The sequence below is a fragment of the Meriones unguiculatus genome, chromosome 16 (assembly GCF_030254825.1).
Source record: "Meriones unguiculatus strain TT.TT164.6M chromosome 16, Bangor_MerUng_6.1, whole genome shotgun sequence".
Taxonomy (NCBI): Eukaryota; Metazoa; Chordata; class Mammalia; order Rodentia; family Muridae; genus Meriones; species Meriones unguiculatus.
This window is the reverse complement of record NC_083363.1, coordinates 61,803,729-61,920,044: the sequence shown is the minus strand read 5'-3', so window position 1 is coordinate 61,920,044 and position 116,316 is coordinate 61,803,729. Positions and strand designations below refer to the sequence as shown.

Sequence of the window (116,316 nt, the reverse complement as noted above, 5' to 3'; positions counted from 1 at the left end):
ATGGGGACAAAGGCAGGGAGCAAGACGGAGTGTGCTTGCACACTCCAACCCAGCCTCACCCAGTGGCAGGAAACTGCACAGAGGAGAAAGCAGAGACAGTAAGACTGTGTTCAAGCAAGTGCCGCCTCTCTGCACAGCTGCTCTGCACACAGCTGGAGTCGGACCGGTGCCCCTGCCCATTTCCTGGGCTGCCTGGAGGCAGAGAAGCTAGGATGAGGGCTGGAATCCCGCTTCCTAGTCAAAACCCTCCCACAGGCCACCAACTCCTGTTCTTCTTCCTATATATATATATATATATATATATATATATATATATATATTATTTTTAATTTTATTTTTTTTCACAATTTATTCATTATATACCTGTCTCATAAGGGAAGAGACACATATTCCAGAGGCTCCACATTGAATCTCATTGTCTCCAGAGACATGCTGCCACCACATATCTGTGTATGTGTGTGGTGTGTGTGTGTGTGTGTGTGTGTGTGTGTGTATGTATATGTGTATGTCTGTGTGGTGTGTGTGTGTGTGTGTGTGTGACTTTAAGAACCTAGCAGAAGGTTTAGGATTTCCTGAAGCCACCAGCTGTCCCCAGCAGAACACTCACCTTGGGCTGAGCGGCTGAGTTCCCCCGGTGAATTCCTGCCCCCCCTAACCATCAAAGTCCTCTCAGGCACATCTGATCTAGCTCTAAGTGACACTTTTTTTCACACCCATGGCATCTTTCACAAGTCATTTCTATTGCTTCAGGGTAGCCAGTAGGAGGAAGTAGGGAGGCCAGCCAGCACCCAGCAGCCCTCCGGCCCCATCCCCATGTAAGTGAAGATGGCGGGGTTGACCCTGAAGGCCCTGGCTCTTCATGCCAGGGCACACAGACCCTGAAGACCCCCAGGAGGAAGCAGGGCCCTAAGCACTAGTGAACTTCAATTGGCACCACGCTCCATGCTAAAGCTTTGTCTCGGGTACTATCCTAGGAACGTGTGCCAAGAGGGAATTGATACCCACTCTCACGGACCCTGCTCATCTTAGAAACCCTTAGCGCTCTGGAAGCACGCCTTTATGAAACAGGAGATGCGTTCAGGACACGCTTGATCCTAACTCCAGCTTTGCTCACCACTGGGCAAGACAGCACAAAACAACACTCTACACACTTCCAAAGCTGAGAGCGTGTGAGGGGAAGCCAGATGCCACAGCTGTGTGCTTCCGGAACTCCGTTCCCGCCCGGGCTTCTGCAGTCTTAGCCGGGCAGGTCTGCAGCCATAAAAGCAACAGTGAAGGTAAGAGGAGTGCTGGCCAGCGAGGGCAGGGATCTGAGGAGGGCGAATAGCGGGCCTTGCAGCTGGGCAGGAGGTAGCACTGGCCAGGTAAGAGAGTGAACAGGCTGTGGGCGAGACAACAGCCAGTGTCGGCAGGCTCTGGCTGACCCTCCAAAGCCCCCATGAGGCAGCATTTCTTCACAGCTGCAACAGGCCCAAACATCCTGAATCCTCCCTCTGGTGCTGGGAGGAGACCCTCCTGAATACGAGGCAGTCAAGGAAAGTTGCAGATACATGGAGAACTGTGATGAAGGTGGTAGCATTTAGGCACACATGATGTCATCGTGTGTCGCCTGCCAGGTAGTCGCACCTGGCAGTCATGGTTCCATTGCTCCATAAAAGGACCGGCCTGCCACGTTGTCTCTCTTGCCTTCTTGCTCTTGCACCCTCTTCCTCTCTCCTACCCTCTCCCCTTTCTCTGCCAGGGCAGCCCCATCCCCTCTCCCTATCACGTCTCGCTCTCTCCTGCTGGCTCCTTCTCAATCTCTCTTCATCTCCATCCAATAAACCTCTTTCATATCATCTCCGCTGCACATCATAATTTCAGGAGTGAGTTGCTAGCTCCCCATGTCCAGAGAAGGCAGTGGTCCCTGGCAAACCACCTGCCGGTCGTGTAACGGTGAGAACACAGACAGCGTGGTTTACTAACACCTAGCCAAGGTTCAGCGCTGGCAGGCCCTGGCAAGGTCAAGGGCTCCTACACCCACCATGGTCAAGAAGGAAGGAGTAAGGGTGAGCCTGGCACAGGATTAGCCCGTTTGGGCGAGCAGTGTGTGACCATACCCCTGGTTGGCCCAGAGGCCGTGCAGAGTCTGTAACTGCCATTGGCTCTGCTGGCGTACCTGGAGACTTAACCAGTCTTGATGGACAGCTTGTCAGTCTTTGTCCAGTTTCTGGCATGAGTCCTAGAAGAAGCTCTCAGATAAGACCCTCCCGCCCCGGAAGCTTCAGTCTCTCCTGCCTTCATGGCTGTCTGCTTGCCCACTGCCCCATTTTCAGTGTCCTTGTTTCTCATCTACATAAAGTAGCCAACTTGGGAGTCACTGTCTCAGGTGACCATTGCTTTTTCCAGCACTCGAATCCCTGGGTCAAGTCCAGAGGTCAAGGGAGGCCCGTCACTCTCAAAGGTCTGCATAATCCCAGCCAGCAGCTGGTGTCACTGTTGTACCAGCCCGAGGGCTGTGGCCCACCTTCTGAGACTGTGAGTGTGAACACAGGAAGGCAGGGCTGGCGACATGCCGGGGCACCACCACAGTACTCCTGTCTGTGGCCCCATGTTCTGAGGTGTCAGCTCCTCGAGGTCAGCCACGGCGCTGTTTCATCTCACATCGGCAAGGGGCGCTCACCAGATGATGAGGTGTTTTGATGGACATTGTCTGACAGTATACACCACAGCAAACGTTTGCTTTTGTTCTCACTGCCGTTGACCTGTTTCTAAAGTGGGCATTAGATAGACACATTTAGGACAATGTGTCACGTACCGAGTTTAGCGCACGGTTTGGGGCACCCGTGGCGGTCTTAGACCAACTCCCCTGCCGAAAGCAGGAATGCTGCGCCCCAGTAGGCCTGAAGCTCACTCATGACACACCACTTGGGGATCTCTGATGTTTGATGACTAAAAGCCGGGGCTGATTTTTTTCCAATCAATTCTAAGAATCCGAATGACTCACTTCCGGATCCCCGGCCTGCCACTCATATTCCTGTGAAAATTGCACCACTACATGTTTTGTGGGTACAAAACTGAAAGACGATCTGGGGTGCAGATCCTATGGGCCTGGCATAAACCTCACTGTAAGAGACACTCCACCCCCCTGGCAGAACAGTCAAGATGCTCGGCATGAGGAGGTGGTTCCCAGGTCAAATCACGGAAGCAGAGATACTGTCAGTGAGAGCGGGCCTCTCTAGAATCTTGTCCATCTTTAAAATATAGGTCTGTGTTTCCCCAAATCCCACATCAGAGCAATCGCCTACGAACAAGAATGCATTCAACTCCAGAACATGCCCTGTTCAACACGTGTTCAGACATCCGAGGTGGCAAGTCCTCTTGGCAAAGGAGCTTCTGTGATTTATTAAAATATATTGTATTAAAAGCGTCAGTGTGCCGATAGAACACATTCATGTTTTACCTTTCAGAATACATCTCCAAAAGCTTTAAGCAAAAGGAAAGTTAAGGCACGTTGGTGAAATGAAAGCTTTCTGACCGAAAAGGAAATTCAGGTTAGAAAATCCAGGGATTTTCAGAAAATATTCTCCTTGGTTGATTTGCCTTTACTTCCTGCTGACAGCCTCAAGCCTATACTTACTGTCCCCTAAGTATAACCGGGAGCAGAATACACAGACAGCCTCTGGAAAACACATCTCCTAGAAGTTGTGGGCAGGTGTGTCGGGAAACCTCCTAGAGAAGACACAGGGGACCATCCCTGCTGCTGACTTGGCCTCAGCCTCCGCCTCCCTCAGTCTTTCAGAGGGAAATGACCAGGCAAGTAAGAGTCCAAATCTAAGCCTGGTGTGCTGACACACGCCTGGGGGGCAGAGGCAGGCGAATCTCTGTGAGTTCGAGGCCAGCCTGGTCTAAAAAGCAAGTCCAGGACAGCCAAGGCTACACAGAGAAACCCTATATATATATTTAATATATATTTAAATTTAAATATATATATTTAAATATATATATATTTTTTAAAAAGTCCAAAACCAAATGGGGAGAGATGCCCAAGTCCTCAAAAGAACCAGTTGTTGATGCTAACACACCTACAAATGTCCAGATTGTGCCACCTGAAAGCCCTACAGGAAAACGTGTTTCCGCCTGTGCAGACTGGAACCACCCGGGATGCGCAGGACCCACTAAGCAGGTGCTGTGCCCTGGGCTCCAGACAAGAACGGCTGGCTTCCATCAGTCAGCACCCACTGCTAGGGTTCTCCAGCATTGGTGGCAATTGCCAGGAGTCAGCCAGGAGCAGAAACCCATGGAGGGTGAGGGGCACAGAAGGAAGAAGCAGTGGGTGGCATCGCTTGGAAGCAGTAAATGCCTTGAACCAGCAAATCCTCTGTGAAGAGTTACAATTCCATGCTGAAAAGATGAACTGAAAGGCGAGGTTTACAAGCTTGTGACTGGAAGGACCATAGTGAGCTCACCACCACGCCGCAGGCATCCGGAAGCATCCATGCTCCTCTGGCTCACTTTTTTATGTAATTTTTTAAATTTTTATTAATTACACTTTATTCACTTTGTATCCCCCATAAACCCATCCCTCCTCCCCTCCCATACCACTCTCCCTCCCTCTTCTTCACGCATGCCCCTCCTCAAGTCCACTGATAGGGAGGTCCTCCTCTCCTTCCTTCTGATCTTAGTCTATCAGATCTCATCAGGAGTGGCCGCATTGTCGCTGTACTTTTGAGGTGGGAAAATGTCTAAAAGAAGAGCAGGGCAGGCCAGTGGTAACGATAGAACAAAAACCGGATCTCACCGATGAACCTGGAGGACGCCGCGTGGCTCATGAAGGGAGCCAGTCATAAAGTGAGAAATAGCGTGTGGTGTCTCTTATTTGAAGTTCCTAGAGTATTCACACTCATCGGGGCTGGGGAGGGGAATGGGGGTGCACAGGGGCTGGGAGGAGGGGAGTGGGGGTGTGCAGGGGCTGGGAGGAGGGGAGTGGGGTCATCATTCACTGAGAACAGAATTTAAAGACCTTGAGTCATCCACGAGGAGTGGTGAATGGTGCTGGTGAGTAGTGGGGAAAGAGCTGCTCACACATGAGTGCCATGATGCCAGGCTGCCTTGCTGGATTCCCACAACAGGGAGATGGACTCCACCTGAGGCCTTCCCCTCCCAGCTCTCCCTCCTACCCCGTCTCCTGCCAACCCCTCCTGTCCGTCCTGCCTGTGGCCGGCAGCCCTCCTCGCCTCCTTCAGCAGGCTCATTTTTTAAGCGTCGCTGTGTGAGCCGTGGCTGTAGAAGCAGAAGCAGCCGCTGGGAGAGGTCCTGGCGGCAGCACAGCGCTCTAGGAGTCAGCTGTCTTAACTGTCACCACGAGGGGTGGGCTTCTCCATGATGCAGTCACCAGGGGCTCTTGAAACTAACCTCCCAAGACACTCCTGCAGGCAACTCTGACGAACCCACTGGTTCATTAATCTAGACTTAGACGGATGGTTTCCATGCTCTGTGCCCGGCGACCTGTCGGGTAAGTGGGCATTTGTTCACGCTTCCCCCAAGCAGTCACACATGCGTTAGCCACAAGTTGACAGGTTTGGATTGGAGCCGATTCTTTCCCAGTCTGGACCGTGGGAAATGGTAATGGAGGTGGCCAGAGCTATTTAGCATTAGGGCACGGGAGGAGCTCTGCAGTCGTGAATTACCCTGTGATACAGGGCACTCGCGCGAACCAAAAGCTCACACAGACGCGCTGGGGTTAGGAGCGCACTGCACCAGTGCCGTAATGCGTATCTCTCAGAGATTGCTCAGCATTCTGGGTGACGAAGCATCTTTGAAAAGTAGACAGCTTCTTTCTTAGTTTGTTTTGACAGATTATCCTTTAAAGCTTGGAGTCTGGCTGGCATCTAAATGGCTTCCAGGGGCATCACGCTAGTACCATGGTTAGTTCTCTGTCTGCTGCAGGAGCATGAAGGAGATTCAAACGCAGTCTACACTGCCTGAGGGCCAGAGCCTGGACAGTGGAGAGGCCCAGGCAGTGTGCTCCTGTCCTTCCTGGCCTCCCCGAGGCTGCCCACAGGCATCCCCAGACTGCCCAGCCTCCCATCTCAGACATGCAGCAAGAGTCCTGGCCACCAGCTCTGTCACGCTGACCTTGTTCTGTACCCCACTGGCACAGAGGTCCAGATCTCAGCTGCCCCTCGCTCAGGAGAGTGTTCGGGTACTCAGGCACCATGAAGCAAGCAGGGGTAATAAAGCATGAGCTAGGCTGAAGAGCATCCAAAACCAAAACAAACAACAACCCATGGCAAGGACAAGAAGAAGGCGCTCACCAGTAGCGCACAGAGCAGTCCGGAGGGCAGACGTCAGGCGGGGGGCAGGAGTGAGCCGCCACAGGCTAGCCACCCTGTCAGCGAGCGGTCAGAACACTGGCAGAGTCCCATCTGCCTGCCGTGCAGCCGCAGGGCGCGTGCCTCAGCAGTTCGACCGAGGAAGGCGGTGGCGGGTACCTCCTGGGTGGCATGCGGTACCTCACGCTCTTCCAGAACTTGTTCCCGGCACACTGCGAGCGCTCGCTGCAGTCCCCGTCCCACTGGACAGCCCCATGCCTCTGCCGCACATACTGAATGGACTCGGGCATGGTGCTGTAGTCCCGAATTTTCCCCAGCTCGATCAGAACCACCTTCATGCCGTCCTGGATGAGGGCATTGTAGACCGCGATTTGTTCTTCGGACAGGGTCTTCAGAAAGCCGTCGCCGGGCGCCACGAGGACGATCAGCCTCCTGCACAGGCTGACGTTTTCGTCAACGACGTTGGCCACAGCTGGAATTAAAAAGAAAGACACGGGAGGCCCGGCATGGAAGCAGAAATGCTACCAGAGAAACAGTCACCAGGGAAAGGGATTCTCAAGTAGACAGGACCAGTGGAAGATGGCTGAACTCCTGTCATCCGGCGTCCTGTGCAGGGTTGGTGCTCTGGCACTCTGTACTCATCACTCCTTTCCGTTTATGCCATGTTCTGTTCCCTGCTGTTATGGCCCTTTCCCTAAGACTGTCTCATCGTGCTGTGTCCCTGGAGGAGCAGGCAGTCCCCTGGATGCTATCTGATACACACATTTTTAATCTGTCTTTAAAGGGCAGGGAACTATGCTTCACGCTCTTTGTAGTTAACTCAGTGATCAGGTTAATATGAGCAGGGTTAAAGCATGATGGCTTCTCGGGAAGGGGAAGGAGAGTGTTAACGCCACACGCTCCGTCTGGTACGCACTGGCCTCCTGTGAGGGGAAAGATGAGGGTGCTCTCTCCAAAGAAGGTGCTTTTCCGTTTGCTTGTTTTTATTTCTATTGTATAAGCTGCCCGGTATCTGCAAACAGCCAACACATATTCCTTAAATAATTTTAAAAACAATTTTTGTTGCTGAGAAGGAAGGGGTACTTATTTTAATACTCAGCTACTTTGTGATGTGATTTTCCAAAACAGAGAGCAAAGAGGACAAGGATGGAGGCTTTGTGGGATGGTGTTTTCCAGGCCTGGTCTCTCAGAGTCATTCACCCCTGCTTCGTCCAGGCAGACACTGGTGTTCAAGAACTGCCCTAAACCACACGCCTAGTAAAGAGAAGTTTTATATACATTTCATATATTTGGATATATATGGGTATATGTCTCATATAGATGCAACATATGTTGTGTTATTTAGACAGAAGATGCTGTAGTTTGAATAGGAAATGTCTCTCATGGCCTCTTTGTATGAACACTGGTCCCCAGCTGGTGGCACTGTTTAGGATAATGGAAACTTTAGGATGTGGACGTTAATACAGGAAGTAAGTCATTGGGGACTCTGAGGGTTTATAGCCTCAGAGTCCCCGGCCCCACCTCTCTCTCTCTCTCTCTCTCTCTCCTTCCTATGCACGTATGAAATGTGATCTGTAGGCATCCTGACTGCTTCTTGCTCCTGCCACCATGCCTGCCTCACCGTGATGGACTGTAAGCCCCTTTACCCTTTTGCTGTGGGCAGTGTGTGTTCTCACAGCAGCAGAAAGGTGCCTTATCCAGAGGAGGAGCTGGTATAGACTGTGCTTTATAAAATCAGCTGTAAACATGATGGTATTTGCATATTCAAACTAATGAGAAACAATACACTTATTTTCACTGATGGTAAGGTGAATAACCACTTGATTTTTCTCAGTTTGGACCAAGATTGCTGCTTGCTCCCTGAAGGGGAGGGGAGGGGAGGGAGGGGAGGGAGGGACTCGTTTCCTTCTTTGTTTGTGTCTGTTTGAGATAGGGCCTCTACGCACAGCCCCAACTGTCCCTGTATCCCACTGGTCCTGGTTCAGCAGCCCCAGTGGCAGGACTACAGGCCTGGGGCTCCTGGTTTTTCATTTGTCATCTAACGCCTCAGTTAAAACATACCTTGTCCAGGGAATTCGTCCCTGCCAAATATAAACAACTTATATCCACACTGATTCTCCAGCACCTCAGGCAGGATTTTCAACACCAGCGTGTCCACATCATGGCGCTGGCTTTCTCTTGGGCACTTGGGGTATAAGACATAGGCATCGTACAGCTTCTCGTCTGGAAAGAAAAGGAGATAAGCTCACAACATGACTCTAGTGAGCAAAGCGAACCCCGGGTCACTGCCCTGAGGCCCTGCAGCCCGGGTCCAGTGACCTCCGCTGCCCCCCTGGCTGGCTTGGGTTCTACACGGCCATCCTGCATTCTTGCTGCAGACCTGGGAGAGGCCTCACTACAGGGGAATAAACCTGGACCGCCCAGGTGTATCTGTGATGGGCTGAAACTGAGACTTTGAAACCCAGGACTGAGCAATTGTAGATGTGGGCCATGAAAACCTGTGCTAACTGTGCCCAGGAAAATGTGTTGAGTCCCTCCTAATAAACACAGAAAATTCATGACCTTGATAGAACAAGCCCTATTGAAGGCCTAATCTGTCTTGTGTCACTGAGAAATCCAGTACTATAGCACATGTGGTCTACGCGTGTGCCATGAGCAATTGTTTCCTGGGCAACCATTGCTGTGTTCACACGGCAAAGATGAACAAGACTCTGCATCTCACTGGGCGCACCACTCGCACACACAGAATGAAATGGTATGTGACACTTAGGCTGACAACAGCCAACCTAAGAGAAAAAAAGAAAAATTCCTCGTTGTCCGGAGTTCAACGATACTCACGGAGGGTATGTAACAGCTCCCGCGTGTGAAACGGTGGGGAGAGATCAGGAAGGGAAACAACGATGTAAGAGTAGAAGGGTTAGTGCAGGTGTGGGTGAGAGGAGGCTGGAGAGATGGCCCTTAAGCGCTGGCTGCTTTTCCAGAGTTCAAGTCCCAGCACCCACGTGATGGCTCACAACCATCTATAGTGAGATCTGGTGCCCTCTTCTGGTGTTCAGGCAGAATACTGTATACAAAATAAATAAATCTTTTTTTTTAAAAAGTAAGAAGGGAAGAATGACTCCTTCAAATTATGCTCCACACGTGTGCCCCCACAGTAAATAAATAATGTAACTACAATAAAGTCAGGTGTGAGGGCGAAGCCAGCACAGGTGTTTCTGCCTCCCTGCCCACTGCCACTCGGGGAAGCTGGTGCAGAGCTAATACTGGCGTCTGTACTTGTGCAGGGGAGACCCCCATCTTACTGACCAGGAGACCGAGGTAGAGGACAAGGAAGGTCTCAGTCACTGGCAGATTCAGCTTTGGGGTCACGGTGCTAAGAAGAAACTGACTTGTGTTTAGAGACAGCCAAACCCAGCACAGCTAAAGCCCCTGCCTTGTCTTCAAGGTCTCCAGACCGTGACTTCAGGAAATAGGTAACTTTTTCTGTATAAAATGTAATGTTTCCAGAGTTTCAAAATTCAAAGATATTTTTCCAAAGTTCAAGATATTTTTTTTTTCTGAGAGTGAAAGAAAAAATAAAGAAATATAAATGGAGATCTCATAAGTCCGCATGTCTTCTTGAGCCTTCTGTGTAAGGATTTGTTTGGACTGGCATCCCTCGGGAAGCGCTGGCCGCCTGGTGCTGCACTCCCAGCGGGGAGCATGCCCCTTGGAAAATGTAGTTCCGGGTTGGCAGCCAGTGTTATCACTCCCCAGCCCCTGGCAGAGCCCGCCATCTCTCCTCTCGTGGCTTCTCATCCTCCAGCTTTGCTTAAGTGAAAACAAAAGGATGTACGTTTGCCAGATGTTCTCTTTGTCGACAGAATCCCAGTTCTCCTTCAAAACAAGGCACCTGAGGACACAGTTTCTCCTGGGGTGCAACTCGCTGGGCTCAGAACAGATGGACAGGGAGCTGAGAGTGCAAAGACTCGTGTGTTCTGAAAACTCAATCCAAGACAAGCCCCAGGCTGTCTGCCTTCTTTCCTCAGCGTGTTCTCTTTCTGCTCTGGAGGCCAACCCCAGGCTGCTGAGTGTGCTCGGCCACTGAGCAAGCCCAGCCACCAGCCCTCGGGCAAAGGTATGCTTCAGGGACTTGATCTCCTCGTGCACTGCTTTCCCCACTCTCAAAGACCTGTTTGTAATGCACACAATTTTAGGTTTTGTGGTATAGCCCTCCAATTTTTTAAATTTCCATTATTTTATTTCCTATGTGTGGGTGTTTTGCCTGTGATTGTGTACCGTGTGCATGCAGTGCCTGAGGAGGTCAAAAGAGGTCATCAGACCCAGAACCCTAAATTACAAACAGCTGCCCCTGCAGTGTGGGTTCTGGGAATCAGAGCAGCGTCCTCTGGGAGAGCAGCCACTGCTATCACTCAGTGACCATCTCTCTGGCCCCAAGTCTGCTGATGTTTGAAGGACAGGATCGGACAGTAGCACCAGCTGCTCCCCAATAACTGTGAGGCGCGCACTTGAAGCCTAAGGTTCTGAGAAGGAAGCGGAGATCAGGGTGGTGCCTGGTCTCTCAGAGGTGCAGAGTCTCTGAACCCAGGCCGCCCACTTCCCCTGCTGTGGCCAAACATGATTCTGAATCAGAAAACCCAGAGCAGATTTCTCCGTGCACGGACCTGAACAGGCAAGAGTAATGCCTCTGATGATGTTTCTTCAGAAATATGCCATATCCCCACAAGGAGATGACGTGTGAGTTCACTCCTTCAGAACTGGGTAGTTTCCTAAAGTTATGCGTGATGGAACTGACCCCAAAAATCTCAGATCTCGGAAACACAGGAAAACAGGGCTGTCTCTGGAGAGCCAACATCAGACTTCAGGAAGCCCACCTCCACCACCCAGGGACCCTGACAAGAGAGGCCTTTGTGGAGAGGCACTGAGGAAAACAGCCACAGGTGACTGCCAGTCATCCAGGTGAGGTCTCAGACAGCCTGCCCACAAACACACAGGTATGGTGGCTGCTGTGAAGTCCTGAGGCGACTGCTTCCCAACCATAGTTCCCGGAACAGCAGCAGAGGAAACAGCTGCAGAGGCCAGCAGGGTGGGAGCTGGCTGCCTCCCAGAATCTCTGGATTTCCCAGTGGCTGTTCTGAGGAGCGTAAGCTGTGCTGGTCGGTGCTCCCGTTCTCCCCCTCTCTCACAGCAGAGGTGGCGATGTATTTCTGTCCTTGCCAAGCGCCTCGGTTCTCTGGGGCTGATTAACCATTCCTTCCATTAAAGCATCTATCTGTACACAGCTCTGCTACTATTTGTGAAGCCCAAACGAGATCGTTTTTACAGACTGATATTTGCAAAAATTTGACTGATGTCTCTTCAGCTCTCTCTTTCGCGTGTGCGTGCATACATACACACATCTCATGTGACATTTCAGAGCAGTTGCCAAAATGGTTGCTAGATGACACTTGAATTTTCAAATATTCTTTACGTAAGGTCCTCTGCCGAGTCGCCTGGTGACTGGCATGTCTACGCCTGGCACGGAGAGGAAGCACTGGAAGGCAAGCCACGTGAACCGCGTGATGACAATGCCTATGGGAACACTAGAGGCAGGTCCCCACACAGCACGCTGCTGTGAATGGGGCTCCCCACAGGAAACTCTTTGGGAAGGAGCCCAGGACAGATGTCATTTCATGACCCACAGAAGCATTTGTGGGGAGAGCTGGAATTAACGGGCTTGGCATCAGGTGTGAAGCAGATTTGCCTTTAGAGAGCGAGCTCTCTCATCAGCCCTGCAGGCTGCTTGATTGGTTGCTCTGCCCTCGGTTTCCTTGGGCACCTGTTGCTGGCTCAGGTCTCACCTTTCTGTCCCACACGCACACTGCCCGTCCATCTGGATGGCGTAAACGCCATCTCAACCAGCCTGTCCCTGACTCGCCGTTCCAGCCGAGCAGATACTGGCTCACCAATCAGCTCTGAGAGCTCCGGGACAGCACAGGAGCACAGACGTCAGGGAGATCTGGAGCACTTTCTGGAGCACTGTAACTCAGGTCAGTCGCCTTTACCGTGTATGGCAAAGCTTGACTGACCAGGGCAGAGTAAACTTTGCCAAGAAGGACATCATTTCTCTCTCTTCTACATCCATGTTCACTCTACTGTATATACTCCTGAAAATTCCCTCAGGAGAATCCAAACTGTCAGCAGGCCTCAGGATTAACCCCGGCTCATCAGGAGCCCATTTTAGAGCCATTATTCAAAGCTCTGACACAGGGCAGTTTGAGGAGATAGAGATGTGGGGAAATTGACTCACACGCTCTCCAGAATTAAAAACAACAAAGTAAACCGTAAGCCCCCCGCCCCTGCCTCTTGCCCCAAAGCAGCCACCCCCTTCCCCCGGCTGTGCAGAGTACTGGACTGTGCTGATCTCTGGGAGGGTGAGGTCTCCGTGTGTCATCTGCTGGGTTCCCCTGTTCTGCTGTGGCTGAGTCATTCTTCCTTCTGTCCCTTGCTGCCAGCTCGAGCTCTTCACCAGGCAGTTTTACCGTGCTGTGCTCACACCATAACTAAGTCAAGGCTGTAGTCACACTCCTGGGAGTTACAGTGAGTCAGAGGCACAAATACCAAGGGGCCGGGTGGGCCAGAGCTTCCAGAAACACCACGTAAAATAATTTCAGGCTCTCTGAATCAACCCACTCCATCTAGGTCAGAAGAAACGAGTGGTGTGGCGCTAGCCCTCCCTCCACACAGAGGCAGCCAGAGGGACAGGAAAGCACCTCAGGCTGCACTGGGCTGGCCAGGCAGTGGCCCTGGCTATAGCTCAAAAGCAGGGCAAATGGCTGAGGTGCCTATTAACATATCGAAGTGGATGCTGGTTCCCAGGTTCTCCCTGCACCCATCAGTCCCTACCTGTGACTTCCTAGCCTTGCCTCCAACCCTAAACTCTCCAACCCAGGGGGCTGGACTGCCCTTCCATCAGCTGCTCTTCCCCGTATAATCCAACCATCCTGGTCCTTTCCTCTCAGCCAGTCTCTTGGCCCAGGCTGTCCCTCTTGGTCGGCAGCTGCTCTCCCTTCCCCTGTCCCCTGTCCCCTGTCCTCACCTGACTCAGAGTCATTTCTACTCTGTACTCTCAGAGATCCCTGCTCCCCTTTTATTTGCAATAAACCCTCTCCCACCATGCCTAGGAGAATCTTGCCCTTTCCTTTTCATTTCTTTAGTTGTTGTTCTTTCCATACTCATCACTGGCTACGCCCAAGCCTCTGGGTTACTGATTTTGAGTTCTGACGTTTAGTTAAATACAGTTTGAGCTGCAGCATCTGTGTTTTATCAAACGAGAAGACGATAATTTGTGTTGTGCTTTTACGCACAGACAGCTGCTTAGAATGGATGGGGTTTATTGGTGGGTTTGCGACATGAGTATGTTTGGATTTTTAGCCAGGCACAGTGGCACATGCCTGTAATCCCAGCACTCGGGGAGAGGGAGGCAGAGGCAGGGGAATCCTGCTTTAAAAAAAAAAAAGTGTGCATTTGCTCATCTCCATGCACATCAGTTGTATAGATTTCATTTGTCTTTTTATTAATTTTATAGGCAAATAAAGGGCATCAAGGCACAGGAAACACTTTTTTTCCCCTTCAGGGCCTTACTAGATCATTCTGAGACCAAAATGTTTTTGTGAACATTGTGTTACAACCTGGATGGGAGGAAAAAATGCCAACTCTGGATACACAGAAACATTTCTGTGTCAAAATATGGCGGCAGAATAGAGACCGCGCTAGGGAAGGCATGAAGCAGAGCGTGGCAAGCCGGCACTGACCTTCAGGGGAGCAAGGAGGGCCTTCAGGGGAGTGACGGGGGGGGGGGGGGGGGCCTGGGCCTCCTGCCGAGTGAGGTCTTCAACCTGGAGACTCCCTCAGTTAGAGACAGGTGCTTCCCTTCCCTTTATTCCCCCACGTCCTCCTCCCTCCCTCCCTCTCTCCCTCCCTCCTTCTGAAGCTGGAGGAAAGAAGAAAATCTCCTAATCTCGCCAGCCACCATGGAGAACTCACATTAGGTTCAAGCAAGTCTCCTGAAAGTTAGAGATGCAAGTGATTTCCGGCAGCGAGTACTGGTTTAGAGAGAGGACAGTGCCTCCTTACGGCAGGTACCCTGAGACCTGGTGAGGTTTGGGGTGCAGCGCCCGCCAGGACCACAGGCTTTGCCCCTGCTGATTCTTCTTTACCCTGCAGACACCTGTGCAGGAGGAAGCAGGGCAGCCCACTGCCACCTAGTGGCTGCTTCCAGGGCACCACACACCCTCCAGCGTGCTTGGCAAAGGAGGCTGGTAGTCACAGACAAACCATCCCCTGAAGCTCACTAAGACACTGCACCCTCAATTTCCCAGCCAGAAAAAGGGCTCCCTTACCACAATACGAGAAGAGCATTTAAAGACGTTAGACAGCGAGTGGACGGCGATTTTGAGACCCTGCCCCCCCCCAAAGACCACCCACACTTACCATCCGGAGCCTGGGCAGCGGAGAAGGCGCTTCTATACCACAGCACGATGTCAATCTTAAAACTGTTGTAGACCCACAGAATAGACACCACCAAAAGCAGAAAAGCCATCAGCCCTCCTATGAGGTAAGCCTGGAAATCTGGAGCTACAAACGACAGGGAAAGGCCCAGAGTAGAAGGTTAGTGTTACTTGCTGGTCTTTGTCAAAGCCAGGTGGGGACCAGAGGACACTGCTTAACAGGTCCCCACGTTTCCTTCTGAGTTGGATAATTTAATTTGGACTATGACATTTAGGAACAAACAGGCTCTTTGAAAGCCAGGGAAGCCCTAGGTATGGACAGAGGACTAACGGGGCTCTGGTTGCATGGGGACTGTCTCAGAGCACGTGGGCCCAGGCACCTTCCTGAGGTACAATCTGGCTATATCTGGAATGTCCCCCTGGGACTCCCCTGGAGATTCTGGATTAACTCCCAGCATGCTGCTTCTCCAGACCCTCAGAGCAGAGGGACTGCTGGTGGAAAATGCCAAAAAGGAGCATTGGCCTTCTGCTCAGAAACAGGCTATGCAGGCTTCACAGGAGCAGTGGTGAGGAGAGCCTCATCCAGCCCTTCCTGGGGCTCCTGAAGTCAGCGCCAGTGTCTGTCTGAGAGTTCCTGGCACGGCCCTCATCACCTGCTCTGCTGTGTGAGTGTGTGCACGTGGGCAGACAGCGGGGAAAACTTAGTTACCCTGGGAGGGAAGTCCTGCTGGCTTTCAGAAAGGTTCTGAATATCAAGAAGAGGAAGCATGAGCATGTGGTCCTACCTTGCCACAACCCAACGGGTGCTTCCAGAGGAGGGGTGCCTAGGAATGAGGGAAGAGAAAAAGGGAACCCACCCCACCAGCCACTTCCTTCCCCAGTCCACTCTCCCTGGACCGGGGTTGGTGGGTCTGGCGGGTCTGGCGGGGCAGGAGAGACATGTGGGGAGGAGATTGGATCCCCCAGAACAAGCATTTTCAGTTTAGAAAGTCTTCGTGAGGGAGCTTATCAGATCCTTCTCAGGCCACTCACACAGCAAACACCTCAAGGCCTAAGGCTTCCTGCACAATGGAGCACAGAGACAGAAACACACTTGGTACCACACACACGCCCACCCCAGATCAGATCGTTAGGTCCCTGTGCAGCCAGTGGACACTGATCTGCAGGCTGCTTCCCAGTCCAGCCCAGCACTCTATAACCTTTGTCTGTCCTCTGCTTTGCCAGCTCTTATCATGGCGGGGTGAGCAAATCCATCACCCCCTCTGGGAGGGTCTAGTCTGGGAGCGCCAACGTCTATGATGGTGATCGCAGACTGATAAACCGTGACATGACTCTTCCACGGCTAGCCCCACAGTACCTGGAGCCCCGGCAACCAGAGTGTGGCCAGACCATTCCCTGCAGAGTCAGCGACAGGCTTGTTAATGCGCTCAAAGAGGACGGCATTGGACTCACCCCATGAGTGAAGAAACTCAAATGAGCAGAGGCTTGGAAGGAGAAATAAGTGTACCGCTCCCTGCTGGTATACCAGATAGCCTTATTAAGCATGGGATTTGTCTGGGTTTGAGAGATAGCTCAGTGGTTAAGAGCACTGGCTGCTCTTCCGAAGGACCTGGGTTCAATTCCCAACCCCTGTGACTCTAGTTCCAGGAGATCTGGTGCCCTCTTCTGATTTCCATGGGCATTGGGCAGTCACATGGTGCACGTATAGATACGCAAGTAAAACACACATAAAAACAAAATAAACCTTCTTTAAAAGAATGGAATCTGTCATTTGAGTTCATGTAACTGCTATCAGGAGCCTTCAGATGAGATGGGAGTGGAGGATAAATGATGGTAAATGAGGGTGTGGAGAAAGACTTTCACAGGAAGATACAGCCCATCCAGACAACTTTCCAGCCATCCTGCTCCAGATGTGACAAGAAAGAACCAAATCTGGAAACGTCTTCAGAAAAAAAAAGGAAGTCAAATGAAGAAGCCGCCAACAAATAAACCAAGAAGTTTAGATTTAAGTGGGCGAGGTTCTTAAGAACTCAAGGCAAAGACTAAACCAGCTGTGTGGGGACGTGGAGTGAGCATGTGGAGACCAAGACACATTTACCAAGAGTTTCCCAAGCAGGGTCTCAGCTAAGGGAGCCAACAGTCCCTCCTACTTCCACACGACTGACAGGCGTGGACATGTTAATTGGTAACGTTAAGCCCCTCTGAGCCTAGAAAGCACAGTGCTTTCAACAGCTAGTGTAAACACAGTCTGCCTTGGCTACCGAGAGTCAAACTTACGTGCTAAGTTAGATTGAACCCGAAACTATGTCAGAGACTATGGGTCCGCAAGGTGTGTTCTCCAGTGAGCTTTTCTCTTTTCCCTGGGGTTGGCCCTTCATCACACTCCCGGCCTAACTAAGCCAGGCTCTGTTTTGTTTGTTTCTGTTTTTGTTGGGGGGGGTTGTTTGATTGATTGGTTGGTTCGTTGGTTTTTCTTGAAGCTGCTCTAGTGACTTTGGGGCCTTCTCTGTTTTTTGACTGAGAAAACATATCCTTAATGGATTAAAATCAACTTCTTCATCAAAATATGGGGCCTTTGGAAGGGGCTTCTTGGCTCTGGTCTGACTTGGCTCTGCAGGGCAGACAAAGGGTGTGGATGAGTAAGAAGAGGTCAATCATGAAGGCCAAGGGTGTCAAGCATGTGATGAACTGACTTTCAATGTGTCTGGTGAATTCAACCCCCCCATCCTATACACACACATGCACACACACACACACACACACACACACACACACATGCACACACGCACATGCACGGCATTTCCCAAGGTGTCTTGTACACTCCCCGTGGCAGGTTTTGAGTTTACGGTTACTCTCAAGACTCTGCCCTACCTTGCACTCTTTCCAATGGACCATCCAAATGACAGGAAAGCAGGAGGTGAGCCTGGAGGTGGGAATCAGGGATCAGCAGGAGCAGGAGACAGGAGAGAGAGGGTCATGGTGATGCGTGGGATTCGTGTGTAAAGATGATGAAAGGAAAGGAAAAAAATGTGAAAGAAATCTTTAGTCCTTGAAAATGAACAAGAAGACAGCTCTGTGCAGCTGGAAGGCCTCCTGTTCATGCATCCTATTGTCGACAATGTCACAAAGTTACAGGGTAAAAAACAAAAGGGAAACATTATATTTGTACACCAACTTGCTTATGATAAAATAAAGCTGAAAGTCACAAATAAATGACTGTAAACACTGAGCAATTTGGTTACAAAGGGAAAACTCCATTTTCTGGAATTTTGGTGCATAAAATCTCAATGTCTATGAAGAGGGCCTTGCCAAAAGTATGTTGATAGAATCACAGCTTTATCCCAAGCCAGCCGTCAGACACGGCACCATCTTTAATGAAATGGTGCACCTGAGTTCTCTGTTTTGTAGCCCTTGCTGCCTCCTACTGAGCACATGACACCATGAGAAACTAGAACTAGATGAGAAATCTTTAAACCTTCTCTGCCCACCATTCTTGGTGCTCTGGGCGTTACCTGGGAGTTTCAGCATGATGTAGGCCGCGGACACTCCAGCGTGGCATGTGAAAGGACGGCCATAGTCCTCCATTTTCACTTCTAAGAATGTTATGTTCACGGTGTAGAAAATGTCATCCTTCAGAGACACGTTGGTTCTAGGGAGGAGAGAGCTAGCCGTTACCACGTGGGCCAGGCTCACCCAGCATAAGGAAAGGTGCATCTTCAGGAAATGCTACATTTGTTTGTTTCCCTAGAAAACTCTGGGTCAATCTTTTACAAACACAGGAGTGACTCCACCCATAGAGGTCCTGTAGCTGTAAAGTTTCTTCTGCACAGTCACGAGAAAGTGGCTCTGCTAACCACAGCCCCCGGGCAGCAGTGACGGGCTCTTCCACTCCCCAGATTCTATCCCAACGTGTCCACGCACTGCGCCTGGCCACGGACTTCACCCTGATTTCACCCACTTCAGAGCCTAGCGCTAGGCTGTGTTTGCACACCACGGGTTGCACGCCCCCTCCCCCCAGGAAGCCTGGATGGTCTCTGCTTTGGAGCTCCACGCTAAAGGCAGGCAGCTCACGACGTGAGTGGGGGCCGGGGCGCTGGACGTGAGCGGCAGATGGCTTTCGTGGATCCCTGTGAACCGGGTCACGTCTCGCTGAAAACCGGTTCAGCTGAAAACGTAAGCATCCTGCGCTGGGCAGAGCCAGTGTCGGGCCACACAGCACAGGCACTCAGTGATCACTAAAGGACAAAGCCAGGGGCAGAACGAGGAGGTGGCGGGCGGGGCTGTTGGGCGGGAGCGAGGAGGTGGTGGGCGGGGCTGCCCTGCTGGAGCAGGTGGAGGAAGCCCTCGCTTACTCGATTCCCTCCTGGATGCGTCTGGAGTGGCGGTAGTAGTGGTCCACCAGCGTGTCGTTGACTTTCCAGCAGCGCAGGTTCGTGTTCCCCTTCGAGTCGGTTACGTTGCAGTCCACGATGAGCAAGGAGCCTGGAGCATCCGGGGTGGGACACCCACTGAAGGCGCTGTCCGCAGCAGACCCACACGCCGCCCTAGGGGTCACCTCTGCCAAGAGACCCCCCCACACACGAGAGAGACGTGCCTGCTCCTCCACCCCCGACATGTGTCACTGCCTCACCCCCACTCACACGAAAAGTCAAGTTCAGATAGCGGAGGGCCTCCCAGGTCGCGAGCTCAGGCTGCCTCCTCTCCGGTCCAGGGCTAGCCCCTCCTTAGCACATGGCCCCTGAGCCCATCGTCCTCTTTCCCTCATCCTACATCCGCGCTCCCCCAAATCATGTTTAGCAGCTCTGTCTTGGCTTCATCCGACCTTTCAGTCTGTAAGGCCTACTTCAGCTTCCAGGAGGAATTTTCTTTCTGTGTGGTATTCTACAATCCCCTCTGCCGTGTAACGCCCTCGGTCAGCACCGTGGGGCACAGCTAAACACCAGTGCTGGTAACACGGCAAACGAGGCAACGGGCAGCTTCAGAGTGCAAGGCTGTCCCTCGTCCCTTTCCTCCTTCCTGGCGCAGCGATGCGCGCTCACCCCCAGACTCTGCTGCTGGACTCTGCGCTCATGCTTGCCGGACTGTGTTTGCAGTGGAACATGCTACAGCCTAGGCGCTCTTTCTAAAATCACTGCCTACTCATTGGTGCTGTACGTACTTCGGATGTTTGTGTGGTGGGCCTTCTGGGAACGCGCCTGTGTGTGTCTCCTGAGGCACACATGAACCACATTTCGTGTATATACAGGTATATGTGCACATGCATGCAAATGGCACACAGAACTTCTCCAGCGTTGGTGTTGGCCACATGCATCGGTCAGTTCACAAGATTGTGATGTACCGTTTGCTAGAGGGGTGACTCAGGCTGTGCTCCCAGCAGCGCTGTGGCGGCTTCCTGTTGCTTTATCTACGTATTAGTACTAACGCTCAGACCACTTTATTGCAGATGTCCAGACTCTGAATGTAATTTGTATTTCTCCACACTGCACATGAGCAAACAACCACCTTGCATTTTATTGGTCACGAGGAGGCTAGTGCTTGAACATGGTTCATTTTCCCTCTTCTGTGAGGTCCTGTTTTCCTTATAAACGTGAAAAGGTTTTGATGAGCTCTTATAAGCATTTTCTTCTGCTCCAAAGTTTTTTTTTATACATTTAGCATTGTCTTTTAATGAACAGAAATTTATTTTAACAGCATCTTACTTATACACTTCCCTTTACAACTGCTGGTGTTTTTTATGTGCCAATTTTAAAATGTCGTTTATTACTTCAAAATCGTGACACTTTTCCTGGAGATTCATTGTTTTCAATACCACATTCATGTCTACAGCCCCCGGAATTATTTTTATGTGATGGGAGGGAGAGGTCAGATTTTATTGTATTCTATATCTAATAGGCAAGTACTGTTTATTTAAACAATTTTAATTTCCCAGCCCAGAATGGTCATAAGGTAGCATACACCTAAAACTCCAGCACTCAGGGAGATGGGGGGAAGGAGATGGAGAGCTCAAAGCCACCTGAGCTCCATGGAACTCTTTGAAAAGATTGTAATTTATCTACTTCTCTGTAGAGTCTATTTCTGATCTTTCTCTTCCATTATTATTTTTTATGCTAACTACAAACAGTATGAATTTGTTAGCCTCCTAAAACATCCTGAAACTATTAGTCTCCCAATCTAGCTCTTCCTCAAATTCATTGAGTCTTTATAAAGCCAAGAAACTGTTAGAAAGCTATGGGAGAGGTTCCAGTAATCTGATTTTTCAAATGCATTGTGATACCTATAAAAGGTCAGCATTGACTACTGGACACTGTTCCTCCATACGGACAAGCGTTTAAGGCCATGTTCTATTATTATCCACATATTCAACATTGACATTTCATCATTAGGTCTCTACTGGCCTGTAATAAAGCTATTGCCGTAACATCTGTTTTGATATCAACCTCGTTATACCAATATTCTTGGGAAAGTGTTCTTGGTGTCTGAGAGATGGATGATGGGAGGAAGCACTCAACAGGACAAACATTCGCCAACACGTACTTTTCTATAGTACCCATGTCCGGAAGGAAACAGCCTGGGAGACTCTTGAGCAAAACGTGTTACCATCAAGATACTATGCCAGTAATTCAGACATGTAAAACTGGCCTTCAAGGGTTTTATTGTAGTATAATGTCTTTTTTAAAAAAATGCTAGTTATTGTGGCATTTAAGATAATTTTCTTAGAAAAGCTAGGTAGATGAATGATCCTTCAACATAATTCCATTTACCCTCATTCTTAACTCCAATTTCCCTGCCTTTCTCATGTGTGTTTCTGTGTGTGTGTGTGCGTGTGTATGTTTGGGTGTAGGTCTATGTTCCTGTAAGTTCAATGTGCAGGGCGATGGGTGTGCGCTTGTGTGAGTCACACGTGCAGGCCCATTACATGGAAACAGTTGTTCTGCCTTGTTGTATAATCCAGTTGCATTATTCTTGTATTTCTAAGACTTTCAGCCTTATGTTTTTGATACATGGTGATATAAAGTGTTTTTTCTCTAGACCTGGCAGAGCACTAACTGGGAAAGCTGATGCAGGAACACTAAAAATATCGAGGCCTCCCTAGAATAGAGACTGAGTTAAACTTAGTGAGACTCTGTCTCAAAATAAGACGTGAAAGATTTGGGAATGAAAGCTGGCGGTAGACTGCTTGTCGTGTGTGTGAGGCCCTAGATGCAATCACCAGTATCAGCAAAAGCATTTTGAAAGGCATTGCAGCTTTAATTACAATAAAATGACTCAATTTGTTTTTTACCATTTGGGGTTTTGAAAGATTATTGTTAGATTGAAACACCAAATGGTTTTCATAATTTTTTGTAAGTCATACCTTGCTAGTGCAGTTATTTTTAACCTTCTGGATCATGCACTACTTACGTGTCTTTTCTGAAAAAGCATGCTTTTGGACCAATAAAATCCTAACTGAATTATGGTATTGAGTGAATCTGAGGAGTCTCCTTTTAATGAAGCCTTGGCTTACCTACCATGTTTATTTTGTTGATGCCATCTCTATATTTAAAACATGTGAGCCCCTATTCGGAAGCACTGATATATATTGGTCTTTTACTGTGTAAATGGAGGATATACTGTAGCCGTTTGCCTCACTCCTTGAATGTACTTTCCAATACGAGATAATCCAGAATTCCTGAGCCGGATTACTTAGTAGCTGTAGTTTCACCTTTCAGTAACCTTTCAGTCTGTTTTCATTGCCTTTGTACAAACAAATTCACAGAAGTCAGTGAGACTTACAGCGCTTAGCGCCAGGACGGACTACCACAGTTTCCCAAGCACAGGCTCATTTCGACATGCCTCCTAGTGAGCTCCAGCACACCCAGAGTTGGAAATTAGACATGTAGAGAGGTCGTGTCCACCACAGACATTTAAGGCAGCCATTGACACAAGTGTGTGCAGCGGCTCCAACAGCTCGGCTTACCAGGCTGAACTTCAATGGAGTTGTTTTTTGGATATGTGATATTAGGAATCCTTCTTCCAGATACAACTTCCTCTGACAAGAAATCACACCAACAAGAACTTGCATCAGAACCACAAAAAGAAAGCACTCCCCAGAAACCAAATGTAATGGAGCAAAGTTCAGCAAGAGAAGGCCTTCGTAAACATTGGTCAAGAAAAGCCAAAATGCAAGGGTATGACGTTCAGGATGAGCAGAATACTGCAGCTTTCTGTACAGCTTTGCACTTCATTACTCATGAGCAGGAATCAGCACCACTGCTGGGTCACACACATGTCAGCTCAGGAGGCCATTGTAGTCAGCAGCTTCCTCACCACCCTTGACCATTCCTCACCACGCAGCCTAACACATTTTACCCTCTAAGCTCTCACACGCTGATCCTGTCTTCACTTCTGAACCACGTATTTTTTATTCTCTACTCCTTCCAGACCATCTTGCCCACACACAGCTTGAATTACCTCCTAAAGACAGTCTGAACTCCGGAACTCCCTCTGAGCTCCAGGCCTGCAGAGGGAACAGCTCACACCATTTCTCTGCTTGCATGCTCATGCTCAACTTGCTAAAGACCAAACCTCTCCTACAGCTCTTTTCCCCTTCAGCTGTCTTGTTTCTTCAACTAGCGACACCTTCCACCCAGAGCATACACCCGAAGGCCTAGAACATATGCCCCCTTCTTCCCTTCGACTTAATTGACTCTGAGAGGTGGATGCTTCCCCTCTGGAGATGCTCTGACAGTGTCTGCATCTCCTCATCGCCCATGTCACAATGGTGCCTCTGCCTGGGTGATGCTTCACCCGTGTGCCTGCACCTGGCCCTCACCACTGCCCTATTCCCAGAGGGAGCAACAGCGGCAGCCAGGCAGCTGCTTCAGAAACAAAAAGCACACCCGTTCTCACATCATCAACCCCAACGGCTGCGCACCCTCGTTCTGAGGGTGAGATCCACACAGCTCAGTTTGGATTTCACACTCCTCTCAGATGAGGGGCTGCCTCCAGAAGACACCGCCAGCAGGAAAACCAAGAGCAGGACAATCCCAAAACCAGCTGCAATTGGTTTTCTTGATGAAGAGGTGGAAATTTAAAATCGAAGCGCTTCCAGAATATTTAAATTTCATGGTTTCAGCTAAGAGCAGCGCAAGACAAACCAGGAAGAACTGTGAAGGAAGAACAAGGCTGAGGTGGGAGAATGGCCGAGTCTCTGCAATAAAGAGTCCACACTGAATCACCCTGGGGCAGCTGCAGGGAAGCAGCAGGAGGACACCATGGGAGCAAACAGCCCCAGGGTAAAACTCCACTGAAAAAGTTAAGCCTCTTAAGGACAGAGCCCAGCCCCCACATGCTGGCTCACAACCACCTGTAACTCCAGATCCAGGGGATCTGATGCCCTCTTCTAGGCCCCTTGGTCGCAAGGCATGCAAAATACGCGCAGACACATATGAAGGCAAATGCCCATCCATATAAAATAAAAATAAATTGGAAAGAACGAGAAAGCTGTATTTTCTTAGGCACAGCAACAGACACGAAGGCCCAAGAGGAAGAAGGAGCCAAGGAGACAGGACTTCTCACTCGCTGTGGAGGAAAGAAGAAACAGTGCTTGCCTGGGCACCAAAGGCCGCCGTTCTGGCACTGGCTCTGTATTTACTCAGCCCGGTGAGTTGCTCCCTTCCGGACTCTGCACGAATATGCTTGAGCTGAACCTCTGAGGCGCTTTGGCCTCATCTAATCGCTGCCTTGCTACGGTCTGCAGATTATCATACGTTCAAGGACACGGAACGCTGATGACTCGGCTGCTCTCGGGGCGACTGGCCCGATGCAAACAGTAGGTTTTCTGAGAAGCCTCCTTGGAGACCCTGACCTCTGCAGAAGCTGAGGCTAGGGGAGCCAAGCCTGGGAAGGCCAGCACGATGCTCACAGCCGTGGGGAGGACAGGAAATGAGGGTATTTTTAACACTGTCTGCCGTTCTACCCTGTGCTGGATGATTACACTGTGCTGGGCACCCAGGACAGTCCCCTCTTACATGATGGCTTTCAAGCCTCCCCAGCTAAGAGCTTGGAATATTTTGTTTTTAAAGTAGGAAAAACTACACTGTGAGCGCCCCTTTGTCCCACTCTCTAGCCCTCTGCTCTGACACAGCGTGTGTGGGGATCTGCCCCCCTGCAGCAAAATCAAGAGCCAATCTCCAAAGCCGGAAGCCTGCAGCCAGCCAGCTCCCCAAGGCTGAGAGCCGGGCAGCAGTACTTGAGAAACCTACCACCTTGCACAGCGATGTCATTCCTGACCGTGAACTGTCTCCCCAAGTGTGTCAGTCTGGCTGAGCATGCGTAGCTCCCACCGTCCTCTGCAGTAACGTTGTTCACGAAAAGCCTTGTTCCTGAAGGGACGTGCCGCTTGCCTGCTTTAATCTCTTCACAGCCCTAAAGGCACACGTGCAAGAACTGAATGAGTGCCGAGAACTCCGGTCACCTCGTTGGTTAGCGCGCGGCCCTGTGAACTACCGTGCCTCTCAACCTGTGGCCCCAGCCCCTTTGTGGTCACATAGCAGGTGTTTACATTACATGCAGTTTGCGACAGCAGAAAATCAGAGTTACGAAGTAGCAACAAAATACGTTTATGATTGGGGTCACCACAACATGAGGAACTGCACTAAAGGGCCATAACATTAGGAACACTGCTCAGTATCTACATGGTCACCTACAACCTGAACCTTAGACAGGAACAGGGTAACCAGAAGACAGTGCATGATAGATAGGTAGATAGATAGATAGATAGATAGATAGATAGATAGATAGATGACAGACAGATAATAAAATAGATAGATATATGATAGACAGACAGATGATAGATAAATAGATAGATAGAGAGATAGATAGATGATAGATAGATAGATAGAGATATAGAGAGATAGATAGATGACAGGCAGATAATAAAATAGATAGATGATAGACAGACAGATGATAGATAGATAGATAGATAGATAGATGATAGACAGACAGATGATAGATAGATAAATAGATAGATGATAGATAGATAGATAGATAGATAGATAGATAGATAGATTATAGATAGATAGCTGATAGATAATAGATAGGTAGATAGATGATAGATTATAGATAGATAGATGATAGATAATAGATAGATAGATGGATGATAGATGACAGGCTGCTGACAGACAGATAATAAAACAGTGGGACTAACAGACAGATGGAGGTTATTGGGCCAGTCACTTTTTGTCACTTTGACAAAAGCACTTGGTATAAACAACTTTAAAAAGAGAAGATTTAATGTACTTGGAGCTTCAGAAGTTTTCTTCCGTCATTTGGAAGCGTGTGATGGAGTACTGAGAGCATAGAGTGGAGGCCAGGAAGGAGGCCATGCCTGCAGGAACAGGCTTTCTCTTCTTCCTGTCTCGTGGGGAACATGACCTATGGGACAGCACCACCCACATCCAGGGCAGGTACTTCCCTCTTACTAATCTTCACTGGAAGCGCCCTGACAGACACACCCAGAGGTGTTCTTAAATTCTTTAGCATTTCTCAATCAAATCAAGCTGGCAGTCAACATACAGAGAAAAAGGAGGTGGACACTTACCACTTAGCAGGAGAGTGTGTGTGTGTGTGTGTGTCTGTGTCTGTGTATGTGTCTGTGTGTCTGTGTGTCTGTGTGTGTCTGTGTGTGTGTCTGTGTATCTGTGTATGTCTGTGTCTATATCTATGTGTGTGTGTCTGTGTGTGTCTGTGTATCTGTGTGTGTCTCTGTATTTGTGTGTATCTGTGTGTGTGACTGTGTCTGTGTGTGTATCTGTGCATGTGTGTCTGTGTGTGTCTGTGTATCTGTGTGTGTCTGTGTGTGTGTCTGTGTATCTGTGTGTGACTGTGTCTGTGTGTCTGTGTGTGTGACTGTGTCTGTGTGTGTCTGTGTATCTGTGTGTGTCTGTGTATCTGTGTGTGACTGTGTCTGTGTGTCTGTGTGTGCGTATGAATGTACAGCTTTGTATTTTGAGGCAGCAGTGACATGACTGGGCTGCTGGCCAACAAGCCCCAGGGGTGTGACAGTCTCCCGGGCACCACCACACCCAGCTTTTCCACATGTGCTGATGAGCGTCAAACAAGGTCCTCATGTTTTCAAGACAAACATCTTGCAAGTGAGCCACCATCCATGCTCCAAAAGCTCACTTTGTCAAGCTAAGCAACTCCTCACACACCCACTTCCCGACTCCTGCTCAGACCTGCTCCTCTTCCTTTGAGAAGCCCCATTCTACAGAGAGGCTGCTTGGCTAGCTGAGTCCATTTTGTAAATTTAAATATTTGAGCTCCTCTCTTTCACAGCACTGTGAGAGGCATCAGCCAGGGGGAGTTAGATATATTTGCTGTCCTCAGGAAGCTCACAACTAGTAGATAAAACAGAAAATCCTAATTTAATGAAAATGTAACCAATAATCCCTTACACTTTCTCACTTGGCAAGCTGCAGGTAAATCCATCCTTATTCTCTACCCCAAAAAGAGGAGAACAAATCTACGTAGCATGGGAAAGTCAATAAATAATGTCAGAATGCTCATTTACAATGTAAAACTTGTCTTCCTAGATTTCTACATTGCTCTGGCAGATACTCTACAAGGAAACTCAAATTATCATTGGACAGTGGCTCACCAAGATGGGACCTGCTATTAGAGATTGGATGGATGAAGGCTTTGCCCCTCATACAAAAACCAGAGCCTTGAATACAAAAGGCATTCAGATGAGTGCTGGGAAAGTTAGTTATTTTCATAGTTATCAATATCCTATAAAATACAGGGGACAAGAAGCCATTTCCACGGTTCCCTAGAGCTTAGGATATTTAGTCTGCATCTGCTGACACATTGAAGCTGATCTCAGAGGTGCTGAAATGTGTCACTGCTGCATCAACAAAAAAAATCAACACTGACCAAGCGCAAACTCAGGGAAGAGGAACTCTCCTCTTCCCTGCCCGCGTCTTCCCTCTGTCTGTAGTCTGTGGTTTGGGGTTTGTCTTCAGTTTGCTGCTAAAGTCCTGTTCTACCTCTGCATGGTACAGAGTCAGAAAGCCTGAACTTCAACAAACTCTGTCCTGGAGAGTCCTCAGCGAGAGAGTCCCTGGCACAGCCTGCTGCGCGCTGAGGACCCTGTCCTGACTCATTCCTTCTTCCTTCCATCCAAATCACCAATCACATTAACACTTACCCTTGCTCCATAACGGTCATCCGGTCCCTTTACTGTGACTGGCAGTGCCTACTTTCCAATCTGCTGGAGGATACAAACTTTCTACTGCTTCAATTTCTTTTCATTTTCGGCAGAATATCTCATTGTCAAGATTTAAAATATAAATAATTGCAATCGCGGCCATTCTGCTGTTTCCCAGCCTGACTGTTAGGGAGAGGCATTGCGGATGAAAACATGGGATCTGACACGGTAAGAGAGTGGGACTTTCGTTGGACCATGTAGCCAAGTACACTTTCAGAACTCTGAAGACGTGGCCCGTGTCCTGCTGTGTGCTCAGCCTATGTGCCTAGCCCACACTGACGAGAACAGAGTGACAGCCAGCCTTACTTGGATTCCCCGTGTGTCAGCTTTCGAAACAGAAGCTAACACCTAGTTGTAGTTTTAAACTGCGCACTCTTCCACTCCCCGGACCCAGGGAGCAGTGTGTGCAGGTATGAGTGTGGTGGTAAACTTGGAACGTCAAGCAGTTGCAGAGAAACCGCATACAACACTCATCTGCCATAAGTACTAGGAAGAGCACACAGGAGTAACATGATTTTTTTTCCTTTATATGACACCAACACATTTTGGTGCCTCCTCAGAGAAGGTCTTTAATGCTTAAAACTCCTTCATTTTTTTTTTTCAGAGGATGATAAGATACTATTTCATATTGAGCTGAAATAATTGAAGGCTGGTTGTGGATGAAGAAAGAGGTCAATAATTGTTGAAGACGTCACTGTAAAATTCATAAAAATAAAAAAATAATAACAAATGTTTGATTCAAAAAAATTAATAAGGATAAGATAGGGGGAAAGTTTACAACCAGAATGGTAAATGAAAACCAACAACAAAAAAGTTCAAAGGTAACACACCTGTAACCCCTGAAAATAAAAAATCCCAGCTTGGAGATGCTAAAGGCCCAAACACCACTACCAAAAAATAAATATGCCTAAGAGTATACAAATGCAGACGTAAGTCTATCAAAAGCCTAATGCAGACATGATTTTGCAAAGTCAACAACCACACTAAGCTATGCTAACACTTCTAAGTCTAACTAAGAGAGTGTGTCGAAGTAGTAAGCACACTGACTTCCATAACACAGGCCACAAGCCCAAATCTCAGTGTTTCCATTCCCTTCCCCACACAGGAAATGTTTGTGGAAGTTGAACATGTGCTGGTCAAAAGTCAGCCTCAAATTTCAAAGTTCTGAGATAACAGACTGTGCTCTCTGTCACAGACAGAAAGTTTTCTCTTGAAAAATACCCAAAACACTGCCACATTTGCAAATTACGCTGCTCTTCAAACACATCCAGAGCCCAGGGAAGAAATCACCAAGAAAATCGGAACGATCTAAGCAGGTTGCTTAGAGAATGAGAGGTCAAAACTGGCAGAGGTCGACCAAGACGCAGTTTAGAAGTAAGCCACAACCTTAAATCTATACATTAGAAACTTGGGTTTAATGATAGAAGAGTCTGTCCAACAATGTTCATAAAATAATAGCAAATTAAACCAAAAAATCAAATACAGGGGTGGGGAGAACTAGAAAAGAACAGAAACTGATGATGATGCAAACAAATAAACTAATAAAAGAGGATTTATGAGGTCTGCAGCTAATACTCCAGCAACAATGACAAAACTTGACAAACTCCCAGAGAGAGTAATGAGTAAGAAATAGGAGAGAAAGTAGAGCTGCAAGACACTGGAAATTAAAATCCTATGGACATTATTAAAAAGAAATTAAAGTATATTTTAATAATATTGATGTACCAAAATCAGACATTCTAAGTGAGCACAGTACGTTGGCTCTGTCACACACAGAACTGGGTAGAATCAATAGCTCTTCACTGTTAAAGACACTGTACATGTCACTGAAAACTCGTCCCCAGAGAAATTCCAAGCCCTGAGTGATGTCACTGCTAAACTCCATATATGTGGAACCGAAGAGCTGATGCGTTTATTACTTTCTAGTTTCTTCTGAAAACCCTAAACATTCCTAGAATAAAGAAAACTGACATTCCATTCCATGTACAAAGACAGACTGCCTGTGTATGAAAATCTGACACAAACGTAACATGGGAACAAAAGCTCAGAACAGCATCATTCACGACGCAAAAATAAAACTCCAGGAAAAAAAAATTTGTAGATAGTGAAATGTGATGGTGCTTACACACCACGCTGATGGAGTCCAGGAAGGGAATGACACCGTAAGATCCCGAGAGACGCGCTATTTGTTTATTTAAGTGAGAATAGCCCCTATAAGCTCATATGTTTGAGCACATGGTCTCCTGTTGGTGGAATTATCTGGGAAGGATTAGGAGGTGTGGCCTTCTTGATGCTTTATAAACACCTTCTTGGTATTTTTGCAAAATTTAACATGGGTTCATAACAAAAAAATCAAAGCCAACTCTGGAAAATTCCCTACTCTGATAAAGGACGTTTATTAAAAGGTGTGTTGCTGTGGGTGGGTTTGGTTTCAAGAGCCTATACTTTCTCAGTTACTCTGTGTGTGTGTGTGTGTGTATGTGTGTCTGTCTGTCTGTCTGTCTGTCTCTCTCTCTCTCTCTCTCTCTCTTTCTGTCTCACGCTTGTGATCAGATGTGAGCTGTCAGCAGCATGCCTGCCTGCCTGCCTGCCTGCCTGCCTCCATGCTTCCCGCCATGATGAACTCACCCTCTGGAACTGTATTTTATAAGTTGTCTTGGTCACAGTGTCTCTTCACAGCAATAGAAAAGCAACCAAGACATTATTCACTACATTTAAAGAGTAAAAGGAAAATCACATGTACAAAAATACAAAATAGTATTTTTGTAAAATTTAACATGGATTCATAAAAAAAAAAAAAATCAAAGCCAACTCTGGAAAATTCCTTAGTTTGATAAAGGGCATTTGTGAAAATCCTAACTATCCCGGGTAACAGGGGAAGGTTGGAAGCTTTTCCTTCAGTATAAAGACACAGAAGCTCGTTGTTATCACTTCTGGGGTATCAGCTGGAGCACCATGGTCTCACTGGAGGGAAGAACTGAGCTGTTCTACCTAGAGAATGAGGGAAGGGAAGACAGAGGAACAGATCCAAAAAGAGATGAAGTAAAGCTGTAGTCAGTCTGGAAACCTGACTGCGTATGTGCCAAAGCACAAATAACCAACATACACACTGGGTTAAGCAAATGAAGCCACCGCGGTTGCTAGACACCAGGCCAACGGAAGAAAGGAAACTGTGTTCCCTATAGCAGCAAACCACAGAATAGGAAGCCACAACCGCAGCACGGCAGTGGCGCCAGTAAACATCAGTTCCCCAGGAATCAGTTAGCATTAGCAACAGATCTACACAGAAATAATGTTAGAGGGAAGAATGACACAGTCACAACTAAAAAGAGTCAAAATTGTCAAAGCTATCAACCTTTGATAAGATTATAAATGCCACCATTTAATTAAGATGTAAAATATACTTTCTGAACAGGATATATATATATATATGAATGTGTGTGTGTGTGTGTGTGTGCATATATGTACATTCTGCGTATACAGGAGAAGCTCAAACCATGAAAAGGAATCTTGCCATATTACCAACAAAGGTACAGCTAAATTTCAGAAAGCTTGCTGTAAAGATGAACAGGGGCATTGGGAAACTGTGAGTACGGAGGAACGATGGCTGCCCAGCACAGGAGAACGTTAAAGAGAGAGGGTGTGTAGAGGGCTTTCACAATAGTAAGAAAGCAAACAGAACAAAGCACACAAGAAAGTGCTCGGAACTGGAGACACACACAGATATCAGCCTGATGGAAGTCGGAACTGCTCTGCAAAGCAGGGAAGAAAACCCTGATGAGTTATGAATCCACATAGAGAAAAAATAATTTAACTGTGGCCCCAACTAACACTACACAGTTAAAAGGGGTGGGGAAAAGAAAGCAAGCATGCACACACACACACACACACACACACACACACACACACCACGAAGGACTGATGACTTGGCCCATCAGTAAAGATGCTTGCACCTTAATCTGAGGACACAGGCTTGGACCCACATGGTAGAGGGAGAAAACTGACCCCTAGAGTTTGTCCTGACTTGCACATGCATGCCATGGCAGGGAGAAGCACACGCACACACACACACACACACACACACACACACCAGCCTGCGCTCATATGCAATCACCAATCACCAACAAGCACACTCAACACTATCATTTATCAGGAAAGGTAGTAAAGACAGAATAGCTGGTCTGAGTCTGAAAGCGGAGACTGTAAAAAGCAGGGCTGCAGGAGCTCAGGAGCAAAGCCCCTGCCTGGGTTCCCTCCCCAGAACTGAGGGTGAAGGGAGAGGAGGGAGAGCAGGCCCATTACTCCCTTTGCTGTCAGATCCAGAAACGCTAGAATGCGAAGGCGGTCAGATCCTCTGTCACCCCACTGCTCCACTTCTCTGCAGAACACTCTACAAAACCACAAGCATATGTGACCCCGATGGTGTGCGCAAGCAGGGTCGCACAAGCTTTTCCTCTAACTGGAAACAACAGTCTGACCCTAACGATGAAGCGCTAAACAACAATTAAAATGGACAGTGGCTTGGAAGCACAGACTGCAGCCGATGGCTCTCACAGCTTTCCTATTGTCCAAGAGGCTAAATACAAAATTCTGTGTGCAGATGATTCAAGCGTGACCTACAGAAACAAGCAGAACCAACGTGAGAGAGTCCAAGTTGGGAAAGCATGGATCCTGGGAATGAGGCAGGCACAGGGTTTCGGTTTGTTTGTTTGACAGTAACAGGGGCAGTGTTTGAAACTATTGGTAACAGTTAACTTTGATGTTGGTGCGAAGTGCAACTAAAAATGTGTTCAGTTTCTGACCATCCTTGTCTATCTGTATGCCACTCATCTATTTTCTGTGGACATTTCAGAGAGAGAGTTTGAGTCAGGGTTTCTCTGTGTAGCCCTGGCTGTCCTTGGACTCACTCTGTGGACCAGGCTGGCCTCAAACTCAGAGATCCACCTGCCTCTGCCTCCCAGAGTGCTGGGACTACAGGTGTGTGAAACTGCACCCAGCTTCTAGGTACATATTTTGAGCTTTAATGAAAACATTTTACGGCATGTCCCAGGGCAAAGAAATGTGTAAAATCTATGTTAGCAATGAAACAGGGAGAAAAATTAAAAGCCAAAGACATAGATAGATCTAAAGAGGATTCAGAAATGGACAATAAACCGAACAATGTTCAGTCCCATTAATTAAAGGGAAACGATAGGGCAGCATTTCATGCTCACCAAATTGATTTGTTTTTTGGGGTTTGTTTACTTGCTTGCTTGTTTTGAGACAGGGTCTTTCTACGTAGCCCTGTTTGTTCTGGAACTCTATGTCGACCAGACTGGCCTTGAATTCACAAAGATCTGCTTGCTTCTACTTCCTGAGTCAAACTGATTTTTGAAAACTGAAATTTACTTGCAAAGATATCCTAAGCTTGACAGAAATCACTGATAGTCCTACTGAGTCAAACTGATATAAAATTTTGGAAGCAACTTGTGACATTAGTGAAACAGAATGAATTATTTATCTGCACCTTTATCACCTAGCACCCCTGAAAACATCACACTGTCAAAGGCACAGAAGACAGGTGGAAGGACACTCGTTTCCACAAGAGGAGGCAGAGGGCCTAAGCAAACATGAAGATGGTAGAGAAGATCACAAAGGGCCACGCTGGCCTTCGCAGAGGCTTTGCTCTGAAGGACAAATTGTTCCTGTAACGGTGGTTAGGCCCGCTTAGGGAAAGGGAGCATGAGAGTGGGTCTGTGTCCTGTAACAAGGTCTAAGCTGGATCTCCACTGCTGAAGTACATGGAAAGAGAAGAGATGATAATTTGCCAGAATGGATGAAACTTTCAATGAAATGCATCGTTTCCTAGGAAGCAAAATCCTACCAAACTTCAGCAAAGGAAAACGTAAGACATTTCCATAATTTTGTCACCACAGAATAAGTGGGGGAGGGGCCAACAGGTAAAAATATATTAAAAAACAAACAAAAAAAAACCCATAAAGCACTGGTCCTCAACCTGTGAGCCATGACCCGACCAGTCTCACATCAGACATTCTGCACATCAGATATTTACACTAGAATTAATCTTAGGAGCAAACACAGAGTGATGAAGTAGAAATGAATATAATTGTGCAGTTGGGGGTCGCCACAGCATGAGGAACCTTCACAAAGGAAACTCATGGCCCAAGTGGCTGGACTGAGGACAAAGGGACCTGCAGAGGGGGCGAGCTCCAGGGCCAAGCTGTGCCTTGTCTGTTGAGACACAGCCAGGTTAAAGGGAAAGCAGGATGGAGGAAGGCGAGCCAGGAGAACCCTGTTCACATTTCACAGGGAAGCATGAACATGCATGTTAATTTTCACATATGGCACCGTATGAGGCTGTGAAAGGAAAACTGGTAGCGGCGTCACCTGCTGGGGCCATGTGCGGTGAGCAGCAGGGGATGGGGCCAGCAGAAGCAAGCTTGGGCATGAAGATGAGCAATTAGCAATTTTCAAAGCAACCAGACGCCAGCGCCTTTCTAATGAACCATGGTGAGTGAAGCTGGTAACAACAAGAGCTGGAGAACGGGTAATGGGGAGGAAGAAGGTGCAGCAATGTTCCATTAAAGCAATTACCAGGATTGCTTGTTGTCTGAGGCACACCAAAAATACAGCGAATCTGCCCTGGAAGGTCCACTTTACCCTTTAAAAGGTGGGTGTCGCATAAGAGGAGAAGATAGCGTCAGCAGGGTGACGGTGGCGTTTCACCTGTTCTGTCTTGTTTTTACCTTATACCACTTCACCGAGTCCAGCACACAACTGTCTGGGAAGTACAGGTGACAATTCAGACTGCCAGAATTCCCTATGGGTAATGTCTGTCGGTACACATCTGGCGAGTTTATGGGACTCTCCGTGGAAGGGTCACACCAGGGTTTTCTAAACACGGTCAGGTTTACAGCTATTCGGTAACAGTTGTGGGCATCCCTGTAAGACAAACCAACAAACCAGCAGGTTTTCTCTCTTCTAACCACCTTCTAGATGTGGTATAAACCCTCTGCCTCCTGTGTAAAGTAAGAAGCAGCCCACAAAGCAGGCGCCACCAAGGGTAAGTGGTATTCAAGCAGGGCGGACACTGGCACCTCCATCAGCCCAGGAGGGGCTGATGGACAGCATGGGCCTCTTGAACTGCTTCTCTGAAGGGACTCCACGGTGCCTGCACTACACTTCAGCCACCAATGTCACCGACACTTGTTCAGGAAGAAACACCTGATAAACCAACACGCTGCTGAAATTCGCAGCGACTGCCTGTGCTTCTTAACAACACTGACGGCATGAAAATCAAAGACCACAAGCTGCTCCAGGTTGTGGAGCAGCCTTAAATCTGGGTGGGACACACTCCATTTACAGGTGGGAAATTTAGAGAGAAAACGCTGTGTGTTGTCAGTAAGGATTGAGTGGAAAGCCACAGAATTACAGCTCTCTGGCCAAAGGTGGTTTACAGGTGGGCTTTACTGAAGTCTTGAAAAAGCTTTACAAACTGCAAAGGGGGGAGGGAGGGAGGGAGGAAAGGAAGGAGAGAGAAAGAGAGGATGGGAGGGAGGGAGAAAGGGAGGGAAGGGGAAGGAAGAGAGACAGAGAAAGGGAGGAAGGGAGGGAAGGAAGAAGGGAAGAAGAGAGACAGGGAAAGGGAGGGAAAGAGGAAGGTAGGGAAGGAGGGAGGAAGAGAGACAGGGAAAAGGAGGAAGGGAGAAAAGGAGGGAGGAAGAGAGACAGGGAAAGGGAGGAAGGGAGGGAAGGAGGGAGGAAAAGAGACAGGGAAAGGGAGGAAGGGAGGAAGGGAGGAAGGGAGGGAAGGAGGGAGGAAGAGAGACAGGGAAAGGGAGGAAGGGAGAAAGGGAGGGAAGGAGAGAGGGAGGGAGGGAGGGACAGAGAAAGGGAAAAGGAGGGAGGAAAGGAGGAAGAGAATACAACAAGGCATTTCTGCTGGGGCTTGTGCTTTCCAGCTGACTATGGTACCTCCAAGGACAATTGTCTTTCAGGGAAGAAGCTCAATGGGCCACTGCCACTCAGTACCATTTCCTCTGGCACAGAGGCTCATGTAGGCCCCACAACACTCCCAGGTTTTCCATCTTTTAAATGTCTGCTCTAAGCAGATTCTTTATGCAAAGTGTCTGAATGAGGCCCGTTTGGGCCTGGGCCAGCCAGTTGTAAAAACACTTGGGACAGTCTCGGGAAATGCCAGCAATAGTATGGATAAACACATTTTATAAGCTGGTCTGGCCTGAAACCTCACTTTGATGAAAAAGATGCAACCTGTGCTCCACAATGATTTATAAATCTGTTCTGCTTCGGACGTGCTTGCTGGAAGTCACCTCTGCCAGCTCAAGGCCACCCTGTATTTGTGCACCCCTGCTCCTCTTTAAGAACAGTCTTGCTTCGGCGAAGTGGTGTTCACCTTTAATCCCAGCACTCGAGAGGCAGGCACAGGTGGATCTCTATGCATTCAAGGCCACCCTGGTCTACAGAGGGAGTTTCGGGGCAGCCATGGCTACAGCTGTGGGGGCTCACATCTGTCATTTCAGTGCTTTTGGGGCCTGTGTAAGTTGGAAACTGGTCTAGGGTACATAACATGTCTCAAAACTAAAGGCAACAATACCCATGTTCTTAAGAGGGTAGAGAAAAATGGGGAGGGAAGCTTGCACATCAGTTCTACCTTAACTGAAGGACTTACCTTATAACACACTGGTAAATGCCGGAGTCCCCCTGTGCCAAGGGAAGAAACAAGATCCAGGACTGGTCCTGGTGGATTCTGAGGTGTCTGTTGTCTGATACTGGGTTTTTGTTGGGTGTTCGGTACCATTTCAGGCTGACCACCCCACCCGTTACTGTAGCAAGTGTGCAGTTGAAAGCGAAAGGCTGGCCCTCTGGCTTCACCTCATGGTCCATGTCAGTGTCCTTACACTTACCTAGGGAAGTAAAGAAAGGCACAAGAAATAGCATGACAGAAAACTGGCATCATTGTCCACTTCAGGACATATATTGCTCTGGTCAATGTGACATTTTATTTAGGGGTTTGTTCAGTGTGGGAGTTCCCCAAAGTAGCCTGGTTTAGAAGCTAATGCTTAGGTCTTCTAATGTGCATACGGACCAGGCTTCCCCAGGCCCCTCCGCAGATTCTCCAGTCCCCTTTGCCCTTGCTCTTCTACCGCCTCACAGCACAGATCCACGCTGGTCGTCTTGAATAGAAGCCCCTCATCCCACCGTGGGTGGCGGATTAAGACAGCCTCCTTTAAAGTCGTCTCTACCAAGCTGTTCTTAGGAGTTTGTTCTGTGTCTGGCAGCTTTGCACCATAAAATAACCCTTTATATGAAGCAGGCACCGCTAAGTAGTCCGTCCATTGGGCTTGGGAATTGAGCCTGCCCGCGTATTCGCGGACTTCTTCAAAACAACTGGGTTAGTCCCGGGTTCCAAGGTGACGGGTGGGGCTGAGCACTTGGGGATGAACCTTTCCCCTTTCCCCACTTTTTGGACTCTGCCTACAATATCATCCGGAGGAAAAAGTGACTGGCCAGGCTGGGGCTTAGGCGATGCCGGTGAAGGTGAGTCAGGTGACTGGGGAGGAGTGACAAAGGATGCCTACCAAGGGGAGACAGGCCTCTGGGACCCAAGGACTCACCTGCTGTCACAAAAAGTGGAAGCGCAAAAGACACCCCACAGAGCAGCAGGGATACCATCCCCATCGTGGGCTACACTGGGAAAAAAGAAGACAAGAAGTAAGGTGCGCGGGGGGGGGGGGGGCTCAGACTCCTGAGACCCCAGAAACTCAGACTCCAACCCACCCTGGCACTGGCCTTCTCCTCTCCAGGAGTCCTCCACGCTGGTCTCACCTGTTCAAGGCTGCCCCTTTCCCATCCCCTCTCTATTCCACTTTTCTGTGCCAGACCTTCAGAAGCCAGGAAACCCACACTAGCCCGTGGAGGGGATCGGTGGGGTGGTTGGGGAACAGGGTCAGATTTGGTGGCATCTCTTTCCAAGTCGCTTGGAGCAAGCCAGGGCCTGGCGATGCCCGCGCAGCCCCAACAGGCTGTGGACCCGCCTAGCTTGCGCCTGGGACGGTACCTGCCCGGGTCGCAGGGACTCCCAGGTTCCCGCTGGCATCCAGGAAGGGCAGGGGCACGCAGGAGTGGAAGAGGAGGCGTCCAGCCTGAGACCCCAGCTCACCCTCCAGGACAGCGTCGCCTAGCCGCCCCAGGGACGCTCGTTAACTCCCCTCCGCCTTCGCCTTCCCCTTGCGACGATGCTGCCCGGGGCGCTCCACCTGCCTCTGGGGTCGCAGAGCGCGAGCCCCAGGCCAGGGACCAGGTCCCGGGGAGGGGAGGGGGGATCCGCGCCGCATCCGGCGCCGCGAGCTCGCTGACTCACCTTCCCCAAGTGCAGCAGGACAGAAGGAATCCGTCCCGAGAATGGCGTTCAGTGCAGTCTGTTTTGCCTGATTCCGGGCCAGCACGTTCATCAGGACTGTCGGCTTAAATGGGCTCCAGATCCATGCTAAGAAAAAAGAAAGCAAACCATCCTTTCCTTTCCAGACCCTTTCTGGGCGGCTCTGACCTGCCCAGCCCGGAACGGACTGCCCCAGAGGAGGGAGCCCTGCCACCTGGCTTCTGCGGAGGCTTTAAGCCTGGCCCGAGCTGGCTCTTCCGCGAAGCCGGTTTTCCGCAGGTGGAGCAGCGCTGCGGTCTGAACTTGCCCCAAAGGGATGCTCCCGGGCCTGCTGTCCCTCCGTGAGGCACCGGAGACTCGCAGTGGCGAGAGACAGCAGGCAAGCGCAGCGCGCCTTCTTAGCACAGCATTCCGGAGGTCTTGTCCTGCGGAACCGGGGGCCAGGGACGGCGGGACTTTCAAGACAGCGAGCTGTCCCAGCTCGCCAAGTTAGGATGGACCTGTCCTGTGCCAGAAGCGCTCCCGGACCCAAGCCTTGCACTTCCGGGAGGATCTCTGTGTTGAAGAAGTTTTCGATGCTCGCAGAATTAATCGCTGGGTTTGGATACAGAACAGATTTGAGGATTTTTAAGCTTTTCAATAAAAAAAAAACAAAACATGATGTTAAGCGAATTAAGAAACAGAAGAAACAGACATTTCGGGTTCTGCCTGTATGAAAATTAAACAAAAAGTCAAACGTCCGAGTGACGAGTGGGTGGCAGAGCCGGCGGGAGGAGGCCGGATTTAACCAGCGCACACTGAACCCCAATGATGTATACAATTAGCACAGAAGTGATGAAGGCTTTAAAGATAAAAATACGACACGTTTGCGCACAGAGCCTCCCGGAGAAGCTAAGGACGGAACTGAACATGAGCTTAGAGGTCGCAAGAACAACTTGAGCTTTGTTTGTGACGGCTAGAAGAAAGCTTGCTTCGGTGGAAACTTACTGAATCCAGTCTCTTCACTTGTCCCCTCCGCTTTTCACTTTCACGGCTTTCTCTCCAAGGGTGTGCCACACAGTTGTCGAGGGTTTCCTAATTCAAAACAAGCGGTGTCATGCGGGGATCTATCCGCTGACGCCAGAACTCTCTACCGTAAACTTGGTGGTGCTTATTCTCCCCTCCTCCCCACTCTGTGTGAGAGAGAGAGACAGAGACAGAAACAGACAAGCAGAGAGTTCTTAAGAAATATGATGTATTCTTATGTAGGCTTTCTTAGTCACTGTATAAAATTTATACACTATAAAATTTACATGACTCAGTGTTCCAACTTAACATTTTGCTATTTATTATGAATAGCGTTGCTGTGACAGTTCTGGCACTGTCTTCTTACATGTTTGAACGCAGGTCCAGGGTTATTAGGACCCTGGATTATTAGGACTCCAGGATTATTATTATTATTGGCTGGGTGTTGGAAACACAGCTTAGGGAGCTGGGCCCCGCTACAGCTTGCAGTCATTATTTTCTGGTAAATAAATTTAAAAACATATATTCAACTCTTAAGAAGCACATAAGGTAGCAAACATGATGAAGAGAGGAAGCAGGCATCGTACTGGTACTCTTCCTCCTGAACAGTGGAGTGGAGTCTGCAGGAAGACGTTTGGGAGAAAAGCTTTTTTTTTTTTTGGCTTTTGAAGGCTTATTTTATTATGTTTAATTATGTGTGTACCTCTGTGTCGGGTGCATGCATGTGACTGAGGGTGACCAGAGGTCCAGAAGAGGGAATTAGGACCCTTGGAGATGGAAGTTCCGACGGTCGTGAGCTGCCTGACAAGGGTTCTAGGAACCAGCCAACAGTCATTTACACCTGTAATTGCTGAGCCAAAATCTCTGAAGGACAGAGCTTGGGGAGTTACAGAAAAGCTGAAATGAAGGCAGTGTGCGTAGACACGGGGCCAGAGAGCAACACTGGGGCGGCTGAGTTTATTGCGGGTAAAATGAACAGATGCTAGAATATTTAAATCGGGGAAAATACAACCTCGCACTGACAGCTTCAGTGTTAGCGTCACCGCTAAGGATGGCCCAAAGGGCTGAGCACCAAGTGGACTCCTACACTGTAAAATCAAGGAGCAGGAGAGCATAAGGCTGGGAAGGAGTGGCTGTGGGGGGGATGGGGGAAGTAGGAGAGGAAAAAGGAGGGGGAAAATATTCAAAACCAGGCAATGTCAGCATATGCTGAGGATTGGCACAGTGTGTTTCCGTGTGACAGAGTCCTGGGGGTTGGGACCAGCAGGTCTGTCTTCAATAACAAGGTCCTGAGAGAGAGGACCAGGACAGAAAAAAGGAGGGCAGGACAGAGAGATGATTAGAAAACAAAAACAAACAAACAAACCTTTGGGATCGGGAGATCTTGTATAAGCTGCAGCTTATGCCAAGCTTATTAAACACACAGCATTTTACATGCTATTTCCGGGGGAGAAACGGGCCTGTCAGCAGACGCTATGGTACAGTGGTACAGAGTGAGCAGGGGCCATCAAACAGTGCTGCAAAGCCATCCCCGGAACACTGTAGACCAGACCCACAATGGTCTTGGAACTGATAGCCAATAGCTCCATACAGTGGGGAGAGCTGGGTTCTCAGGACCTGAAGCCACACACACACACACACCCACACAAGCCCTGGCCCAGGCCAGCCCTGCCTCCACTGAGCACATTCCTGGTTTAGAGAAGGAGCTATGTTCCTCCTCCATACACCAGGGCCCAAGGGAAAGCCTCAGTGGGTCAGCAGTTAAGCTCTGAACAGATGCTTGATGAAGATGGCCCCTGGTTGTTCTGTTTTGATCTGCATGCTTGTGACATTGTTTTGCACACACACGCACACACATGTACATATATATATATATATATATCATGATATTCCAAATGTGCCCCTAATAAAAGAACTTTTTCTTTTATTTATTTATTTTTTATTGATTACAGCTTATTCACTTTGTATCCCAGCTGTAGCCCCCTTCCTTGGCCCCTCCCAGCTCCACCTGCCCTCCCTCATCTCCTCCTCCCAGTCACTTCCCTCTGACCCTACTCTGCCAGGTCTCATCAGGACTGGCTGAATTGACTTCCTCTGTGGCCTGGTAAGGCTGCTCCCCCCTCAGGGGGAGATGATCAAAGAGCTAACCACTGAGTTCATATTGGAGACAGTCCCTGTTCCTCTTACTAGAGAACTCACTTGGAGACTGAGCTGCCATGGGCTACATCTGAGCAGAGGTTCTCAGTTATCTCCATGCATGGTCCTTGGTTGGAGAATCAGTCTCAGAAAAGACCCCTGGGGCCAGATTTTTTGGTTCTGTTGCTGTCCTTGTGGAGCTCCTGTCCCTGTGCCCTTCTGTAAGGTTACAGGCCCCAGCTAGGAGCCTCCTGAGCAGTCTGAGAAGTTACACCACCATTGAGGTGTTGGAGTTTGGTCTGACGCTAATTACTGGCCCTCTGTATAAACCTGCCTAAGTCATCAGATCTGATTGGTTGATTAAATGGCCTATACCTGGGCAGGGCAAAATGGGGTAGGTGTGGCTAAGGTTCGCAGGCTTTGGAGGACAAGAGAGGATCACAGGAAACAGACCACAGGGAAGAGAGGAAGAAGGAGGACCCCACAATGGGTTAGTGTGCAGAAAAATCCACCTCGGTTGAGAAACAGGATTCCAACTATGGTGTGAAAAGGCCCAGATGAAGAATACAAGCAAGTACCATGGGATTATGGATGGAAGGTAGTCCAGATGAGGAGGATCAAGGTGGATGGCATTGGATGGGGCTGGAGACAGATGATGAGGACGTTGAGACAGTGTAAGTGAAGCATCTGCCTGGCCCAAGGTGAATAAGGCACTTACAAGCCTAACAGTGTCTGCGTGTTGTCATTTGTGATAGTGGCTTAGATAATACCGCCATGACAAGCACGGGGCAAATAATAAATAGAATATAGCCCGGCACCTTTTCATTTATTACAGCAGCACTGGGGTTTGCCGGCAACAGGCCAGACTGACATCGGAAACATACTTTGGCTCTATACCAGTGTCTCAGCTCTTTCTCAGTTTCAGCCTAACTTGTATGAAAGTTAGAGAGCCACAACCTAGAAGCTGAAGTCTGGATACGTGCTGGGTAGACTGGCAAATATCTGACTCTCAGTGGGGTGCTGCCAACACAAAGCCAGCACTATTTACATAGCCTCACAAGTTAATGATTCTGAGTTGCTTTCACACTCACACCTAGGCGTGCACACGCTCAGGATTCCTTCCGTTCATGCTTGAAAGAAGATGCACTGCGTCCCAAAAGCTCCCACTGCACACCGAAGCTCCATTAGCAAATCATTTCCCCTCATAGAAAAAGGAAGCCTTGCTGTGTGTGTGGCTTCCGTAGAGAGGGAAACCCAGTTTTTTGGCTGGGGGTGTATCTAGTGCTCCTGTGATTCCTCGAAGGCCCTCAATCCAGAACAAGAAGCCAGAGTGAGAGGTGCTGAGGTCCTGAGGACCCTGGCCTGCTGGCTGACGTCCTGTCCCTCAAGCCTGGAGAGCAGGGAGCTGTCTGTGCCAGTGCCCCCCAGGTGACACCCGCATTCACAGGGCCCACGAGCTCATGGCAAGCTTTGGTTCCAGCCAGCACTGCGAGTCACTCTGCTTGCACATTAACACCCTAAATCCTTTCTCAGCCAAATTTCAAATATCTCAGACTTATTTCCCTCTCAGGAATAAAGCGCTCAGCCTTATCCCTCACAGTGTCATCCGGAGAGAGCCAGTGGTTAGACAGAGCAGCAGTTATCTGGGAGTTAGAGTACCTGGCTTCTGTTTCCGGGCTGGCGTGAACCCGAAACAAAGGCCATCCCAAAGGCCAGGTACTCTTGAGGAAAGCTTTTAGACATGCTAATACTTAACTAGCAAAGAAATGTCATTTCAAAGAATATTGATTTTGACTGATTCCAGCTGTTTCTGTGAGTGTGAGAGAGCAATGCAAAGCCTCTGTGGAACGTAGTTAGCCAAGAACCCAAAAACCTCCTGTCCTTCTGCAACCATACCAGGGAAATTATCAGGGAGGGGAACAAAACTGTCTTGTGAAGGGTGGTTTGGCTCTGCACATTTAAAAGCTGGGGAGTAGTGGAGGAGGGGCTCTAGATGGCCAACAGAAACAGAAAAGGGATCCAACCTTAATTACAACTTACAGCATATCTTTCAACTACAATAACATGCACAAAGATTCGTGCTAAGTTTTTGTTTGTATGTGGATATCTGTGTACGTGTGTGTGTGTTTATTTGGTAGGGTGCACAAGTGTCAACACACACAGATATGGAGATCAGAGATTTTGGGGGTGGGTTCCTCCTTCCATCTTTACATGGGTCCTAGGGATTGAACTCAGGCCATCTGGGTTGCAGAAGGTAAGCTGCTGAGCCGTCTCACCTCATGCACCTCACTGGGAAGCAGGCTCTCGATTCATTTTTTTTCCGTTACAGCAGCCAGGTGAGGAGACTCCGAAGCTTCAGGGGTTCTCCTTTCTCTACTTCCTCTTTCCTTCAGGAGTGCTGGGTCTACAGATACGGACCACCATGCCCAGCTTTTACATGGCTTCCAGAGCTGCTAGGTTTGCTTGACAAATGCTTTATCCTCTGAGCAATCTCCCTAATCCCCATGGTTTTAAATTAAGCTACATATGTGGTCTAAGTCACATTCAGTGAATGGCGACAAAATATGAATAAATAACTTCAAGTTGTGAAGTCACAGGTGACTCTTTCTTCCTTACATATTTCAGAAATTTCTGCACTTTTCAAAAGAAAAAATGCTTCTATAATACAAAGGGAAATTTTCTAGTTTACTATGCAAAGAATATTTCTAATACAGCCTATTCCTAGGAATTACCGTTGCCCCTGACCAATGGCTTTCTCTCTCAGGTTTTCAAGGCCGGAAAGGGTGTCAGATGCCTTGGCCTGGAAGCTATAGCCCTGGCTGCTGCCCAGGCTGAGGAACACTGATGTCCAGTCTGCCAGCTGCTGCCAAGGCCTGACCTCCTCAGCTGCCGGGAGCCAAAGCTATCTACAGAAGCCAAAGTCAAAGCTATCCAGTGGAGACAAAGGTAGTTACTGAAGCCAAAGCCAAGTAGAGAACAAAGGTCATTTAGTGGAGACCTAAAGCTATTTAGTGAAAAAGTTATCTAAGACCCTAAATCATGGGTGATAGATTGTGAGGACATCCATTTGTTAGAGCATCCGTAAGATATCTTAAGAGAACATCCTTATGGTATCTTGCAGGTGCAATATTTAACCCGTGAAAGCACTCTTCCTATCTCCTGTAGCAGTAGATTAACCTTCTCCCTTTCCTGCCTTCTCCCTATATAAGTTGTGTAAAAATTTCTAATAAACGGAAACCTTGATCAGACAAACAGACTTGGCTTCTTCCTTCTACTCTCCTCCCTTAGGAACCCACGTTGGAGCCCCTCGGGTCGGGGCACTCAGCCTTCACAAGAGCCTTCATGCTGGCAGAAGAAAAGGGGGGCTATTTGAAGCCTGCACAAGAGTAACAGCAGGGGCCACCACTGCCACCAAGCACGTACCCACGCACTGCTGTCCAGCAGCCGAAGGCCAGCACTTGACAGCTTTGTCTTCGTGGCCTTCTCTCCCAGCAAATCCAAGCTTTTTCCTTCCTAGTTTTCTCTGGAAGGCACAATTCTAATATTCCTAGAATATCACCGTAAGCTTGAAAACAGACGTGTTTCCTCTGCTTTGGAATCCAGAAAAGGATATGAGAAGACTGGGTTTATTTTTTTTTCATCGCTTTATTATGAGGAATTTGCAAATAAAAGAAAACTCGCAACTCTCACGGGTAGGTCGACACTGCACTTGTCCGGACCTCGCCACCCATCTCAAGGACCTTCTCTGTTCAGTTAGGACAGCCATCCCAAGCTGCGGAGCTTCACCGTGGGTTTTACTGCACTGCCAAGTGCCTCTTCATGCCCTTCGCCACCACAAAACTTGCTTAAATGAGACAAACAATCAGCTTTGTATTAGCTTTCGTGCCCCAAGCGTCCTGCACCTACATTCAGGTCTTCCCCGGAACCTTCAGCCTGTTGTTCTCCTTGTCACACGTTAAGCTGCAGACGAGTGTGTTTGTTTACGTATGTGCATATATAATATTTATGTAACCCTGTGTATATGAAAGGCTAGGGTCATATGTGAGGGAGAAAGAACATGGTTTCTCTCTTTCTGAGGCTGGGTGGCCTTGCCTAAGAGTCCACGCTTAAGTCCATCCATTTTTCTGAAACTTTTGTGCCTTCATTTTTCTTTAGAGCTGAGAAGGAATCCTTTTAAAAAAATGTGAAGCACATTTTTATTATTTATTGTTTGTTACTATTATTATGTTGATGGAGAACTAGGTTGGTTCCACTTCCTTGTTATAGTGAACAGAGCAGCAACAAGCACGTTGGTGCGAATGTCACTGTAGGAAGGCGTAGCATTCTCCACCCCGGTGCCCAGAAATGGAAGGATGGGGCATGAGAGGTGTGGTTTTTAATAGGAACCTCCTAACAGACTTCCTGAGTGACTGCAGTCAGCTGCACCTGTAAGCTTCTTCTTAGCATTCTTTCCAACCCGTGTTGTCACACTGGGTTCTGACAGCCCTTCTGCCGGAGGGGAGGGGCTGCATCTCAGAGTAGGTTCAATTTGCCCTTCGCTGACGACTAGGGATGGTGAACACTTACAAAAAACATTTTTGATCCACTTGTGTTTCCTTCTTTGAAATCTGCCTACTCAGTTATTAGCCCATCTTCTGATTGGCCATTTTGTTCCCTTGGTGTTTAGTTTTTGCAGTTCATCTTAGAGTGTGGCTATTAGCCCATAGCGCTAATCGTGAGGGAAACACAGCAGAAGCGGGAACTGACTAACATTGAAAGTGTCCAAGAGAGACTGCCAGCATCCAGTTTACCTCACGGGAAACAGGGCATGCTGTCTGACCCAGGCTAAGTGGGACAAGATGGCCGAGGGGAGGAAAAAAAAGATGAGGAGCCAGACAGAAAGGAGCACATGAGCAAAGCAGAGATGGCGACCTCAGTGAGCTGGAAACAGGCGATACCAGTCATCAGAGAAGTGCTAGTGGACATCCTCAGGACATGCTGAGTGACAGAACCAAGAAGCCCCCAGACATGAAGCCTAACCAATGCTGCAGTCCCTCAGAGGTAAAGGGTCTTTTCACAGGTTGAGTACACATGGCTTCCAGCTGGCTGGGCTGCTGCTCAGAGCAAGAGTCAACAGGATCCAACCACCCGCAGCCTGACAACACAGGCCCAACCGGTCTAGCAGCTCAGGGAAGCAGTGCCAGAGTTTCCACTTCAGATTTAAGATGAACCAATGTACAGGAATTAGATCCTTGAACCACCAAGCCGGCCTGGCTACCCCTGGGCAGTCGGAGGTAAGAGGAGCATGCCTTTGCTCGAAAGACTGCTGCACCTTTTTAACTAGTGCCATCCATTTCCTGTAGGGTTTCCATCTCCATCCATTTTCTGTAGGGTTTCCTTCTCCTCCATTTTCTGTAGGGTTTCCATCTCCCAGACTTACTTGGGCATGTGCTTACACGTGCAAACAAACCACCTCCCCACACTCAGAGAAAGGCCTTCAGTCTGTTTGCAAAATAAACATTATTATACCCCAAATTCCTCTCCCTTGTCTCATCTTGCACGTGGTTTCTTTTATACAATTTCCTCTCCCGTGCATTCGAGTTGCTATAGTGATGTGTTTCTGCATTTCATTTTAATGCACGTGAGTTTTCAGGCTTGCCGCTCACTAGCTGCTAAAATTCAGAAGGTATATTCGGAGCTTCTGTCCCAGGTACTGCATGGAGGAGCTCCGTGTGTGACACACATGAAGTCTTACCACAGAGAGCAAAGCCGGGGCTCAGAGCAGCCAGGCGCTCTGCTCTCACTCAGATGCTCAGGCTGCTCAGGGATTCAGATCCCGGGTCTTCCCAAGCAGCTGGCACTCTTGTGGAGAAAGAATCCCAGAGACCTAGCTCCAAATCAGCAGGGGATGCCACTTGATCAAGAGAGGTCACGTGTGACTTATTAACAGCCTCGGTCTGACGTAATTCTTGGCTAAAACAAGCATTAATCTCTCAAGGAACAAAAGCACGCTGGAACACTGGATTCTTTGGGTAAGAAACTTAGGAAAGGTAAGTTCTAGATACCAAGATGCAAACTTGCGTGTGCCCACATTTTAACGCGCACTGAGGGGTTTACTCAATGACACTGCAAACCCTCTGTGAACCCCAAAGTCAAGCTTCAGTGCAATTGTTTTAGACGCCTTGCTCCTTTGTTCGATACTTCCATAAAGCATGAAGGAGAGGGTAGGCAATGGCAACAGTAACAGAATATAAGATTCACGTTCTTGTACTATCAGTTCAGTGCTGTGATAGGGGCCACGCCCAGGGCCTCACAGCCAGGCCCTTGGTCTACCTCAAGCAACAGCCCAGCCTTTAATCCACTGCGTATACAAAGGAAGAGATGGGGCTAAGGCAGGGAAGTCAGGGCTCATGGGCTTTCTTGTTTGACCAGTGACCTCAGGTCTTGTCTTAAGAGTTACTAGAGTTGTGACAGACACCATGACCAAAGCAACTTTGGGAGAAAATGGTTTCTTCCACTTCGCTGTTCATCACTGAAGGAGTCAGGAACCTGGAGGCAGGAGCTGATGTAGAGGCCACAGAGGGTGCTGCTCACTGGCTTGCTCAGCCTGCTTTCTTACAGAACCCAGCACCACCAGCTCAGGGGTGGCCCCACCCACGGTGGGCTGAGCCTCCCCATCCATCACTAATCAAGAGAATGCTTCACAGGCCTGCCTACAGCCTGGTGTTATGGATGCGCTTCCTCACCTGAGGCTCCCTCCATGCCTCTAGCTCGTGTCAAGCTGCCAGAGAGCTGACATAACCAGCACAGACCCCGGCTTCCCTACGCCCAGAAAACCCTGCAAAAGGCATCGTCCTTTATATCAGGCCTTGGAACACGTGTAAGCTGAAGAAAGGACACCCAGAGAAACAGATTCAATGATACTCAAAGGAGGGTTTAACAATTTATTGGAAAACAAATTCAGTCCACTGATCCATAATATGCATTATACATAAATGCTGTGGTTCGTGATACATATCTGGCATCGGCTGAAGAATTATAAGATCAAATTCTCTAATAAAAAAAAACACCCTTCATTATTGATCAGTATAAATATAAATTATAAAAAAGTCATTAAAATGGCTCAATACTTTTTCTATCCTTACAAGAAAAGTTCAAAAGGCAAGAGAGAGAGAAATATAAATTCTGCTAAACCAGTTTTAAACACTGGTAATTAATACATCATTGCATGTGCAAAATTCTGCAACACTTGGTTGGCCTTTTGAAAACACCATCGCGAGGCACTGTGGAATCTGAGCAATGGAGAAAGCATGACGGACAGCTCCAGCCAGGTACCTCTGGGGAGGCGAAGGCACGGGAAGTTCTTACTGCTCATATGTGCCACTCCATCCTTCCCCCGGGAAGGAATGACACAACTTCCTTATTCAGGGCCCCTCGTGGCACAGGCTAACCTTTGCCTCTGTCTCCCCCTCAGTTCTTGCTGTCACACTACCCATGGTTCTTTGCTCTCTGCTTTTACTTTCTGGCCAAGTTTCCCATGAACTCTAATTCACATATGATATACAGGCATATATCTGGATGGCAGACAAAAACTCATCAGCAAAATTAAGCTTTAAAGCATCATGGGTTGGGGTATGACCTCACTCCATCAGACCTCTGGCTGCCACCTGGGACAGCCTTGCTTTCTCCGACCTAGCAACCCAGCGATCACCATCAGGCTGGGTCCAGGAGAAAAGAAGTCAGAAGGGGAGAGCCAAGATCCCAAATTGTGTGCTTTCGTCTACCTCTATGTAGGTGAGAAGATGCCTTTTAAATAATATTTGCACTCACCCATAGCAGATGCTTGAAGTCTGAAAGACAGAGGGGAATCCACATCTGTACAGCCCTGAAAACTGGGTTTGTTTTTAGCACATGAACTTGGCTTTTCAATCTTCCAGAACGGTTAGGATTATTCCAAAGACAGTCATCAAATTAAAAACAAACAAAAATTTTTGTACCACAGAGACCAATTTGCTTTCATTTTTTTTAGTTGGAGAAGAAATGTTGACCTTTCGGAAGCCAGTGTTGGAAAATAAAAAAAAAATCATGCTGAAAAGTCTAAAGGTAGATTTATAAATCCCAACACTGAAAAAGACTGTGTTTGTTCCTAACGTAAAGACATTGCTGGACTTGGTTGCTTCCCAAAGAACATGTCTTCTCCCATGAGCAAATAAAGAGTGGAGCACAGGGAGAGCAGCCAGAAAAGTTCAAGGCCTGGGTCCAGCAGAGCTCAAAGAGGAATTTGATAAATAGGTCAGTGTCTCTATATAAAATCACGATGATTACAAGTTTTAAGTGTGATTTTCCGACAGTACTTTAAAATAAAGGTCTCGGCAAATCTATAACACATGTTCACAGTGCAGAGAGCAGAGTAAGGACACGGACACAGCCACTGCCTGCCCCTCGGAGAGGACAGTTCCTGCTAGCAAAGAAACCACCTTCCAAAGTGCCCCCCAAACAGCAGGGGTAAAGTGACAGGAAAGTTGACTTCTGGGGGTTGGTGGCCAAGTCTAGGGTAAGGAGAGATTAGGCCCTAGGGATTTTAGCATTGAGATCAACTTTGAACTTCAGCAAACTCCTTGTCATGTGGAGAAAATGTGAGGGAGAATTCTAGTCCTAGAGTGTGAGAGGCACGGTGAAGATGGAGGAGGTTCCAGCAGCAGGACAGCAAAGAGAGGCCAGGGGACAAGGTGGGGACAAGATGAAGAAGCCATGAAGTGCTGCAGCCCCTCCCCCGGGGCGGGGCTAGAGCAGTCCCAGGGAGGAAGGTGAATCCTCAGGCTGTGCATTGCAGAGAGGCACCTCCTGAGAAGCCATGAGCAGCGACAGGCACAAGAAAGAGGACGGAGCAGCAACAGCCTTTTTCCAGGACGGATGCTGAGTAGTTAATATAAACCCACTCTCTTCTGCAGAAAGCAAAGGTGAACGCAGTAAAGGGAACCCGGGGGACCCTTCTTCACCGAGATGACAGCTTTCAAAGTCTATAAAATCTAGTCTTTGAAAACTGAGTCTGGTGGCCTGGGAAATGCAAGGAAGTTATGCCTCCCCGGAGGGAGGGGGGTCAGTAAGCCTCACCCGCACGGAGGCTCAGGAGAGCCCTTCTCCACCGAAGACCCCCAAAGTGTCCTCAGACAACCACAGTCCCACCGTGGGACCACACAGGGGTGGGTTAGACCACCCACAAGGGCGGCCGTCTGAGGAAGCTCGTACTCCAGGCTGACCACCTCAGCCCAAGCATCCGGAGCAGCCCCGAGCAGCCCCGAGCAGCTTGGCCCTGGGCTTCCCAGCCCTCTGCTCCCAACTGTCCTGGTCCCTTGCCAATCCCCTCAGGCGACCTGGGGAGAAGGGACTCTGAAGCTGCGTTGTGTGACTGTACACGTTACTGGAATCAGGAGGCATCCCGGCCTTGTGGGCCACTCCGGCCAGCTAGCCGAGAGGTAAGTGCGTCTCTGCCTGCAGCCTCTCCTTGGCATCCGGCACAGGCCCCGGGCGTAGCAAGCTGTGTCTAGACAGCGGGGGTCGCCGGTGCACTGGCATGCGGTACCTCAAGTGTTTCCAGAACCTGGTCTTGGCGGATGGCGGTCTCTCTTTAAAGTCTCCAGACCAGCAAATAGCTCCATGTTTCTGCTTAATGAATTGGATCGACTCTGGCATTTTCTCATAGTCTTGGATTTTCTCCAACTCAAGCAGGACAACTTTAATCCCTTCCCGGATGAGAGCGTTATAGATGGCTATTTGTTCTTCAGACGACTGAGGCAGCCAGCTGAAGCCTCCCATGTCCCTCAGTAAAATGATAATCAGCCTCCTGCTTTTCCTTACGTTTTCATTAGTAACATCGATAGTATCTGCAAGACAGAGCACAAGGCGGTCATGAGCTGCTGTCCACCTGCTCTTTCCTGAACTCAACACTCAGGAAGTTCTTCCCAGGCTCTTTTCTGTGTCTCCCGTTGCTTTCTCCCTGCCTTACTTGAGATTCAGAGACATTTGAATTTTACAGACAAGCTCAAAAAACTGGCCCATGAAAAATGGACTTTGCTCTTAGAACTCAGAAAAGCCTCAGTAAAAACTTTTAGGACTTCCTGTTAAACTGCTTGATCTATAACAGTCTTACATTAAAACAGCTGCAGACTGACTGTTAGATCTAGCTAGTCATTAATTTTTCCAAAAGAATAAAAGTCAACCAATCATTGATCCAACAAACTGAAAGATTATTATAGGCCATTGAAGAAACTCTTTAAAGTCTTCAGATATGTATGATGGAGCCTGCCTGCTAGAATCCGGACTCGGCAACCAACTGCAAAGGGAGCATTTACATACCTTCTCCAGCTTGGTCATCCCTTCCGTAAATGAACAGCTTGTACCCAAACTGCCCCTCCAAGACCTCAGGCAGCAGCTTAAACACGAAAGTGTCCAGGCTCGAGGAGGCTCCCTCTCTGACAGTCTTAGGATAGAGTATGTATGCATCGTAGGTCTTTCCATCTGACGCTAAAGGGAGATGGAACACAAACAGGACTGTGATGGGACTGAGAAAGTCAACACCACAAACGTTCATTTCAGCAGGGTCCAGCTGCCTGAGCGGAAGCGCAACACCAAACTCAATATAGTACAGGTTTGGAGTTTTGTTTCCTCGTCTGCCTTAATATCTTAAAGAACAATATGCCTTCTCATATGTTTTTGTGACTGCATTTAATTTTTCCTCATATATTTAAATAGTGTCCAGAGTAGATTTATTGTCAACCTGACCCAGCTAGTCACCTGAGAAGGTGCAGCCTTGGCTGAGAAAGCTGCCACTAGACCAGCTTAGGCCATTTTCTTGACTGATGATTGATGTGGGAAGGCCAAGCCCACCGTGGGCAGAGCTGTCCCTAGGCAGGCCATCCGGAATGGCTTAAGAAAGCAGGCTGAGCAAAGCCTGGGTAGCAAGCCAGTCAGCGGCACAGCTCTGCGTCTCTGCTTCAGCTCCTGCCTCCACGCTCCTCTCTTGAGTTCCTGCCTTGATTTTCCCAGAGACAGACTACAAGCTCTTAGGATAAAACACACTCCTCCTCACAAGGTTGGTTTTGATCATGGATTTTTATCACAGTAGTAGAAACCCTAATTAAGACAAACATCACAAAGCCTACAGTCAGATTGTAACTTTTGACTATTAACAAAAACCTATCATATCACTCTTCTGAATGTGTAAAATGTAATCTAAATAACAGAATTGTATAGACACTAATATTAACTGTTAAAACATATGAGCAACCCTTTTCTATTTCAGAAGTATATTTTATTCATTCCTTTTCATACATTCATAGAGTGTATTTGGTCCATACCTGCCTCTTCCCTGCTCCTCTCCAGACCCTCCTCCGGGCCCCTCCTCCTCCTAACTTCATATCCTTCCTTTATCTCTCTCGGAGTCCAGTTAGTGCTTCTGGTACTCACATCCACACAGAGCCTTCTTTTGGAGCACAGGCAGCCTACCAGGGGACCCAACACCAAGGCAAGCTGACTGTTCCCAGCTGGCTGCTGGGGCCGGGCATCCTGAGCTCCTCATTCTCCATGCTGGGGTGGTAACTGGCCAGGTCTCCTACAGGTGGTCCTAGCTTCTTTTCTAACTTTAGCAACGTGCAAATTGTTCCTATTTCTCCTTAAACTTGTACCTTTGTCTATACCTATAGAATATTGTTTGTTACATTTTCAAGGTTTTTTTTTTTTTTTTTTTTTTTTTTTTTACTTTTCTCTTACAAAAATTGCATATTGAGATTCTCTAAATGTTGGCATCTGTTTTCATTAATACACATTTTTGCTGGGGGTTGGCCTGGTGCTATGTATTCTAAAGCTACTTAATGCCATCCCTCAAGATCTGGTTACACCCCAGCGGAGCACATTCTCGCATACACCAAGTGATGCTGTGTAACTCTGCTCCCCAGTTACCCCTGATTGGCTAATAAAGTTGCTGACAGCCTGGCTGGGCAGATGAGAGGTAGGCGGAGCTTAGGTTCCTGGGCTTGGGGTCTCAGAAGGACCATGAGGAGGGGAAAGAAAGAAGGAAGAAGGGCAGGAGGTCACCGTGAGGTAGACAGGAGCACGTGGCCAAGAGCAGCTTGCTCTGAGGACTGGCCTGACAGAGCAGAAGCAGCCCAAGCGGAACATGTGTGAGTGTTTATGGGGATTTTGGATAGGAAGCTGACGAGATAGCTTAGAGGGTTGATATCTGCCCAGCCCTAGTGATTTAAGGCTTATTAGAAATCTAACACGTTTCTGTTTCCTTTATTTGTAAAACAGCTGTTAAGGAATAAAGGTCAGCGCACAGGGGACTCAGCTGGCCTGCCTGCAGGGTCCTAGCAACTGCTTATGTCATCATCTGCCGCTGCCAGTTGCGCCAGGTGTGTGCGGGACATGGGCCACCCACACCCCGGCTCTCTTTCTGTCTGTTCCAGCTTCTCTTTCTCTCTCTGTTCCCACTGTTTTTCTTTCTTTCCCTCCTTTCCCCCCTTTTCCCCCCTCATGCTCACTCGCTGTCTCTATCCCTTCTCCAGGCTCCTTTCCCACAATAAACTTCCTTATGCCAGATCTGTAATATGTCATAATTCCTCAGGGATTATGTACACCTTGGCATGGGCCTGCCATGGCTCCCCCACCATCATATCATCATTAAAGATCATAACAGTAACCGTCGCCATAATTTACTGCATTTAATTAACGTATACAAGATAATTCACTTAAAATACATTAACTCTAACAATTATGAGTTTCCTTGTGACATCTTCATTTGTATAAAATACCCAGATCACCCTCGCCCCATTACTCTCTTTTCTCTCCTCCCTCACAATGACTTTTAAATCCTCATGTCCTACATGTTTTCCAGTCATTGTGTTTTACTACAGAATTGCCCTCACATAACATCTAATGCTATCCTGCCTACTCAATGCAGCTGCACCTTCACCGCCTTTTCCTCTCTCTTCTCTAAACACCTCGAGCCTCCATTCTACTTCTTCGTCCTGTGTTAGTTTGAGATGACGTGATACTAAAGAGAAAGAGGGACCTCTCCTGGTGTGGGACTCTCTCTCTTTCATTTGACTGTGAATCATGGAGTCTACAGACACCTACAGCACAGAGCATGCCCTAATAGTGGATTGTGGGTAAATAATTTACAGACTGGGGCTCTAACCCCTTCTGTGCCCTGTCAGTATGGAAGCTAGGGTAGTAACTTAGAAATGAGTGGCATCAATGCTTATAAGTTATGAAACTCAACAAGAATAAATGTTCCTCTTGTTTAAGCCAACATCATCATTAAAGGCTTATTAATCATCTCCTAACCATCCAGAGAAAACCATTCGGGGAATATAAAATTATACCTTTTGGGGGGAGAAAATCAGAGCAGGAGTCCCTGTACCAGAGCACAATATCAACCTTGAAGATTTTATAGATGAAAACACAGCATATAATTGTAGCCGTTAGAATGACAAAGGTCCCAATGAGGTAATTCTTGAAATCAGGGACTAAAACAGAAAAGAAGTAAAAATTATTAGAACCAAAAACAATGAGAACTTCTGGCAGGGATCTGAATGTGTTTACTGCAAACAAAGTGCATTTAGGAAGCTCTTTGTGTCCAGACCCATGCGCGTTCGCTCACCATCACTGATATCCATGACCACTGACTGGGTGGATGAAGCCTAATTCTATATGCATTCTGCTAAATTCCCACCTAAAGCAAAGGATACAGTAAGAGAAAACCCATCGGGACCACAGGGACAGAGTTCGTTCCAGGACCACAGAAGTCAGAAGCCTCATGGTCCCTGAGGGAGGAGAGCAAGTTAGGAAGAAACAAGAGACGAGGAGAGAAAGGAAGTGACATTCCACAATCCCACGTTCTTTGGTCTCTTCTAACCGTTCACGCAAAGGAGAGAGTCGTGAGAAGTGGGAGGTTGAGAGGAAGGAGGATGGAGAAGAATCCACAAGAGGAAAAGCGAAGAAGGCGCCTTTTCTCTGTCAAGATATGGGTGGCATCCAGGAAAAATCTAAATACTTAACCATTTTACCTTTCTGTTTTATTTATTTTTATTTACATTTATACACATGCCCTGTTTTTGTTTTTGATTTTGTTTTTTTAAGTAAACTGTAGAGTATTTAAGCAATATTTCATAGTCAGGTTCTTGACTATGGCAAGTCTTGAAAAGCGGTGACTTCAGACATCCTTGCTGTAAGCAGGATATTTAGGCTTTTTGTGTACAACCATCTTGTTTGGTCATGTGCTTAAAAATAGCCATGGGGTACTCGCAATGAAACAAATTGAGGCCGCTACTGGCCCAGGGAGAAGAATAACTTGTAAGAGAAATAGTTGACATCATTTCGGATATTTTAATCACAGAAACTAAGAAGAGTTCCTGCACCTGGGATACAGGCTGCCTCCAGAGCTGCACCAGCCAGAGGCAGGGAGAAAGGCTGAGGTCGGGTGGTGGGGTGGGAATGTTTCCTAGAGGAATGGAGAATTCAGCCCAAGAAGTGGAGCAGATGTGAAGCCTCAGCTGAAGGGCGAGCAATGTTCCTGGCGAAGCCCTGGACTCGGCTACGCCAGCTACTACGTTAAGCAAATGCTTGTCACCTACCTGGGCTTACTAACTGGATGTACGCTGACTCTAGAACATTGGTGTTCCTGACGATGCAGATGAACGGATACTGATAAAACTGGCTTTGCACGTCTGAAATGTTAAGTATTGTCATGAGCGCGTACTTTCTTTCGATGGAAGGATGCTCCACACTGTTCACAAGAGAGAGGAGGGGAGTAAATGGCATGAGTAAGATGCAGCTACAGGAAGGAAGACCTGCAGGCCCAGTTAATTGCTTTATTTCCAACATAAATTACAGCTCCAACAATCACCTTCCCCAGGCATGTGCATAAGTTTGTTGGCAAGACAATCTGAAATTATCTGACCTCAAGGTCAGGAACACTCAACAGCAAGGAAATCAACATAATTACCAGCTTTCAAGAAAAAAAAAAGGCATTGTACACACACACACACACACACACACACACATTCTTGGCTCCATGGGGGTATGTGACAGGGGCAGATGACAAAGGGCGTGGCATGGGAAGGAGCAGGGAGGAGGAGCTAATGGACGCCAGGAGATCTTTATCCTGGAGACTGAGGCCGAGTGACTGCTGTGTGTCCCCTTCCATGTGCTTTTCCAGACTGCTCACTCAACACTCGTGTTGAGCAATGCGGAATGAAATGCAAGAAAAAGGCTTTTAGCTGTTGTGGAATTGGTACATTGACACATCTTTTTAACAACAACAACAAATGAGAACTTCTCACAAATGTCTATCGAGTCGAAAAGCTCAAAGTGGGCAGCAAAGGGCTTGGACGAGCCAACCATCAGCCATGCCTCGGCCTTAGAGTCAGAACAGAGCAGGCGTGGCCACGGAATGCACTATCGAAACGGACTAGCAAAACCAGCAAACAGACTAGCAAACTCACAGCTGATAGTCCTCGGCTAGGAGTGGGTGGTCCATTTCAATTTCCGACCCGTTCCACTTCCAGTAGACAAGATCCGTGAACTGGCCTGTGACGTTGCAGATCAGCTGCAGCGTGGACCCTGGAAAGCAACACATGTTCACTGCCACGGCCAGCCGCCCTTCACAACAATCTGCCTATGCTCACACACAGCTATTGAATAAAAATTTTAAAGCGCAGAAAAGCAAAATGAGAGAGGAAATTTCCCTAGTCCTCATCACCCAGAGAACGGCACTGTTTGTTTTGTAATCACTCAGTCTTGCTCTTCCCTCCTTGCCAGCTGCCTGAGTGGGGTCCTACCGTCTGTTCCTGTGGACTTATTGTCACCTGGGCCCCTCAGCCTCTGTGACTAGTCCTCCGAAGAGCCCTGTTGGGATGAGCTTCATTCGCATTTTGTCACATAACTGCACACTAACAACACTGTTGCTGCTGAACAGAGTCTCAAAGATGTTGTGATTATGATTAATGCTGTAAGGGACTGGCTGCTCACATCACTGTTTGAAAACCTGGAGCCAGAAGGGGCCTGTTGTGGCAGGATTCAAACCCATGGCCTCGCTACCTCTCCAGCCCTCACAAGAAGATGCAGGCTCAACCCCAAACCCAATCAAGTAAGGCTTGCCTGGTGCACAACCATCATTTCACACCGAGCCCAGAAAACAAGGGCTGGCCACTAAGCCTTGTCCACTGGGAGCAGGAGAAGCAAGCTCAGCCTTCACTGAGGTTTCCTGTGAGTGGCTCTGGAGCAGGAACTGGGGGCCTCGAGCACCCTAGCTATGGGCTTTATCACAGCCCAGCCGCTCTGCACCATTTCTTCACATTTATTTCATGTGCATGGGTGTTTGTTTGGCCTGCATAGATACATGTGTGTGTGTCTGGTGCTCACAGAGGCCAGAAGAGGGTGTTGGCTCCCCTGGAGCTGGTGGGCATTGTGAGCTGCCATGTAGGCGCTGGAAACTGGACTTGGGTCCCCTGTGAGAGCAGCCAGTGCTCTTAACAACCCAGCCATCTCCAGGCCTCCCACCGACACTTCTGGAACCATTGGTGGCCAAAATCTGTAAGAAGTTATTTCTTCACTGTACCTGTCTTCACTCACTATTGTCTAAAAGCCCTCTTGTACCAAATCAGGAGAAAATTGTGCAAGTGCGTGACATTTTCATTGCCTTTTGTTCTTAACGCTTTCTTGGATGGAACACACTGTCTTCCGGGCTGTCTTGAACAAGTGACTGAATTTAGTTCCAGACCGTTAGCTGATGTGAAGTTTCTTCTCAAGTTTATGTTACCTTTACTATAGGATGCCTTCTCATTTATTTTCTACCTTCTCAGTAAAAATAAATGTGTGTACCTACATTCATCCTCCTTTGTGTCTGTCGGTGTGGGTATGTGTGTAAAAACGCAGATGTATCTGTGTATGCGTGTGTGTGTTTATGCCTGTAAGGGTGCAGGGGTGCCTGTGTGTGTGTGCATGTGTGTGTGTGTGCATGTGAGAGTGCAAGTGTGCCTGTGTGTGTGTGTGCATGTGTGTGTGTGTGTGTGTGTGTGTGTGTGTGTGTGTGTGTATGGAGGCTGAACACTACCCACCTCCTTTGCGATGGGTGTACCTCACCAACTATGGCACCCATGGGTGTGTGCCTGCCTCTGCCTCCCCGGAACTGGGATTACAGATGAACATTATCACACCCAGCCGTGTTCATGGACTCTGCGCATCACACTCAGCCCCCACAAGCACTTCACTGACTGGGTCACCCTATCCTCTCTTCCTTTTGTCTGCAGTCGAGGCCAGCCTCAGCTCACCATCCTGCCTGCCTTCCTCCACAGCCAGCACCTCTCCCCCAAGAGGGAGCCAATGGCCACTTCGTCGGTGACAGGAAGGGCTCTTCACTACTTGGTGACCAAGAAGGGTCTCTTCCTGACATTTTAAACAGCTGGCTAGCTTGGAAAGCATTTTTAGAATGACTGCCATCTTTTTAACATATATATTCTTACCCCTCTGCCTGAAAGAGTCTCCCTAACTGAAAACTTCTGAGCCAATTAGGTAAATTGCATACCATATTCTCGGACATTTAACCTTAGCATGCGGCTGCTGTTTGCACAGGCCGTAGGGCTCCACTGGAAAGGAAGGGTAGGAGGATCAGGTATGACTAGATTTTTTTTTTCCGTAAGAGGCAAAATCTTAAAAAATAAAATAAAATTTAAGAAATGTATTCAAACCCTGTGAAATAATTTACATACATCATTGATGGCGGGCATGGTGCCACTGTCTCTCCATGGTTTGTGCTGTGTGTGTTGAGAATGTGCACCTTGTCTTTGTGAATTCAGAATTAGGACGTCACCGCACCCTACCGAGGCCCACTCACCTGGCTCTGCTTCCAGCGTCTCGTTCCGCGGGCTCACAATCACAGGTCGGTCGCTCTTGTTCTCACCTGCCGGAAGAAAACCCCCAGAGCTCCTCAGCCTTTCAGACAGTTCACAAGCATTGCAGCACTCGGCCAGCACGGCGCTGGATCTGGCCAGACAGTTCCACAAGTGCCAATGAACAGCGCGTTCCGGATACGGAACACCTTCAAACACGGGCTCTACCCCTTTGGTGCCAGGATCTGCTCTGCTCTTCCCTGGGGTCGTCTGTTACAGTACCAGGAGCTGGAGCCAGCACTCCACACATGCTAGGCTCATGCCCCACCACTGAGCTACATCCCCAAGGCCAGCGACTCCTGCTGAGTCAGACGCCCCCAGGTCAGGCCCTCAGTGGCCTCATATGTCCACTAAAGGCAGTGTGGAGATCTTGGAAGGCCTACTTCCTGGGCTAGCTGAGGATTTTACAGGCCCGTTGGAAAGCATAACTCACGGAGCGTTGGTCTGGCCAGCACTGAGTCTGGAGCAGGAATAGAGAACATTTGTGTACTACTAACAAAAATCAAAGTTAAGACCACAAAACTTGGTGTTGTGGTTTGAAGACGGAGTGTTCCCACAGGCTCATGACTTTGAACATTTGGTCCAGCTGGTACCAGTGTTTGGAAAGGTTATAGAACCTTCGGGAGGAGAGACAAAGCTGGAGAGAGTGTCAGTGCTGGAGGCAGATTAAACGTTTTATAGTCTAACCCACTTCTGGTTCATTGTCTCTCTCTATATGTCTCTCTCTCTGTCTCTGTCTCTGTCTCTGTCTCTGTCTCTCTCTCTCTCTCTCTTCCCATCTGTCTCTGTCTCTCCTCTCTCTCCAGTGTGCCCATGAGATTTTTCTGTATCTCTTGTCTCTCTGTCTCAATTGCCTTTCTCTGTCTCTGTCTGTCTCTCTCCCCCAGTGTACCCATGAAATATTACCATTGTGCCTCCTGACCTCTGGGCCACTCCGGCTGCCCTGTCTTTCTCACCATGGCCAACTGCTTGCTCTGGAACCCTAAGCCAAAACAAACCCTTTCTTCCCTATTTTGGCTTTTGTGACTGTTAGACCTGTGCCTAGATTTAGTTCCTGTGTGAACCATGAAGCCATGTCAGAGTGATGGTCTCTAGGCTGTGCAAACTCCTGGGGTCAGAGCTCCAACTCACCGATGGTGATGAACTTTATCACCCGGGTGGCGGGGTACTGCTTCCCCAGGTGGGTGTAGGACACGCGGCAGGTGTAGCTCCCTCCGTGCTCTTCAGCCACGTTCCTCACCATCAGTTTGTTTTTCACTCCGAAGAAGCTTACGTTGTCGAGAGGCAGAGGCTCACAGTTCTAGACAAGAAGACAGAAATTCATAACTGAAGAAGTGACTGAAAGTGCAGCTTGTACACAGTATGCTTTCATTACTCTTTTTCTGCTGGGGTTGGGGGGGGAGGAAAATTACATTCCTCAGTCCCAGAGGCTTCTGCCACAAAGGCAAGTGAAGACATGTTTACTTCCCAGAAACATGACTGCAGCAGTAATGCTGACATTTGTCAAGACCACGGTCCCTTCTGCCACTGATATTATTTGTTTTATATTTGATACTTCTTATTCTCTCATCGCTAAAAGATGGTTTTCCCATAAGAGTTCCAGCACACTCCGTAAACTAAGGGTAATAAAACATGCTGTGTCCCGCCCTAACGTTTAAGAGAATGCAGACACTGCCACGTTTTATGTGGAATGCTTAGCTTTTAGTTAACCTTTCAGGATTTGTTTTAATGTTATCTTTAATCGTGAGTATGTGTGTGTGAGAGAGAGGTTATGGGTGTGTGTAGATGAGTGCCATGCCATGGAGGCCGGACCGCCCTGCAGCTGTAATCACAGGCAGCTGTGAGCCTCTGTGCATGCTGGGGAACAAACTCCAGCCCCATGCAAGAGCGGTGTGTGCTCTTAGTCACAGAGCCATCCCTGCTGCAATTTTAATAAAACCCAAAAGATGTTATAAAAAGTTATCTCTGCAAGCCCCATGGCACTGGCTTAGTTGTCTCTGTTGGTCTTCTTGTGAGGGTCCTGTCCCTTCCAGGTCCTGAGACTGAGACATCAGCTAAGGAGCATGCCTGGTCTGGACCTAGGCCCCTGCACACATGTGACTGATGGATGGTTCAGTCTTCATGTGGAGCACCTGGCGAGTGGAAGGAGGCTGTTTCTAACACGGACTCTATTGCCTGCTTTGGATCACTTCCCCCTGGCAGGGCTGCCTTGCCTGGCCTCAGAGGATGAGGATATGCTCAGTCCTGATGTGACTTGAAGTGCTGGGGAGGGCTGATACAGGGGGAGGGAGCTCCCTTTTCCAGGGGTAAGGGGAGATGGGCAGAGGAAAGGAGGGGAAGGGGTAGACTGGGAGGAGAGGAGGGAAGGGGCACCTTGGGATGTAAGGTAAATAAGCTGAAAAAAGTTCTCTCTTAAATGGCTTAAATTTGTAATCCGTCTTCTCAAACATGTTTTCTATTCCTTTTCTTGAAACTATCTTACTAAGGTGGACACAGAAAACAGTTTTGAGATTTTAGATAGGTTGTAAGAATCAGTGAACACAGTCTTAATTTCTTGTTTCTTTCTGTATCACATTGCATCACACAGAGGAGACAGCACACAAACTGTCAAATATTTCTGTGGATACGTTTTACTATCCATAACAAAAACTGTCCAAAAGGAAAATACCATACTTAAGACAAAATTACCTTATACCACTGAACTTCGGGTAACTCATTATTTTCATCTTTAAAAAAATCCAAATAAGGGCACACAAGACTTCCGTCGCCTGCAATGTGGAGTCTCTGTGGGAAGGTGGCTTGGGCATTGTAACACAAGCCAGGGTCATTCTCTAAAACCTTCACGGTTATTTTAGTTTTGAGGCAGTGAGTTGAGTTTCTAAAACAAAGCAAAACATGGAAATTAATTATTATTAAAGTGACTTCTCTGTCTGTAACTCTCACAGACATATGGGGCGAGTGTCTGCTGTGTCTGGATTCTTTTCTTACCTTACTATACAATAGTAATGTCCCGAGTCCTCGGCCTTGGCAGGAACAAACCAAAGATGCTCGTTCTTCTGGTGAACCCTGGAGGCCTGCTCCTCTGATATGGGTGTCTGGCTGTCATTTTTATACCAACTTATCGTGCCGTGCTTTTCATTTGGAGTAAGAGGACAATCTCGAATATCAATTTCATTTACAGATGAAAATAAAATTATCTGGTTTGGATATTCTTTACATTCATCTTTAAAAGAGAGAAGGGGAAGCAGTTTCCTGAGAACACCATCTTACTGTAGTAAATTCAGCCTCATACATAAAACGGTTAAAATCTCTATCAAAACTATCTCAAAGAGAAATAGCCCAAACTGTCCTGTCCCTTCTAAGGGAACCGAGCTTATACTTAAAACATCTCAACAGAGAACATATCAAGTCTGGATATCTTCATCTTCAGGTCCTTCCAAGTACTGAATACATGATGTCAATTTTGAACAAATCCTCTCAAATATTAAAGACACAGTAATACCTCCAAACTCACATGTAATATCAGCGGCAATCTGTTATCCACACCAACGGCATTACAATAAAACCACAAATCAAAGTCTGCTGTAAGTACAGATGTGTATCTTTAAAATCTTCACCTAGCTTAATCCTACAGAATATATATTAAAAATATGATCATTATAAAATTATACTCCGGAAACATAAAGTCATATTCACACTAAAAAAAATCAAATATACTCATGTGCTAAGATAGTTTTAAAAGTATACAAAAATCTCAACACACACAGAAAAGGCACTTAATTAAAACTGCTGTAAAATCCCCAGTGAAGCAGGATCAGGCATCCTGCATGTGCCTCAAGGTGGCCCTGGAGATCATACAGCTGTCGTGGACACATTGATGAAAGACCTTTGCTCTAAGTGCCGCTAAGTGCTTCTCAGTGTGTCAGTGGCCCCAGCTACAGCATGGAGGTAAGAAAAGTAAATGACCTTCAAATTGAAGGAGAAAGGGAAAGTGCTTTTGTTTGCAGGTAACATAATCATCTATGCTAAAGCTGTTATGAAATACAGAAAAGACGTGAGCATTTTCAGCTATAGAACACAATGGGAATATGCAAAATTTAGAATGTTTAATTTTCACGTACTGACAAAAATATTTCAAAGCTGAACTTTCAAGAACCATATGACAGTGTGCCAAAAGGTATTAAAAACTAAAGATAAGTATATATAAAATAAAATTATAGAATGAAAATTACAAAATTTCAGTTGAGTAAGCTACAAACAAGTAGATAAATGCTGGGTTTGCAGAACTGAAGAATTGACTTTGCTAAGCTGTTCCCTCTACAAACATATTTATATTCAATTTAATCTCAAGCAAAGTACGATCAGAACATTTTATACAAATTGGCAAACCAATGTTAAAATTCATAGAAGTCAAAACAAAATTGACTTTGAAAGGAAAAAGCAGTTACATGGCTCAAGTCAAAGACTTCCTGCAGGGCTGGAGTGCTGCCAGAATAGTGCTTGGCCAACAAGCTCAGGGCGCCTGATTCCGGCAGGATGGCAGAAAAAAAAAATCTTCACCAACCCTGTATCTGACAGAGGGCTAAGATCCAGAATATATAAAGAACTCAAGGAATTAAACATCAATAAATCAAATAATCCAGTTAAAAAATGGGGAACAGAGCTAAACAAAGAGTTCTCAACGGGAATATCAAAAGGCAGAGAAACACTCAAAGAAATGCGCAATGCAAATCAAAATGACCCTGAGATTTCACCTTACACCCATAAGAATGGCTAAGTTCAAAAACTCAAATGACAACACATGCTGGAGAGGATATGGAGAAAGAGGAACCCTCCTCCACTGCTGGTGGGAATGTAAACTTGTACAACCACTCTGGAAATCAATCTGGCGCTTTCTCAGACACCTAGGAATAGTGCTACCTCAAGATCCAGCCATACCACTCCTAGGCATATATCCAAAAGATTCTCAAGTACACAACAAGGACATTTGCTCAACCATGTTTGTAGCAGCTTTATTTATTCCAGCCAGAAGCTGGAAACAACCCAAATGCCCCTCAGTTGAGGAATAGATACAGAAATTGTGGTACATTTACACAATGGAATACTACTCAGCAATTAAAAACAAGGAAATCATGAAATTTGCAGGCATATGGTGGGACCTAGAAAAAATCATCCTGAGTGAGGTATCCCAGAAGCAGAAAGACAGGGTATATACTCAGTCATAAGTGGATATTAGACATATAACATAGGATAAACATACTAAAATCTGTACACCTAAAGAAGCTAAGCAAGAGGGAGGACTCTGGGTAAGATGCTCAATCCTCATTCAGAAAGGCAAAGAGGATGAACATCAGAAGAGGGGGAAAACAGGGAACAGGACAGGAGTCTACCACAGAGGGCCTCTGAAAGACTCTGCCTTGCAGAGTATCAAAGCAGATGCTGAGACTCATAGCCAAACTTTGGGCAGAGTGCAAGGAATCTTATGAAAAAAGAGGGAGATAGAAAGGCCTGGAGGGGACAGGAGCGCCATAAGGAGAGCAACAGAACCAAAAAATTTGGACACAGGGGTGTTTTCTGAGACTGATACTCTAACCATGGACCATTCATATAGATAAGATAGGACCCCTGCACAGATGTAAGTCATGGCAGCTCAGTGTCCAAGTGGGTTCTCTAGTAAGGGGAACAGCGGCTGCCTCTGACATGAACTCAGTGGAAGGCTCTTTGAAGGCCCCCTGAGGGGGGAGCAGCCTTGCCAGGCCACAGAGGAGGACAATGCAGCCACTCCTGATGAGACCTGATAGGCTAGGGTCAGAGGGAAAGGAAAGAGGACCTCCCCTATCATTGGACTGGGGGAGGGCAATGTGTGGAGAAGATGGAAGGAACATGGGATTGGGAGGGGAAGAGGGAAGACACTACAAAAGGAATACAAAGGGATACAAAGGGAATAAACTCTAATTAATTAAAATATTATAATAAGTAAATAAGAATGTTTTTAAAAAGAAACAAGGAATGCCAGTAAATTAAGCAAATCAGAAAACATAAACCGTCATAATTGTTCACATACGACACCTCAAATAGATTTTTTTTAAGCATATCAGTAGCTTGGGCTTGTAACTTCTCTCTCTTTTCATCGTTCACTTCAGAATTACATAAAATAATAAGTTTAACGCTGCTTTGCTAGGGCAGCGAGCTTCCTAACCACATTTTAATTCATACACTTACACCAATAGGTACGTGTAACCTCTGCCCCTCACCCAAGAAGCCTCTCTTTTCAGCATCATGGGAAACAACAACTGGGTGCAATGCAGAGACCAGTAGATTGCGGCGAGGAGCCCAGCGCAAAGGATGCCTCCACATCTGTGGCTCAGGAAACGTGAGGGAGGAGGGAGCAGAAAGATGGCAGGAGGCAGAACACCAGGAAGTGGAACAGTCTGTCCTAGAAATGCTGCCTAAGGCCTGGAACATTGATACCAATGAGGACTCTCATGTGGAAGGGGGAATTTTCACGGGTACCCAGACAAAGAACTACAGGCAACCAATGACTGCTGGGGGCGGGGAGGGGTGGAGGGGATTAGCCTCACTGAGGGCTGAACCCCACCCATTATTGGCTATCCAATGCAGAGTGGTCGTCCCTGAAGCCATATATGCACAGATAACAAAAGCAGACTCAGCATGTGTGTGTGTGCGCGCACACACACACACACACACACACACACACACACAAAAGCAGACACACATATGTAACGATAAAAAAGAAAAGTGGCTATCAACTTCAGAGCGAGGGGCAAGGAGGGGTTCAAAGGAAGGTAGCTTAAAGGGGCTGCAGGGAGGAAACAGAGGGGAACGGTCATGTATTTTTATTAAAATCATATTTTGAGAAATAGTAAAAGCATGTCTATTGGCATGTTAGTGGATGAACAGTTTCCATGCCCACAAAACAGGTCATCCGAGATTCAACATTAATATGTACAACATGAGTGAGGCTCAGAAATAATCTGAGTTAAAAACTCAAACCCATCTCCCTCAGAAACAGCACATGCTGATAAATGTATTTATTTAACATTTTAGAAAGTATGAGTCAATCTATGAGGACAGGAAGTAGCTTATCTGGGGGTGAGATGGTGGGGAGGACAGAGAGGAGCAATGGAGAAAAGGAAACAAGAGAATGGCAGATATGTTCATTATCTTGACTTCGATTGTGACTTCGGGAATGTGTGTGTACATTAATACTTCAAATACTAGCTAACCTCAGAAATTCTCTCAGACAGCTTGAACCAGGAGTGGGTTAGAGCTACTGAGCGAGGACTCCAGCTACAAAAAACAGCCACAGCCACGACAGTAACGATCAAGTCCCCAGAGAACTATCCGTGCATCTTTGGGGTTAGAGCAACACCACCAAAAGAGCAGCCTTCAGGGTGCTGAACTAAATAACTCACAAACGCCATCTCCTTGATACACACACACTGAGATGCCTCTCTTGGATGTACCCTCTCAGCCCGAGGCACCTTCTCTACTTGGCTCTCTAGATTTCAGGTCGACTTTCACTAGTTCTCTGACCAGTGAACCCATCAATCACCCTAGAGGAAGCCAGAACTCAGTTCTTGGTACTATCTTTCCTTACCACACCCAGTGACCTCATTCGGTCTCTCAGCTTTCGTACCACATGCCTGCTGGCCTCTTTAATTCTGTATTTCCATCCTAGACCACACAGCCTCTGTCTCCACACAGCCTTGTTGCTGTCACCATTTAGACGCCCAAGGACATCTGTCAGCATGGACACAGACAACATCTGATCTTTCCATATTGCATCAATGCCAATTCTACTTTGTATTTGCACAACCAAGGCCTCAATCTCGTCCCTACACTCACTTGGACTCCATCTGTGAATTCTGCTAGCTCAAAATACATCCAAACGTTGGCTGATTATCTCCTCTTCATCTCTGGTCAGGTCAACCTCCCTCCCTGTCCCGGGACACACTGCTTTCATGGCTTGCCTAGAGGATTGCAATGACCTCTGAACGGTTTCCTCTTTCTGCCTCTGCCTCCTGAGCCTCTATTCCCAAAACAGAAAACAAAACGAGCCACATCAAACATGTTAGATCATCTCCCTGGAAGTTTGTGGTGGTGGAGGTGGTGATGGTGGTGGTGGTGATGGTGGTAGTGGTAATGATGGTGGTGGTGGAGGAGGAGGTGGAGGTGGTGATGGTGGAGGAGAAGTTGGAGGAGGTGGTGATGGTGGTGGAGGAGGAGGTGGAGACAGTGGTGGTGGAGGAGAAGTTGGAGGAGGTGGTGGTGATGGTGGTGGTGGTGATGGTGATTGTGGTGATGGTGGTGATGGTGGTGGAGGAGGTGAAGATGGTGGAGGTGGTGATGGTGGTAGAGGAGGAGGTGGAGACGGTGGTGGTGGAGGAGAAGTTGGAGGAGGTGGTGAAGGTTATGGTAGTAATGGTGGTGGTAGAGGAGGCTGCAGGTTTCACATCTAGCAATCCTCCCATCTTTGACCCCCACAGCACTGGAGTTATAGGCTCACGCACAGTGGTGCATGACTTTTAATATGGGTGCTAAAAATTTGAACTCATATTCTTACACTTTTCAGGAAGCATGAAGTTACCTCCATAGCCTCCTGGCCTCAATCCCTCTTGTTTGAACAAAGAATTCAGGCCATCTCAAGTCAAAATTCTTCAAAGAGCTGTCAAGGTTTTCCTCAATTCCTCTATCATCTCTCCATTAACAAAATAACTTTGTGTGTTCTGGCCCTTCTCGTCTCTCTATATAGACTAGGTATCCATGCCCCATAATATGCCTGACGCTTTTAACCTCTGGGCCACTGCACATGCTGCAAAGGTCACTTTCCTCCCCTGGCCTGGAATCCACATAGCTTCTTCTTCTCCCCTTTTAGGTTCTACTCTAAATCTACCAGTTATTTTTTTAAGATATTTTTTCTCTACTCCCATCTCCAAATATTTCCTGTTTTCCTAGAGTTTCTGCCTACCTCACCTACCCTTCTACATGACTTATGTAATGTATTCTGTCTCTCCCATTAGGAAGGTAGCCTGCCATCAGCTACCTCTGTAAGGATCATTCAGTTCCTATCAGCTGACACACTGTCAAGGCTCAATGAATCCATGGCAAGAAATGAAGAAGAGAAAGAGAAAATGAAGAAGCTGGAAGAGAATAGAAACAGCAGTTATGGACCCATAAAAGGGACGAGATATATATATCCCAGGATAAGCAGGTGTTACCCCACCCCATCAGCAGAGAGGTGGCAGGAGGTCTGGACTAGACCCATTCCAAATCTAGAGACATGACGCTGAGCTCTTAATGCCACTAGCCTCAATTTCACAAAATACCAGGCATAGAATGAGAGCTGAAGATGAGGATTAAGACCTTCTGATGGACACTTCTGGGGCCAGGGACTCAATGTCTTACATGTAACTGAAAATGGAAAAGAAAGTGACTCTGACAGAGGAACACTGTCATGTGATCTCCATCATCTGTAGACCAGCAGAGTGGAGGAAACATCTGACTTACCAGTCTCCAGTGACAGCAGAGGGGCGATGAAACAAAGGAGCCCAAGTAGCACTTTCATATTCTCCTGGAAAAATGGAAGGAAAAAGGTGGGGTGTTATTAACCCAGAAAATGTCTCAGGGCCCTGAGCCCCACCTGTCCTCACCCATACTAGGTCACATAGAAGAGCCTTCTTCACCATTCCAGGGTATGCTGGGCTTCTGGTTAGAAAGCTGGAGTGTGTGTGACAGAATGGAGGGCACACTTGAGAACTTGAGATTTAAAGCACTTCTACCACCTTTCCCCAAATGAATGTCTAGTCTCACATTACAGGTGAATCCTGTAAGAATATATTTACAATCAAGGTAGACTACAGCCAGCACCCACACCCACAGGAGCCACTTCTACAATCAATCGCCGTGCTAAAGGACTTGAAAAAAAATGTGCTTCTGTGTTGACGACACACGGCCACGTTATCAGTCTCCAGGACACTGAGAACTGTTGACGCGACCCTCACATTTCACTAGATACTGTAGCTAACTGATAAAAGCACATGAGTCGACCTAGAAGGGGTCTGACCATCTACGTCTGCATCAGTCCCCGTGGGGAAAGGGGACAAGGGGACTCATGCTCAGCCTTTGTACATCTGCCTCCACTCAGAAAAAATTTCCCACACTCACTCAAGTCATGCCTCCATTTTAAAACCCAACATTCAATTTCCTGTATAACATAATGCATGGAGATGAACCCAAAAAAGCCTAAAGCAAATCACATGGAGGTATTAACGCTCATTCTTGTGGTTTGGCTGGATTTCCCCTTTCCTGGGGGTTTTTATACTTTCCAGAAGGTCTCTGAAGAACATATATAAATGCGAGGGAAAAAGCTCCTCTAAGTGCCTCCGAAGGCCTCACCAGCGTGACCTTACACAGTGGGTAGCACGTGGGTGTCATGTGAAACTCTGGTCCTGCTGACTTACTCTCCTTTCAAAATTCTTATTGTTATGTATTCACTTTATGAGTGTTGAATTTCGTGACTTTTCATCAAGTGTGTAATTTATATTAACCCTATTTAGCCTTCGTTACTCTCATCTGTTTCCCTCTGACTCTGTCTTCCCTGAGACCCATGTCATAATGTGGGTTTTTGCTAGGTTCCACATATAAAATAAAACACATATACCTTTCTTTTTGATAATATGACCTTTTCCCGTTCCATCCATTTTTACGCAAATGATATAACCTTGTTCTTTTTCACAGTGGAATAATGTTCCATTGTGTGCATGGACCACATGTTGATAGAAACCTAGGCTGATTCCAGACCTTGACTATTTTAATTGCATGGGCCTTGGTCCATCTATATGGCAGGGAAGGTAACCAGATCAAGCACTTCCCTAACCTTCTTCGGACATGCTCATCACTTCCTCTCAAAAGCAAAGCCCCTAAACTACCGTCGGATTAACACAGAGAGGAGCACAACACTCTCCATGTCGCCTGCCACCTCCCAAGTCCCAAATGAAGTAAACTTGCGTCACAGTTTCCTTTCTCTACTTAATTCTTATTTTGTCCTCCTTAACAGGTTCTCACGGTGATATTCAGTAAGCTGCAGCCTCAAATCTCCAGTGAGCTTTTATAGGAATCCGCTCGGGAGCCCCTGAGAGCCCCAGTCCCAACACTACAGCAAGTATGCTTCTCCCAGCAAACTGCCCATCCCTGGAAAGCCCTCCTGACTGACGGCCACTCCAGACCCGCTAAGTGTGCACTCAGAAGAGACCTGGGCTCTGCAGTCCTGAGGCGTCTGCCTCTGGGGATGCTCTCACCCTGGACCCCAACAGTTGGTATCCTTCCCCGTCAGCACCCCAGTTTATTCATGGTCCCTGCTGTGTTGCTCTCCCTCCAGACATCTCCAGCCCCTGATCACATCTATCACAACATGAGGCTCTGCCTGTGAGTTTATATTTTCTAATAAAATCTGCTCTCAGAGGTCCCCCGAGGCCCCCGGAGCACGCAGAAGGGTTCAGCTCCCTCGGCAAGCGTAGGACTTCTCTGTGCTGGCTCTCGGCTCTACTGAGCAGCCTCCCTCTCCAGCTCACGCCATAACCACTTTCACCATGTGCCCCAGCCTCTTAGTCTAGGGCTTATCTGCCTCCTCTATGCTCTCACTCCCTCCTACTCCATCAGACTTCAGCGCCCTAGGGCTGGAGGCTCCAACATCTCTGGCCTGCGATGCCCTAAGTGTAACCTTTTACTCACCGGACCCTGGAAGCCTCCCGAAGTCGGGGACTCAACCTGCCCATCCCTGTCCCGGAAGCTTCAAACTTGTGCTTGAAACCCAGAAGTCCTTAAGGAAGCCTCCGGGATGCATGAAAAAAGATCGAGCAAAATAAACAGCTGCAGCTGCAGCCCAGCATGGGGCCACGTCCAGAGCAGACGGTGAAAGTTTACGGGGCACTAAACATGTCTATATTCTCACCGATAGCTGTTAAGTGTGAAACACAGTCCTTTAACCAAGATAACATTCTGGGAGACTAAATATGTGAAGGATTTGAAGAGTAGCTGGAAAATGTTCTACTGGAGAAATTGCATTAGAAGCTATACAAATGCTATGCCATGCTTTTAAAGTGAAGATTGGCAGCAGAGCAGGTTTGATCTGAGCCTGTGGGACACACCCACAGTTCTTGTGGCTGTAACCCTACCATCAGGATGTTGACTCTCCGGCCTGGCTTAAGCCTTCAAGCCTGCCCTAGGGTAGCAAGACTGCATTCCTTCTGCATCCTGTAACTCCGATCCTTTACCATAAAAATCAGTCACACCGCAAAGTAGGTTAATAGCACTACGGCCGTATTTACCCCAAAGGAGATGCAGGTCATGAAACAAGCTAGGAAGCATTGAGGCTTGCGGCTTCTCACCTCCTTCTGTGAGCAACAGGGGTGTGTCGAGTCTGTATGGTAGGAAGGAAGAAAAGAGGGTTGACCTGCTCCCCAGCATCTACTCCTGCCTTCTCAGAATCAGCAAGGGGGTTTCTATCACGTGGACACTGTTGGTTTCCAGGTCATTCAGTGACTCGGCTTGTTTGAGTACTAGGCAAACAAACAAACAAACAAAAACACCCAAGCTGCCCTTCACAGCGCATGGCTCTCCAGCTGGAATTCCAGGATAACTGTGGATAAGTCATCCTTAACTACTGCAAATCCATGGGCAATGACTTAAGACCACTTTATCCCTAGTGTCTTACTAAGTGGTGGAGGGACAGGGGTCAAGGTTTCCATCTGCCCGTACCATGCTCTACAGAAAAGCAAAAACCAAGGCAGAAAGTGGGGAATCCTTTGCCGTCAGCAGCAGCTTGTCTCATCTGTCCTCATCTGTCACCAAGGATGTGGGGGTCGTGGTTCCATATGAAGCTGGGACAGGAATTAGAGGAACAGGGCGCTCAGAAGTGGGGGTGGGGCGTGCTGTGCAACAAGCCCTCGAGATGACACAACTGAGCTCCCACCAAAGCCCAACAAGTGCCACACCTGTAACCCCACCACGGAGAAGCAGGCAAAGGGATCACAAGTGTGAGGCCACCCTGGATGGCCCAGAGCAGCTGTGCCTCTAAAACACACAGGCAGAACACAACCCCAAACAAGCAAACAGGCACCCCCAAACCAACACGAACCCCTTACATCCACAAACAGTGCCGTAAGCCCCGAGGGAGAGACGACCTAGACTAGGTGCTTCAGGGCCAGCACTGAGGCTTTCCACATCACGCCTCCCCACAGAGGGAGGGTATGGGTGAGCTCAGCTGTGCCTCAGCTCCCCTGTGCGACAAACCTGATGATGGTATCTGCCACTGAGTGCCGCAAGAAGGGCAAAATGAGTTGCCACGTGGGGACTGCGTGTGGTGAAGGTCCCCCTCGCCGATATCACAAGCCCCCATGCTGCGACGACCAGTTTCCATTTCTTTTTCTATGCACTGCCCCGCCGAACCACTGTATACTGAATCCCATGTCTACACTCAGTCCTGGGCAAAGAATCAGAAATAATGGCCCAGAGCCTGGCTCACAGCGCTTGGTGGCCACAGGGGAAGTTAGTGTGTCCATACTCATTCCGCCAGGCTGTGTCCAGGATGGATGAGACACACACACACACACACACACACACACACACACACACCACACACACGAGGGAGGGAAGAATGGCCGCTAACTTGCCTCTGAGAGAGAAGGAGGTCATTAAGCAATGTCTCCATTCCAGGAATACACTGAAGACAGATGCCAAGAAGTGTTATCTGGAAAGGCAGGTCTTGTGGGGGGGGGTCTCACCAGGGACTTTAATTTGCTAATGGCAGGAAGTTATTTAAAATTTTTACATGGTGGAGTGAGGTATGGCTAGCTTTTCATTTTCTGTGGAGACTTTAGCCACGGTGAGGAAAATAAGCTGGAGACAGGAGAAAAGATGGGAGAACAGACTGCTTGGAGGCCAGATGGGCAGCACGGGGATGGGTGGGAAAGAGGGTAGCTGGCGGCTGGAGTCCCTCAGGGGGCGGCAAGGAGGATCACAGTCCATTCGGGAGGGCTGGGTTGAGATGCAGACAGCCCTGCCTTGATGGGAGTGAAACCAGTCCTAGGCCCCTTGGGACGAGACCAGTGATGGGTTTTTGTTTGTTTGTTTGTTTTGTTTGTTTTTTTTTTTCCAGCAGATTAGAAAGTTAGAGGGTGCAGTGAAAGAGAAGAGGCCGGAAGGTTCTGAAAGGCTCTGGCCCCCATGCTGGGAACTCACTGGGGAAGAGGGTCAGCAATGACCCTGCCATAGGACAGCAGAGCCACAGGGCCGCAGACTCCTTCAAAACTCTGACAGCCCTCTCTCTGTCCCACTCCCCTTCCCAGCCTCTCACATCCGGTGCCCTGCTCTTTTCCTCTCTGCCATCAACTGTTTGACTAACTTCCATGTACGTGTGAGATCGTGTGGTACCTGTCATTCTCCCAAACACTGTGGCCCTAGCCCCATCCATCTTACCCTCACTGCATCCAAATTCTGTGATTCCATTAAAAACAAAACTAAGAATCGATCTGACAAAACCCACAACTGTTTCCCCAAGAAAAACATGCCAGCAAGCATCTTTGTATGCCTGGGGAGCTGTCCCAAGACTACCTGGAGCTTAGGGAGGGCTTCTATTACAGTGAGTCAGCCTGTTACCCTGAGGAAGGCCCTGTAGGAAGGGTCCTGCTTCTCAGGAGAGCGTGAGCATCTTTAGGGGGTGTGTCCACCTTGGGAGAAGAGCACAGGCATGCTGAGTGGACAGGTGGAAAGGGCCTCAGGGTTGGCAGCACCCCGAGACCAGTCTAAGGGCGTTACACAGTCATGAGAAAGTCAAAGGGTGGTCCATGTCACCTGGTTCTTTAGGACAGAAGTCAAGTCAGAGGAGTCAGGAGCACACGGAATTGGACACACAAAGGGTTAGATGCATGCACCATTCGGTCTGCAAGGCAGAGGGAATCGGAAACTGGTAAAAATCCCTCCGGCGATGACCGTCTCAGTACTGGTGAAAACAAGGCTAAGGCTGTGCCACACGCCTGAAGAAAAGAACTTAGACAGGTCCCTTTTAAGAGCACATTAGCTTTTTTGGAAAAAAAAAATGTTATTCCTTAAATTAAGCACATCCAAATGCCTGCTTCCCATATTGCAGAATTTGAAGCAACTTCTGAAAAGCTGCTTGCGCTTGCCTTGCTGGTGTGGGCTGGCGCTATCTCACCACTCATTGTTTATCTCTGCAGTTTCCTCTAGTGTTTCGGAGTCTGTTTTTTTAATGTCTGAGTCATTTCCTTGCGCCTATTAAAAGTTAGCGAGACCTTTCAATGTCCGCCACTAAAGCAGACGGACCAAATCAATGCTGAGCATTTGTGTAGACTACACACACGAAGCCCCGGACTCAGAGCACAGTGTCGCATTCAGCAGCTGTTGGAGGAGCAGCCAACGCCTTAGCATGGGTCGCACTGCAGCACAAGACCACAGACAGCACTGAAGAACTTCCTGTCCCCAGCCAGGGGACTGCTCCCTATCCCCAGGAGCCTCAAAAATGGCCATAGCTGATGGCAGCCACAGACACAGTATCTCAGGGAGGCTCATCAAAGTGGAAGGGGGAAAGAGGGACAATTGGGCCAACCTAGGGACCTTCTGCAAAGAAGCCTCCCCATTCACTGCAACCTGCTCTGCCTCCCACCTTCCTTTTGAACTTCCCCTTGAACCTGAACCTCCCTCAACTGCTCACTCTTGCCACTTCTTACCCGTGATGGAAGCACCAGCACTTCAACTAAGACAGTACTGCTCCTGGGAAACGCTGCCCAAGACAAGAGCTCACCTTACTTCTTTAGGCAAAGGACCCTTCCATCTCTCACTCACAGCAGCTGGCTCACTCCCACCTCTGTCCTGGCTCTGGGGTTAAGGGGCAGAACACCCCACTTGACGCCAACCTGCTCACCCTTCACAGCTGGTGTCTTGGCCACTGTTCCTAAGAGCCTGTGCCGTTCTGCCCTAGCGTGCACCTCTTCAGCTCTCCCTAGCAGCAGCCGTGACTTGTGAAGGCTCTGAGGTGTCTCTGCTCAGACACTGGCCTTGGACCCTCACATGCACCCCTTCTCCACAGCCAGGGACATGGTACCTAGAATCTTCACGGTACATCATACAGGTGCCTCAGAAAGCTCAGACAGCTCCCCAGAGACTGGCCTTCCCTGCCTGAGCTGGGAGGGAGAAGGAGAGGACAGGGCCCAGAGCCCAGATCCCCAGGAGCAGGACCCAATCCTCCACAGCTTACATATGCCAGGCATATGTAAGGTCTAGTGGAAGGAATCCCCCACCCACCGTCCTTGAATTCCACACGAGCAGGCTGTTTCCAAGCGAGGCCGCCTCTTACTCAGTCTCCTCCACAAGCACTGGCTTGTCCTTCCGGGTCTGCTCTGTTAGGAGGCGTCACGAGGCCTCGGTAGATGCATCCAGCTGGCCTTGGCCTTCTAACCTAAATAAACGATGGTTTACAGAATATCCAGGCTCCGGTGCTCTGTTCCAGCGACAGACACGACCTAACATGCTGCTAGACTCAGACTAAGAGGCCTAAGTGTGAAATAAATTATGATGATTAGAAAATAAGTACAAGATTCAATATGACCATTACTGACTCCCAACAAAAGCCCATCCCAGGAAGGATGGCAGCCAGGACAAGAGCTGTGAAGGCTGGGCAACCAAGCAGCGGGCATGCTGGTCTTCTTCCTGGGGTCACAAGAAAAGGGGCTGTGCCTTTCTCTCATGCTGCAGGACCTACCCGACCCAGCACATGCACATGACAGTGATGGCTGCGAGCCCCAGGCAAGCACAGGCCTGAAGGGGAGTATTTGTCTTGTTTGTGACTACACCGAATTCATTAGTTTCTTGTGAATGAGATATTTCCCAAGAACCTGAATTCCTTTCCTCTTCCTGAGGAATTCCCCCACACTGTGAATCCTGCCTTCCAGAACAGAAGCCAGGCAGGGGCGCTGTCAGGGGCACTGAGGAAGCCAGGCAGGGGCGCTGTCAGGGGCACTGAGGATAAACACTGTGCGGATCCACCACAGAGGACGCTGGTGAGTGCTGCTGCTGCCGGAAGCTTGCCCTGGGACTGGCTGCGCTGGCCCTAGAGTGGGATGTGCCCGGAGCAGGCCCAACAGTAGCCAGTAGTTCCACCCTAGGCCTTCCCCAGCCAGCTCTTCCCACACTGTGGGGGGGTTCTAAGCACATGCACAATCTACACCCTCCAGACTGGGCCCACTCCCTTCTACACAGCCCTGCCTGGGCCCCAGGCAGACACATTGGAAGTGAAGTCTCCTCAGGCTACCCGAGACAGCCTCTGGCAGCCACGGAAGAGTGCAGGTAGTCAGGGAAAGAATCCCAAGGTCCCTGAGAACATGAACAAACATGGCAAAGCATGATCAAGAGGCAAGGGCTAGCGTCTAATCTCTGCTGGGCCTGTCCTTTTGGCCCTGTCCTCTGGCTCTTCATTATAACAGAGGACATGGCTGGTGGGTTGCAAAGCAGATCTGTACAAATCACTGGCCTCCGGGGAGTTGTAGAGGAAACCCTAAGGAAGCCAAACCTCTGTAGAAACCAGGAGAACGAGGATAAAACAATAATAAGCTCCTCCCCCCAGGGGCCTGACGGAGCCGACATCCAAATCTGAAATTTGTAAAGGAAATCCTAACCATCTCTCTCTCTCTCTCTCTCTCTCTCTCTCTCTCTCTCTCTCTCTCTCCTACTGTGACAAAGTGCCTGACCCCAAGCAAGTTACAGTGAGCAGAAATGTATTGGGCTCATGATTCTGGAGCTGAGATCCTGGTGCCAGTATTTGCGCCATGTCATCTGTGGTGGGGTGTGGAAATAAGAACGTGGAAGGGAAAAGGGGGGGCAAGAGTGAGCAAGCAAGGGAGGGCTGACCTCACTTTTATAACAACCCCACTCTTGCAATGATGAACTCACTTCCCCAATACGGGCACCAATCCATTCAAGAGAAGAGGGCCTTCAAGACCTAACTGCCTCCTGTGAGGCTTGCCGGACACTGCTTCGCTGGAAATTAGGTTCACCACCTGTGGGCGTTTCTGACCGCAGCACACACATTCCCCATTTCCGGCCTCATCCCTGTGAGCTACCTGCCAAAGCAATGCCACACAGAACCACAGCATTTGAAACACATTTGTAACCTCTCACCCCGGAAATGGGTATATGTGCATAGCTCTAATGTATGGAGAAATATTTAGAAAATCCAGCACCCACTGATTTGGTCATAATTGAGGAAGCTGAGCGTGTTCCCCAGCTTATGAAGGGCCACCATCTAATGCCTACTAAAACCCGGTAGAAATGTAAAGAGTGGGATTTGGAGTTGAACTGAGTCCACAATGGTCTTCCCCTGATGCCCCTTAGCCACAAACATTCAGCCAGCTGCTCAATAGCGGCCAACCTTCAGAGCAAAGAGACCATTGTGACAGAGAAGGCTAAAAGGAACTCACAAAGCTGCAAAAGGGCACAAATGTCGAGGCTACTTTACAAGTCTACACAAGTCCACTTCAGAGCCCTTGCTTCTGAAACCAGAACGGGCACATTTCCCAGGAAATCTACAGACACGCAAGGGACCCGAGTCCATCCCATTGGGATCATCAGTTTCACCCAAAGAGATCTAGGAAGGAAACTATTTTTATGTTGAAACCAAGGAGAGTGTACTGCTGAATGGAAGTGAAGAAGCCCCCAAGCTCTCTTCAAGGAAAACCCGAGGCATCAGAGAAATACACCACCTGGGGAGCTACCTGGTAGGGCCGGAGGGGAAGGGGGCCTCACTTTGGATTTCTCCTTATCAGTCTTTGGCCTGAAAGTCTAAGTGGTGCCATCTCAACAAATGTCCCCTGTCATCTAGTAAAACATCAAGGCCCACAAGCTCAAACCCTCAGGACAAAGTAGAGCATGTGTCGACTTCTAAGTCCATCGACCTAGGAGATCCCAGACCCAGGCTGAGGAAGGAGGGAGTGGGAATGATCACAGAGGCTCCGGGACCTCCAGAGCATGCTCTGGATGGTTTCCATTCTATGGACATTAGTAATACTTGGTGTCACATACAGACTTCCCAACCTTGGAAACCACTGGAGAAATGACTTTACAGAACTACGAGCAAGCAAAGCCTCATACACAAGAAGGGACCAGAGAGATTCAATTCTTGGAAACCCCAATGAGCATCAAGGTGATTTTCAGTCACAGTACATTGATTTGGCTTATTGACAAAGGAAAGAAGGGAGAATCTTTTTAATCACTGAGGATATGTAAAGGTGAAGATAAAGTGAAAACTGCCAAACAGCTTTCATGTGCTATACAAGGCTCAAAGCTGTGAGATGGCCCATTTCAACTAACACGTGGGCTTAAGGGCAAAGGGGGAAACTGAGGCAGAGACATGGCTACTGTCAAAATAGTGAGAATAGCTCTGACTCTTAGGAGGAGCTAAGGAACACAGCATTCTCCCTCAGAATTCCCAGTTTTCTCTTACGTCGTGTTTTACTGAGAGAACAGAGAGTGGAACACAGAAGCCTCCGGTGCTCAATCCCACAGGCCGGGACAACTGTAGGTACCAGGAATACATCCGAGGTTCACACTCCGGCCACCCCAAAGTCCTCTGTGCTCCTCACTAGTCAAACCCCTGTGTACATGATGCTCACTGCTCTGATTTCTACCGCCGGCTCTACCTGTGACCTCCAGCTCATGCTGAGTGCATCCCGGACGGCGAGCTTCTACACCGTCTACCCCGGCAGTTTATCTACTAGTACATGGGCTGCGTCAGGCTCCACACCCACACAAAGTCTCTCATCACTACTACCTAGCATGCAGAGAGGGCAGCGGTTCTCAGCATGGCAGGGCCGGGACAGCGTTCCAGACACTGCGCAGAAGGAAAACCCAGGGAGCGAGTGAAGTCCTGAGTGAATGAATGTGGCTGACATTGGCACAGCCAACGTCAAGAATCCCAGCGTCTTAGATCCACAGGAAAGCAACGCCTTCCCCAGGCCAGGCTCCGGGAAATGCAAAGCTTCCCTCCTGCCTCCAAGCGTGAGTGTTGACTGTGCGGAAGCCGTCCTTCCGAGATGGGAAGACCACTCCCCTTCAGAGACTGCTCCTACCGAGACCAGTGGGCCCTGCTTCCTTGTTACATAGAATAACCCCCTTGTTTATCTGTATACAGTCTGCCCCCCCCTCCTTGGACAGCTGTATACAGTAAGCCCTGCCCCTCCCGGGACAGCTGTATACAGTACAGTCTGCCCCCCCAGGACAGCTGTATACAGAAACCCCACCTCTCTGTTCAGCTATACATAATAAACACGCTGAGCTTCCAAGGTGATGAAGCTTCTCCGTCACCAGAGAGCCCAGTCCACCCGAGACCAGCTTCTCTGTATACCTCGGTCCTTTCTTCATTGCTTTACCCAGTCAAGTCATGTCCCTGGAGGTACATAGGATGCGGCCTGGGACACTTTGGGTGTCCATCAAATTCTAGAATCTGGAACGATGCAAGGCAGTCTCGTTGGTGAAGCATTGACCCCGGTTAAGGTGTCCCTGGACACAGCAACAGAAGACGTATTTGCTGTTTTGAGCATACCCCCTGACTCCATTACACATTTACAGAAAGGGCACAGCTGGCACAATTTCCATACACACTAAAAGGCTCAGGGATGTTATAGCAGGGCTTTGTGTATACACATCCGTGTGGGATATAAAGGGATATATCTCCCTACATATATAGACTGTAACAGCAGACGTCTCCCCTCTGACTACACTGGGACCTTGACGAAGACCTGGTTAAAGGTTTTCATGTGGCCCCCAGCTCATCTGTTCTCCTGAAGACTTGCGCTGGCCCGCCCTCCTTGTTCTTCTGTGCTCAACTTATACAAAATGCTGCAGAGCCTTGCCCGAAGCATCGAAATGCTGAAATACGTAAGTTTAATAAAACTGCTTTTATTTCTTCTTTATGCTTAGACATTATATTTCTGTTTTAAAAACTGTAATACAGGTAGATTTTGTTATATCATTTTGCAAACAGGTTGTTTAAAAACGTGCGCACGGTTGGGTAACTGATGGGGAGGAGCCTGAGAGTGACAGCAGCGACATCGCCCTCCCTCTTCACCTCACCCTGGGAGGAGCTATGGCTATGCCTCCACAAGACCTGAGTTCTCGAGTTGAGGTGGCCAGACACGCAGAGTCAGGCTCTCTAGACCTTTCTGTCAGCCCAAAGCTATGCTGTGGTTACCAACCTGCGCTTGCGGGACAGGTAACTGCAAGAGAGTTCCGATCTGACTTTACATCAAGAATTCTTTTCTTTCCCCAGGTAATTTTATTTCCCGGTCATCTTAAACATTTCTAGTCATTGTGGGCTCCGCTTTTTGCTCTCCTCTCATTCTATTTTCATTTATGACACCTTATAAATCCTTTCCAAGTCAGGTGGGATATAGAATGTCTCAATTACTCTGTCCCAGGAAGGAGTGCCAATGGACGCCCAGGAGGAGACCCAAAGGGGCCATGCACTTGGAAAACCTTCGGCGGCTTTCAATGCCTGCTGACAGCTCTCTATGACAGGGCCCCTCTGCCCACTCTCACGTACTCAGGGGGTGGGGGGGCAGGAACTGGCACTTCCGAGGCCACAGCAGAGGGGAGGGAAGTTGCTAACGCTGCAGATCCTTCTCCTGCATCACAACCCAAGACGGGAAAACACAAAACACGTGCCAGCTTTTCATCACACACCGGGAGGTCACAGCCAGGGAGTCAGGGCCTCTGACAGCGGCTCCCCTTTGATGGCAGGATCACACTAAAGCCCCCGTGCAGCCTAAGAGGCTTGAGGGCCTACACACATCCCCATCCCCCATGTCACGGCTGTCCCACTGCTGCTAACAAGACGTTCCAACTCTAGAAACCCCGGCTGTGGGTGAACAGACAGCCCTGCTGACCCCTCATCTGCGGGTTCCCAGTCTCCCCTGGTTCTCCTGCACAGCTGGCCCGTGACTACACCTCAGCACCCCTGCCATTCTCCCGGGCTGCGCGTGTGACCGCTGTCTTCACACCCCCTCTCCCGAAGATGCTCCCTGCATCCTACAGACCACCCAGACCCACACTCTTCGCAAAGAGGCAAATTTCAAAGCACTGTCCTAGAACAAAAGAGCTTTCTGGTGCTCTGTAGCTTGCCAAAAGGACCTATGTAGGAAACGGGGGGATGTTCATGCAGTTTATTCACTTCATTTCCCTAGTGCCTCCCCAGGGGCTGGCACACAGCTGTCTTCAGGGAGTGTTTGTTTGGTAAATGAGTGAGTGAAGCTGATGTCCAGCAGGGTCTCACCGGGACAGAGGGTTTACCAGAAGACCTTACACGCCTCAGCAGCATAAAGGGGACTTTCACGCCCTGTTGCAACACAGGCTTCAGTAGAGCCAAGAGCGTGTGAGAATGTGGAGCAAATGCCCTTTATTGGGCTGCACACTGACCACCCAAGAGCAAGGACTTACTGTGCACCAGAATGGCAGCCAGCCCAGACTGAAGGTAAGTCAGTTCCAGGCACCTTCCCCCATCAGATCCCATCTCAGGGACATCCTGTTTCTGCTCAGGAGTTAGTTCAGGATGCGGATACATAACATTAAATAAAGCAATGTGTGGGAGATGAAGAAATTAGAAGGGATCACAGAATAAAAGACGCCAGCAGCTGCTTAGTGAGTTAGTGAGAGAAGAGGCAGCACCTGCGCCCAGCACCAGGCTGGCTCCTGGTGCTCACACCTCCCCAGGACCTGCTTAGAGCAGATGACTCGGTTCAGTGACAGACTGGCTTCAGCCCCGCTTTTTGTCATGACCTCAGGAGCCCAACTGATGAGATCCTGTAGTCTCCATTCCTAGGGTGTTCCTCGGGACCAAAGTGCTGGGATGTGCCCCTCTAGTGAACATCCCACACCGCGCAGGGAGCTTTTCCTGGTAGGAAGGTGAGCCTGCCTGCCATTCCTGGCAGCCTCCCTCCCTCCGCCAGCACTTTAGACACGCGGGTACGCGGATCTGAAGCCCAGAGGAGGCCAGTCCTCAAACAAGGCAGCCTCCATCTAAGCTTCTGATACAGAACACGGTGCTCCTGACACCTCACCCACAGGACTGCTGCCAGGACAAAGGGCAGCGAGAGTGGCCTGTAAACCTGTAAACGGTGAAGGGCTGAGCACGTTTGTAAACAACTGTCCAAGCTCCCAGCCAGCGCCAACCTCTCCGGAGAGAGGCATTCCACCAGGGGGTTAAGGAATTAACCTCCCCTCATCAGGACCTTTCTTCTGAGCCCAGACCTCTACGAGGACACTCCTAACAAGTTAGTTCCACTCGGCGGGATCCCAAGGCCCGGGAGCAATTTCCACACAGAAACGCACGTACTTAGTAAACCTGAAGAAAGTTAGGCAAGTCCCCAGACACAGGCTCGCTCTCTCTGTCTCTCTCTCTCTGTCTCTCTCTCTGTCTCTCTCTCTCTTTCTCTCTCTCTCAATCTCACACACACACACACCACCGGAAATGGGAGCGAGAGGACTGAACTGCCATCACCTTTATCCTTCATCCACGGAGAACGCTGACACACTGGCTACCGAGAGTAACTTAAGGGCCTTTGCCCGGGGCAAGGCGGCTGTTCAGGCCTAGCCACCCCATTCCAGGAACTCCGCAGTTTCCTCCTACCTGGCGGTGCCTGGGTGCCCCAGCGGGGATGCGGAGAGATCCAGCAGCTGCGAGCTAAACCCGCCCCGGCCGGGAGCAACCGGAGCCCTGGGAGCCGCGCTGGGAGAGCTCCGGCCGCGCTCGGGGGTCACATTCCTGCCGCTGGCGGGGCACCGGGCTGCAGCCGGGCTCCCGCCCCTGTGGGTCAGCGCCGCGAGCTCCCGGCGGCTCCCAGGCTCCGAGCTGCACGCGGCTCCCACTGCCAGCCGCCGCGGGGGCGTGCAGCGGGCGGAGACTGCCGGCCAGACGCGGGCACGAGCGAGCTGGCCGGGTGCCCGTGCCCCGCCCTGCGAGCCGGAGAGGCTGGGCAGCCTGTCCCTGCCGGGCACCCAGGGGCTCCGCACCCCCGCCGGGGGTCTCAGTTCCCAAAGGGCTCCGCTCCTCGGTGTTCCCACAAAAACCCAGATCAGCTGGGACAGCTCACCTCGACCTCGCGAACAAACCAGGCCACCTAACTAAGGTCGGAGCTGGCGACCCGCGGGCGTCAGATTCCCAGGCAGACACAGCTGGGCGGCCAGCAGGAGCGCTGGAGCCTGGGGCTGGAGCCTGGGGCTGGCTCTGAGGGCTTGGGAGTCACTAAGTTTGCGAGGACCTCGGTTTCCTCTTTAGTCGCCAGGCTCGCATTTCGTTGGGGGCGGGGGGGGGGATGAGCGCTGGCACAGAGCCGGTACTGCGCGAGCTTTATGCGTTGTTGCATTACTGCTGACCGCCAGGCCGAGAAAAACACGTTCTCTTGGCTTATCATAACCCAATTAGTTGTAGGGCTTACTGTGCGAAGGAGAATTCGCGCCCAGAAAAAAAAAATCAAGGACAGGCAAGGTACAAAGAGGATACTGTGATCCCGGGAACAGCACCACCCATTCCGTGCCCCTGGTCCTAAGGGACCGCTGGGCAATACAAGTGGAAGAAACGACTCTTTTCACACCGAAATGCACAGCTCCGTCTCCAGCACGCCTTCCAGGGTTGCCTCCACACGCACCCCAGAAAGTCCAGCATCCCCATAAAGGGATGCGCGCGCGGCTAAGCAGAGCATTGCTGTTGCCTGCAAGGCAGGAGCTCCTCACTCACTCAGCGGTTTCCAGAGCCTTAGACTGCTCCTTTTCCCCAGAGAGGCAGGCTGAGGTCTGGCCAGGGCGCGGTGCTGTGCCTATCCATCCCCGCCCCAGAGGTCAGTATTCCCGAGGTGGTTCCTGCTGCCTTGGCACTCCGACCCCTTGGTGGCCAGAATCGTCATTGCTGCCTGGGTCAGCACTCTTCAGAGCTCCCATCAGGACGCAGGCAGAACAAGCCTCCCCCTCAAAGCTGCCTCCACAGATGTGTGCTGTGGAGCCGCCATCCCCGTTCCTTTTCCTGCTGCGAGTTAACAGCACGCAGTAGTTACAGGTTGAAGGGGACGGTTCATCCACTCGGTTCATCCGCTCGTGACAGTTAGTCTAACAGTGTCTGTCTGTGCCCTGCTCTTTCCTCCTCTCCAGCATCTCACCTATGAGATGGAGCCTGTTGGTGGCTTGTTTTTTGTTCTTGTTTTTCACTCTGGGTTATATTGTCTAACACAAATATTAACAATTCCATGCATTTTCCGAAAAAGCCACGGTTGCACCCTGGCTGTGTTTAATTCCTTATAGCCGAATAATAATTTCATGTACGGCCTGCACTTCCTTTATCCCTTTACCTACTGAAAGGCTCCTGGGCTGGTTCATTATTTGATTGTGGTGAGTAGCGCAGCGTCAAAGATGAGCATGCCGGGGTCTGCACGCTGACTTGCACGCTTCAGGAACGGAGGCAGGAGCGCTCCAGAAGGTCCACGGGGTGGTCCTATTATAAGTGGTGGTTTAATGAATGCTTAAAAACAGGTGGGTCTAACAGCGGCAGCCTGGCTGTGCCGCTTGGTGGCGGAGCCCTCACCTAGCGTGTAGCAGGCCCCGGTTATCCTGACTGTCACCAACAATGTATGTGTGTTCACATACACACGTACATATACATATATACACATACATATATGTGTATATATGTGAAGGACCAATCTGGAAGCTTTCTGTTGGTGAACATTAACTTGCCTGGACACATATAGCAAAAGGTTTTAGAGCAATTTACAAGTAGCAAATTTGTGCAATAACACAGAAATAAAATTCATACTGTATGTGCACTTGAGACAGTCTCACTATGCCAACAAGGGTGGCCTTGACGTCCTGGGTTCACATGATCTACCTACCTCAGCCTTCCAAGAAGGTGCGCCATGGGGCTCTCTCCCTTTTACACACTGAGCCGGCCCTACCCGTGCCAACATGTCCTGGAGACACGTGGGCCCCCACACGCAGGCAGGCTCTCAGGAGCACACGCCAGCCGAAGCTACTTCCAGACACCCCCCTTCCGGTCTCAAAGGTTTTACCCAGGCCCGGTGTCACCTCCTCCCTCCCTCAGACATGCTGCGTGCTTCCCCTCGGCCTCCCTTTCCTTTGGCCTCCTTTGTCACGTGTGGCTTACATGCAGGTAACGTGCGTGTGGCTGCTTCATGAGCTCCTCGCCTGAGCTCAGTGTAAGCTACAGGTGGCCTCGTTCACGCTGCCCTGTGCAGGTCCCAGCACCACACAAGTGTCGCAGCATGAGACACGCCGCTAACCCTGCTGTTTGCCCACAGTTGCACGCTGTTCACAGCCCTGGCTTCCATCCATGTCATGGTGCAGTCTGGACTTCCACATGGCCTGAGCCAGAGAAGGCATCCTCTCATGTGCAGGCCTGCCTAGGAGCCAGCGGCTGTAAAAAGCCACAGGAAAGGAGGCAGCCAGGATAACGATGGGCCCGGCCACACCAAGGACCACAGGGTGACCTGTGGATCAAAAGCCCTCCCTGGAGACCAAGCCAGCTGCCATCTCCTTCACCTTCATAACCCCCAAAGACTTCCAGTCAGAACAAGATGGGGGAGAATGGTGAAGTGCGTTGTTACTGGCAAAGATCCTGGGTCCTGAATCAGGAAACACGAGGCAGCTCTGAATCAGTAATTTTTTTTTTCTATCACCAGAAAGAAAGATTCATAAGAAACATGTAGAGAAATGCACACGCAGTTATAGGCAATTGTGTTTTCACAGGCAGGCGCCTGAGGCTCTGAACTTGCTACACCTATTTTTGCTCTTTGTGGGACTTCCAGTAACCTGTCACAGAACCACAACACAGACTCAAAACCACTGTCCCAGATGGACTTCCTCGTACAGCCCGGCATCTCTGCCCTGTCACATATTTTCCATCTACCGACGTCCAAAGAGGCCTGTTTGAGCCCACGTCTCGTCACTGCCGTACCTCAGTTTTAATCGGTCAGCATTCCCCCTTTCTCTAAGCATTTTTTTGGGCTTCTGAGATTGTCTTTCTAGCCAGCGTACTATGATTTCTTTTTTCAGCCCTTTACGAAGCAGAAAGCCACGAGTGAACCGGAGCTGAAATCTGAAGCAAATGAATAGCAGACATCAGGGCAGCGAGCCATTCCATTTTAACTTCCTTCATAAGTAGAGGGGGAAGGACAGATGTGACAAGCCAATTATTTGCTTCACTGCAGTTTAATCTTGCTCAATGAAGGCAAATAGTCGAAAGAGGTGTTGTTCCTGGCTTGTGTCACACATTAACAGGAACAGGGACAGTCCTGAGGTGCTTAGCAGAACCAGATTGGTAGAGGGCTCCCTCCCCTCTCCTCCACCCTCCCTGCCCTCTCCCCACCTTTCTCAGCATTTGTCTGTTTCATGATTGCTCAAACATGACAAAATCCCAGCACCAGTAACTGAATGTCTGTGGCTCAGCAGGTGATTTTCCCATGACTCTCTCTGCTGCCCAAGAGATGCCTATTGAAACGGGTGGGTCCAGTCACATGCCAGACAGCAAGAGCATGGCCCTCCTTTAATCCCCTTTATTTATTTTCACATATATATATATATATATATATATATAGTGTGTGTGTGTGTGTGTGTGTTCATGTGGGGGGATTTCTGCACATATGTGTGCATGCATGTCAAGGTGGGAGACAGCCTCAAGTGTCATTTCTCAGCCTCCCACCTGCCTCCGTCTCCCCGCAGACAGATCACAAGTGTGCGTCCGTCATGCCTGGCCTTCTCACCTGAGCGCTGAGGACTTGCAAGGCCAACACTGTGCTTCCTGAGCACCCCTAGCCCCACATTCACTTTAAAACCGAGACACTCAAGAGCCCCATCCCTGATTCTCCTAAGTCTCTACAGACAGTCTCCTTTTCCCTCTAAACATTCTCCTTCTCCCTCTAAGCATCGTCCAAACCCACCCTTGGAGGCCTTCAGTCTGTTGACGTCTTCTGAATATAACTGACAGTGTAATTTCTGTAACTGGTTTTCCTTTAACATGGTCATGGTAGTCAACTAAGGACAAGAGTCCTTAGCCTTGAGGGGCCATGTGAGGGGCCCCACATAGTGTTCTCATGACGTGTTCTTACCTTCTTGACTCTGGGCCAGCGTTAGTGACTTACTCGATCAATAGAAGGAGGGAAGCAGAAATGACTTCTGAGTGCTCTTGTGCTGAATGTCTGGTGCTCTTTCTGGGGCTTTGCATACTCACCTTCTGGCCCTGAGCTTGCAGGCAGGAAGTATCGCTTTCCTCAGATCACTGTACAGCTGGAAGGCACCAGCCTCATGGAGGGGATGTGCAGGTACTCTAGTCCTCGGCCATCAATCAGAGTCAACTGTCTTCAACGCCAAGCCATCCCATCCAGTCTGATGGTAGCCACCATGGACCACAAATAAGGACCACTGAGCTGGGCCCCAGAAACCTACAGGCTACCTTGTTGCTATAGGGCAAAGTTTCGGGGTGGATTAAAACACAATAATGGACAGGCAAAACAATGACCACACTCAGGAGTGTGTTGCCATTATCTGTGGCTCACCTGGACTGTGTAAACTAAGCCTGAAGTGCCAGCCCTCCCAGAATCAACACAGCACTTGTGCTCTCTTATTTGGCATTTCTGAATCTGACATATGACAGAGGGCTTCCTCAAGATCCTCACTAAGACAATCTCAGTCGCAAACTGAAATAGAATTAGAGCTATGAGATGGCAGACGGATTTAATTTTGAACAGATAGTATACTGAATAAAAGAAGTAGGCCTGACTCCATATCATTAGATAAGTGCTAACCACTTGAATGATTTCATGTTTAGTGTTAGTCCCCGGTTTTCTCAGAAAATTGCAGCCCATCAGAGCTAAATCTCCACAGTGCATTAAGAGCCTGAACTTACAAGGCTGAAGGGTAGGCGGCCTTCTACCAGCAGGAGCAGAAGCAGCTCCTGGCGGGCTAAGATGCAGTGTATCTGTCCGCTCACGTCAGCAATGCTGCGATGTGTTAACAGGCAACTGTGTCTACCCCACCCCCAGCCCCAGTGGCAGAAAACTACTGTCCCAGAGTAATTACAATGGCGCCCATGACTGTCTTGAGGCAGGACAGGAGCTGGGGAAGCCTTCTGCCTGGGGATAAGGGGATAAGTGGCTGCAGTGCCGTGGAACCCTTCCCTGCTTCTTGCACAGCAGTCAGTCAGTCAGTCGTAAGAGGCAGGCTGTGCTGAGCTGATCTTGCTCTGGTGTAGGCGTGCTCACGAGCTCATCCCACACGCTTGTGTTACCCTCAGAAGATGCTAACACCACTGAGGCCTCTTCAGAATCACAGAAGTGCTGGGCTTTAATGTCAGCTCTTTAGTAATGACACAAGGAAAGTCATGATGCAGACCCATCCTCTTGTTCGCCTACATCCATGCTTGCCAGTTCGTGTAGCATCTAGAGACCCGTGGCTAGCCACGTTTCTCAAAACTAAATGAAGTTAAATTTCAGTCTCTCAGTTGTATTAGAAATATTTGAAGAGCTCAGTCACATGTTGCTAGTGACTGTCATCCCAAATAGGGCAGACTCAGGATGTCATTGTTGCAAAACATTCTGCCAGATACTGATGTTTAAATTCAGGCTGTTCTGGGGCAAAAATCCACCTCTGAAAATTTTGTTCTCAAAACAGACAAGCTGCTTGTTTTCAGTCTATACCCAAACAAGAAGCATCTTTACATGTTCCTTCCCTCCATCAGCCAAGCCACCGTTAGTTAGTTAGTTAGTTGGTTAGTTAGTTAGTTAGTTGGTTGGTTGGTTTGTTAGTTAGTTAGTGTGCCTTTCGTTGCTCACAGGCTTCCTCAGCACTGCAGACACTCAGTTTGCACATCATTACAACTGCTTCACACCCCCCTGCAGTGACTTTGCTATAGAGGCAACACTGAGATTTCATGTTGTTAACACCAAAAGACAATGCTTTTGTCTTTTATTAAATTGACAAGAGCAAAAAAATTGGAGAAGTGCTTTTACGAGCAAACGAAGTGGGGGATGTCAGCTAACCACGCTGTGCGCCTTCACCATTCCTGCTTATGATGTGTGCTTTGCCCTCTGCTGTACGGATTTGTCAAGTGACTGGTGATACTCCAGCATGAAAGTAATGACTCAAGAAATAGTCTCTAAAGATGACAGTCCCCACGAGGAAGTGGGGACTGTGTGCTTTCCCGGGGCCACGGCACAACATTTCTGTCAGGGAACAGCTTGACTGCAGAGGGGAAGTTACACTCTTTTTAGGATGGAGCACTTCTCTTATAGAAAATGGTGATGGAGAAGACGGTAGCAATCTTGAACACACAGCAGCTGGGAGCGCCTGCCCAAGATGCACACCTGCAGGCTCAAGCTCAACACACACCCACCCATGCACTCACACACAAGCAGAAGGGAGATGACTTGAAAAGGAGGGTAGCAGGACTAGGAGGGCTAAGAGACGGTAATAATGGAGGAAGAACTATGATAGCTACAGTGTTGCCCTTGTAAGTAAAACTATCAAAAAGTTAAAATATAATACAGATTTAAAAGCCAAGCCTAGAAAGACAAAGGAGCTTAAAATCAAAAATATTTTTGTACCGCAAAAAACAAGAGAATACACTCTGTGTGTGTAACAAATTCACATTATTTAACTAGTGTTTAAGAAAAGACATGGCCTGGTGTGGTGCACACTTCTGAACCCTCAGCATCTGTCCAGTCAGATGCAGGAAGGTCAGGAGTCCGAGGCTGCATCGTGAGTCACACATTGGCCCTCTTGAGCTACACAGCAAAGGCAAGTGGAAGGAAGGAAAGGAGAAAGAGTGTTGAGGAGGAAAAGGAAAGGAAAGAGGAAGAGGAGAAGGAGAGGAAGAAAGTGAGGGGGAAGGGAAGCAAAAGAGAGTGGAGGGAAATGAAGGAGGGGATGAGGGAGAGGAAGAGCATGGGAAGGAAATGAGAGAATGAAGAGGAAGGACGAGAAAGGGAAAAATAAAAGGAAAAGAAAAAGGAGAAGAAAGAGTATGCCATGTTCTTTGTCCCCTGTTTCTGGAGGTCACGGAGCTGGTGCCTGGAAGACCCCAGAAAAGATGTACACTCGTGGGCGACCTTGAAACAGGCTCCTAGAGGGGACCTAAGCCAGGTATATTGGAGAGGCAGCTGCCAGCCAGGACACTTTGAGGCTCTCCGTGGGCTTGGGGGAGGGGCAGGCCTGTCTGCCATTACTGCTGCCTTACATGTAGAACTTAAACATTTTGTCAGGGTTATACTTAACTCTTCATTTTGCTGATGTTCTTGTAGAATATATCATTCTACATGTCCCCTGTGGATGATGTTCGCTGCTAATGCCTAGTAGTACGGCGGATTTTCGTATATTGATCTGTAACCTACAAAAGTAACAGATTAGGCGCACTAAGCTCTTCATGGGTGGAGGCCACAGGGTTTTCTAAAACTCAGGTTGTCTGTAGAGAGATGCACCCTATATTTCATTTTTGTCACTTTTTCTTTCTGCCCCAACTAAATCCTGTAGCACAATACTGAACAGAAGCAGGGAAGCAGGCGTCCTTGCCTGGCTGGTCTTGGTGGACGGTTTTCGATAAGCCTCATGCTGGCCGCAGATCTTTCTGTGGATAGCCTTCTACTAGGCTGGGAAGCCTCTGTTCTAATTTGCAGGACATTTTGTTGTTTAATCAGGAATATAAACCGGAATTTGTTAACCACTTCTTCTGTGTTTCAGTTTTGTTAAAACAGTGCTGAGCCGGTCTTGCTTTGTGAAGATCACTGGTCATTTTGTATTTGTCTTTTGAGAGATTGCTGGCTTTTGTTTACTACTTCTGTTTAACATGTGTGTGTCTGTGTTCATGAGGCATGCTGGTCAGTAGTGTTTCTGTGCTGTGTTCTCTAAGTTTGATGTAGCGGAAATGGCCTGGGACAGCTGGGAAGACTTTGCAAACAGAGTGGTAGATTCTTGTCCAGTTTTCTGAAGTGGACTTGGCATTGTGTCCTCCTTGACAGCCTGGTGGACTGTTTGGGGCTGTAGTTTTCTCTGTGGACTAGGTCTGCATGAAAACGGCTTACACCTTGGATTCCTCTGCTTATCTCTCGGAGCACACGCAATACAGTTGTAATAAGCTGTAATGCTCTCGGACTCTAATTCTCACATTTGTGCTAATCCCTGTTTGTCTCTTGTTGATTTTTCCTTCTGATTTGTGTGTCTGGTGATTCTTGGATGGATATCGGGCATCGCAGATGTTTACTTTCTGTGCTCTGGATCCTTTTTGGTTCAGGATGCATTTGAGTGCTTGAGTGTTGTTTGCTTCTCTGGGGTCTTGCTTTGAAATCATGAGGCAGGAACAGAGCAAACTGTATTTGGTCTAAGGCACAGTCTCCTCATTGCTTGTCACTCCTGCATCCTCTAAACTGCCTTTGGATCTGGACATCTTATAGCCGCTGGTGTCAATAAGGCTTCTTCCTGAGCTTGTGTGCTGTTTTTTCAAGCATTTTAGAGTGGTTCCTGGCCGGGGTGGCCACGCACCTCATGCAGGCGTCTGAGTTCCCACACAGGAACCTGATGGTCTCTGCAGGGCCTATGTCTGCATCTGTTCCTTTGCAGTTGCCACCACAGCCTTCGTAAGCTCCATCTCATCCACTCAGAAGTTTGCTGAGCTGGGACTGGGTCGTCCTCTCCTGTACTGTCACTGACGGACCATGGGTCCGAAAATGGCCCCATGAGATCATGGGACCCAGTGACCTCACAGCCACTTCAGTTGTTTAACTGTGGTTCACACAATGACAAACTTTACCTAAGGACGTACTCAGAACAGAGCTCTGTCGCCAAGAAAAGTGCACGTGGTGATGACAAGTCCTGCCTTACTGGGTTGCTTGAGGACGGAGAAAGTGAACTAGGAAAAGAGTCTACACTGTCTAGTGACACTGAGTGATCTTTATCACCCTACAGAAGTTGTATTTACTCAGGCTCTTTGACTCTAGAAAATGGACACAATCGTTATATGCCCGCTTACACCAGAAGCTCAGTGAGACTGCGGGCACTTAGCGTGCCGGGGAGGTTTCACTGAACAACGCCATGCAAATAAAAAGTATCGCCGGAACTGTCTCAAGTATGAACTCAGAGTTGGATGACTTTTTGGAACAGGGATTTTTGTGGTTAAAAATAACAACAACAAAAAAAAGTAGCCAGTATTTCTGGCTGGAAGGCTAGAAGCTAGTCACGCCCGCTGATAAACTCCTTATTCCCCAAACACCAACCCAAGCCACATTTCAAAGGCAGGACGTTTGTGCAAGAACACTGCAGTCTGAAGTGTCCGGACTGCTAAGCATGAAAAACTCCACCTCCATGAGATAAGGGCCGTGGACTCGGACAACAGTATAAAGAAGCAGGAGGAATGGAAATCTGAACTCCTTCAGGGTAATGGAAGCTTCAAAAGCAAAGAGCAGCTTACAATGAGACATTACACAACCTTTTTTGCGTAAACTTAGACATTTAGTTATTGCCGGGCCAAAGTGGTTCTCCTGGGCTCTGGGTTTTCATTGTTAAAAAGTTTCAGCCAAACTTGAATCATTTCCTGTCTTAACAACTGCAATATGTCTTTCTCGTTCCTCCTACATTGTTAGAACCCAGATCACGACTTCTCAAGAAATCCCCCTTGCTTATTGCCAAACATCATCCCCAAATGTGTCTGTTCTTGGTACAGAGGCTGCCCTGCACTGCTGAATGCCCCGCTGATGGTTCTCAGCACATGGGTCCATTTAGCTTGACCCAGCTGGCCAACTCCTCTCCCCACCGGCATGTAGTCCCACAAGGGTACACTTTGTGTCCATTGTGCTTGTGTCAGTATTCTAGTAAATAAAACCTGAAGCCCTAATGTGTGCTGGCTGACTACGTGGACTGTTAACTGTGTCCATTAAACGCCCCCTTCGCTGCTTTCAGGGTTTTTCAGTTCCAGTGTTTTTGTTGTTGTTTTGTCTTTTTAAATTTTTTTTTATCTTTTCCTTTTCTCTTTTCCACAACCCTTCGAGTTCTTCCACCACTTTTCCCTCCTCTCACTCTGTGCTCACGAACAGGCGCGTGCTAGCTCTCGTCTGGATCCCCCTGAGGTAGGAAGGAGCAAACTTACCAAGAGCTCTTCGGGGTTTTGAAAACTAGAGCAGAAGTACTTCCTGTGCTTGAGTAAGAGGGTCCCCGAGCATGGCAGTGTGCAGGAGAGAGAGAGAGAGAGAGAGAGAGAGAGAGAGAGAGAGAGAGAGCTGCTGGCGTCTAGGCTGTCAATCAGCATCTAGAGCTGATACTAGGACGGCCCTCCCGAGGTGTGGGTAGCTCCTTAGAACAGCTGCATCAGTGCATGGCTCCCTGCAGACATGCAGAAGCGCTGCTGTCTTAAAGGGCTGGGAAGACATACAGTGATAACTACACCCTGAGAATGGCTCCTTCAAACTCTAGAAAAAGCTGTTACAGGCGGGGCCGCTGGAGATGGCGTGCTCCAGGCTCTCCTTAGTGTTGTTCGGCTAACTTGCACTTTTCTGTGAGGTCTTAGGTTTTTTTTTGTTTTGTTTTGTTTTGTTTTGTTTTGTTTTAATTGCTGTTAGACCTACTTACAAAGCCACAGGAGGACCTGGCCCAGCCACGTGAGCAGAAGCCACAGCGGGGCCGGGAAGGCCTGAGGTCTTGTGCTCCTTTCTCTTCCCTTTCTCATCCCTTCCCGGGCATGCACGCCACAGTGCCTAAGCCGATGACCGAGTGTCGCTCTGAAAAAACCCTTAATAAGCCTGTGACCTACTCTAGAAAGTTTTCCCTTCACCTGCTTGGAAACTCGAGAGCCAGCTATTGAGTTGCCAAGATTATCAAGGGCAGAGATGGAGGAGAAAGAGGACATTTTCCTGCCAAGAATAATTTCCTGGTGCAGGAGTGATGAAGGAAGATGCTGTTTTCTCACTAACACATATGCAGGGAGATGAGACACAGCGGGCAACCCGTGGGTCCCAGACGGGTGAATGGTAGCTGAGAAGAGCCTTTCGAGCGTCTCCCAGTCACCAGCCCTGACGCCTGAGACAGTGTGTTGGCATATAAGCATGTATTTGAAGGATCCCACCCAGTGGAGCCATTTTTCTTCCCCTCTTCTTCTTTCCAGTTCCTTCCTCTACCTTCCCTGTCTCTCACATTCCCATCACCCACTACAGAGTCTCTGTCAACCCAGAAGGACCCACCCGGGGCAGATTCCCGCATGTTCTTAGGACTTCATTAACAGTTTATACCTCCATGCTGTGTTTGCATATTAGAGTATTGCACCGATATTGCTCGGAACTGTTTCTCTTAGCCCTGTTATCTACTGATTTATTAATAAAATGTGCTGTTAATGTTAAGTTTTTATCAATATTCAATATAAAATTTGCTTTGATTTACCCAAATGTTTCAAGCATGGGACTCTAGGATATTTTATTCTGACAAAACGAGCGTTTGGAAGACAACTCAGTTTGCCTCTGGAAGTGCATGTTTTATGGCTTTTACAGCACAACTTCGTGCACGCTTGAAACTGAACAGAGCAGAACTTCAGTCTGGAGCCCGGCATAGCGTTTAAGTCCACAACAGAACCATAGCTAAACAGAGCTACCATGACCCAAAGCATGCGCAGTAGGAGAGGACACCGTGGTACCCAAAACACATCTATGTTAAGAAGCAGCTTGACTTTAAAAGTGCGTATGCAGTAACGTGAGACAGAGCGCATGCGCAGTGGGGTGGGCCTTCGGTTAATATTGCGAGTTTGTTGCTCGCACTGAACCTGGAGCTTATCAATTCAAATAACCTGGCTGAGCGATCAGATCTGGGGACCCTTCTGTCTACAGCTCCCCCTCCCCCACCTAGGCTAGGACTGCCGTCACGTACTGCCATACCCAAAGTTTTACGTGGACGCTGGGGATCAGCACTCCAGTCCTCACGCTTGCAGTGGACTGGCCCATCTCCCAAGCACCAAAGTGCATGTTTAAGCATCCCAAACTGCACTTTACGCTTCAACCGTCCGGGGAGACTAGACGAGGAGACCACAAAGCGGGCGGGAGACCTGCCTCCCGCACAGCAGCCAGAAAGGTTCCTCCCAAGTCTGGCAGGAGGACTCACAGATGGAGAGTCAGGAAAAGAAGGCAGGAGCTCAAGTCTCAGAGTAGTGCTCCACCTCCGAGCTGACTGCTGTTCGCTCAAGGAGCCTGAGAGAACCCACCCCTCAGAGAACCAGGGGACCAGCTGCCGCGGGCTGGCCACTGCAGCCGCAGAGCTGAGGCAGCTGCCCTGAGCAGGATCAGAGAGCCTGCCACAGGTTCTGGGCCAAGGATGGGGATTCAAGCTGCTGAGAGGACCTGAGGGGAGCTGGAGGGATGTCAGGAGACCGAGGCCCCAGGCTTAGGACGGCCCATGGTGATGAGCACTCGGAAGCGTGAGGCCCAAAATCCTGGTGACAGAGGAGGTACCAGGGTGTACACCCAAAGGAAGAAAAATATGCCTTTTAATCATGTGGGCCAAGTAGAATGTAACACCTCACTAAAGCCAACTCCGCAATCCCTGCAAGACTAGAGAGGCCCAGCAAGAGGGAAGCCCTGGGCGGCTGCTGAGCAAGATGCCTCAAGACTCTGAGAACACCTGCATTGGCTAAAACCCCTGACGTGAGCTGGTCTTCCTGGAACTCACCTGTTCTCATGTTTAAGGGAGACGTGCTCATCACTGAACATCTTCATTGTGCACCTGGTCCTCGCCAAGCAGCGTTCTTGCATTTGAAGTATATTAGGTGGGATCCCTGCTTTCTGCAAGGTGTAGACAAACCGCCGACAACCAAGAGGAGACAGGAGGGATTATGAGGGGGGTAAAGAAGTTAAAGTACAAAAAGGTAAGAGGAAGTCCAAGCTCAGAGCAGGGGTGTGTGCAATTGCACAGGACACATCCCCCATCATATTCCACACCACTGCTGCCTCCTTCTGTGTGGTGCCGGTGGCCACACAAATAAACGCAGGGTGGAGCCTCGAGAAAGTGATCAGCCGCCTGGGAATATAGAGCCTGAGCCGCATATGTGCAGAATCATATCCTTTTCTCCCTCTGACAAGTACCTACCAATCTTATAGTCACACATGTTCATTACCAGGCCCCAGTACAACACATACTCTGTACAAAACACATGTGACACACACTGTACACACTCACAAAATATGCCACAGTCCCAAGACGCAAAATACAAACACACAACATGCAACATGCACTACCCACACTCACAAAACATATACCATACAGAACACACAGAACATACATATACACAGTTACCAAACACATACTATACACCCAACATGTGGCACACACATGACCCATACTTTAAACATCGAGTACACTCGTAACACATAGAATATACACTATCCACACAATTTCAATGCGTATAACATACTCATTTACACAAAAGGCTCATATAACGTTACAAACACATAGAATATTTACGTCACACACTCAAAAGACATACAGCAGACACACCTACGGCACACGCCAATGCTCTCACTGGGGACACGTGCAATATATGCAGAATGAATGCCTTGAAAACAACATACAATGAACATTTTTACAATACACACAGAAAATGTACAGGCCACTATACATTAACACAGTGCACAAAAAGTATACGCCATAAACACAGCACCCACACACCTACACATGTTCACACATCCCTCACGGCATACATAGGAAAATCCTCTCACTTTAACACCACTGAGGGGTGTGGGCTGACGTAGCCAGATGGGATCATTTGGTTCCGGGAACAGGGCGGTACATGGCAGCTCTGATACCTGGGGGAGGCCTGGGCTTGAGCTGTTGGATACGATTTGTCCATGTGGATTTGCATAGGAGCCACCGCAGAACCCCCACATGGAGTTCTGAGCACAAGGACGATTTTTAGGAAGCAGAACAAAAGGATGATTTATAGAAAGCAGAACAGCGATTGCACAGAGCTGGGGGAGACGATGAAGATGTGGGTCAAAGGGTACAAACTTGCGCTTCTGACCATCGGATCTACAACTTGGCAACTGTGTTATTACTTTTCTTACTGCTGTGACACAGTAACATTACCCAATAGAAGCAAACTGAGGAGCTATGTGTGGGTGACGGACAGAGTTCAACTCCATCTGATGGGAAACGCATGGCTGTGATGAGGAAGAGGAAGAACAGGCTCAGGGACAGGCGTTACACCTTCGTGTTGCCTTGTGGAGCTGGGCTCTTTGCCGTGGAAACCAAACTGAGCTTCTTTGATCTGCAGAAACTGAGAGGACACATTTGTGCAGTTGTTAACTTCAAAGCCAAGCCTTTAACGACCTGCTTCAACCTATTTCAACCGGCCAGGCACTCCAAAGGCTGCTCCACCCTCCAGTTCGTACTGTAAGAGCTGATGAGGAGATGCCAAGCCCCTGGCCCACATCCCCAGGACTCACGTGAAAGCCAGGTTTGGAGTCACCGTCTGCACCCCAGTACTGGGGGAGTGAAGAGGGGTGAAGATGAAGCGTCAGATGACTAGTCCACCCCAAATGGCAAGTGCTAGGCCCAGTGAAAGATCGCGCCTCAAAAACCAAAGCGGAGAGTGAGAGAGGAAGACAGCCAGCATCCACTCGGCCTCCTAAACACGCATGCACAGGTGAGTACATCCACTGTAACGCTTGTGGGCAAGCAAGTACCACAGAAATGTATACACACAACTAAATACTTTAAAAGTACCATTAGAAAAATACTCTAAAACACAAGTCTATGGGTGATGGCCCAGGTTTAAATTCACAAATGACATTGCTTTGTTCATTTGCTGTTCATAAATGTTCTGACCACAGACAAAAAAAAAAAAAAAAAGATAGCTCATAAAAGGTGATATGCCAAGTGGCTCGATTTCTGGGCTCATTCCACTGTAACTAAATCCATCATGTCACCACGATTCTACCTTAAAGGATGCAGCTTTTCGCTGCCAATTGTATCTCAGTGCAGCTAGGAAATGAAGAGAAATGAGACTTACCTATTCAACCAAATGCTAACAGCTTTGGGGGGGGGGGTCATGTGACTTCCTGGAAGTCTCCTCAGGCTAAGTCCCTGTTGGGTGGAGAAGGCCAGCTGGCCCCCGGCTCAGCATATTTCCCAGTATACTGGACGAATGCGAAGCCCCTGAGACTGTGCTGCTGTCTCCACCCTGGAGTTCACCTTGCACACTTAGGGAGGTTAAACCCACAGACGACACCTGTCACTCTGGGTTTGGGCTCTGAGTTATCGACATTTCCCACAGGGACTAGCCGGCCTTCACCAGGCAGCACGGCATGTTTTGAAAGATCAGCGCTCCGTGGACAAAGGAGTGTTTGCGAAGAGCAGCAGGAGCTTTTAACTGTGTTTAAATTCTCCGAATAAAGGCGCCACCTGTGGCCATGCCAGCCTGGAGACTTCCCCCACCATCCCTTAAGTGCCGAAGCTGCTGCCTGCAGAGTTGGCTCTACAGGATTTGATAAAGCTAAATGCATATGTAAAATTTAGAGTTGTTTTTTTAAGGCCCTTGCACTGTTGTGCATCCATATTTAGCGCAGGTCTGTGGCCAGGGGATACTCGTTCCCCTGCAAGGACTTCTCTGACTCCAGCGGTGTGCTCTATGCATCCATTCGATTCTGATGCTGACGAATGAGCAGAGGGCTTGGTCAGGATGCTGCAAATGCCTGTTTCCAGGGTGGTGGTATCCCTCCTCTGCCCTGAGTCTCCGTCTCCACCTTCTCACATTCTGCAGTTTGCTAGGACAGCGTCAGAGCGGGAAGCCTGTCCAGTGACTTCTCACATGGTAATGGAGATGACAAAGGGCGCAGAGGCCGCCTGGTCCTGAGATACAGAGGTTGAGGTGAGCAAGCTTTGTGGGAAGGCCTTCAAGAGTCCAGGCCAGGCAGGCTTCCCAGGACAAGCTCTCCCAGCTCCTAGTTCATGAATATTCATAGGATCCTCACCACTTGGGGGATGATCATTCAATAGCCCGCCCTTGCCAAAGATGGGGAGCAGGCTAAGCGTCCCAGGCTTCTCATCACGGCTTGATCTTCCTGACAACCAACCCCACTCTAAAGTAGACTGAGGATGTCTGCTTGTGTCTCCTAAAATAACGATGCCTCTGTTGGCCAGGAAAGTCTAAGGGGTTGAGATTTGGACTCAATGCTATGAACAGGAGAAACTGTGTTAACATGTATCTACACAGGCCTATGTAGGGACACAGAGCAATTTCTTCGGTGGAAATGATATGCATGTTGTATCACACCAGAGGTCTGATCTTGATGAAAAACTCCAGGCGGCAAGCACTTTGGGACTCTTCCAAGGTCCTAATAAGAGAGGCTGCCTCTTGAAACGAGGGCTTGCTTGGATCACGGGACTGGCTGGCTAAATGTCTGACCAGCGGTTTCCACACTCAAAGGCCGTTTCAGAGAAATCCATTTAACGCTTTCCTAAGGGGACTTCCCAGGCTTGGAATAAATCTAAATTCATCTAAATAAATTAATAAGCAGGGAACGTGCAGGAAAATGGCCAGGATGACAGCTCAAAAGTGCCTCTTTGGATCACAAATAACTGAAGATGGATGTTGGTGAAAGGTTCATGATCCAGGAAATCCAAAGGCATTAGACAGTGATATTTGCATCTGTGTTATTTTGTGATGTCCACAGAGTAGCCAAGCACTAACTGTGTTGGGTGGAGATTCCTGACATTTTTGTGGGAAAGGCCTGAAGAGGTGGCCAGAGCTACCCGAGGCTCCTCCGTCTCACCCAGTTCCTCATTTGATCAGAAGCAAATCGAAGCAATACCTACCCTAGCTGAAGGCAAAATGTGGATGAGGTGAGCTGGGGTAAGAGTCACATCTGAAGTACTTTGCGGTGGTTTTTATTTGGTTCCCCAAAGACTGGCGGGGACAGGGCTATGATTTCAGCTGCATTCTAAATAGGAAAATGTGACTATGTATCCAAACTCAGACATAGAGCTGGATGAGGAAGAAAAAAAAGTAGCTGATAGGAGCTGGGAGGCTCATCTGATGAAGTGCTCTCCATAGAAGCCTAAGAACCTAAGCTCCACCCCTAACACCCACGAAAACACCAGTCACAGTGGCGGGAATCCCCAGGCCTGGGGAAGCAGAGTCAGCTGAGAGCTCACTGGCCCTCCAGCCCAGCTCAAGGAGTATTATGGAGCAGTGTTGCCCAATATTTGAAACCAAGACACTAAAACTACTGCCTTCGAGAGGAGAAAATGCCTAAGACTTCCGATACAGTGTTTCCTGGCACAGCTGGATTCGTTGTTATGGGGAAACTGCACCTTAACATAGCTTCTTTGTCTTCCTCATTTATATGAGATTCTTTCCAATCTAGCCAAATACAATGGAACTATGAGCTGACAGCAGAGCACAAGGAAGTGGAAGAGAGAAACTGTCAACATGAAAACCTTACACACAAAATGTCACAGACCCCAGGGCCAATGGGACCAGCTAACATGATATCACCCTTTTCACCAGTGAAAGACAGCAAACCCAAGCAGGAGAGAGGGTGCCACTTTTATTTTCTTGTATCCTTCAACCCCTCTCTGCAGGGGTAAAAGAAAGGCCCTTTGGCTTCTGCAGGGGGTGGGGGTGTTTAAGAACTGACAAAGCGTTAGAAGCTAGGGAAAAGGAGAGATGAAAAGATGAAGGCAGCTCTGCACTGGCTCTAGAAGCCAGACCATCCTTGTCAGCGCAAAGCTGAGGCTGTTGGAACTATGGACCCTCCATGGGCTTCTTTCTCTCCTGCTACAGTGAGACAAAGTCCTCCATTTCTCCTGGCAACTAAGAAGAGCCAAATAACTGCTGCTGGGCAAAGCCCACTTGCACTGCCTCAGCCTCCAGGGTTGAGGTTGCGACCCGAGCTCCCACTGCCTCCCAGACAGTGCTCACCACTCGAGAGCCGCTGACCCCACCTCCTTTTAAAATCATATTTATCAGTCTGTTTCTCTCTCCCACCCTTCCTCCTCCCCACTCTTCCTCTTCCTCCGCCCCACCTCTGTGCACAGGCCTGTGGCCCTCAAACAGTAACCTCGGATGTCCGTGTTTTCTTCACCGTGCTTGTGAAAGTCTTTCTCCTTGCTCATAGCTGCAGGCTGGCTGGCCTGTGGGCTTCCAGGGAGTCGCCCATCTCTGTCTGCCATCTTGCTGTAGGGCACTGGGAATATGAAACTGCGCTACTGCATCTGTGAGTGAGTTTTTCGTGAGCTCTTTCTGGGAGTTCTGGGGATCTAAACTCAAGTCCTTCCAACTGGCATGGCAAGTGTGTTTCCCACTGAGCCTGCTCCCAGCTCTGGCCCTTCCTTTTTGAGCAAGTCCCTCTCCTTGTCCTTGAGGGATCTGGGCCTAAGGAGTGTCCTTGTGGGCTTCCTTTTGTTGATCCTTGCAATTTCCTCTTCCCCTCCTCTCCTTCTCCCCTCCTCCCACACCTATGTATCCAAACTCAGACATAGAGCTGCACCCTCCTTCTCCTCTGCCTTCCTCCCACTCCTCCTCTAGCTCTTCACCCCTGAGACCATCTCAAATACCCTATCACATGATCCCAAGGTGGACCGACCACCCTTGCAAGCTCTGTCCTCTGAAACACTGCAGGCTCCTCACTGCCCCACCCCCACCCTGTTGCTGGCATTCCCTAACCTCCTTAGTGATGCTTTCGTCCTGTCCTCCCAGCTGCTCGCTTAGGACACTTTTCGGGTATTTTCCATCTCCAGCAGATGACAGCTAAGCAAAGCAGATGTTTCAATATTTGTCAAATGAGTGAGAGTAGCTGTGCATATGCTCCTAATGCTCACAGTTCCTGAGAAAGTGGACGCGCACTCAGCAGGCACAGGCCTTCCAGAACTTCCAGGCACCAGGGTTTCTGGTAAATGGACTTAAACATCCCCCAGCAGGCGGTGTGTGGCAATCCCTCTAGACAGGCTCGATCTGGCCCGGTCCCTGGGTAATTGACTGGCTTACTAGCTGTGACTCCCAGGGTCAGTGATTCCAACCGTATTATATAGTCTTGCCTGCCTGGTGAAACCCAAAGCCCAGCTGCTCTCAGGCCCAGCAAACCCAAACTCCGGGGCAAGAACTGGCATCAGTACTGCCAAGGCTCGCCAGCTGATTCCCGTGGGCAGCCAGGACCCACAACCGCCGCTTATGACAGAGAGTGGGTGAGGCTACCAGAATCTCAGCCCAGCTGCTTTTTATCCACTTCTGCAGACTGAGGCCAGGCAAGGGAAAGCGTGCAGGTCTCTCTAAAGCACCGAGGTGTGAACCCACACTAAAGGAGGTCCCCTCCACTGCACCTCCCTCCGTGGTTACACACTCCTCTGCGAACCTAGTTTCTGTACGCTAGGGCACATGGCCTTGCCAAATTGTTAAAAAGCATCACCTCGGGGGGCATAGGCACAGACTCCGGCTTGTATGCTGGAACAAAGCTCAGTCTGATTCTCTTGGTCCACACAGAGGCAGGCAGAGGCACTGCCTGGCTCCCCTCATGCCTACAACAGCAAACACGCTAACCTTCCTTTGTCCCCGTGAGTCCCCATGACTTAGCTCCGTGAGGAGCTAACACAGACAAGTGTTTAAACTTTGAGGGAAATTGCAGTTGTAGCAGGTTCACATGAGAATTTTTTTTTTCTTTTTCAGGGAAGAGCGCGGACACATTCCCCCACTACCACAAATTATGCAGCTGAGTTTCCCGAATTTGGGGAAATCGAAGAGGTCAGCACATCCGGAGTGCGATTGGATAAGCCTTGCCCTGGGAAAACCACCTTCGTGATCATGGTAACTCCCCTGCCAGATAAGTATGAGATTTTTTTTTAAGTCAAAGAAGTTTCAATATATATGCTGTCTGTGGGGTGAACTCATAGGGCAGAATCATAGATTTAACCCCCTCTGAGGAAGAACCCTGAGAACTTCCGAAGATGCTTTCAGAGACTAGTTAGGAGGAAGATGATGCTGCTGGGGAGGCCAGATTTCCCCCGCCCACTTCTAGCAGAATCTATTAACTATTCTATGGAAACTGCTGCTGGGTTCCAAAGGTGCTTCGGTGCACACTTTGTTGCTAAATGTATCCAGTTGTATTGGTTTTGGCATAAATGGTTACCAACTTTCTGGGAGTGATTCTTTCAGGGTTAAACAATAAGACTTTTACATGAGCCTTTTGTAAAGGCTGGCTTAGCTGCAGGTGCCAGTTCGGACAATATCCTCAGGGTTGGTGGTAGGAAGCCTGAATCGGCTCAGTGTTGGCAAGCTGGAAAACGTGTGGCCCAGACACTGTTGGGCTGTAGACCCACCCAGACTCACTGTGGCTCAGCCTGCAGCTCACACCTACGGTGGCTGGAGAGTGAGGCTTTTCCAATAGAAACTGCTTCGGGTTGTGAATTTGGATCTTTTCCTGGCTGCTGATGTGCAGGATCGTAGCCGGCTAATATTGGGCAGCTGCAGCAAGCTCCCGAGTCAGCCAGGTCATCATAAATCAGTTACTGGACAGATGCTGTGCTCCAAGCAGCGGTGTCTGCTGGGGCCAGTGGACCGTGTGTGCTGTCCAGTCACAGCTCCGATTTACACTGGGTTTCTCAGGCTGTAACCCCATGACAAATCAACCAAAAGGCTTCAGACTTTCTCTCAGGGACTCAACAGTCAAGAGTACTTGCACTCTCACAGAAGTCCTGGCTTCAGGTCCCAGCACCCATGTGATGGTCACTCACAACTCTCTGTACTTACAAAAGGATTCAACACCCCCTCGTCACTGCCAAGAGCACCAGGCAATGTCTTCATGCCGACACTGATGCAGGCCCATGAAACAAAAATTCCTAAAAGACTGTTTTCCTTCCTCAGGTCACTTCACCACTTTGGCAATAACAGAAAGAAGTCTGAGAATCCCAGAGCCCAGTGTTCAAATCCCAAGTCTTCTGTGGATTTGCTACAGCCAAAACAAACTCCTATCACTGAGCTCCAATTTCCTTAGGAAGAAATTGAAAATTGCAAAACCCGTGGGAGAAATGCAATCAGTGCCTTAAAAGCCCCCGGATGTGGCATCGGGGAGATGGGTGCCTGCCAACCCTCTGCTGGGAAACTTCTTGGGGAGGTGGCCGCTAGTCCGAGAGGCCGTGCTGGAAGGTACAGACTGTATGGCCGCTCCACCATCTCAAGAACACAGAGGCGTCGAGAGGCCAGCAAGCAGGCAAGAAGGCATCCAGGAGTGGTTGACTCAGGATTTCCAGTCAAGTTCTAGAACTATGGAAGCTGCACCGACCTCTGGGGTGTAATTATGGCTCTGGAATGTGCTGGCTTTGTGGCCGTGCTGGGCTCTGTCGTCGGTAGCAATGCCTGAGAAGCCCTGCTGCCGACCTCAGACAAGAGGAACCAATGTTAGTGCTCAGAGGTTCAGCGTCTCTGCAGAAGAGACATGTTCAAGCCCAGTGATTCTCCCTCTCAAATGGTAAAAGGAGCCAGACATCCACAAAGGGTGCAGACACAAAGAGCAACGGTATAGCAACACCCTTGCTTGTCCGTTCACCATTTCTGGAGGTGTTCAGACTAGCACTGGCTGAAGTATTTGCTACGATTTCTTATTCACTTCTGTTCACACCGTCACTGTGGGCTGATCTGGCATAGCGTCTTAATTCCTCGTGGCTGCTATAACAAGTAACCATGGACAGAATGGCTTGAACAAATGCATATTTCCCGAAGATCTGGAGGCTGGAAGTCAAGGTCCAGGCACCTGCAGATCCACTCTCTGGCCACAGCTTGCTTCCTGGCTTGCCAGTCCCTGGCTCCTTGCTGTGTATGCCCTTGGCCAAAAGAAAGCTAAGCAGCTTCTGATAACTGCTAGTCACAGGCTCAAGGCCTTACCCTCAGAACCCAAGTGTCTCCAAGAGAGCCTGCCTTCTGCTATCACGCTGGGATTAAGGGCTGAGCCAGCATTCTGCACAGGGACAAGGAAACCAAACACCCCAAATCTCTGACACCTGCCATATGCGCTTCAGTTTCTACAGATGTGTGTCAAGGTTTATGATTCCGGTTTTGTAAACAATTGGCTTTTCATAACCATACATTCCACCTTTACATGTTAGGACAACCACAGGTGGGAAATATCCAAAAAAATAATAATGTGTCCGTGCTGGTCACGCACAGATGTTTCATCTTGTCACTACTGCATAGACAGTCTAGCATGGCAGCAGACATACAGCGCTTAGATTGCATAGACATTACATGTTATGTAGAAGTGGTGTCATGAATACAGGCAGTCCGTGTAATAGGCTGGTCATCCTTGAACTTTGGTGCCAACTGAAGACTCGGGAACCGTCCGCTGCAGACAGCCAGAGGTGACAGCACATCTCTTGACTCTCAACCCCGTGTTGTCGCTGACACCTCGCAGCCTTGTTGAGTCTGCCTGGAGCCGTTCTGACTGGGTCATGCATTTGCAATTCACTTGTGGAGTCACTTCTCAGAAATAACCCTTGTCCGTCTCCCTGGACCAGGTGGCAAAGCTGCTGGGATGCCAGCTGGCCTGACGCTGCCCACTTCCTGTCCAGGTGTGCATGGGTCCGTGAAAACCTGATCCATCACTGCTTGCCCTGGGGTCACTGAATCTGTAAAGCTGTGTCCCAGGCACCCCCACTCCCACGCACGTACATGTAACTATAATCTTCTCTGGTCACAGATGATCACCTAGGACACTTTAGCTTTAGAGCTGGGTCTGGGTGTGACTGATGAGGCCTGTGTTGTCTCCTTCCTCTCTTTCTTTCATGATATGGACTCCGTCCTTAGAGCCACCAGAAATGCAAGCCCCAACCTGAGCCGGTCGGCCCACAGTAACGGACCAGAGAGAACACCAGCCGGTCGCTACGGGCTACAGGACTTACTGGAAAGTTTGGTTGGTCCGTAGTGCGTCCAGGCGGCAGTGTTCACCAGCCACTGAGATTGGGAAGCCTCAGCCTCCCCCTGGTCCATGCAGTGGTGCTGAGGAAAACCTCTGATTCCCACCTCTAAAGGTGACTGTGCCCCAGCTGCAGCCATAGAAACGGACTTAGAAAGCCCACCAACAGCAGTCTCCAGACCTTGAGATGCTAAGTAGGCCAAGCAGAGCGCCAGTCATGTTCAGCAGCTAAGTGGGTCTGTTGCTATCTAGTACCAGAGGTGGTGGGCCTTCCTCGCCATCCCCTCTCTGCATTCATTTGACTGTCAGCAGCAGAAGCCCCTCAGGGTTGACTGACAGCTGCATCCCTGAACCTGTCAGAATGCTCAGTCAGGATAGCAGCAGACGAGAATGCTCTTGATAGGTGGAGCCGTGCTTCCAATGGCCACTTCAGACGAAGCTTTTCTCATCTGCTGCAGGCTGAGGTCGGGGCTGGGCAAAGCACAGGTCCTTTCCACAGTGTCCCCCTCGCCCCCGGTCATAAGCCACTGAGGCAAGCACAGAAGGTTCTGGTAAAGAGGGTACGCTCCTCCCCAGAGACACCCAGGGGAGCAGGTACGGTCAGCAAGGGTCAAATGTGAAGGCTCCAGCTCCGTCTTCCTACCAGACAACCCAATCTACCTGGCGTTCCCAACAAAATAGGAATTTCTACCTCTGCCCCAGTGCCCACCCTGATCTGCCCCCAGAGTCCAGCTCATCTGGCCCACTCCCCCATTCCCTTCACCACCACGTGAAGACACTTCTGGTCCTCAGCTAGACATCGCTTGACTGTTGCGTTTGAGGCAGCATCTGCTCTCACTCTGTAGGCCGCTTGGCCTCACACTTGTGATCCCTCTGGCTTCTGAGAGAGAATATGGGTGTGGGTCACGCCTGGCTCTTCCGGCACCTCTGAGGATGTTGTGCCCTCTCTTCAGCTCCATCTTGTGCCTGAAACCTCCTGCTTTCCCTCACACAGTCACAATCGTCAGACTAAGATAGACCCCAGCCGTTGGTGGTCTACACAGCCCTCAGTCTTTCATGGCACTTCCCACATGAATCTCCAGCTCACGCCTCTGCCCAGTGGTGGCCAGATCGCCTTCACCTCTTGGCATCTCATGGCCACACACACAGCAAGTCCTCAAAAACTGATTGCTAAGTGAATAGAAGTAATGATCAAGGATAACTTTAAGCCAAAAAAAAAAAAAAAACCAGATGCCCAACTTCACTCATATTTGGAGAATAACACACTGACCTTAAAGCAGTAACACTGGTAAACACTGACCTCACCTTCCCCTTCAATAAATGCTAGCTTAGTGGGCTTGGTGTGGGCTCAGGCAGTAAAGCATTTGCTGCATAAGCACGAGGACAAGGCCTCATGTGCCCAAGAGCCATGTGAAAACCAGGGCTGGAAGCGTGTGGCCATGACCCCAGCACTGAGGACGCGCCGCAAAGCCAGTCCACCCAATGCAGCAAAGTCCAGGTTGAAGGGAACACCTTGTCTCAAAAGAGGAGATGGAAACAGTGGAGAAAGTCGCCTGATATCACCAACTGACATCCACACATGCGTGAGCACACACACGTATCACACCACACACATACACACACACGCACACACTAGCACGTGGTGGTGAGGGGTGCACAGGAGACACTCGGGTTTTCTGGCAGGGCTGCTCCCTGGCATCAGCTGCTGAGGGGTGGATAGGAAATGGCATGTTCGTCTGAGTCACATTTGGCCTGCACACACGTGTGCTTGAACTTCTGCGAAGTGTCGGGCAAGCTGCTGTTCACTGCAGCGCTGGTGAGTACAGCAAAAGACTGCAAATGCCTTCGGAGACCTCCGGGAAGCTGAAATCCAGCTCAGCAGACAGAGGCGGAGCCGGATACAGAATGGCTATGAGGGCTACGCAGCCCTGCAGGAGAGCGCCCGGCACGGACGGCCCGAGGAAGAAGAGGCTGGGAAGGCAGGAGACACTCCACACAACAGGCATTTAAGCTGTGCGAGTAAACCATGCGCCACCTACTTAAACAGTCAGCGACCTACAGAATGTCCTTCCCATCCGGATGACCCCTGAAGTCACGCTTGGGGAGGAGATGTGTGAAGACTGGCAAACCGTTTGCTGTGTATTTCAGTGTCCTGCCTACAGGGTTTCACTCCCACGGGGTTTAGGCGTGGGCATGTAGCTCAGGGATACAGCTGCTTGCCTGCTGTGCAAGGCCCTAGGCCCAGTGCAGGGCACTGCCAGTAAGTTAAATTTAAAATTCATGGAAAAGTTTAACAGAAAGTAAACAGAAATCCCTCTGTGGTTATACGTGTGCCCGTTTATAACAGGGACAGCTGGGCAGGGGGAAGACAGAGAAGCTGTTCATGAGAAACTACAGCTGGCCTGCATCCCCATGCCTGCACCGCCTCCCAGCCTTCTCCGGGACAGTCCTGAGCTCCCTCAATAGGCTTGCTGAGTGGGCGAGTCTGCAGAGCCTGCAGCCTCAATACCCGCAAAGGTAGCAGAACTACGGCCTCAGGATGCTTGATGGAAGAACCATGAACACGAGCAGCCCACTGAGGAGGCCCCGTGGCACAGTTGCGTGGGGCTAAGGGAATCCGACGCAGGCTGGTAGCTTTCCCAGTGGGCTGTTTACTGACCTTCTGAACCTTGCCTAGCTCATCTGGCCCAAGAGCAGAAAAATGATGAGGATCATTTATCTGAGTTGGGACAAAAGTGTCTTGGTTGTGGGTTTTTCCCCATGTCTTGGAATATTTGCATTTGTTCACCATCGCCTGTCCACTACCTAACAAATGTTTTGAGTAATCTTGTGCATGAAGCCAAGTTTGGTGGCTGGAATTTTCCACGTGGGGCATCCTGACGCTGTGGCTCAAGAAATTGCTGCTTTGGGTTCTTTAGCGATGCCTAGGCCCCTGGGAGAGATATGAAATAATACGTGCAGAAAAGCAAACAGCAATAGATCTAACGAGATGTAAGCACAAGCCCAAGTGAACAAACAGCACGACTGCAGCTGCCCAGAATCACACGTCTCCACACTTTCTGTACGTCCCCTAGGCTCCAGAGTCAGGCTGTCTTCACTGAGAAGGCACCTCCGATGTGACGTCTCCAGACTCACTCCTCTGTGCCTCAGCTTCCTTCTTCAAAACAAGCTAGCAATGCTGATTCCTCACAATGTGGGTGTGAAAAGGATCCAGCCTGGGTCTTGGGCCTGGGAGGGCTTTGACCAGCACTGGGGCCTCATCCCTCAGAAGAGCAGTTTGGCCCTGACTGGCCCGCCCACACTGGGCAGGGGACGCAGTAAGCCGCCCTGTCCTTGTGCCCTGAGTCATGCTCTGGTCAAGTCCCTGTTTCAGTGTTGCTTAGAAACGCCCAGTAAGAGCTTTACAGATACACTCAGCATAGACCAAACCAACCCAGCCTTTCGCCCTAGAAAAGCTCTGTCTGGGTGGATCCTTTTTTTTTTTTTCCTTGACAGGGTTTCTCTGTGCAGCCCTGGCTGTCCTGGACCCTCTTTGTAGACCAGGCTGGCCTTGAACTCACAGAGATCCTGAGTGCTGGGATTAAAGGTGTGCACCACCACTCCCTGTGGGTTGATTCTTTCTCAAATCTCCAAAGAGTTTCCTCTTTGGAATAAACAACAGTTTTTGTCTGACGCTGGCTTCCTCCAGATGTGCTTGCTCCAAGTCCAGCAAAGGGTCAAACCCTAATCCAGGCAAGCATGGAGAGAGAACACCATACCCCCTCCCCCCCCCCACTCTCAGGCCATTGGCGACCAACACACACTGGTGGGAAGAGAGCCTGTGAGAGGATGGTCTGGCCTCCTAAATGCTGCCTGACTAAGCAGTGACAAGTGGGAGGCTATTTTTACAACATTCCACAGCAGACGCTGCTGCTGAATCAAAGCGTCAGGTCTAAAAAAGAGATAAAACCATGAAGAGGAGACACCACCCCCCACCCCCATCCCGCCACACACACCCAGGTACACGCCAGAGCAGAGGAAGCTAGCTCCACCCCGAAGCACACTTTCTGAGAGACAACAAAGGAGGTCACAGACCTCTGAAACTGGGTTGGCAGTAGAAGTTACGGTAAAAAAAAAAAAAAAAAGGACAGAGAAGAGGCCAGAAGTTTCCCGAAAGGTTTTACCAAAGTCACTCAGGACAATGAGAAATGCTCTTTGCCGACTGCTCATTCAGAGGAGCTGATTCCTAAAAGCCGGTGCCAGTGGGAATGTTGCGACTGATACAGTGTGTCTTCAACAGCTTACCTAGCACACTCCTAGCGTTAACTAAGCAGGGATTCCGACTCTGGCAACAGTTACCCCCAGGCAACAGTCATAAGGAGACGTAAGGATTCAACTTTGACGATTTTTGCCTTTCATATCGCCAACAACGTGAAAGAAAACAATGTCTCACACGCTGCTGAGATTTACCCAGATGTGCGGCACGCTTCAAAAGCTCGTGTGGGGCCCTGCAGTGACACGTGGGAAGGTGTGGAGGCCGGACGGGACCTCTGCTGTCTTCCTTCACCACTGCCTTCAGGTTTCTTAGCCTTGAGACCGTCTCTCACCAATCTGGAGCCCTCCAGTTAGCCAGACTGCCTGGCCAGAGAAGCCCCCCGCCCTGCGGGCCTCTGTTCCCTGGTGCCGGGTTACTAACACGCACTGCTGTATTTGGCTTTCGCGTGGGTGCTGGGTAACTAAACTCAGTTCCTCCTGCTTGCACAGGGAGCTCCCAACCCCTAACGCTTTGAGGAAAAAAAAAAAACATTGCTTTGAGAAATTGCTCACACTGTGCTGCTGAAAGGTAAATTCGAGTAACAGAACGTGTAGTATTATGAGCATTAGCATATTTCTTCAAAACATAAATGTATTCAGAAAGCAAGGTATGCATTAGTGTGACAGGTTAAATCTCCCATATCTGAAATGCCTGGGACAAGAACTGCTCAGATTTCGTAATCTGGGGGAGGGGCCATTTCTATAGTCTTCAGGCGCTGAGTCTTCAGAACCCGAAACTCTGCAGGGTCTGGGGCCAGGCCGAGGCGCTTGGACCACAGACTTTCAGAGGAAGAACGCACAACTGCACACGGCCCAGCACAGGGCTCGTCTCGCTGGGATGTGGCAGAGCTGTTGCTCTTTCATTACCTGTGCATGTCACCTTTGCTAGCACTGAACACGGACTGTCTCGATGCTGGAAGGCCTAGAGAGAGACCCTCACCATTCCTTGAGAACGCCTGTCAGGCTTTTCTTCTAGTTAGACGGTCGGATTTATGCCAATACGGTCTGCAGGCCCCAAGCTTTTACCCAGTGCATGTGCTGTTGAGAATGACTTTCAAGAATGAATTGCCCTATTAGAAAGATCAGGTTAATCTCAGAAAGTACTTCCCAGTCTGCAGTTCTCACTTCACCCCTTCCCAACAGATCAGCGTGCGTTAAGAACATAGAGAACCGGGCCGGCAACGCATGCACAACCCGCTGGCCAGCTGCTTCTCAGGAAATGTCAGGGCTCACCACAGGCTTTGCTCTTCGCCTGTCTGCACCTTTGCGAGAATCCCTCCCAACATTCTAGCAACCCAAAGCTCACCAACACAGCACAAAGCTAGTGTTCTGCACAAAAGAATTTGGGATGTGTGAAGTGAATTAAACTGAAGACAGTGAACCTCCTTTCGTGCCCCCCCCACTTTATTTCCTGTCTTTATTCTTTGTGATTCTGTCCCATTTGTTCTTCTTGTTGTAACCAGACCTCGGCTGAAATTGAAAAGGGAAAAGTGTCCAATAAAAAAGCAGGGCAAAGTTTAAAATGCCCATCGAGAGTGCACGCACCACCCTCTCCGCTGCCACATACAAAGCCTCCAAACACAGAGCTGCACGGCGAGACCCGGGCTCCAAAACAAACCAAAAAGAAGGCATGTGCTTGCTTTTAAGGCTGCCTTTAGTTGTTGCTTCTTTCCTTTTCTTTTTTACTTTATTGAAGGAAGTGTGTGCAAGCACTGCCTACAGAGTACATGGAGACTTCAAATACAGCCAGTGGCGCTTAATAACCACTGTGCAATGCCCTCAGCAAACTCTCCAGTCAGAGTGTGTCCCGTAAGAGTTCTCCAGCGACAGTGTGTCCCTCTGAGAATTCTCCAGTGACAGTGTGTCCCTCTAAGAACTCTCTAGAGATAGTGTGTCCCTCTAAGAACTCTCTAGAGATAGTGTGTCCCTCTGAGAACTCTCTAAAGACAGTGTGTCCCTCTGAAAACTCTCCAGGGACAGTGTGTCCTTCTAAGAACTCTCCAGTGACAGTGTGTCCCTCTGAGAATTCTCCAGTGACAGTGTGTCCCTATATGAACTCTCTAGAGACAGTCTGTCCCTCTAAGAACTCTCCAGAGACAGTGTGTCCCTGTAAGAACTCTCTAGGGACAGTGTGTCCCTATAAGAATTCTCCAGTGACAGTGTGTCCCTCTGAGAATTCTCCAGTGACAGTGTGTCCCTCTGAGAATTCTCCAGTGACAGTGTGTCCCTCTGAGAATTCTCCAGTGACAGTGTGTTCCTATAAGAATTCTCCAGTGACAGTGTGTCCCTCTGAGAATTCTCCAGTGACTGTGTGTCCCTCTGAGAATTCTCCAGTGACAGTGTGTCCCTCTGAGAATTCTCCAGTGACAGTGTGTTCCTATAAGAATTCTCCAGTGACAGTGTGTCCCTCTAAGAACTCTCTAGAGACAGTGTGTCCCTCTGAGAACTCTCTAGAGACAGTGTGTCCCTCTGAGAATTCTCCAGTGACAGTGTGTCCCTGTATGAACTCTCCAGAGACAGTGTGTCCCTCTAAGAACTCTCCAGAGACAGTGTGTCCCTGTATGAACTCTCCAGAGACAGTGTGTCCCTGTATGAACTCTCCAGAGACAGTGTGTCCCTGTATGAACTCTCCAGAGACAGTGTGTCCCTCTAAGAACTCTCCAGAGACAGTGTGTCCCTGTATGAACTCTCCAGAGACAGTGTGTCCCTGTATGAACTCTCCAGAGACAGTGTGTCCCTCTAAGAACTCTCCAGAGACAGTGTGTCCCTCTGAGAATTCTCCAGTGACAGTGTGTCCCTGTATGAACTCTCCAGAGACAGTGTGTCCCTCTAAGAACTCTCTAGAGACAGTGTGTCCCTCTGAGAATTCTCCAGTGACAGTGTGTCCCTGTATGAACTCTCCAGAGACAGTGTGTCCCTGTATGAACTCTCCAGAAACAGTGCACCCCTCTAAATTATTCTCACCAATATGAAGTGATGCCTCAGTTCTAATGTCCACAACAGCATCTTCCATGAACCTCACAATGTCCCCTTCATTTTGCAGCCCTTTCCACTGATACGGTGTGTCTTCAACAGCTTATGAGTAGTGCACCCTAACTGATGTTAACTAGCAAGCAGTGTGCTTAGAAGGATATACACAGAGGCCCTAAAAGTACTTATAAAATACAGTTTCCATGAATTTCAGAGTGAATCTCTCACGTAGTGAAACTTAATTACAGGCACTCTTAATTTGCTCACACATCCATCTCAATGTTAAGTGTGTCCATAGGACCCAGAATGCCAAGAAACTCTGTCTTGTTCCAATGAAGAGCATAGAGTTACCTTTATTCAGTTTCCATTTGTTTCCCCCCCCCCCAATAACTCTTCAGAGTAAACAAACACCCCCACAGGCCGCAAAAGAAGAGAACAGGAAATCATGAAGCGCAGGAGCAGTCTTACCATTTGTGTGGTTCACGGTTTGGGGCACTGGGCCTGGGACTCTGATGGCATCCAGGAGCGTTTCTCCCGGGGATGAAGTCTGCTGGGCTGGTGTTAGCTAGTGAAAACAGAGCTGCCTCCTGCAGTCAGCCAGGCACAGCCTTCCTCACTCTTTTCTTTCCTTCCAAAGGAGCATCAGGCTGTGTCTGGGGTGCACAGAATGACAGACAGCTCACATCTTGTCAGATGCCCCAGAGAGAGTGGGCTCCTGATGACGCCCATGTCAGAGCCTCTTGGGCCTGAGTCCTGCAGTGACAAATCTGGGGAACTATGAACAGGAAACTCAGAGCTGGGCAGTAAGCCAGAATCGTTCAGCAAACGTGCCAAGCAAGCCCTTATGAAATATCAGTATCCGGGCTGAGCATGAGTGTCCCACGTTTCACCGGACAGGCTTTCTCTCCTTGTCTAACCCCACATTAAATCTGGATGCGGCCACTGACGCACACCCAGCCTAGAATTACAGTCCTGCTGGGATTCTTCACAGACAGAGCCTGGCCTGGAATCTCTCTCCATGCCCCACCCCCACACTGCCATCTCCCAGTGTATCTAAGAGTCCCCAGGCAGTGCCACAGGACTTCACTCGGTTCTACAGAGAGACGGGAGCCAGAGCCCCACACCTGCCAGCCTGGTGCTCCCTGAGAGGTGGGGTGCTGCAGGGCTTTCCCACACCCTGCCTCCCCTGGGCCCTGCACCCAAGAGGGTGTTCTCAGTGTCCTTCCTAGGAGTCCGGCCTGTCACCGCACTGGCCTCGCCTCTGCCAGCCGGGAAGGTCAGCTGAGGGAGAATGCCTGCCGACCGTCGTGATGGGCGTCCCTGCTTGCCCTCCTTGCCCTTCCCCAGATGTCTTCATGCCATTCGCACCACTGCCACAGTGGCTCTCGGGGGCAGCGACTAAACCTCTGTTCTTACCGCGACTGCTTACACCTCTCCCCTGCACTTTCTTTCCACAGGACCTCACACAGAAAATCACCCCTCCTCTTCTTCTCTCTCCTCGTCTTCCAGTATCTTCTACTGTTCCCCAGAGACCATCTCCCCAGGCACTCTGGGATGGTGCCCTGCTTTAGACTTTGCCTTCTCTCTGAAAAGGCTGGCAGGGACTGGGTCAGGCTTTCTTCTAGGAAATGTAAATCTTGGACCCATTTTGAAGACGAAAAAAGCGTGCTAGATTAAGTACCTTTCCCAAGATGCCTTAGCCAGGCCGAGGTGGTGGCCCCTCTGTTGTAGGGCTGTTGATCCAGGCAGCTGACTTGGGAATGGGGTTTGCCCAGTCAGGAACTGTGAGGTTTCCTCACAGTCTGCCTCACCCTTCTGGGTGCGCTTTCCTGGAAGTCTTTCTCGTGCCAGGCAGCTGTGATGACCTGGTAATTAATGAAGGCATACATCCAATTTAGGATGGACACACAGAGATGACAGCGACACTGAGCCGCTGCAGTGGGGTGAGGGGTCTGGGTGGTTGTCTTGTGATGGTTTCCTGGCGGTGTCAAGGCTCCCCACCATGGGGTGACTCCGGCCAAGGACACAGAGAGAGTGGGCTCCTGATGACGCCCATGTGGGTTCCACAGACGCTGAGACTGAGCCCTTCAGACAGCTGAGAGGTGGGACTTCTCACCATTGCGCCAAGGTGGAGAAGGCTTTGGAAGCAGTGACCGGTCCCAACACCAGGTTCGCCCACAAGTCTGAAGAAAGGAAGCCCAAAGAGAAACCCATAGCAGGCGAGTTTGTCATCCTTTTGCCCGGCGTATGCCTTCAGGGCTAGTCTAGCCAAGGGACACTGAACGGAGTTCTGAACAGCAATGGAGAGCCTACCCTGAAGAGGGCTGCTATGGGTGGCTTTTTTTCTTTTGAGGATGCAGTCCATGCTTATAATGCATTTTGGTAAGAATCCAACCCCCATTTCTTCCCCCTATTCCTTCCCCCAACTTTTCTTACCACTTTTTCTTCCCTTGTTAAGCCTTCCAAAGACAAGGAGAGAGATAATCTTGAGGATGTAGCCCGCATCCATGAGAGGACCATCCAGGGAA

At 49.0% G+C, this 116,316-nt stretch overlaps 2 protein-coding genes and 1 non-coding gene across 15 annotated transcripts; all 3 read right to left on the bottom strand.

Annotated features, from left to right (window-relative positions):
• Nucleotides 1-4,512: 4,512 nt before the first annotated feature.
• On the bottom strand, nt 4,513-39,602 carry Il1rl2 (interleukin 1 receptor like 2). Of its 9 annotated transcripts, none has more exons than XM_060369958.1 (11): nt 38,666-38,846; nt 38,434-38,559; nt 37,688-37,757; nt 34,799-34,994; nt 25,048-25,210; nt 22,761-22,832; nt 19,156-19,360; nt 18,316-18,452; nt 14,787-14,930; nt 8,376-8,537; nt 4,513-6,786 (listed from the first exon to the last, which is right to left on the bottom strand). In XM_060369958.1, exons 2-11 carry the CDS (start codon nt 38,522-38,524, stop codon nt 6,374-6,376), a joined length of 1,653 nt encoding a protein of 550 aa, XP_060225941.1. In that variant the 5' UTR covers nt 38,525-38,559; nt 38,666-38,846; the 3' UTR covers nt 4,513-6,373. The 9 variants fall into 9 exon arrangements, with proteins under 9 accessions (XP_060225941.1, XP_060225935.1, XP_060225932.1 ...); XM_060369952.1 differs by lacking the exon at nt 38,666-38,846 and adding an exon at nt 39,439-39,602 and having other exon boundaries at nt 4,514-6,786; XM_060369949.1 differs by adding an exon at nt 36,742-36,976 and having other exon boundaries at nt 4,514-6,786; nt 37,688-37,762; nt 38,434-39,423.
• Nucleotides 39,603-48,501: 8,899 nt separating this feature from the next.
• On the bottom strand, nt 48,502-114,574 carry Il1r1 (interleukin 1 receptor type 1). 5 transcript variants are annotated; one of them, XM_021655629.2, is made up of 12 exons: nt 83,233-83,485; nt 71,870-71,961; nt 69,051-69,114; nt 62,508-62,742; nt 62,208-62,397; nt 60,651-60,819; nt 59,465-59,530; nt 57,075-57,192; nt 56,205-56,356; nt 54,954-55,097; nt 51,928-52,095; nt 48,502-51,455 (listed from the first exon to the last, which is right to left on the bottom strand). In XM_021655629.2, the coding sequence occupies exons 2-12, from the start codon at nt 71,888-71,890 to the stop codon at nt 51,037-51,039; spliced, it is 1,746 nt and encodes a 581-aa protein (XP_021511304.1). In that variant the 5' UTR covers nt 71,891-71,961; nt 83,233-83,485; the 3' UTR covers nt 48,502-51,036. The 5 variants fall into 5 exon arrangements, with proteins under 5 accessions (XP_021511304.1, XP_060225930.1, XP_060225931.1 ...); XM_060369947.1 differs by lacking the exons at nt 71,870-71,961; nt 83,233-83,485 and adding an exon at nt 114,257-114,574; XM_060369948.1 differs by lacking the exons at nt 71,870-71,961; nt 83,233-83,485 and adding an exon at nt 83,696-83,792.
• On the bottom strand, nt 103,285-103,449 carry LOC132648442 (U1 spliceosomal RNA). The gene has a single exon (XR_009586842.1). It is a non-coding gene; the product is annotated as a U1 spliceosomal RNA (small nuclear RNA).
• Nucleotides 114,575-116,316: the final 1,742 nt, after the last annotated feature.

Bases quoted from the DNA above. Each gene is read 5' to 3' on its own strand.
- Il1rl2 (XM_060369949.1), bottom strand. From the start codon at position 37,751: ATGGGGATGGTATCCCTGCTGCTCTGTGGGGTGTCTTTTGCGCTTCCA. The intron at 18,453-19,155 runs GTAAGCGAGGGC...TCTCCTCCCTAG, and splicing joins CGCATCCAGGAGGGAATCGA to AACCAACGTGTCTCTGAAGG. The intron at 14,931-18,315 runs GTAACGCCCAGA...TGTCGTTTGTAG, and splicing joins CATCATGCTGAAACTCCCAG to CTCCAGATTTCCAGGCTTAC.
- Il1r1 (XM_021655629.2), bottom strand. From the start codon at position 71,890: ATGACCTGCATCTCCTTTGGG. The intron at 69,115-71,869 runs GTAAATACGGCC...CCATTTTTCCAG, and splicing joins TGACCTGCATCTCCTTTGGG to GAGAATATGAAAGTGCTACT. The intron at 52,096-54,953 runs GTATAATTTTAT...ATCTCCCTTTAG, and splicing joins TGATTTTCTCCCCCCAAAAG to CGTCAGATGGAAAGACCTAC.